General features: G+C 45.2%; 5 protein-coding genes across 11 annotated transcripts; 2 read left to right on the top strand and 3 right to left on the bottom strand.

The window, feature by feature from the left end:
- Window positions 1–541: 541 nt before the first annotated feature.
- UBTD1 (ubiquitin domain containing 1) lies at window positions 542–54,367 on the bottom strand. Of its 2 annotated transcripts, none has more exons than XM_036735204.1 (3): window positions 53,297–54,367; window positions 1,874–2,101; window positions 542–1,679 (listed from the first exon to the last, which is right to left on the bottom strand). In XM_036735204.1, the coding sequence occupies exons 1-3, from the start codon at window positions 53,364–53,366 to the stop codon at window positions 1,294–1,296; spliced, it is 684 nt and encodes a 227-aa protein (XP_036591099.1). In that variant the 5' UTR covers window positions 53,367–54,367; the 3' UTR covers window positions 542–1,293. The 2 variants fall into 2 exon arrangements, with proteins under 2 accessions (XP_036591099.1, XP_036591100.1); XM_036735205.1 differs by lacking the exon at window positions 53,297–54,367 and adding an exon at window positions 43,062–43,186.
- MMS19 (MMS19 homolog, cytosolic iron-sulfur assembly component) lies at window positions 54,127–79,037 on the top strand. 3 transcript variants are annotated; one of them, XM_036735200.1, is made up of 31 exons: window positions 54,127–54,322; window positions 65,006–65,054; window positions 66,402–66,502; window positions 67,520–67,605; window positions 67,897–67,971; window positions 68,690–68,759; window positions 69,175–69,303; window positions 69,391–69,452; window positions 69,938–70,024; window positions 70,498–70,572; window positions 70,903–70,980; window positions 71,773–71,911; window positions 72,129–72,283; window positions 72,410–72,488; window positions 72,694–72,819; window positions 72,982–73,063; window positions 73,568–73,665; window positions 73,845–73,994; window positions 74,358–74,510; window positions 75,425–75,524; window positions 75,695–75,797; window positions 75,943–76,011; window positions 76,229–76,355; window positions 76,875–76,975; window positions 77,104–77,160; window positions 77,274–77,460; window positions 77,630–77,712; window positions 77,796–77,960; window positions 78,047–78,106; window positions 78,412–78,512; window positions 78,601–79,037. In XM_036735200.1, the coding sequence occupies exons 1-31, from the start codon at window positions 54,214–54,216 to the stop codon at window positions 78,626–78,628; spliced, it is 3,084 nt and encodes a 1,027-aa protein (XP_036591095.1). In that variant the 5' UTR covers window positions 54,127–54,213; the 3' UTR covers window positions 78,629–79,037. The 3 variants fall into 3 exon arrangements, with proteins under 3 accessions (XP_036591095.1, XP_036591097.1, XP_036591098.1); XM_036735202.1 differs by lacking the exon at window positions 54,127–54,322 and adding an exon at window positions 54,425–54,990; XM_036735203.1 differs by lacking the exons at window positions 54,127–54,322; window positions 65,006–65,054; window positions 66,402–66,502; window positions 67,520–67,605; window positions 68,690–68,759 and having other exon boundaries at window positions 67,910–67,971.
- A 279-nt stretch (window positions 79,038–79,316) lies between these two features.
- ZDHHC16 (zinc finger DHHC-type palmitoyltransferase 16) lies at window positions 79,317–89,118 on the bottom strand. Of its 3 annotated transcripts, XM_036734271.1 has the most exons (12): window positions 88,918–89,004; window positions 87,100–87,302; window positions 85,297–85,545; window positions 84,887–85,081; window positions 84,604–84,692; window positions 84,397–84,425; window positions 83,503–83,636; window positions 83,312–83,359; window positions 82,251–82,336; window positions 80,646–80,769; window positions 80,437–80,507; window positions 79,317–79,922 (listed from the first exon to the last, which is right to left on the bottom strand). In XM_036734271.1, exons 3-12 carry the CDS (start codon window positions 85,537–85,539, stop codon window positions 79,808–79,810), a joined length of 1,134 nt encoding a protein of 377 aa, XP_036590166.1. In that variant the 5' UTR covers window positions 85,540–85,545; window positions 87,100–87,302; window positions 88,918–89,004; the 3' UTR covers window positions 79,317–79,807. The 3 variants fall into 3 exon arrangements, with proteins under 3 accessions (XP_036590166.1, XP_036590165.1, XP_036590167.1); XM_036734270.1 differs by lacking the exon at window positions 87,100–87,302 and having other exon boundaries at window positions 88,918–89,080; XM_036734272.1 differs by lacking the exons at window positions 83,312–83,359; window positions 87,100–87,302 and having other exon boundaries at window positions 88,918–89,118.
- Window positions 88,857–96,587, top strand: EXOSC1 (exosome component 1). 2 transcript variants are annotated; one of them, XM_036734274.1, is made up of 9 exons: window positions 89,246–89,326; window positions 89,444–89,559; window positions 89,790–89,864; window positions 90,887–90,975; window positions 91,794–91,827; window positions 93,131–93,181; window positions 93,525–93,609; window positions 94,984–95,093; window positions 95,685–96,173. In XM_036734274.1, the coding sequence occupies exons 1-8, from the start codon at window positions 89,248–89,250 to the stop codon at window positions 95,091–95,093; spliced, it is 639 nt and encodes a 212-aa protein (XP_036590169.1). In that variant the 5' UTR covers window positions 89,246–89,247; the 3' UTR covers window positions 95,685–96,173. The 2 variants fall into 2 exon arrangements, with proteins under 2 accessions (XP_036590171.1, XP_036590169.1); XM_036734276.1 differs by having other exon boundaries at window positions 88,857–89,326; window positions 94,987–96,587.
- Window positions 96,588–97,267: 680 nt separating this feature from the next.
- On the bottom strand, window positions 97,268–105,550 carry PGAM1 (phosphoglycerate mutase 1). The gene is made up of 4 exons (XM_036734273.1): window positions 105,201–105,550; window positions 101,587–101,861; window positions 100,313–100,493; window positions 97,268–98,246 (listed from the first exon to the last, which is right to left on the bottom strand). Exons 1-4 carry the CDS (start codon window positions 105,337–105,339, stop codon window positions 98,077–98,079), a joined length of 765 nt encoding a protein of 254 aa, XP_036590168.1. The 5' UTR covers window positions 105,340–105,550; the 3' UTR covers window positions 97,268–98,076.
- Between the last annotated feature and the right edge of the window lie 35,508 nt (window positions 105,551–141,058).

A 141,058-nucleotide genomic window follows, 5' to 3' on the forward strand; every position in this document is an offset into this window, starting at 1 on the left:
TGGAGTCAGCCAGCAAGATCAAAGCTCAAGAACAGAACTCGGTCCCAGGGTCCCTGGCTTCTGAGGACCAGGTGTACAAGGCTAGGGGCTTGCTGTAGAGGCCATGTTAGCTGTGCCCGTGCCCCACCACCCTACAAGTGGGCATGCCATGACCCCAGAGTCAAATTCAGGCAACCCCGGCCCAGGAAAACTCTCATGCAGTGACGTTCCTCAGAGGGCAGGCTCCTGGCAGAGGGGCTTCCAGGATTCAATGACGTTCTGGCCCCAGGTCCAGGGAGAGCTAGGCACAGAACTCTGCTGAACCTGCCCTCTAGCAGGTAAGCCGTGGTGGGATCCCAGGGCCCGGGTCAAGTTCTGGCTCAGTCATTTACCATGTGTGACCCTGGATTAGTCACTTTATATTTCTGAACCAGGCCACAGCTTCTTGGGGTGTTGAAAACTTTTGTCTAACTCTAACGTTCAGTACTGGAGGATTCCAGGGAATCCTTGAGTCAGCATTCTAAGAGACCTAGGAGAAGGAGACATCAAGCAACAGAAGAGACAGAAGGAGCAAAAGGCTTTATTGATAAATATGCAAATATTTCTGTACACAAGGACCCACCATGGGAAAGACAACCAGCCTGGAGACAGCCATGCCAGGGTTCCATCTGGGAAGATGATTTTGTCCAGAAATATTCTGGAAAGGCTCAGGCTACATCTCTGCCATACACCCTCATCCTTGCCAATTGTGCTGGGGCAGGGAAAGAGGTGATGGCCCCCACCAGCTCTCACCGCTCCCTGGGACTCACTGTTGGTCCCCTTCACTACTGGGGAACTGGCACCACGCCCACAACAGAGCCGGGGGTAGAGGGGAGGCAGAAGCTGCTTCCAACCCTGAGGAAAAAGCTGGTAGTAAGCACAGCCTACAGCACCAGACTAGATAGATCTGGGCCCAATGGGCCAGGGATTGCTGGCCCGTTAGCCAGAAGTGATTTACCCTACCCTGCCATGGGAGAGGTGTAGCTAGAAGGCCACCTTGTTAACCCAGGAGAAGTGAGCAATCCTCTGTATTTCTTGCACCGGGGTCAGCAAAAAACCCTGTTCTGGGGGCTTGTATGTAGCAGCACTGCTTCTCAGAGCCTTTGTCAAGTAACCCCAGATGCAGCTGGCAGTGTTCCTTCACTGCCCACAAAGCAGCAACCAAGGAAGGTATCACCTGAAGAGGGTGAGAGTACTCAAGGGCAGCAGGAGGGCAAGCCTGGTGTTCCTGGTGGAAGGAGTCCCTTTACTCACCCCACCCTCCCTCTGGGAGTGTCAGTCCTGGGGTGCCAGGGGCTGGTTGATGATAACTTGGATAACAAAATCCTTCTGGATCTTGGTCTCCTGGAGCCGCATGCGATCTGTGAGCAGCTTCCCGGAGAAGAACCAGCGCTGCCAGGAAGGCTCAATGCCCTCCTGGGCGTGCAGCTGCCTCTTGAGCTGCCCAATCGTGTCAGAGAGGCTGGCATTGAGCCTCACGTCCTTGCTGGTGGACAGGCGCACCTTAAGAGGGAACTCACGCCGGGTACTGGGGGCTGGTTCTGGAGGCTCCACCCCATCATCCTCACTGCGCTCTAGAAGCAAGTTGACTGGTGGAGCCAAGCAGTAGACAGGGAGCTGATAGCGATTGCCCAGCTCATCATAACACTCACTCAAAGAACCTGTGGGAAGAGCAAAACGTTAGGATGATGGGGAACTTTTCCCCTCTCCTTACCCCTAGGATACAGTCCAGATCTTCTTTCTACTACTGATGTCTGACCATTAGCTTACCTGCTACCTCCCTCCAGATGCCCCACTGCTCTGACATCCCCCTGGTCTGCCCTCAGGAAGTCACCCATTCCCCAACTCTGCTCACCATGGGGCAGGGTGATGCTAGCTCCATCTAAGATGGCCTGAGCTAGCTCATGGTCATTGGCCTCTACTGCAAAGGCGGCTGCCTTCAGCGCATCCCAGATCTCCTTCCGGCCTTCGAAGGCTGGTGCTGTGTCCCAGAACTCATCCCTCTTGCTCCGAAGCTGCCCATCTGTCATGGGGTAGTCACTCTTCCACTTGGGCCTCTCCTTCTTCAGGGGCTCATTACGTCCTATCAGAGGAAAGAGATGAGAGCGCTCATAACTACCCAGAGCTAGTCCATTCTGGTCCCCAGGGAAGTGCCAGTTTTACTCCATGCTTCAGCCTTAATGGAGTCCAGGCCCATCTGCTGCCTCCTACAGCAGTAGATTTAGTCATTTAGGGACCCTTTCACAGAATGAGAATCAACTCTGAAAATATCACCTCCCTAGATACTTAAAATGTATTTTCTAGACAATGCTATACATTTAAAAAGCACAGCCATTTTCCCCTCCAATTTTAAATGTTTTAAAAGGTAGTTTCCTTGAATCTTCACTCAAAATATGATATAAAAAGTTATATCCAAAGGAAAAAAACAAGGTATGGCTCATTTTTATTATTACACATCCCTCAACACTTTGAAATGGTGATTCTGTCTATAGACAGCTTCTTCAGAATACTGGCCAGCCTGGAAGATAAAGCTGACAGCACTTTCCCTATGTGAGGCACACCTCTAAACTACAGAGTGTTCTTTGCTGTCACCAGGACAGAAAATCAGAAGTTAAATGACCAGGAAAAGCAAACAGGGCTGCCCCCCCCCCCAATAAATCAATCCAGCCTGAAGTGCTTTCTGAGTTCTTGTGGTTGATTTTTATAGTCCCTCCCCCCCAAATTCCCTCTAAGTCTCATTCGCTGCTTGTTTCTAATCTGGTGAGGTTGGGAAATGAGATAAGGAGGCCTCCTCAGCAGTGTCTACTGCAGCAGGAACCATGGGTGAGGAGGCTCTCCTAGGAGTGGAGTTCATCAACATCTGGAGCTGTCACCCCTTGCTGCTGCCCCTACCCCTAATCACCACTTCTCTCTAGTTTCCCATTTCCTTCTAACCTACCGGCTTCTTCTCTGGTGCCTAAAACCTTTGCTTGACCTTACCCTTCCATCAGGCTATCTCCACTCCTTTCACAGTCAGACCCCTAGAAGGGCTGATTGGGCTTGCTGCCTCAATCTCCTCCCTCACTTTCCAGCCCTGGCAAGCTGGCCTCTCGCTTTCTCTTCTCTTCTTACTCCTCACACTTCTTGAGCCTTCTGTGGCACAGGACACTGCTTACTCCCTCCTCCTCCTTCTGTCTCTCTGCTACATCACCCAGGTCCCCCTCTTTATGTGTGGGTGGATTCTAAGACCCTGGCTTGGGCATTTCTTCTCTTCTGGGGAGATCTCAGCATTCTCTGATGTGGCTGCCCCCTCCCCCCACATCTACAGGTCAGCTCTACCTCTCCTAAGCTCCATCTTGCACGACCGCTTGCCAATCAGACATTCCCAGCGGATGTCCCACACAAGTCTGAAGCAGAGCTCCTGACCTTCCCCCCAAGCCTTCCCTTCTTCCTAGCTTCTCTATTTTTGTGGAGGGCACCACCACACTTCCTGTTAGCCAAGTGTGTAACCTTTGAGAACTCCTCAATTCTTCCTGCTTCCTCACCCCAATGTATCCAGTCAGTGGCCAAATTTTGTCCATTCTTCCTCTCCACTATCTCTTGCATCTGTCCCCTTCGCTGCACTCCCAGGACCACTGTGTTGGTTCAGGCCCCCTCTGCTGCCTCGCTCCCACACAGCCCCCACCAGCCTGACACCTGCCAAGCACAAGTCTGACTGGGTCACCTTCTCCTCAGCAGCTCCAGTGCCTTCAGAGTCTGCTCCAACCAAGCCTTCCAGGCTTAATGCACATCCTTCTTCTGCTGGCACTCTGTGATCCTAGCAGACTGGCCCTGCCCCACCATGATGGGAGAGTACACATTCACTTTTGCCCCAGCTTCAGCTCAAGGGCCACTGCCTACAAGAAACCTCCTACATCCCCCACCCCCAAAGGAAACCGCGTGGCACTTACTTTTCTGTCCTTACACTATCCCCTTCCCCAACAGAAGGTGACCGTGAAGGTATGTATTTGTATTCCAGTACCTAGCATGGTGTCAGGCACACAGTAGGCATTTTGCAAAAGCTTGTTGAATCAATAGCTAATGTGACCTTAAGCAAGTCTTTCTGAGCCAAAATTTTCTACCTACCTCACAGATTTGTTGTGAGGTTCAAATTAGATCAAGTAACTAAAAAGGCACCTTTTAACGGTGAGCTATCATTATTTCTTGTTTGCTTCCTCATTCCTGGCTACATGCTACAGAGAGCTGAGGTTGTGGGCATGTAACCCTGAGAAGTGAGCGCTCTCACATCCAAGAGTGAACGGCGGGGCACATGCACACACTCCCCCTCCCCTAGTGCCATGACTTCCCTAGTCACACTATTCTATGTGCATGGATTACACAGGACTGATTTTTAAACAAACAGATCACAACTTATACACACGCAAATGAGTGTTGTCACTTAAACAGCCACCTCTGGAGGCTATATACTCATTTCTAGGATCATAGGTTAGAGCTAAAAGGCCCCTTAGAGTACATCAAATCCAACCCCCTCACTTTACGGATGGGGAGACCGAGAAGAGGATAGGTTAAGTGACTTTCCCAGAGTTGATCTAAGTGTCTGAGGTGTGATTCAGACTCAGGTCTTCCCAACTCCAGGCCCAGTACTCTACCCCTATCATACTACCTCGGTGCCGCCTGTGAGACTGCCTGTAGGAAACTGCCTTCAGAGCCAGTTTATAGGGCACGACATTACTTTGTAGCTATATATTTCTCACTTACAATGTGAGTGAGAATAATAAATGCCCTATGGTGCTTTGCAGTTTATAAAGCCCTTTGTATAGAAATATATTATTTGAGCATTCCCAAAGGACGAAGGCTAAGATTGGCAGTGGACCAGGATGCTTCAAAATGTTTCGAATGTCTCCTTTCTTACCCTCTCCCACTTTTAGAATGAGCATATTAGTGGGAGAAACGGGGTCCAGAGTAATTACAGGAAACAGACCTATTTCCTTCTCAGCAAGAGCCAAGATTGGTACCAGCAGAGGGCGCCCCTTGCATCTCTGGGCGGTCATCTTTACGCATACCAGGGTATGAAGTATTCCCCCAACTATGCAAGACAAAAAGTTGGTTTTCACAAGAGCTTAGCCAAAATTTTAAAAGCTGCTTGTCTAGGTATTTAGAGATGCAAGTAAAAACCGCATTTTATCCAAACACAAATACCTAAAACAAAGCAAACCTTTTTACTTGGTTTACGTGCATGTAGTTTACAATTACTAATTTGAATTAAATGATTTGTGAGTAGAAAAAGAGTATATACATGAAAGGCATGGAGAGGCCAGAAAGTGGGAAGGGCCTATGAAGACTGTCTATTACGCATCTCAAACTGGATGGCCCACAGACAACTTCAATGTCCCAACCTGCTCATTATCTTTTTCCCAAACCCTCCCTTGACTTTCAAGGGTACCACCATTCTCCCAGTTACTCCAGCTTCCTCCTCCCCCCCCCCCCCGCCCCCCACCGCCTGTATCCATGCTTGTTTACCTTCCCAATATCTGTCCCATGAGTCCACTTCTCTCCTGACACTGCCACCACCATGGAGGAGGCCCTCATCACCTCATACCTGACCATCTGCAATAGTCTGCTGGTTGGTCTCCCTGCTACGGGCTCTATCCATCCTCCCCATCAGCTGTCAATGTGACTTTCCTAAAGTGTAGATCCGATCCTGTCACTCTGCCTTCTCCCTTGGCTCCCCATACTCCCTATCACTGCTAGAATCAAATGTCAAACATGAGATCCCTGGAATTCAAAGTCCTTCATAATCTGTTCTTCCCCCTCCCACGCACCCCAGTCTTCTCCCACCTTGTATCTCCTGACTCATCGGCTATCCCCCCCATCTCAAATACTCCCCGTCTTCCTTATCCCTACCTCCTGGCTTCCTTCAGACCCAACTAAAATCCCACCTTGATGTAATTAATTCTAGTGCTTGCCATCTTGATTATCTAATTTCTTCTGCACAGAACTTGTTTGTATAGAGTTGTTTGAATGTGAGCTCCTTGAGAGTAGGGATTGTCTTTTGCCTTTCTAGCACACAGTGCTGGCATACAGTAGGAGTTTAATAAATGTTTGCTGATTAAAGAGTCAGGGCAAATGAGGACATAAAGAGTGGCTGAGCAGACAGCTACATGCATGGGCTGGATGAGACAGCTTGCAGCTCCATTCTCCCCTCCCTCACCAGGGTTTCATGATCATGTAGACATATCAAACATAGGGTGCTGAATGGATGCTGCATAGACACACAAAGACATAGTCAATTCCTTTTTTAAGTATGCAATATGAAACCTCAGAAATTCAGACCAAACAATAAAAGGACAGGGCATGGTGAGAGGGAGACAGTCAAAACATACAATAAAAGACAGAAGAGAGGTACAAATAGTAGTGGCAAATGCTTTGTTTTTATGTGGTAGGGAGTGAAGAGCGATGCGTGTGAATTATAGAGCATGGGTGAGTAAAACTTAGGAATTACAGAGTAGCTATGTGTATATTGGGGGCCAGAAAACAAGCCTTAGAAAGCTGCCTACAGGCACAATTTAATGGGCATCCCAAGATTTCTCTTACTGGACTACTGCTGATACTTGGAATTCTTTCATTAGAGCACCTTCATTTCTCTTTATCCCCTAAATGAATAAGATTTAAAAAGAACTTTCAAGCCTTGATATGGTGTGATTCAACAGATTACATCCATTTCCATGCGATGGCTAGCTGAGGGCAGGTTTACACAGTGAGCCTGCCAAGTGTGGGTGGGCAATGGTGGAGCCTAGGAGGGCACTAGGAGCCTGTGGTTCAGGGAGATAATAATGATGGTAAGGGCAGTGGTGAGACATCACTAATGAATGGTGTCTGGTGGAGCTGCAGAAACTGGGGGAGGGCCTTGGAGTGACTTCCCAATTCTGCCTGGGGTTGGCCCCTGAGAGAATGATGACAAGGAGACAGCTGGATAAACTGGAACAGTAACCGAGCACCTGAGCACGTATATGGTGAGACCGAAGAGGGAGCTGGGAGCAACACACCAGCTTGCCTGCTGGAGTCTGAGGGCCAGATAGGCACCCAAAGAGAGGGGATGGGGTCAGGTGGAAAGGCTCTCATGCTTTCATCCTAATCCTAAAAATCCCAGTAGTCTTTGCAGGAAATAATGCAATCAACACACTTTGGGGGCTAGAGCCCGGCCTGGCTATGAAGGAAGGACAATGTCCAGAAAAGCGGAAACCCCACTCAACCAGCATTACCATTTACCAGGACAAAGTCACAGCTCAACCCATGCCAGGAGATCATCCCTATTTATATCTGTATTGCTCCCTTGGCCCCCAATCTACACTGTTACCAAGTACCATCCCCAGGATACTCCATGCTCCTGGGATATGGCTGTGACCAAAATACTTCCTCACCATAAAGGCAATGGAGATCAACTTTCCTCGGGGGCAGTCAGTGCATGGCAAACCCAAGCCTAATTCTAGCTGCGATATTTGTATGCCCCCTCGCTGTTCTGTATTCTTAAACCCCAAACCCAATGAAAAACCACTTATTCACTGAAACAGAGCCTCAACCCTGCCCGCTCCACCCCCTCCCCGGGCCCAGAGGCAGGCAGAGAGACACCTGAAAGAGGAGAATTCAACCGGAGCTGCAGGAGGCCATTTTAACACCACACATGCATTCCTTCCTGATGCCCCCAACTGCTAGTGCCCTTTCTCTCAAGCTTCCTTGTATTTACTCATGCCCTTTATACTTATACATGTACTTTCTGTCTTCCCCACTAAAATGTAAGCTCCTTCCCTGGGAGCAGGGATTTTTTGATTTGCTGCATTTGTATCTTCAGTGTCTGGCACATGATCCCTCCTCAAAAGGCCTGAAAGTGCTTAAGGTCCTCAAGGAAACAGTATTTATAGCTTAGAGAATTGGTCCTGGGTGATGTAATAAATACCAGCACGGAAAGCTGCTGTCCCAACCTTTCTCAGGCCGCTCTGCCTCTGGACAAATAGAAGGATTGATATGAGCAATCATAGGTCTGGGCAGAGAATGCCACCTGCACGTCCTTCCCCTCCTCCAATATTTCACACTCATAGAACTAAGAGGACAAGGGTCTGAAATTGCAAAGGGTGAGGGCACGCAAAAGGGAATTCTGGGCACTTGTTTGGGAGAGCTCTAGCGGGTTTCATCAGAACAATGAGCTTATGTCAGGTTAGGGGGAAGAGAAGGAAAGCTTAGGAAAAGTGGGGGGAACGGAAGGATAGACAGACAGATAGATAGATAGATAGATAGATAGATAGATAGATAGATAGATAGATAGATAGAAGAGACCCAGGGGTTACCCAATTCAACTAGTGCCTAACCAAGAATCTCATCTACCCCATCACCTGGTGAGGGGGAACCTCCAAGGCACCTCCTTCCATTAGGAGAGTGACTTCAGGAACAATGTCCATGCCCTGCCTACTCCTACTTCTGCCCTGGAGGGCCAAGCCGAAATAGCTTAATCCTTCTACATGACAGCCCTCAAATTACTTCACTGAAGACAGCTATCCTCCAAATTCTCTCTTCTCGAGGCTAAACATCCTCATTTCTGTCAACAGATCTTCACATGGAATAATGATGCCTTTGCATCATTCTGTCACCGAGCGTTAGATAATCTCCAGGTTCAGAAATGTCCTTCCTAAAATGCGATGCCTAGAACTGTACACAGCATTTCAGAGGTGGTCTTAACAGAAATCTCTGCTTTGGAAACTCTTCCTCTCTAGCTAGTCTTTGATTATATTAGTTTTTCTGCTATCCACACTGAACTGATTGGGCCTGCAATCTACCAAAAGCCAGAGGCCCTTTGCAAACAAACTTACACCACCATCTCCTTTAATGTATACCTCTGAAGCTAATTTTTAAAAATCCAAGGTGGAATAATTTCATTCATCTTAATCTTTTTTAGTCTGTCGAAATCTTTTGGGATCCTGACTCACCCAATGTGTTAGTTATATCCCTGAGCAGTGTCATCTGCAAATCTGATGTGCATACCATCTATGCATTTATCAAAGTCGCTGATAAAAACATTAATTAGCACCAAGGTAAGGAAAGATCCAGGGACACCGACATTGAGCCACTAAGGACTATTCTTTGGGTCCTACCATTTAACAAGTACTAAATCCATCTAACTATATGTTATTATCTAGCCTCCATCTCTCCATCATATCCGTAAGGACAGAATGATAACCTCTGTCCAACACTCTGCTGAAATTTACAATATTCTCATCCACCACTACGGCAAAGAAAGACTTTAATCTGCCTCAGTAGTGGGAGGACCACTGATCTAAGTATATGCATAAGTATATCCACAAAGATGTCTGCAGTAAAACATCTTTTCACTCATTTGCATGGACTTATTTCTTTTTCTTTCACTATCCAGAGTTTATCCAGGGTACCTAGTACATGCCATTTATGAGAGATGGTCATGAAATCCAGTGGCACTAACAGCATCTGACATTAACTAAGACTCCTCAAACAGCTCAAAGTACTCTGTAGGGGCTTCTAACTTCATCCTCATGTCTTTGCTTATAAGAAGGATGAGTCCCATTATTTTTGAAGAACTTGGGCAAAGAGTAAGTCACTGCCTTGGCTACTGAATTAGGATGATAACGTGACTAACATGGTAATTTAAAATTTGCAAAGCACCTTCCATAGTCTCTCATATAAACATCACAATAATCCTATGAAGCAGAGACTACTGTTATTATGATTACCCCCATTTTACAGATGAGGAAACAGGTCTAGAGAGTGACTTGCCTATGGTTACAGAGCTTAGTGTCAGAGGTGGCATATGAACCAAGTCTTCCTGGTTCCAAGTCTAATGCTGTATCCACACCATGCTGCTTCTCAGATTAAAAAGAAAACCATAATTGAGTAAAATATAAAATTCCAATTGGGGACTAGTAAAAATAAAGATGATAAAATTCTTAGTAGTTACAAGTATCATCTTTCCATATAGGAATGTAAACAATTTAATTTTATTGACTCCCTTATGATTTCTCCTTCATGATTACCTTTTTATGCTTCTCTTGAGTTTCATATCTGAAAGTCAGATTTTCTATCCAGCTCTCTGGTACAGGAGTACTTGAAAGTCCTCTATTTCATTAAATGACTATTTTTTTTCCCCTGAAGGGTTATACTCAGTGTCTTGGGTAGGTTATTCTTAGTTGTAATCCCAGATCTTTTGCCTTCCAGAGAATATCATAACCCAAGCCCTTTGGCTCCTTTAATATGGTAGCTGCTGTATCTTGTGTGATCTTGACTGTGGCCCCACAGTATCTGAATTGTTTCTTTCTGGCTGCTTGCACAATATTTTCTCCTTAACCCAGGAGCTCTGAAATTTGGCTATAATATTGTTGATTGTTTTCATTTTGGGATCTCTTTCAGGAGGTGATTTGTGGATTCTTTCAATTTCTCTTTTACCCTCTGACTGCAGGATATCGGGGAATTTTCCTTGATAATTTCTTGAAATAAGATATCTAGGTTCTTTTTTTTGATGATGGCTTTATCATTATTAGGGCAGTTAAAAGGAGTAACATGTGTGTGTACATATATTATATACACACACACACACAGAGGACACAGGTGTGAGCTGACTATGATGGGATGATATCAAAAAATAGGTGAGAAAGAGGAACGTATTGGGAGAAGAGGGAAGGGAGAGGAAGAATGGGTAAAATCATCTCACATAAAAGAGTTGTGAAAGAAAGAGCTTTTACAGCGGAGTGAAAATGAGATGTCAGGCAATGCTTGAACCTTACTCTCATCAGAATTGGCTCTAAGAAGGAATGACACACATACTCAGTTGAGTATAGAAATGTATATTAGCTTACAGTGAAGTAGGAGAGAAAGGGGATGATAAAAGGGGTGTGGGGGGTGAAGGAGGGAGGGACAGAAAGAGAGGAGGGAGGGAGGGAGGGAGAGAGAGAGAGAGAGAGAGAGAGAGAGAGAGAGAGAGAGAGAGAGAGAGGAAAAATAGGATGGAGGGAAATACAACTGTGAATGTGAATGGGATGAACTCACCCATAAAACAAAAGTAGATAGCAGAATGGATTAAATTGACCTAATTGAAAGATATAAGCAGGGAAACTACATTTTGCTAAAAGGGTACCATAGACAATCAAGTAATATCAATAATAAACACATACGCACCAAAAGGCATAGCATCTAAATTCTTAAAGAAAAAGTTCAATGAGTTACAGGAGGAAATAGACACTACAACTACACTAGAGGAGGACCTCAACTTTCCCCTCTCAGAACAACATAAATCTAACAATAAGAAGAACAAAGTTTAGAAAATGAATAAAATTTTAGAAAAGTTAGATATGACAGACCTCTGGAAAAAACTGAATGGCACAGAAAACTGTACATGGCACCTGCATAAAAAATGACCATATATTAGGGTATTAAAACCTCACAACCAAATGCAAAAAAGCAGATACTAAATGTATCTTTTTCAGACATTCAATAAAGGGCCATGGAAACATAGATTAAAAATTAACTGGAAACTAAATAATCTAATCCCAAAGAATGAGTGGGAACACATCAGAGAAACAATAATTTCATTAAAGAGAATAAAAACAATGGGACAAAATTGCCAAATTTATGAGATGAGGCCAAAGCAGTATTTAGGGGAAAATTTATATCTCCAAAAGCTTACATCAATGAAACAGAGAAAGAGTAGATCAATGAAATTGTGCATACAAATAAAAAAAAAACTAGAAAAAGAACAAATTAAAAACCTCCAATCAAACACCGAACTGGAAATTCTGAAAATCAAAGGAAAGATTAATAAAAGTGGAAGAAAACCACTGAACTAATAAATCAAACTAGGTACTAGTTTTATGGGGGGAAAAACCCAATAAAATAAACAACTGGTTAATTTTATTTAAAAAAAGAAAAAAACAAATTACTAGTATCAAAAATAAAAAGAGTGAATTCACCACTAATGAGGATGAAATTGAAGCAATTATTAGAAGCTATTTTGCCCAATTATATGCCAATAAGTCTAACAATCAAAGCGTAATGGATAAATATTTGCGAAAATATAAACTGCCCCAGGTTAAAAGAAATAAAATACTTAAATAACCCTATCTAAGAAAAAGAAATTGAATAAGCCTACCAATGTGCTCCCTAAGAAAAAAATCACCAGGACCAGATGGAAAAACCAAGTGAAGTGAACAGAACCAGAAGACTGGACACACAGAAATACTGTACATGACCAACTGTGAACAATTTAGTGTGTGACTCAAGACAATTCTGGAGGACTTAGGATGAAAAATTGCTACCCACCTCTAACAAGAACTGATGGAGTCTGAATGCAGATAGAAGCATACTTTTTTATTTTATTTTTCTTGGGGGCTTTTTTGGTCTGCGTTTTCTTCTGTAACATGGCTAACATGGAAATATGTTTTGCATGACTTCACATGTATAATCTATATCAAACTGCTTACCATCTCTAGTAAGGGGAAAGAAAGGAGGGAGTGAAAGAATTTGGAACTCAAATTTTTTTTTTAAAAAGTTAAAAAAATTTTACATGCCACTGAGAAATATTTAATGAAATAAATAAAAATATGTTGGGGGGAAAAAGATGCAGGAGGAGATGTAGTTAAGTGAACATAAGTCTCACACTGAGGCATGGAGGGAGACAGAGATGCCTTAACAGATCTAAAACAGTAAGGTGTCAGCACTTTTCAGAAGCTGAAGTGGCTTTCTGAGGATGACAATCCCTATCTACTGCTAATCTGAATCTCAGAATCAGGGGAAGTTGGCTTTGTAGGCAAAAGAACACATTTCCTTTTATTCTAAAGATCTAGGATTTGGACAAGATCAGATCCAACAGTTGGCAGTGCCAGGTTCAACATGCCAAGGTCAAAGGAACTGCAGATAGGCTGGCACAGCTTCAAACACCTGAGGCTCCTGACCTACATGGTGACAAAGGGCCACAAGTGCTTTGTCCCAGACAGATAACTTTCCAACAGGCTACCTTCATTTAGTTCACAGAGCGAACAGGAGAAAAAGGAGATTGAATATTTTAACCTATCATGAGTTGGAAAAGACAAATGATAAGTGCCATATAGCATAGTTAGGGATGCAGCATGAGCAGAAAAATTTTCTGTACTGTTATGGGGAGCTAATTCCTGGAGTTCCAGTTCAGGGCACAAGCACAGTCTTGGCTTGTACAAACATGGGCATTCATAGGCTTGCTGATTTACAGTTTGGAGGGACTTTGGAGGACACCTAGTCCAACTCCCTGGTTTTAATATCAGGGAGACTGTCAAAAGAGCTTAAGCAAATTTTTCAAGGTCACAGAGAAGAATCAGGATGACAAACTCAGGATCCAAAAAAGACCTTAACAGCCTAGAACAATGGGCCATGTCTAATAAGAAAAAAAATGTTAGAAAGATGGATACAAAACTCTATACTTAGATTTCCAAGACTCAGCTTCACAAATACGACTTGGAAGGAGGGTGACTAGACAGAATGCTTGTGGAAGGGGACTGGGGATTTTAGTGGGCTGAAAGCTCTGAGTCAATAGAGCAGCAACATGGCACCCAAAAAGCTAATACAATCCTAACCTGCCTTACGAAAGGGAAGAACCTAAAACACAGGAAATGATATTCTCAAATTTTTCTTCCCCAGTCAGATCACAACTACAATAGCATTCAGCTCTGGGCACCACGATTTAGGAAGAGCACTGGTACACCCAAGGGTACCCAGAAGAGGGTGACTGGAATAGTGAACCTGAGGCCTCCAGGCCACATGTGGCCCCCTAGGTCCTCGAGTGCCACCCTTTGGCTGAATCCAAACTTCACAAAACAAATCTCCTTAATGAAAGGATTTGTTCTGTAAAACTTGGACCCAGTCAAAAGGCCACACCCAAGGACCTAGAAGGCTACACGTAGTCTGGAGATCACAGGTTCCCTACCCTACTCTAGACCAAGACAGATAAGGGTCTACCAAATGAACTGAGGATATCAGGGAGAAGACAAGGGGAAAAGGGCAGAATCAGGAGCAATGCACAGATCTCACAGAGAGGCACACTTCAGCTTGAGAAAAGGAAAGCATTTCTACCACTTCCTGTTGTTCAGCTGTTCAGCTGTGTCCGACTCTTCATGATCCTGTGGACTACAGCAGGCTAACACTGCCCACCAGGAGGGTTTTCTTGACAAAGATACTGCAGTGGTTGACCATTTCCTTCTCCAATGGATTAAGGCAAACAGAGGTTAAGTGATTTGCCCAAGGTCACATAGCTAGTAAGTGTCCGAGGCTGAACTTGGGTCTTCCTCACTCCAGGCCCAGTGCCCCGTGCACTTAGCTGCATAGCTGCTTCCTAACTGCTGCTCTAGCATTTAGAGCTATCTAAAAGCAGAATAAGCTACCTCATAAAAGGCAACTCATTACTTTCTCAAGTGGGTGGGTCACCATTTGTTAGAAATGTTGAAGAGAATTCATTAGGTATGGATTGCAGATGATCTGGAAGGTCTAGTCCAACACTGCCATTTTGCAGATAAGAAATTGAGGCCAGAGAGATTTAAGTAACTTGTCCACTAAGGCCATGGGATTTGAACCCAGGTCTTGTGACCCCAAATCTAGCATTCTTTCCATACATATTTCTTGTCCAATCTGGGTTGGTGAGCACCTCATGGCTCTGTTTACAAGTATTTGTGCCATTCATTAGTAATGTGGAGCCACGGCTTTCACCATTGTTATCCAAGAAGGAAGTGAGAAACCAGAGTGAGAACAGTTTACATGTATACTGCTTTTCAGTGTAACCAAGCACTTTCTTCACACCAATCCAGCAATGGAGGGTGTGTGAGGAACAGCATTCCCATTTTAGAGATGAAGAGCAAATGAAACTCTGAACAGTGCAGGGGCTGTGGCTGTGGGACTAATACCCAGGTCTCTGGCTTCGATCTAGGGGGTTCTTTCTGCTGGGGCCACAAAAAGCTATTTTGGTTGTCACTCCAGCCGAGCAAAGATGTGCAGGCAGGTGGGGTCAGGCATGGGGCGTGGCAGGAATTTGGATATTTTGCAGAAGTGTTCATAAGGGTGAAGCTGCCCCCATAATCAGTCACACCCCCTGGCGGGAACCTTTTTATTTTTTCTAAGTGAGTGATAGAAGGGGTCTTATCTTTGGAAACTCTTAAAGAACTTTTTCCACCTTATCTGGACAACTCCCCCTCAGGTCCTAGGCAGGTCCAGGGTCTGAGACCTTTGGCTCCCAGGAGCAATTCAAGAGGACAGAAGAGCTGTTTCTTCAAAGAGGTACTTACTTGGAATTGATAACCTGGCTAGCAGCACATATGCCAGGCCCCACCCTGCCCAAGCATACTCAGGTCACCCTGGATTCTTATCTCTACAGTTATTCCTTTATTATAGCTCTTTCTAGGTGGAGAAGAGAAAGCCTAGATGAAAGAAAGTGAGTGCAACTGTATCTAGGCTGAGGGGTCCAGTTTTTCTTGAATGGCACTGAGAACTTCTACAACTAAGAAGGTTTCAAGATGAGGCCTCCATCGACACCTACCCACTGCCACTTTCAATCTCTGCCACCTGTCTCAGGCCATTTGATGCTGCCAAAACAAATAATCCTCAGCTTCTCAAGTCGAGGTGTCCTCTGGGGTTTTTTGTTCTGTAGGGCTCAAGTCTTTCCACATTTCCTCTCTCTCCTATAACTTGCTCACCTCCTGGGGACAGCCATCTCCTCTCCCCTGGGATGAGTGCCAGAGTCACTGCCTTAGCTTGTAAACAGCTTCAGGCCACCTGGAGTGGTAAGAAGTATCTGTTCCTGCACGGGGCAGAGCCTGCTGGGACCTCCTATTCAAGCAGCATGCCAGGGTAAGAGCCCTGTGAGAGGTATGGTTATGGAAAGGACTGTGCTTTTCCCGGGAGTATTTTTTCCCTCACTCCCTAGCAAACTGGCCAAAGCTAGTATCCTTTGACAGTGGAGTTGGAGGTATTTCATGGGCACATCCCACTAGGCTCTTACTTCCACCTCCTCAGAGTCACTCGCCTAGGCACCCAAATACTATAGAATTTAACTGAAAACAGCCAAAGTGCTCAGTATCTGTTGAGTGAATTTCAATGGGTTTCAGGTGTATAGAAGGTAGTGAAGAGGCAGGCAACAGTGCCTTAGGGCCTGCAGTAATGGTCAACATCATCACCTGGTAAGACCTGCCTTACCTGGCCAGAAGCCCATCAGATTCTCTACTGGCTCAGCTTGGTAGGTAGTCTGGCTTCCTAACAACTCCCAGCCCTTTTAGGACAGCCCTTTTGAGGATCAGAGCTGAGATGGACATGGTGCTTTCCACATTACAAGACTGAGAGATCATATGCCTAGGTACTGCTGACAATTCTTCACTGACAATGTTTAATCTCAGGGAAATCATTCCACTTCTATGGCCTCAGTTTCCTCATCTGTAAGACGGGGGAGGGGCACATGGGAAGATGAAAAAATTATATGGAGAGAGAGAAAGAGACAGAGTGCCAGGTGTTTTTTCTAAACTCCCTTTTAGCTGGAAGGTGGTTTCTAAGCTGAAGCAATGGGGTTCATGATGATTTCATCTTTCAAAGGTGAAGGTCAAAAAGGAGGAAAGGAGCCAGATTGCTGCCTGGGGCCAGGGCACAAGGAGTAGCCATTAGTGACTCAAGAGAGAGTGGAGCTGTTGGATTCTGCTTCAGCCTCTGAGGCTCTGGAGAGGGAGGGCTGTTAGGTGGGGAGTGAAGGGCTACATCATACACAATATAAGGAACTTGGAGGAATGAAAGAAGTAATGGATGTCATCAGGGAAAACAGGAAAACACTAGGAGCCCTTCTTAAGGCAGCATGGTGGGATCCCAGGGAGTCAGCCCCCAAACCAGACTAAAATGTCACTGGGAAATGTTTAACAAAATATATAAAAATACAATGTAGATAATGTTCATTTGTAATTTTCTACGTCAATATGTGGCCTGCAGGGACCCATTTCTACTTGAGTTTGGCACCACTGATACAAAGGATAGAGGGCTGGACAGGAGAGTCCAGAAGACCAGGATTCAAGTCCTGCCTCCGACATACCTGTTATGTTTCCCCAGGCAAATGACCCTCTCTGTGCATCCATTTCCTCACCTGTAAAAGTGGGGGCTGGATTCAATGACGTCTAAGGTCCCTTCCAGCTCTAAATCTAGGACCCTATGATCCTCTTTATATCAAGAGAACATAAAGTCAGACTTCAGCACACTGGACGGCCCCACGGGGTAGACGAAAGTTGAACAAAACAAGCAGGCATGGAGAGTTTTCAATCTGGATCACTGGAGCAAAATCCCAAGATGATGAGCTCACAGAGCTATGAGTATTTGAGAATATTTCTCTGCCAAGAATAATTTCCTTTGTACTTACTGGAGAGGGGAGAACCAAAATGATCAGCAGAACGCTGACCCAAGATAAGGAAGGAGATAGTAAGAGAGTACCTAGCTGCCCTTGAGGAATTCCAGGAAACAAGCACATCCTTGAGTACTGAAAGAACTGGCAGATGAGACAAAGTCAGCGATGCTGCTGCATAGGCCTGGAAAGGGGCACGCATTAATTAGCTTTAGGTTCAAGAAATGGAAAAGGACAGTTTCCGAACGCCAGCCCAGTGAGTCTGACTCCAGGTCCTGGGAAAGTTACAGAACAGCTCATGAAAGAGAGGGCTACTAAGTATCTAGACACCCTGACTTCACCGGGTTCTTGTTTTGACAATGTTACTAAACTAGTAGATCAGGAGACCACTGTAGAAAAGAATATTTCATAAAATACTTCATACACACTATTTCCAGGAAAAAGATGGCAACATAATATAATCATAAGGATTCTGAACTAACTGAATGACTGGATCAGGTAACAGACCAATGTCAGCTAAGTCTCCAGAGTAAAGCAGAAGGATTTGTGTTTGGCTTTGTGCTGGTTAATATTTTTATCAATGACTTGGACAAAGGCACAGAGAACATGGCTCATCAAATCTGCTGATGGTGCAAAGCTGGGCGAGGTATTTAACACAAGGAATAACAGACCAGGATCCAAGAAGACCCAGATGGCTGGAGAAGCAGACTAAATAAAACAAAGGAGATGAAATACAATTAAAATGAATGAAAGATATGACTGGTGAGTTAACAAAATTTAAGTAATGGATGAGGAAAGTGTGGTTATGAGCAGCTTGTCTGAAAAAGATCTAGGGGTTTTAATGTACTGCAAACTCTGTGATGTCCATGTGATGTAGCAGGCAGAAAAGCAAAGCTATCTTCTGTATAACTTCCACGGAAAAGGAAATAACAGTCCTACTGTACTCAACCTTGCTATGCTGCGGTGCTCTGTTCTAGGCACCACAGTTAAAGGACCCTGGGGCACCACAATGAAGACTCTCCATTAAGCTGGACAGTGTCCAGGAGGGCCACCAGGATGGTGGAGTACAGGAAGGCCCGTTGAAGGAAGTGGGGAGACTCAGGGGGAACACGAGTTATCTTCAAGTATCTGAATGGCTATCAAACGCAAGAGGGATTTGCTCTATTCAGCTCCAAAATAGAAGGTGCCGAAAGGCAAACTTAGGCTTGAAAGAAAAACTTCACAGAATCACCAAATTTGAGAGTTGGAAGGGACCTCAATAGCCATCTAGTCCAGCTTCTTCACAAAGGAATCCCTGCTCCAACCTACCTGAGAATGGGTTGTCCAGCCTTAAAGGCTCCAAGGAGGAGAACCGAACCTCTTTTAAGGCAGCAACTCTACCTCCTGAAAATCAGGGCTACATTTGTCTTAAAGATTTCCAGTTCTCCAAGATCTTCCTTAGATCCTAAACAGCCATTCAATGTAACATCCATTCATGCTCTTATGTCTTTGGGGCTTTCTGAGCCTAGTGACCTTAACTGATCAAAGGGAACTAACAAGGTTTCTTCTAGGCATCACTCTTTCCTTATTTACTAGGATTTCTACTCCTTATCAAACATTTTCGTTCCATCCGAAGCAGCCCAGAGATCACTGTCCCTGGCAGATCAAATAACAGATGACAAGAATAGTAAAAGTAGTTCTGTTTCTCTTCACTACCAATCAGAACTGTCTCATCCACCTCATCAATCAATAAATCGGCAAGCGTTTAGTTAGTACTTATTATATATGTGCCAGGCAATGTGCTAGATAGAAGAGAGACCTCCCTGCTCTCAAGGAGCTGACATTCTCTACAGGAATACAACAAGGTAACAGATAGGAGGTGGCCCTTAAGGTGAGCCCTGAAAGGAAGTGGGGGTTCTGAGAGGCAAAGGTGGAAAGGAACAACTCGGGCCCAGAGGAAGAAGATGGAATGCTGGGTACAAGGAAAAGAAAATGTACCCAGGGCTGGCTGGAATGCAAACTACGGGAAGGCAATGATGCTCCACAGGCTGGAAGGGATAGTGAAACACTTTATCTTAAAGGAAATAGGAGCCACTGAAGCTTCGAGTCAACTGAGAGATCTGCGCTTTAGGAAATCAATTTGGCACCCGTGTGGAGGATGAAACATGGAGACCATTACAGCTACCCAAGTGAGAGGGGAATAAGAGGGGCCTGGACTAGGGTGGTTGTACTAGGAATAGCAAAGGAAGGACTGGACATGAGAGAGAGAAGCAGAATCAAATGAACTTTGCAAATGACTGGACGCAAAGGGTGAGTTAAATGAAAGTCAAACATGACTCCGAGGTTGCAAATCTAGGTGGACTGGAACAATATGTCCTTACAGAAACAGGAGTCAAGATGAAAAGTGGATTTAGGAGAAAAGAATGAATCTTGTTTTGACATGTTGAGTTACCTATGGGCTATTCAAATAGAGATGTCTAATAGGCATTTGGAGATGTGGGACTAATGCTCGGGAGAGACACTAGGCAGATCTGAGAGTCATGTGCACAGAAGAAGTTGAATACATAGGAACTGTAGCACTCACTAAGAGAGTGACTATAGAGAGAAGCAAGGGCCCAGAACAGGCCCTGGGAGTCCACTCACACAGAGCAGACAAGATGGATGATAAACGGGCCAAGGGGCCAGAGAAGAATCAGCCTGACAAGGAGGAAGAGGAAACAGTTCAAAGAGTACCGAAAACCCAGAGAGGAGAGAGTATCTATTCAGAAGGAGGGGGCCAGCAATGACTCGGAGAGTTCAAGAAAGATGAGGACAGAGAAAAGGCCATTGGATTTAGCAATAAAGAGATCAGTGGTGACCTTAAAGAGAGATGTTGCAGTCAAGTGGTGGAGACTGAAGCCAGAGTGCAACAGCGTGTGGAATAAAAAATTAAAAGAAATACAGTCAGAAAGGGACACAGAAATTTGGCTACCACCTTGTTAAATTAAATATACCCTTTTAAAAACAGACTATATAATCAACAAAAGTTTAGGATTTCATATAATCTTCTTTGTTGTTTGCATATTGAAATGTTCTGAGTTTGTTGCTGACTATTCAGTTCACAATAGAAAAAGAAATCCTGCACCCAGCAGGGCCAGTCCTTCTTTGAGTCTCTTTTACCCAACACATCTAAGGTCCCTTTTGTGTTTCTTTCCCATCTGATGCCAGCGCAGCTCATTCTGAGCTTTAATGAGCCAAATGCTTATGCTCCCCATCATTGAGTACCACGTGGAGAGAGTCCTAGACTTTGGAGTCAGATGACCCAGCTATTTTACCACTTGTGTGACCTTACTGAAAGTCATTTAATTTCTCTGGGCCTCAGTGATCTCATCTGTAAAACAGAGAAGACGAGGACTGAACTAGACCCCAAGGTTCCATGACTTGGCATTTATCCAAGCTGCACTTACTTCCATTTCTACAGGGCCTTTACAAAATCCAAGTTGGTGGCTAAGTTGCTGTGTATGCATTATCTGTCTTCTTTTTCCTCATTAGAATGGTTTCTCTTTGCTTTCAGAATTTCACTCTTGGGGGACAGTGTCCCTTTCCTGTTGGGCTGACTTCTTCCCCAGCAGGATTTTAGGCCATGGAACCCTAAAAAAACCTACTCCCTCAGTACATCTGGCTTTTCTCTCTATCCAGACTCAAAGATGGGACTGCCACTTCTCCCCAAGGCTGCCATCACCTCTATGTCCCCCACCAGTTCCTTTTAGTTGGTCAGCATCAGGTCCAAATCAGCCTTAATTTTCCTTCTGATGAAATGATCATTAAGGAAAGCACCAAGACTTGATTAACTGTTCTGCTTCTGGTCTCAGGTCTCAGGTCTCTGGTCTCATAACATTTTGTAACACCACACGATGAAAGGGCAACCCAAATCTGGTAGGTTCAGATAACAATGAGGGGTGGAGCTTTGAGAGTCTTTATTAAGTGCTTACTAGGTCCCAGGAACTATGCAAAGTGCTGGGGATGCAAGGAAAAAGCAAAAACACTGCCTGGCCTTAGGAGCTTCCTTTCTAATGGAGAAGACAAAACACATAAAAATTGGAACATCCAAGATAAAAATCAAGTAGAAAGAAGGCAGTCTTAAAGGGGATAGTACTAATAGCTGGAGGGATTGAGAAGGACCTCCTGGAAAAGGTGGCACTTCAGCTGAGTCTCAAAAGGAAATCATTTTCATGAGTTCAAATCTGGCCTCAGACACTTATAGTTGTGTGGCCCTGAGCAAGTCACTTAACCCTGCTTGCCTCAGTTTCTCACCTGTAAAATGGAGAAGGAAATAGCATACCACTCCAGTATCTTTGCCAAGAAAACCCCAAATGAGGTCATGAAGAGTCAGACACAACTGAAACAAATGAACAACAATAATAAATACAAATAAAGAAGATTATTTACACAAAGAAAGGCTTAAATATGCAGACAGATATTCACTTAAAAAAAGAGAGAGAGGTTAGGAGTTGAAAAAAAAAAGAGTTAGGTTAGGAAGAGAGCATTCCAGGCAGGCCTAGCTTATTGTCAGTGAAAAGGCAGGGAGACAAGAGATGAGCATTCTGTGCAAGGGTCAGCATGTAGAGAGAATGTACAAAGACAGGGCAAAGAAAGAAAAGCAAATGTAGGAAAAGCCAAGCTGGGAAGAACTGTAAAGGACAAAGGACTTTATATGTCATTCTGGAGGTGACAGGGAGCCACCAGAGGTTTACTGTTTTTGTTTGGGGGAGTGGGGAGAAGCATGGTCAGACCTGCACTTTAGAAAAAAGCACTTGACAGATAAGTGAAATATGGATTGGAATGGGGAGAGACAAGGGAGGGAAACCAGTAAGAAGGCTGCCAAAATGGTCCACAAGGAGTGGAAACAAAGAGATGTTCTAGGCAAGGAAATGACAAGATGTGGCAAATGATCAGACATGTGGGATGAGCAAGAGAGGTGCCAAGGATGTGACCAAGATCGTGAGGCTGAGTGACTCTCAGGTGCTCCCAGCATTAGCTGGGAAATTCTGAGAGGGCTGTAAGGGAGTGGGGGGGGGGGGGTGGGATGGAGAAGATGATGAGTTATGTTTAGACTGCGTATTATAAGAAGAGCTGAGGACAGAGCTCTGGCTGACTCCAGAGTCACTGGGCATAACATGGATGAAGATCAAGGAAAAGCCAGAGAAGTCAGATAGGAGAACCAAGACAGTGGGATGAAAACAATGAGAAGAGAGATCATCCAGGAGTAGGGGTGGTTAATGCTGTCAAATGCTACAGAGAGGCCAAGAACGATGATGTTTGAGAAGGGCAGGATGACCCCTCTTTACTGAGGCTAAGCGAAGAGGATCTTGTCCAAAAACTCACAATGAATAAGTGGCCAATCAGTCTTGACTCCCTGTTCTGTGACCTATTCCTGATCCAGGTTGCCTCACGAGTCCTACCTACTCTGTAGTCGCATTCTCATGATTACTGCTATTTGCTAATAAAATATCCCTCAGTTGGAAAACGACAGTAGACTTTGACAGAACTTTAAAAGCCATTTCTCAGATGTGGATAGTTTTATCTTTCTGAATATTTGCACATGCCTCTGCCCAAGTTCATAGGGTAAGCATACAACATTTTAAAGTTAAACTTTAAAATGAGGATAATAACGAGGATAAAATGAAGATAAGGGCCTACACGCTAGGGTGTTGTGAGAATCAAATGAGATATCTGTAAAATATTTAACACAGTGCCTGGAACTCAATAGGTGCCATATAAATGCTTACGGCCCTTTCCCATTCCTTCCTTTATTTTCCTTGTTCCCAAAGATGTAATCATGAAGCTTTAAAACTGAAAGGGCCCAATTGTTAAAGTGTCTCATCTAACCAGGAAATGGGCACAAAGGTAAAGGTCACCCAGTGCTCAGTGGCAAAGTTAAGTCTAGAATTCAAGGCTCCTGATTCCTACCTAGCCCAGTGTTCTCCTATTTAGCAGTCAGCCTCCCTATCCCATTTTTTTCCTATGCTGCTTCTTCCCTTTTCCTAAGATGATAATGGTAGAGCAAACAAGCAGTCAGAGGAAGGATCCAGTGGGGGAGGAGGATACAGAGGCATATATATCTGAGCATGCCCACAACAGATGCTGACTCTTCTGGTACCATACTCTGGGTTTCAGAAGGATCAAGAAGGCCACCAAAAACCTTCCCAGGCCAGGCAACAGGAAGATTATGCTTTGGAATAAATGCTTGTGAATCTGACTCAGTGGAGAAAGGTAGGGTTTGACACAACTTCCTTTATGGCCCAACATCCAGCATCCCAGGTGTCTGTCACATAAACTGGACTATCTTCAACAGTACAATAGGAATCCATGAATGGGGGGGGGGGGGGGGCGCGGGGCCCTGAGACCTATAGGTTTATGTTGAAAAGGCATCCAAAACAACAGTCGCTACCTACTCTTCTGGCCAAAAGTCACCTCTAAGGCAGTTTGATTTCTGGCTGATTTGGGTCAAACAACAAGATTATGATTTAATCTACTTTATGTAAGCTAGTGGCCCAGTGGAAGGGTGGAATTCAATCAGATCCAGTTCTTGGGGTGAGAAAAACACTTGCCTTGTGAGACCAGGTTAGGGAATTGAGGCAGGGAAGGAGGCCTACAGATAATGAACTGCATGCCTCTGCCTCAGGATTAGCCAGACAGCTAGGAAGGCAGCAAAGGGATCTTGCCAGCTAAAGAGGGGGCTAGGTTGCAGCAGAAGGGTCCTAGAGGGGGCCAGAGCTTTACACAGCAGCCTATCCTGTGACAGAGATTCATCTGACTGAGGCAATGAATGAATGAGACGACCCACCTTTCCCAGGACCAGTATGACAAGGGTTTCAGATTTGTAGGGCAAAACTGTGAGTCAGGCAGCAGTTGTTACATACACTTGGTGGAGAGCAGGGTAACAGGTTGGTCCCCATTCTGCCAAGTGTGCTGTGGGCCCCCTCCTCATCCCCACCCTATACAGTGCTTAAGATAAGGACAGGATTACAGAGAGAAATACAAGTAAATGTCCCTGGATGGGGTTGCTGAAGGCAGGTCCCAGCTGGTATCTGCTTGGAGCAGCCACCTAGTCAGCCAGCATCCCTCTTTCCTTCTCCCTGTCACAGGGGTCCAGGAGGACAGTAACTGCCAGCTGACTGGGGAAAAGAGGTAGAAAGCTAGAATACAATAGGTATCTGCTTTCAGCATAACCCATCTCAGGAGAAAGGAAAAGAGGCAGAAAGGAGAGAAAGGGGGAGGGGTGGTAAGAGAAGGAAGAGGGAGAGGGAAAGCACAGGTGTACATGGCCTTGGTGGCTATGCTCAGCATAGACCATAAAAACAATTTCACCTTTCACTCTATAGGGATCAGAAACTGCCAAGCATATAGAAAGGGGATACTAATTCTAGGGCTATGCTGCTTGGTACTTCAACAGTCAAAGGAGGACCCTCAGAAAGTGACAGCACCCCACAACAACTTGTCAAACAGCTTGACTTAACTTAGACTAAAACTGACAGAAGGAAGGAAACAAGCAATTATTAAGTACCTACTGTGTGCCAGGCACTGCGCTGAGTTCTTAGTAACTCATTTGTTCCTCACAACAACACTGTAAGAAAGGTACTATTTCTTTTTTACAGTTGAGGAAACTGAGTCAGTTTAAATGACTGGCCCAGGGTCACGTAACTAGTAAGAAACTGATACAGGGATAAGAACTCAGTCTTTCTAACCCAAGATCCCTGGCTCTATCCACTGTACCACTTAGAGATCTCTGAGTGGGAACTTGGCTTTGGTAGGGCAACTGTTCACATGCAGTAGCTTTTCCACAATTACTGTTATTTGCTAAATGACTATCTATCCCCCACTCTGAAGTGACCTTTCCTTCGACTTACCGCTGTACTCTTAAGTGCTTTTTTCCATTTTATTAGAATCCGTCCACATCTCTTACTACCCCTACTTAATGACCATGCCCTCCGACCTCATCTGCTCAGCGCTGCTTAATTGTGACTTCTGGCTGATGGTCCCCAAATCCAGTCTCATTCTTATCATGCTTATTACTTTTGACTCTTCCTCATTCATTCCTCTAGATCCAATAAGTTACCAAATCTTGTCGATTCTACTTCTGAACTCTTTCTCAAATCTGTCTGTAAAGCAGAAGCTTCTTGAGATCTGAAGCTGTTTTTAGTTTTGTCTCTTCGTTCCTAGCTCCAAGCACAAGGCATGCCTGGCCCAGGGCAGGAGTTGAATCAGTGTTTGATGGATTGGGCTGCCCCTTCCTTTCCATGACTGGATCACCACTAGGCTCCTCCCCCCTCCCACCCAACCTTCACTCAGCTCTAAAAACAATCTAAGGCATAGGACTGCCCTGTTCTGTGGTTCCTGATGGTCTACGGGATAAAGTATAAGTGTCAGAGGAGGGCCTCTCCCTCCAACCCACCTTTCCAGTCTCATTTTACATCACTCCCTTTATATACGCCCCATTCCAGTTGAACTAGACTAGCTATTCACCAATCTCCGCCTGCCTTCTCCCACCTCCAGGCCTTGGTGTAGGCTGTACCTCCCCTCTGGAATGCCTTCTCCACAGCTCCACCTACTGAAAACCTCACTTCTTTCAAGGTCTAGGTCAGGGGCCAAAGTGATCTCTCCTCTGCCCTTAGGACATTCTACCTTTTATCATGCTTGTGGATAATGGCATACTCCATCAGCAGAGAATCTGCTCCTTGAAAAAAGGGCCTGCTCTTTATCCCAGCATTTCCAGAGTCACATTTAGTGTCTTGCACATAGTGTTTCTCTAGGTGAATTTGCATCTTTCCAGCCCCTAGAGCAGCACCCTGCTCAGAGCAGGCAATAAAAGTTTAATGAATGAGCCATCATTTCTCTAGCCTACCTATTGTAATGCTCACTGTCCCATCTTTCCCTAAGCAACAGATGCAACATCTTGGAGGTTCAGTAACTGTCTTTTAACTTCTCTCCTTTCTTGAGAACACATTCAGATCCAAGTTTCACACAGTCAATGATAGCCAATCCCTTCTCCTCCCTACAGCCAAACTTCTATTGTCTGATTTAGTCTGAGGATGCTTTATGGTAGAGACAGGACCAACTTCGTCACCCCACGTTAAGATTTATGCAGCTTTTGAGCTCCTAAAAATTAATGTGCCATGAATGAAATGTATCAGCCACCACTGAAAGGGAAAGGGAAGGATTAGATATGGGTACTACTGTGTGTGTATAGACACACTTGAGTTTAATGTATTCCCTAAACCAGGACTCATCCTTACCTCTCTCCCTCCTAGGAGCCTCACACCGAGGCCTGAGTGAAGGATATCTTTAGCAGTAAAGAAATAAATCTTTCCCTCTTAGAACTTTATTCTTTTTTTTTGGAGGGGGGAAGACAAGGCAATTGGGGTGAAGTGACTTGCCCAAGGTCACACAGCTAGTGTGTCAAGTGTCTGAGGCCAGATTTGAACTCAGGTCCTCCTGACTCCAAGGCCAGTGTTCTATTCACTATGCCACCTAGCTGCCCCTAGAACCTTATTCCTAATTTTAAAAAAGCTTTTGTTGAAAAAGCCATATCAATGCTTTTAACAATAAGCACTCACAATCATTATGGTGGCAGAAGTCGGGGAGGAGGGAAGAAGATAATATGGGAACTAGCTTTTGCAAGTCATTTGGTGCAATCTTATTTTAGAGATGAGAAAATTGAGGCTCAGAAAGGTTAAGTGATGTGCCCCTGTCACAGAGCTAGTTGTACAGTCAACTTGAACCCAATAATCCTGACTCTTCAATCCCACTCAGGTCAACTCAACAAATGTTTAAGTGCCTGTTACCTATTAGGAACTAGGAAGACAAAAGCTGGTTTCTACTGGGTCAGTATTGCTAGAATGCAATCAGTATGACTATTAATATGCAAAAACTGAATTACTAAAAGGTCCTTACTTTTTAAAACTTACAGACTTTAAAAGCCCACTCTTCTTTATCCCTACATTCTTTGAGGCCTTTTTGTTGGCCCTGCCAGTGATCACATAAGCTAGTAGTTGTTAGAAACAAGATTTGAATTGAAGTCTGATTTCTGACCCTTTCTACAACAAAAATGCTTCAATGTGGTTTGTCTCTGGAGGTACTGCTTCTCAATGGAGTCAAAAAGAATGTTTGAGAAAAAAAAGAATTGGAGAAAAAGGAACTCTTTGGAAAGTCATCATGTATGGGTTGTTCTGTTTGGATGGGAGACCCCCATCCAAATGCTTTAGAAAGTGTAGAATTTGAGCCCCCCCCCCAAAAAAAAGTGGGGACTGAAAAAATCCTAGCCATCACGGAGCTGAGCAGGAACTAGAATATAGCCAAGAAAGGGTTTCTGAACCAGACAATCTAATTCAATTCGTTACCTAAACTTTTATTAAGTACCTCTGACAATGAAAAACACTATGCTGGAGCCCCAGGGTGGGGGTAGGGGTAGATTTAGATAACAGAAATCAGTCCTGAAGTCTAGTAGGCTGGGTATGAATTCTGACTCTGACCTAGGGCACATTCTTCCAATGATGAGTTGTGTGACTTGGGGAAGTCACTTAACCTATCTAAGCCAAGTTTTCCTCATATAAAAAATAAAGATATGGCCTACGTGATTCCTAAGATCTCTTCCACACTGTTTTAGATGATCTTCCTATAATAAGCATCACTTTATTTGTATAGCATTAAATTCCACAAAAATTAACTTTTCATATATGAAAAGTTATCCTACCACATACACAGAGTTATAATACAAAACAATATCCAAGCACTTTTAAGAGGTTGAAAAACAGAAGAAAAGGGGTTCTTATCATTTTTGTACTATGGACACTGCTAGTTTGGTGATGGCTACCTTTTCTCAAAATAAATGTTTTAAATGCAAAAAAGAAAAAAAAGACACTACAGGATTGTGAAAGAAACAAATTACACTGAAACACAGTTACCAAATATCAAAAAGTTCACGGATGTTAGGTTTAGAAGGCCCAAGAGGGAACCAGAAGACTGAGGAAGGCAGAGGGTATAAATCTGAGAAGACTTCATAGAAACTGGAACATGTGAGTTGGTTCTTAGAAGAGGGGTAGAAAGTAAAAAGCCAAAGAAGGGGAAGGACATCATAGTAGGCACAGACAACAGGAGGTGAGACAGCACATGGATGTTCAGGGGTGGTGGGGCTGCAGGATGGACAGTTCAGTTTGGCTGGAGAGTGCACAAGAAGGAGTAACTTGAGATTAAGGTTTAAAAGTCCCCACAGTGCCAGGGTGCTGGATGCCAGACAAAGAAATTTGACCTTTACACTATAGGAAATAGGAAACCTCTTATAGGGTTTTGAGCAGAGGACTGACATAAAGGTCAGAATGAATATGAAAAGACCAATAAGGAGGCCTTGGAATCAGCTGGGTAGTAATGAGGCACATACTGCAGCACCTCTTCTCCGCAGCAAGGTGAGCCTTTCATTCCTCTCTGATTCTCCATCCCACTGTCCACGGAGGCTGTTTCCACACAAACCACTCCCCCCACCCTCTCAGCCTCATACTTCATTAAGACAATAAAGAGCATTTCCAAGTGAGTTCCCTTTTTCCCTTCTCTATATCCTAAAAGCCTCTAATAATCCAAGAGTTAACCATTTCAACTCTGCCCTATCCCGTGCTCTCAAATCCCTTGTCCTATTACTGCTCTTTCCTTGCCAAACCTTAGCCCACTGAATGCAGCTGGAGGAAATCTCACATGTTACATTACAAATTCATTTTATCAAACCTCAGCTGGGCACTCCCCACAGCAAGAAAGTCCTTTTCTTCCTCTGCACTCGGTTCCCTGTTGCACTCCCCTCAGAAGTTTCTGAACCTTTTCTTCCCCTCCTCCCAGGTGAAGACCTTGTCTCTCTCACTAAACTACCATGCTCCTCAAAGTATCTTCCTTCTCTCCTCCCTTTCTTTGGCAAACTCACTTTCTGATCCAGTCAACCAGGACTTCTCTCTGTTCCTCACACACAATACTCCATCTCTGTCATTCTATTGATTTTTGACTACCTGTAAATGAACTTCCTCCTTACCTAAACCTGGGAGTCCTCTATGCTGAGAATGAACTCAAGAACCATCTTCTGTGGCATAGCAGTTCCAGATTTCAAACAGTATTACAAAGCACTAATCATCAAAACAATCTGGTACTGGCTAAGAAACGGAGTGGTGGATCAATGGAATGGACTGGCTACACAATACACAGCAGTAGATTAAAACAAAGTAATCTAGTGTTTGATAAACCCAAAGATCCAAGCTTTGGGGGCAAGAACTCACCATTTGAAGAAAAATTGCTGGGAGAACTGGAAAGCAGTATTGAAGAAACTAGACATAGCTTAACATCTCATACTGTATACCAAAATAAGGTCAAAATGAGTAAATGATTTAGACATAAAGAGTGATATAAGTAAGATTCTCAATCAAGTCCTAGTGCTATCAAGTGGTTTGACATAAAAAATGCATCGTTTTATCCATGGAAATTAAATGAAAGAAGCAGCACAGCCATCTCCTTTCCTGCTGCACTCAAGGAATGGACCATGAAGCCTTTCCACACAATTTGTGGTTGAAGTCTCCTTGGAGCGTTGTCTCCCTGGTTAGAAGAGGAGCTCAAGAGCAGGAACTGGCTTGGATTTCTAGGTGTATCTCTATCCCTTCGCACAATGCTTTGCTCTTTGTAAGTACTTACCAATTGCTTTTTTCATCCAGTTAAAAAAATAGAAATGAAGGGCATCTAGCACGACCAGATCTCAAATTACATTTTAAAACAATAATCATAGAAACTACTTAATACTGGCTAAAAAAAGAAAAGAAAAAAGGTCAACGGAATGACCAGATCAGTAAAATCTGAAAGCCCAAAATGAACGCAATAACCTGGTGGTCAATAAGCTCTAGGCTGGCATTTTCCATTATACACCAAAACAAGTTCCCAAGGCATAAGCAATCTAATGTAAAATGTCACACCACACAAAAATAAAAACAGAAGGAGGCATCTTTGGATCTATGGCTAGCTTGGAGAATTCTTAACCAAACATGTCACAGAGGTAATTATAAAAGACAAAACTGACCAGTTTTTATTATATAAAAATTTGAAATTTTTGTACAAAATTAATGCAATTAGAACAAGAAACTGTCAAGTGGGGAAAACATCTTTGTATCAAATACCTCAGATAAAAATCTGACATCTAAGATCTATAGGAATGACAAATATATTAAGGGTAATTTATTCTCTGATAGTTAAATGGTCATAGGATATGAACAGTTTGAAAAGGAAAGGCAAACTCAGTTTCCCATCTATAAAATGGGGGGGAAGGGATGGTTTAGATGGTTTCTGAAGTCCTTTCAAAGCTCTAAAGTTATGAGATTAGCTACTATATGAAAGGATGCTCCAAACAAACCCCTACTGAAAAAAAGGCAAATTTAAACAAGTTTCACCTTACACCCATAAAAAGAGCAGTGAAAGAAAATGGAAACAATCAATATTGTGTGAGCTATCGGAAGAGTCACACTATGCTTATGCTGTTGGTGGAGTTGTTAACTGGTCCATCCATGCTGGGGGAAAAAAACAACTTTCAATTATATCAGAAAAGCCATTCAATTTTTCACAGCCTTGGACTCAGCTATTATTACTTTTAAAAAGGACCAGAAAGGCAGTGAGCCAAAGTGGACTGAGGGTGCCAGGAAGACCTGGGTGCAAATCTTTCCTATTATACGAATTAACTGTCTGAGCAAGTCACTTAAATTCTCCATTTCCCAAGGAGCTCTCTGAGACGCTATGGTGCATTAGCAGAGGGGGTGGGCCTAGTGCAAATTCATTGGTGTAACCAATGAAAGTACAGGCCTGGATCCTCCACCCTCATCCCAAATGAAGAATACGAAGGGTCCAAAGAACTACAAAAGCCTTGTATGCACTGACACAAATGCAAGATGGAGAACCCAAGGAACCATATACATAATGGCTACAATCATGGAATCAAAACCAACACAAAAACATGGCTGAACTCAGGGTTTGATGAAATGGATAATATTATTCCTGGAGAGCAGAGGATGAAATATCCCTCTGCTCTTCTCCACAGAGCAGCTCTGGTAGACTACAGGTGGGTGACATGCTCTTACATTTGCTTACTGTGTAGGTCAGAGTTCCTTAACACATTTTCTTTGTTAAAAGGTGGGGTTCTTTAAAAGGGAGATTTCTATTGGGAAATGACTATAAGAATCTAAAAGATCAATTAAAATTTTTTAAAGTGTAATAAGAGCATATGGGACTTGTTTTGAAAATATGGGTTATATTGTGCAACCCCGAAGGAAATGATGTAATAAACACTCTGAATAAACTGAGGATGCTTCAATCCAGTGACACCAGCCTCCTGGACATTCCAGGCACAAGATACTCCATCCACCTCTTGGCTCCGGGCATTTTCTCTGGCTTTCCTCCATGCCTGGAAAGCTCTCCCTCTCCAACTGCTACTACTAATTTCCATAGCTTCAAGTTCCAATGAAAATCTCATCTTTTACAGGAAGATTTCCCCCAACCCCTCTTAATTCTAGTGCCTTTTCTTTGTTAGTTATTTCCTATTTATTCTGTATAAAGCTTGTCTGTATATATTTGTTTGCACATCGTCTCCCTTATTAGAATGTTAGTCTCTTGAGGGGAGGGAGTCTTTTGCTTTTTTGTGTCCCTGGCACCTGCCACTGTGCCTAGCACAGAGTAGGCGCTTCAATACATTTGGATATTGATTTCTGGAGTAATTCAGAGGCACCTCAAGAAGAATAGCAACAACAACCAAAGAATATGAAAGGAAATGTGGAGGGATAGTGAAAGGTCAGAAAAAGGAGAAATGGAAGGAAGAGAACAGCATAAAGCATGCAGGAGTGGGTGCAGACACCTCTAGGTGAGCAGAAGACAAGCCAGAGACAAAGACTTCACCCTGGTGAATCTCCGCCTCCACAATCGCCCTGCCATTCAGAACCCTCACTGAGCACATCTTCTCACCCAGATTATTACAATAACCTCAACGGGCTTTCCTGCTTCCACTCTTTCCCTGGTAGCTTTTCATCCATGTTAGGAATGCCCAATGAAAAGCCCCTCTACTCCAATATAGATCAGCAGCTGCTCTGCAAACTGATCTTGGAGAGTTGCTGGGGCACTGAGAGATTCCAGAGGCCTTGCCCAGGATCATAGAGCCAGTTCCTATCAAACGCAGTGGGAGTACTTCAATCCAGGTCTTCCTGACTGAGGCAGCTCTCCAATTCATTCTTCATCTCCTCCTATCACGGCTCCCCATTCCTCATGGCATTAACTTTGGATGCTGGTGGTCCTATACAATCTCCTTTCCGTATTTCCAGCCTTATTTAACCTACCCCACCATTCCAAGCACATCACCCTATTCTAGCACCCACTTTTGGCCCATTTTCTTGTTTCTCAGCCTTTGAACATACCACTCCTCCTCCTACCTTCCAATGGATACTTCTTTGCTGTCTTTTGAAAGCCCAATTGGAAAAGGAGACACTTCTTCTACAAAGCCTGCCTCCCAGTCCACTTCCAAAGGAATCTTTACCATTCCCACTTTCTCAGAGTACTTTATCTGAACCTCTCCACTGCACTGACCAGGCTCTCCTTATCGACAGGCTACATGGAAACACGTCTTTTAGTCCTTATTAGACTATTAAGTTGCTTAAGAACAGAGTCTGTCTCTGTATCCCCTAGTCCCTAACAGGTGCTTGGGCAGTGTTCAACAAACTGGTGAGCACATATGGTAGGTGCTCAAAAGATCAGGACATGAGAAGAAGTCAAAGATTGCCCAAATCAATCAACAAGTCTGATGACCACACTGGTCGAACACACAGAGTATTTCTGCCTGAGCTCTTTCTAGTCTGGGTCCTCCTTCTGGTCCTCCCCAACCTTCTGTGGACTTCAGCATCAGTACCTTTAAGGCAAGAGACACTCTCCTACAGCCCAGGCCTGTGTGCACACCAGTTAGAGAGTAACGGAAGGCAAGGGCTGGTAAGGGAGAACGGCAGAGACCATGAGCAGCCTCCAGGGGAGGGCAGCTCCAGAAACAGAGTGGAGATATAGGACAGATTATCTGGGCAGCATGGCACATGAATAAATCCATGACCTCCAAAGATAGCTTACCCACATTGACCATGGACAATCCCCTTAACCTCAATCTCCTTCTCTGTAAAATGGGGATAATGATACTTGTATCTCACAGATTTACTACGAGGAAAGGTATTTACAAACCTTACAACCTACAGAATTATGAGCAGTTAGCACTTCCTACCTTGCAGCATTTTCTAAGTCAAATTAGAAAAGATCTTCCTGGGTAGGACCAATCTGAGTCACAGGTCTAGCCACATCCAGCCAAAAGTCTTGTGCTCCTTCCCCCTTAAGTCTTTTTCCCCAAAGCTAAGCAGTTTCACTAACCTGCTAACAGCACCGTCCAACGGACAACCAGGAGAGCTCATCTAGTTCAACATCTATTTTGCAGATGAGGAAACAAGAGGCCTGAACAAGTGATGAGCCCAGGGCAATAACGAGCCCAGTAGAGAAGCAGCAGAGCTTGGATTTTGACCAGGTCCTGATGCTTAATCTAGGACTGATCCCACTACACCATGATGCTTGCCACATCACAACCTTCAATGGACTAATTATTTGCCTTCAGCTTATTGCTAAGAGATGCTGTGTCACGCTAGGAGCATGATATGGGTCCTATGTCATTCTCCCGAAGCAAACCAAGGGTACATTTTGAGGAGGAAGAAAGTAAAAGAACTGATCATGCCATCTGGAAAGTACTCTCAGAACCTTCCTCATAAACCACTTAGAAAACCAGAAGGAAGAGTATGTTCCAGTAACTACTGCACTAAGTCAGAATCCTGGAGTCCCACAGTTAATTCTGGCTCTATCTCTAACTGATGACACAAGGTAAGCCTCCTCCTCTTTGGTATATTTCACTATCTTCATTTACAAAATGGGGGACCAACCTCTTCCCTCAAGTACAACAAAAGCAGCAGTATATGCTTTCAGAGGGGGTCTTACCACCACAGGATAATAAACCTAAATCCAGTATTTATGGTACCTGTGAGTTCAGGACACAGAAATGCTAACTATAATTGCAGTTTATTTCTACTTATACCACAAAGACTGGAACTGACACTGATTTCTACAGCCTAATCAAAAAAGCTCATGCTAAACTGCTATGCCACAGAGCCCAGGGGCATTCTGACTTTAAAAGTGCTTGTCTGATATACTACATATTCCCAAAAAGAAGGTGGCTCACATCTTTGTCAAATTAACTTTCAGAGGCATACTAAAGAAAGATGCCAGGTTACCATACGCCACACAGTTGGGTCTTAAAGAGAACAGAGGGGTCAAAACAAAAAAACAAAAAAGGTGCTCAAGCTGGGACAAAAAGAAGGCAAGCTTTGGCCACAGGCTGTGCCTACTGATTCAGAAAGGCACCTCCTAGGCTAGGCTGGAACACCCTTATCTTGATGGAGAATCCTGCCCTGCCATAAAAGCAGAATTCCAGACAAAACTAGGGAGGGATCTCCTCCCCTGCCCCCCCCCCCCCAAACTCTTACAGGAAACGGCCTTTCCCATCTCCTCAGTGCTACATGCTGTCTGTTCCTTGTATCTCTACCTAGGGGAGATGTGTAGCAAGCGCTCCCCATGTTTTGTTTATACAAAGCGGCCGGATGAATGAAGCTGCTCAATATTCTAGGAACAGCTCTTGCCAATGGCAGTAGGGCAGAGACACCATGTTCCCTGTGTGGAGGAAAGCCAAGGCTGCAGGTTGCTTCATAAACTGTGTAGCTCTACACCTAGAGCTGGCTAAATCTCTTCCAGAGCTAGCTTCTGGGTAAATGAGCTACGTTTGCAGATGGTTTTGCAAATCTTTAAGTATTCTATAAATGTTGGCTATTATCATAAAGTATATTCAGAAATATAACAGAGAAGAAGTGATTAGGACAGTAAGGTGTAATAAAGCAGAGGAGCCGATATTAGGTTCTGACCATGAAAGAAGAGTACAGGCTATGCGTTAAACTCAGGGTGGTTGTGTCCCAATCATTGTTTGCAAACTAGTATTTATTGGGACTGTGCTAAAAACCCAGAAATCTCAGTTTCTTCTCTACCAAAGTAATGATCATCATAAAAATCTTTATTAAATAGCCATTCTACTTTACTTAATGCAATATAAATTATTAGAGATGAGCAGAAAACAATGATTGAAATCAATGTGTGAGGGATAACCCAAATGATAATGTTATGGATCAACAATAAAAATGTAGATTCTACAAGGAGAAAATAGCACTTTATAGATGCTATGTAAACACAAAGGCATTGAGATCTACACATGGGATGATTAATATTGCCTAGAAAATCATATTTTTTGAAGCAAATTTCTCTGATAAAGGTCTTTCCAAGATGAAGAAGAAACTCATTCAAATTTATAAAAATAGGAGCCATTTCCCAAATGCTAAACAGTCAAAGGATGTGACCCTATTCTTTCCCTCCCATCTTCCCAGTTGGAAAAACAAAATAAAAAACAAAGCCATTGTAACGAACACGCAGAGCTGAGGGAAACAAATTCCTGCATTGGCTAAGTCCCCAAAATGTCTCACTCTGCATCCTGAGTCTTGAGTCTATCACCTCTTGGTCAAGAGGTCTATGTTTTGTCACCATAGGTCCTCCGGAATCCTGCTTGGCAATGCATCGATCATAGTTCTATAAACTATAATTTGTTCAGCTATTCCCCTCCTAATGGGTACCCCTAGTTTTCAAATCTTTGCCATCATCAAAAGTGCTGCTGTAAACACTTTCATACATATAGGTCTATTTAAAAACACCAAAAAGCTCCACAAACCACCACAATACAATCAATGTATGCTGGGGAATATAAAAAAAAGTTCCTGCTCTTGGAGCTCATATTCTCATGGTCATATCAAAAAATCAGGATTTGAACTCCAAGTTGTGTACTTTCCGCCTTCCCTCTGGGATTCCCTCCAACTTATCCTGTAAATCTAACTATCCTGGAATTTCCAATTCAGTATCAGTAAATATAGGAAATACCTGCAAGAGAAGGTGAACAGGACAAACCAAGGGAATACTAGAAACAAAGTTCAACGTGGGGTGAGGGAGAAAGTACAGCATAAACAGAGAGGCTCTGGAACAGAGAAACTCAAATGGAGGGAGACGCTGGTTAAGAAGAAGTGAAAAAATAGATGAATGTGCCCCAGGAGACAGTGATGGGCAGAGGAAGCTGGGAGCATGCTCTGGGCTAAGGCTGGGCTGGGATTTCAGAGGCCTGACCAAGCCCAAGCCCTCACTCATAGGAAGATTCAAATAAACCACATGGTTCTAGGAAAATAGCAGCTTGAGGGGACAGAAGTAGCAGAACTGTTTGGAATAAAAGTGTCAAGAGCAAGCGGGAAACGCTATTCCTTAAAGCTACCAGATGAGAAAGCAGACACCACTGATGATTGGAAAAGGAAGGAAGACTGAACTGTGCAGAGCCTGGCTAAGCCTCCTGTGGGAGAGCTGGAGAGAGAAGTGTGTGCTTCCATGCTGGACAATGAGAGAATGTCAGGAAAGGAATCAGATTCCTGTTTGCAGAGGACAGGAAACAAAATCATTCCCAGAAAAGACTTCAAACCAGGGACGACTATGCACATATATCTACTTCAGGGTATTTGAGGTGGTCACTGCACCTCAGGCTCCAAGGAAGGGTCTGAATCAGGAGAGGAAACAAAGCTTTAAGTTCCAATACATAAAACACCTTTTCCTTTCAAAGGCCAAGGATAACCCAAGGCTCTAGGTCATCCCGAGCCTTAATAATAATAATTATTAATAATGATGATGATAGCTCGCATTTATAGAGTGCTTATTATGTGTCAGGCACCATGTTGAGCATTTTGAAAATCCCATTAGACAATCAGGGAAGGTTTCTTATGTGAGAATATACTCTGACTACACTTGCTATTCCTCTAACCCTTCTTTCCGGTCTTTGAGAAATAAATTATTTTCTCCTTCTTTCAAAAGCTAAATCTTTTGCTTGTACTCTAGATTCCAATGGAAAGGGCCTAGCTTTCAAACCAACCTTCCCCTCTCTAACCTGCAGGCACTCTGCTCAAAGGGAATGTAAATTTTAATCTCTGAAACTTTTTTTTCCCTTTTTTCTCTTAATGACCAGCCTTAACCCTAAATCACTCAGGCTCTCAAAGACTGGCTAAATTATTAGCCTAGGTCCTAACCCAAGACCTACTTGGTCACTGTTTGGGCCCTGATTGGGTCAAAAGGAATGTCAATAGCAATTGTTTCCATTCCAGCTAGAAACCTTGAGCGTCTTCTCCTCCCAGATTGATTTTTTTTTTAGAGGTCATTCTGTACCTCATTTATAATTAAGCCTTAACCATTAAATGGACGTTGAGACCTATGAAAGACCTTAGCTTGAAAAGGCCAAGGTCCCCCACTGCATCCCAGGCCATCTCCAGTCATCCTGATCTGTATCTGGCCCCTGGATCCAGATGGCTCCAGAATAGAGAGTGAGGATGGTGACTTTGCACAGCCCTCCCTCACTGTAACCCAACTCACTTGCACATCCTGGCATCACCTCCCTGATGTCCTGGTCCTCTTTGAGAATGAAGGACAAACACCAACAGCAAGCCTTCTCTATCATCTACAGTCTTCCTCCCTACCCATCCTTTCACCAGGTGCTTTTAACTATGCACAGGTTTTTCCAAACCCTAAAAACAAACAAACAACCCAGTATTTGCTCTTGACTGTTCCTTCTGCTACCTTCCCATCTCCCCTAAACCAATTCCCCTTTAAAAATTTCTTATTTCTCGAAAAGTTGTACCACTATTCTTCCACCCACAAAGCCTGTCCTCATCATCAGGTACAACAGATCTGTCACACAGTCCTTTGAATTCTTCCTTTAAAATGTCTTTTGGATTAATTTCTTTCTGCACAATCCTAAACTGAGGTCCTTACATTCCTATGCAAGAACTGATCTATTTACTCCTTCTCATCTCTCCCTCCTTTAATCTGTCCTGAATGAGCACCAGGTTAATCTTAAAATAAATATTTTCCATCACATCATTCTCTCAGCCAAGAACCTTCCAAAATGGCTCCCCACTGAATAAAGCACCAATCTAAACTGTCTGGCTTAGTACCCCAGGCTCCCTTCGTTAGAGCCCATCTTTCTGGTTTAGTTTGATCTCCACTACTCTATCTTGCTCATTGAACTGTAGTTAAATCAGTCTCAGTTTCCCACAACCACACTTCTATCCTTGCACATTAAAGGACCACATTGCCAATACTTGGTATATAGGGTCCTGATGTATAGCAGCCAGTTTATTTTATTTCTGGGTGTGTACTGGGAAAGGGCACAATAAATAATAAGCAGAGAGAGACATTTAGCTCATTTAATAGCAAAAAGAGAATGAGTGGCTGAAAAGGAGTGGTCAATCTCCCAAAATGTCAACCTGGGAGGAATGTGTAGGTTACTTCTGGGATAAAGACACCAGAAAGTTGGGTACTAGAGAATGGCTAATGTATCTAAACTCAATATCTCACTCTGCTGTATTCATTCTGTTTGTTTTGTGGGACATGCAGGAACTTGGACTAGTCAAAAGTTCTTTTGACCCTCTTCTGTTTCAAAGGATTGATGAGAGGTGAGTAGAGACTGAAGGGCTTCTTCTCCCCCGCCCAAAGGGTCAGGTAGGAAGAAGTGGGTGACACCTTTCTGTTTAGAGAACCCTTGTATCTGACAGTGGAGTACTGTTAACTCCCATAAAAGATTAAGACAGTGAATGGACAGACCAAGACACTGGAGCTTCCTAAAGGGTTCCTGGCCACAGTCTAAGGTACTATCTTTTACAAGTGCCCACACACATCTTAAGGGCAAGGTGAGGTGATAGAGTGGACAGAGTAGAGTGCTAACAAGGTGAGGAAGACCTACCTCAGACACTTCAAATTGTTTTTATTCTACACTTAATTAAATACCAAATAAAACAGGCATTTCCAAAAACATGGTAAAAACAGAAAAAAAGGTTGTCCATGACATGGCAGATCTCCGGTATGTGCAGTGTGCTTTTCTTTTTGAGTATATAGTAAACTCAACCTGTGGCACTCAGAGCTGTGCAGCCTTGCCTGTGCTATGTGTGACCCTGGGCAAGTCACTTAGACTGTCAGCTTCAGTTTCCTCATCTATAAGTTTGGGATAATAACAGCACATGTATCTCACAGGGCTTTTGTGAGGAGGATCAAATGAGATAACTCATGTAAAGGAGCTATATATTTTGTCCCCAGCACAGTGCTTTGCACATAATAGGCACAAAATGAATGAAACTGAATTTAACTGCCTTTGTGTGCCTTTCCCTGCCCCCTCCCTTTTTGACATCCAGGGCAAGCGTTTACATGGTGGTCAGAAGAAGTGATACAAGAACACTCTCAAGATCTCTCTTAAGAACTACGGAATTGAGTGACATGCAAGACACTGGCACAGGACTGCTCAGCATGGCGTGCCCACATTAGAGAAGGTGCTGTGCTCTATTAGCAAAGCAGAATTGAGACAGCTCAAAGAAAACGCAGCATGCGCTTGGAGCATCCACCCCATGTTCACACTGACTATTTGTGCCTGACCTGTGGTAGAGCATTCCGAGCTCATATGGGTCTCATCAGCCACAGTCAGACACAGTGAAACTTGACTCTAGCATAGTGATGTCATTTTCTCTTTGAGACTGAAGGACAACAACCAACCAACTATCCTTCTATCTGTCCAGATTAAAAAAAAAAAGGTTTCAAACCCACCCCCACCCCCCAGTCACTGCCACAGCTTTCCTTCCTATGCTGCTCCCTTTACTATCTCTTGGCAAAAATAAAACTAAACCTCCCTCCCCTCCATACCCCTAAACACCCAACACAGTTCACCAAGACCAATTCCTCTACATGTAACCTTCTTACCATCCCCAGACCACCTTCTTGAGCAGACTACCCTGACTACCATTTCCCCAACTCTAATCTTCAGTACTCTCTTCTAGTATTGGTACTTTCCCTGTTGCTTCCAAATATACCCAAATGTAACTCCGTTCTTAAAAAATCTTAGCATCCTTCTAGCGATTCTTATTTTTCTCCTCCTCTTCTCAGCTCAACTCTGAAAAATATACCACAGACTCTCAGCCAAGTTAGCGGCCTGGGCAAGTGGCCCAAATCTCCTACATCTACTTCGGCAAAACACTGAAGTTCCCACTAGACTGAATAATGCTCAAGAAATGCAATCAGAAACTACGTTAAATAACATCTTATACCCTAGAATTACACAAAGAGGTTCCCCTTTGATCCCTCAGAAGACTCAGGGCCAGTACTGGGTAGCCTTCCAGTAGGACCAAAGATGTCTCAATCATTCTGTGTTGTATGTGGTTGCAACTTCCGTAAGAAAGCCCCAGGGTGGGGAACCAGGAAGCCCCGAGGACCACTGAAGTGACAAAACACTTAGACTAGGATGGGCCACAGCCTAGGGGCTCTGAGGTCCCTAATTCCTGGGGGTGGAAATCAGAACAAGATCCCAGGTGACCCAGGGCAATACCTAGTAGGGCGGACTAACTCACACACAGAAGTGTGAAGAGGATTGGGAGTAGATCTGGTCCCTGGCACAATGCCCCAGCTCAGTAACTAAAGCTGGAGAGATGAGCAAAACACTAACCAGTACTAAAAATTGTTGTAGTTGTAGAGATCCCCCACAAAAGGAAGGAATAACTGCAAGCAGATAATTAAAGAAAACAAATTTCCACAGACTACATAAATACCTAGAAGAAACAAAACTGAAGGGAAGGGGCAGGGATGGGGTGGGGTGGGGGGAACCTCTGGAGTAAAAAATTAGAAGAAAAAATAACTTAGAAAACGGAGTAAAGTTACCCCAAGAAATGGATTCCCTGAAAATCATTACCGACCCAACAGAAATCAAATGAGACCAAAAAAAAAAATCAAGACTAAAAAAGAAAAAAAAAGTAAGATATCTGATCTAGAGAACAGATTAAGGAGAGAGATGATGTAAAAATCACTTGACTCCTTGAAAACCATGCTTTTTACCAAAACAATTTTTTAAAGCCTAGACCCTGTATTCCAAGAAATCATAAATGAAACCTGCCCAGATCATCAGAGCCAGAAGGAAAAGAGAAGATAGAATCCTGAAGAGAAGCCCCAAAGCCCGTTATGTCATAGACAAAATCCAAAGCTTCCATGTCAAAGAAAAAATTCTGCGAGCATCCAGGAGATATTGGAATGTAATATGCCAAAAGGGGCACAAGTGATAGATTCACAACCAAGTAATTGTCCTTGCAAAGCTGAAAATAATCCTAATGGGGAAAAAAATGGATCTTTAGTGGAACAGAGGAGTTCCAATTATTTCTGAGAAGATCAGAGCTAAGTAGGAACTCTGAAACAGAAAACACAAGAGTCCAGAGAAACCTAAAGGCAAGTTTACTTGAGCAACTGGAAGGAGTTCTGTGCTGATTTCGTACTAAAATATCAATAGAGAGAGGAAACAAGGGTCCCTGCAGACTTAATGTCTATTGAGAGACTCTGAAGGGAGTATAAAAGGAGGGACACACGTGTAAAAGGAAGAATAGGGTGGGACGTGGGAAGTTATCATAAATGGGTTTCATGAATGATAAAATGTAAACATGGAAGAAGGGGCTGGGACAATGGGCATCATATGAACATCATTCTTATCTGCAATGGACAAAAGGAGGGCTTCTACACATACATCCAGACACACAAGCATACACAGAGATGGGGGTGGGGGGTGGAGGGAATTAAGAGGAGGACAGTACTGGAGTCAAAAAGCAAAACTTCCTGAAGAGGTGATTGGAAGGGGAGTGGGGGAGAAGAATGATGGAGACAGAATCTAAAGGGGTGCATAAGATTGCCTCTTACACAACTGAAGAATGTATAGGAATGTCATGGAATGATATTATGCTGTAAGAAATTACAAGTTTCAGAGAATCCTTCATAGTGTGAACTGAGAAAGACTGAAGTGAGCAGAAATTTATACAACAACATTGTAAAGAAAACAACTCTGAAAAACTTAAGAACTCTGATCAAAGCACTGACCAATCATCTCTCCAGAGGACCTATAACGAAGCATGTTACTCGCCTCCTCCTGACAACTGCTGGACACAAGGTGCAGAAGCACAAAGTTTTGGACATGGCCACCGTATGGATGGGTTTTGACTATGTTTATTACGTGTTTTTTTTTCTTCTCCCTCATTTAATGGGGTGGAGGAAGGGAAGGGTCCAGGATTGAAGGGAGAGCTAGCAATAATGATTGCCTCCCCCCCCCCCAAAAAAAGGCCATTGTAACTTTTTTTTAACTACACATAGGAGAACAAAAGGTTAGAAGAAAGCACCAACAGGTAAGACAGTTTTGAAAGCATCAAATGTATTCTATAGATAAAAGCAAGTGGTATGAAACGTAAATTCACAATTTCTAGATGAAAATCTAGAATTTTCTCTTGGGGTTCTGCTGTTGTGTACAGAAATGCTCTTTTCTGATGTGTAAGTTTAGAACAAAAAAATTTTTTTTTAAATCTAAATTTGGTTCTTCTACCTTCTCTTCTTTTACTCACTTCTCACCCCTCTGCAATTTCTTCTGTGTTCTTGGTTCTCTCACCTGTCCAACAACCACTCCTCTTCTCGGGCATCAGGTTCTGCTGCCAGAACCAGGCAGATCCATCCTTGTACTCACTATACTCTTCTCAAGAAAGGAGGCCATGTGGTACATGGAAGAAAACTGGCCTTGGGTTATATCCTGGTTCTGCAACCTATGAAAAAATGAGTGATCCTGGGCTAGTCATCTAATCTCTCAAAGCCTATTTCCCCAAGAGTTAACTCCCAGGTTCACAGGGTTAAGGCAATCGACTAATACATAAAAAAAGTGCTTGGTAACCAAAATGCACCCAGAAATTCAAGCTATCATCAGATGGTCAGTCCCGGGCTCTGCTCTGCTTCAAATGGAAGGTGCTGACTACAGAAGAAAGGGTCAGCATACCCTGTCTTCTTAAGCCTGACTCCCACAGCTCCCTACTTAGGCACTTGTTAGGGTCTACAGTAATCAGGAGCAACGTTTTTGAACAGCAGAGCCTTAACTGGGCAGATTAAACAAAAAACCCTTTGGAGTCTTCAAATGAAAGAGAGAGAAGGAGATGGGGGTGGGGTGCAAAGGGAGATCTGCAAAAATAAACTTCAATCATCATAGAAGAAAAGCACCTTGGCCACAAATGACCTTGTATCTCCTTCCTCAGCACCAGAAAGTGACACCAAACAGGTACAAAAGTGAACCTGACAGGGTGAAAGAAGAGAGAGAATAGAATCAATAGAGGTATGGGGAATAGGTTTTCACAACATGACTATTATGGATATGTTTTGCCTAACTACACATATATAACCTATATGGAATTGCTTGCCTTCTCAATGGGGGGGGGGGGGCAGGGAGGGAGGAAGGGAGAGAATTTGGAATTCAGTTTTAAAAACAAATGTTAAAAATTGTTGTTTATGTCACTAAGGAAAAATTAAATACTAAATAAATACAAAAAAATGAAATAAAAAAAAAGTGAACCTGATAGCAGGGCTCTAATGGGAAAAGGGCACAAAGTAAACAGAGAGGAGACCCACTGAGCCATAAACAGTCCTGCAGAGAGAACAGATTCTGGGTTACCTTAGGTTTGGAACCTCGCCAGTATCAGGTACTATACCACTGCCTGTCTGGTACGCCCCAAAGTAGAAATGCATTTTGAGGGAAAATGTGGGCTACCCTACTGTGCAACCCAAACTTCCCCTTGCTCACTTCTCTGCCATGCATCTGGACAGCAATAGCCACCCTGCCTGGAGGATCTAACTGGCACAACAGAGCAGCCTATGCTCCCTGAGCAAGCACATGGCCAAGTACAGACCATTCCTGCCAAAGGACCAAGTGTAATGAACTATCTCCTCCACATTTTGTTCAGGTCTGGGTGGGGTGACAAAATAAGAGAAGATAGTAAGACACTAGGAAGTTGTGCCCAAAGTAATGCTCATTCTCCAAGGCCCTTAAGGAACAGTCTGCTTCTTTTTTGTATGGTGTCCCTGCAAGGAGCACAATCGCTGGCAAACAGTAAGGGAGCAGCGTTAATCATGATGCATTAGTTTATCAGTTGAAAACTATTTATTAATGATTGAATACACTGCTAACGTCTGGGAGACAAAAAAATCTTGACGGTCTCTATTCTCAAGGCTCTCACAGTCTGAAAGAGAAAATTTATCTAAGAAATGTCAACTTCAGTGCAAATGGGCAGGCTTCTGAAGTCACAAGGGTGCAATGGAAGGGCACGGGAAGGGCCAAGCACCGGGTAGACAAAAACAAGAACTGGAAGCAGTCCTTGCCCTCAAGGAGCTTAAATTCTAACAAAGAAACCCACCTGTATTTTTTTTGGACAGGGGAAGACAGGGCAATTGAGGTTAAGTGACTTGCCCAAGGTCACACAGCTAGTAAGTATGTCAAGTGTCTGCGGCTGGATTTGAACTCAAGTCCTCCTAAATCCAGGGTGGGTACTCTACTCACTGCACCACCTAGCTGCCCTGATCCACCTGTATTTTTAGGAGTGTGGCTGGGGCAATATTTTGGGTAGGAAAAGTTGCCAGGGGACTTAGGAAAACAGACCGGCAAACTCCTTTATAGGAGTAATGCAGCACGAATCTGATGATGGTTCCAGATTTAGAAAACACATTTGGGTGTGCAAAGGTACTGGAAGGAGGCAAGCTAGCTGGTGAGAAGATGGTGGGGAATAAAGCATGGCTGAAAGAGTAGGTCCTGTGAGGTTCTCATTCATGAAGCACCATGGAGGGGGAAAGGGTTTTTAGACACTCCAGCAAGGCGCCCTGCAAAAAGAATGGCAATGGAATAAAGTAGATCTGATGTAAATGTCTGACTTGGTGTCTCCTTGGTAAAGAATGGCTCCTCTCTAGTCATTTTTACGAACGTATTTGCAAAAAAACAGACGCAAAGTAAACATACAACAACGGTTAAATTGCGATATGTTATGTGTGATAAAGGAATGTTGTGATCCAATTAAAGTCAAGCAACACAAATCAGGAAAAGCTTTTATGAAAATGCAAAGTAGGAAAAAAAAGTAAAAGCAGGGAATACACAAAAAATACATACATTGACAGAAAAGGGAAAGTGAACAAGAATGAATGGACAAATAATCCTGGTGAGGACATGGGGAAACGGCTGAAAAACGGCTATGACCCCTTTACTTTTTGATCTAGACATCTGTATAGGAAACTTTCAAGGTAGAAACTACACCTCCGACACAGCAGAGCTGCAATTAACATGGAGAGCCTGGGGCCCAGGCAGGTTAAGCAACTTGTCCATGGCCCAAAGCTCCTGCGGTATGAAGGAGACAAAACGCCAGCCTGAAAGACTTCCCAGGCCTGTCCTCACCACTAAACCACGTGGACACTCTCGGCTCTCTCGGGCATGGAAATGAACTTAAGTGTAAAAGTTAATAAGCAAGTTTAGAACACCCACACCAGGTTAAGTTTTTAATAAGTTTAAAACGGTTACTCTTCTAGATAGACAGATGGCTCTCAGACAAAAATGTACAGAAATCCAGTTTTTAAACATGAAATATGTTTCTGGTTGCAGAAATTCACAGGCACCAAACCTTGAAGCTTCAGAAAATGTTTTCAGGAAACAAAACCTATAAAAAGTGGTGAGCAAAGTACCCAGAAGACCAGGCACTGGTGACAGACACTGTAAATACTGTGTATTGGCAGTATAGAGACAAACTAGAACAGGAGTGGGGAACCTTCAGCCTCAGGGCTATATGTGGCCCTCTAGTTCCTCAAGTGCGGCCCTCTGACTAAATCCAAACTTCACAGAACAAATCCCCAAGGATTCAGTCAGAGGGCAGCACTTGAGGACCTAGAGGGCCACATGTGGCCTAGAGGCCCCAGGCTCCCCACCCCTGAACTAGAAAATAGGCACTTCAATCAGAATCCCAGAAACACAGAACTGGAAAGGATCACCCTAAAGCAAAGACTGGAATCTGTCAGGAGAGTCTGCAGCAAGGAGGTACTTACAGGCTTTTGACATGAGGCCTCCTAAAATTAGTCCCTTATAAACAGGGAGAGAGGGGGAGAAGAGAGGGCTTTGTCTACCTGTCCCCCTACACCCAGCTGTTCTCCAAACAACCCTAAAGAATTGTTATTTGCCATGCAAAGACAACTACTTGTCCTCTGAGACAAGAGGGTAATAGAGGGCATAGAAGCAACACTGGAGGGGATTATAGAGCAGGAGGCACAGGAGACTGTGTGTGTGTGTGTGTGTGTGTGTGTGTGAGAGAGAGAGAGAGAGAGAGAGAGTGCGTGTGAGAGAGAGAGAGAGAGAGAGAGAGAGAGAGCGAGAGAGAGATCAACTAGGTCCATCCTTACCATAGGCAGGTACACTACCCTGTATTGGCTGTGTCAAAACACATACAGAAAGAACTGGGGCAATAACCTAGCTATGGAAGGGGTGGAGCCCTGAACAGAGATTTTCATTTTAATCACCTGGGTATTTGGGGTTAAAAAAAAGGACCTTAATTATGTACATAATTGTCCCCCCATTCTCCATTTATACTGTGGCTACTTCCACATAAGTAATTACAAAAAGAAAAAAAATGATCCAGCACAAGTACTTTCCTAACACAAATCTGTATTTATTTCATCAATTCCCTTGAGAAATCAGGAGCAAATCCAGAGTCCCTCAAGTGGCCACTGACAAGTCCCTGAGTTTCTGGAGTTCCGAAGCTTCCAGCCTGGCCCATTAACTTGAGGAGATGGAGGTGTTTGTTTACCTTCTATTTATGTTGCTCCTAGGAACCCAAACCAGGGCCAGATCTACAACACGGTAGAGCCCCTAATGGACCCACAGAGCACCTCCCTGGGAGGGAGATGAGAGCTTCAGGTTCCCTCCCTGGCTGCATTTGTTTTGTTCTGGTGTTAGTTTTTTGTGGGGGAGGGAGTAGTGGTGATGGTGGTAAAGGCCCTGGGTGAGGCTGGCAAGTGAGGAGGAGGCATGAGGACAGCTATGAACCAGGGCTCCAGAATCTCCTGCATTCATTAGATCTCTATTGGTCAATCACCTACTTACCTGTGGAAGCCTTAGCCCGGCCTATAATCCTAAAGGGCAGCTCAGCAGCACAGTGAACAGAATACTGGAGTTCACCTCTTCCTTCTGATACTTAGTTCTGTGCCTTTGGGCAAGTCACTTAACTCTTCTTTGCCCCAGTTTCTTCAACTGTGAAATGGGGGTAATAACAGCACTTACAGACCTCACCCGGTGGTAGAGAGGACCAAAGCACTTTGTTGACTTGCTGCTGCTGCTGTTTGCTCTTCATTCTCGAAGAGGACCAAGACCTCAGGGGCATGATGCCATGACTCGTATCACAGTGACGGAGGGCTGTGCAAAGTCACCAGCCTCATTTTCTCCTCCAGAGCCATCTGGGTCCAGTGGCCGGATATGGATCAGGACAACTGAAGATGGCCCTGGATGCAATGAGAGACCTTGGCCTTTTCAAGCTAAGGTCTTTAACAGGTCTCAGTTTGACTGAGGCAGCGCCTATGCATGATTAAGGCTAAATAAAAGAATGGCCCCTTAAAAATAAAAAGATCTGGGAGGGGAAGACCCTCAGGGTTTTCAGCCAAAACAGAAACAACTGTTATTTACATTCATTCTGAGCTAATCAATTAGGGCCCAAAGAGGGACCAAGCAGGGCCTGGTCTGGGACCAGAGTGATTTGGGGTTAAGGTTGCTCTTTTAAGAGAAAAAAAACAAAAACAAAGAAAAGTTCCAGTGATTAAAATTTACATTCATTTTGAGCAGAGCACTGGCAGGTAACCTATGTGGAGACAAAAGAAAGGAAGAGAGGGGGAGGGGAGAGGAAGAAAGCAAGCAAGCCGAGTTGCCCACTAGTGAGGTAAATGATAGTATTCTTATCAAAAAGCATCAGTGATAACTGTGCCAAAATTGATAAGCCCCTCTATTGTCCTATCCTTACCACACCTAAGTTAAAGGCCTCAAAATATTTTCTAAAAACTACTGCAGTGTTTTTTTAAAAAAAGGAAATAGAAATTTTATTCTGGGGATACTCTCCCTTACCCCAAATCCTGCACCTGTGCCTCCTTCAGTTACTAAGCCAGGAAATCTGGACTGATGCTTCCATCAGAAAAGTATTTCCCTAAATAAAAAAAGGAAAGATGTTCTCTTTAATATGAAGTGTAAGGAGGTGGTGCCTTGGCTCAAAGCAGAGATCTGCACCCGGATTTCAGTGTCTGTGTATTAGCCAAGTTTCCTCTGCCTAGGTTTTAGTTACTGCCAGAGAATACTGCTTAGCCTTTCCTCTGGAGATCACTTTATAAGGTTGGCATCAGACCTAAAGTAAAAGTGGTACACCTGTGTCTTAGCTCTGGACGAGGGCTGGAGAATGCCATGGTGGCCAGCACACAGCAGGCAAATGGTATTTTCCTTAAATGGTACATCGTTCCTAAGATGCCCAATATAAGGGAATTCAAATGGGGTCAGGATTATCAGCACAAAGGTAGATTCCCCTGAAATGTGCACAGACTCCATTCCAGGCACTGCTTAACTCCAGATGAAGGGGAAGCACTTTGCCACACATGGCCCCAGGATATGTGCATACCCAACCAGGGCCAGAGAAGAGTCACTGTCAACGGTAGATCATACACTCCATTTGTTGGTTTTTTTCTCATTCCTGTTCTCTATGTTTACCCTATATCTGTGCCAGGTCATATTATTCCTACATCTCTCAGAGGGAAAATAAGATTAAAAAAAAAAATCAACTTTATGAAATAAAATAAGTGGTAGGAATTACCCCAGTTCACTGCACACCAAACTGGGGATACAAAAACAACTCTGACTTTCCAAAATGTGAGCAAGAACCCAGAAGTTAAAAAAAAAAAAAAAGCCTGTCTGACCCACCCAAGTCCTGACACTTGAGCTCATGAACTTGACTTCTGTGCAGACTCTCTGGACCCCTTCTTTCAGACACAATTCTAACAGGCTTGCTGTTAGCCCAAAGAATGCAAAACGTAGCCAGCAATCTGGGGGATTTGATATAAGGGCAAATATAGTCAAGATTATTACATAACCATGGCCCTGTTTCAGTGAGAAAAGATTAAGCGACACTTAATATGGGGGAGGGGCCTAAAGAGAGGGAAAGAATTCATTTTAGTAAGATTTTCATTAAAAATTATTTTTAAAAAGGGTTTAGGTACTTCCAGAGCTAAATATCTATTCCTTCCTTCCCCCCAAATGCCAAATAAATGAGACACTACTCTTCCACCTCACAACTGTACAGGGCTTATAATTTTTCCAAAAGCATTTACATCACAAGATTAGCTTAAGTTTTTAACCCCACATCTTTTCAAAGTCTGAAGGTCATATACTTTATGAATGTCTAAAGGCTTAGGGGAGGTTAAGGGTTAAGTGTCTTTTCTAAGGCATATCTGGAACTAGAATCAAGGTCTGAATTCTTGAACCCATGTGTCTTTTTATCATTCCATGAACATATTTTGCATATAAGGTGTTCCCAGTTCCTATCCCATTTCTGGCAACTAGACAGGGTGCAAGTACAATTTTATTCTCATATTAAAGTTTTGCGAAAGGAAAATCTGAAGTCCCAGGATTTAGGAGTGTAAAGGCCTCAGTGGCTCCATTATACAAAAACAAGGTCCAAAGAGGGAAATGACTTGCCCAGATCTCAGCTAGTCAGTGGAAGAGCTGGAATCTGAACTCAGGCCCTCACTGTAAAAACAGCCCTTTTAAAAATGGGATTCTAAACCCTGCATGACAAGTGAAGGGAAAGACAGGCCAGAGTCTAGACTTGCATCCCCCTCGCCCAAACCCCAGCCCCTTTTGCCCCATTATCTGTGCTCCTGGATTCTACCCCCCCCCCCCCCCACACACACACACAAGTCACAGCTGGCAGTTTAGCAGAGATAAGGGCTAAGCAATCACTATTCTGAATAGGGGGAAATGTGAGATACTGACAAGAGGCCTCCCAGCCCCCGCATTCTAACCAGGATTTCCTATTTTAAGAACTCCCCAAAGCAAAGGATCACCAGGCCTCCTCATTGCACCAAGTACAAACCTTAAGTTACTGCTTTCCTTCTGAGCTGCTGAATGGCATAGTCCCATAAATAAAAGTACCACAGGAGGGTTAACAGGAGGACAGAGGAGATCACATCCCACTACTCATCAACAGCCACAGCGATGTGTGTAGAATTATTTTCTTTTAAACAAACATGCTGGGTGAGACCTATTGATCCTCACGTAAAAGTCTGGAGTAGAATTATAGGGGAATCTCCAAAGCAAATACCTATCTCCAACTCCTTCAGTCTCAGGTGTTTAAGGTTCAGCTCTGCTACATACAGGATGGAATCAGGCAAATTAATTACCTTCCCATTCAGTCACCTAAGTTTCTAACAAGTGGAGGCATACCATTTAACTATCTCATTGACACAGACATAAATTTGTCTGAGGGCAGTAAGGACAGAACTCTAGGGTTTAGTTAAAAGTAATTTTTGTTGCATGAAGGGACATCATACAGTGGAATGAAAAGGAGGGAGGTTATAGAATTGTTCTCATGAAGAATTCAACCATTTCAAGGATAAGTGGGGTAAAGAAGAGTCATAGGGAAGGGAGGGACCAGGGGAGCTCCTTTGAATGTGGGGGAACAGGCCACAATTTAAACTGTGTAGCAGGGTGAGGATTCAGATATATTACTGGAATGTCAAGTATTTACCATGATTTCAGACCTCTGCCTGAGGGGGAAGAAAAGGATCTCCTCCACACATATCACTTTTACCATGTTGCAAAAATTATCCCCTTTGTGACCTTCCCACTAAGAAGTCACTGTACCAGCTCTGGCCAGCTAGATAAATTACATTACACTTGGGTATACCCTGAGTCTCCCTCTCAATACCCGCCCCCTCCCCCAGAAAAGGAAGCTTCCTGATGGCAGGAACCACTGCATTGTTGTCTGTCTTCCAGCATCTAGGAAGCAAACAGTACATGCTTAATAAATATTTGCTGAAGTAAAACTAGTACAGAGAAGCCCTCTGGATGGGAAAACGATTTAAATGAACAACTCTTTGAGTGCCTGTTACATCCTAAGCCTCAGATTTTCCTCTTCCACAAAATAAAGGAGTCAGACTAGGTGGCCTCCAAGATCCCTTTAAGCTTGAATATAAGCTCTCCTAAAGCCAAGGCCTGCCCTCAAATAGGCTGTCAATTGGCCGGTTTCACACGCTCAAGATATTAATACAAAAAAAACCAGATAAATAGTACAGAGAATAACTATATACAAGGTTCAGAGAAGGAAGGGGAAGATCACTTCTAACTTAGAGAGGTAGAAAATCCGGGAAGGCTTCAACAAGGAGGGTGGATGGGCAGAATGTGAATGAGTAGGAAAGCAAGCAGGTGGAGGTGGGCTAAAGGTACAGGATTGGGAGAGGGGAGGAAGGGCTACAGAGCAGATCACTGTGGGCCAGTAGGGGAGACAGGCAAAGCTGGCCAGTTACAGCCTGGGTACCACATTAAGGAATGTGGACTTGATCCTGCCGGCAACAATCAGCTGCTAAAGGGCTGTGAGCAGAGCTGGGACAAGATCCAGTTGTACCAGAGAATGTGCAGGACGGCTTGGGAAATCCAAGGTTTAAGGAGCTGAATCCCTAAAATAGGAGGCTATTTTGGTAGTTAAGGTAATATGGTCTGCACGACTTTGGTGACCGTCGGTTTGCCCCCATTTAGGGGGTAAAGCCGGGCCAGGAGCAGGAAGAAAGGCCAGACAGAATGAACAGAACTCGGTTGGAGGAATGAGTTTTCCAAGAAAGGTTGGTCAACATCAAATGCTGCCGAGATGGAGGGGCTGAAGACAGAAAATACCGACTGTGGTGTTCAGACCTCTGGAGACCCACAAGTGTGTGCCTTCAATGCGGTGGAGAGGAAAAACTACTCTTTTAGTTTTAAAACTGAAGTCTTTCTCAAACCTTGCCATAAAAGCACTTTTCTGGAAGGAAGGTCTACCCCCCTGGCACCTTCGTTCACCCTAAAAGCAGATCCGGTGACCCACCTTTAGTATCAGGAAACTCCCTTAATAAACCCGGCTGCATAGCACCCCCCCACACACACACACACCTTTTACATAGAGAAAAACTGGCACTTGGTGAGACTCGCTTTCTAGACGCAGCTCTAGGATGAACTTGAACAGGCCCCTAATCCTCTTGGGCCTCAGTTTCCTCGTCAGGAAAATGGGCAAGAGGATCTCACGTTATTGGATTCGTGATTTCTGGGAGGTCCCCGAGACACTCGCAGTGAATGAGGCGCCCAAGACCCGATCTCTTCCCGGCGCAGACGCTCAATCGGGGGAGTTTGGTCGAAACGAGCTCACGACTCCCTCGGTTGGGGACGGACAGCTTCCGAGTCCGCTCCAGCCCGCGCCCTCCGGCCGGGCCCCCAGCAGCCCTCTGCGGCCCCTGCGCCGCAGCTCTCGGGTCCGCGCCCAGAAGCCGAGCCGTCCGAGCCGCCGCCCTCCGCTCCGGCCCCGCAGCGCTGGCGAACGTTTCCTGGCCCGGCCCTCGGCGGCCTCGGCCACTTCCCGGCGGGACGGAACAGGGCTCGGCGCTCGCTCGAGGCTGCCCGGACCGGCCGCCGCCTCCTCCCTCCTCCCTCCTCCCCCCGGCTCCCCGTCCCGCAGGGCGGCTCAGCTCTTCCTCCTCCCAACGGCCCCCGAGCCCTGCAGGCAGGGTCGGGAGCCGGGGACGGGGGGAGGCAGAGCCAGGTGAGCCGGCGCCCGCGGTCCTCACCTGCTCGCTTGCGGGGGTGTCCCGGCGCAGCCGGCCTCTCTCGGCGCTGTCTCCCCACGCAGTTGCCCATGGCCGCGGCTCAGCCCGGCCCCATGCACCGGCAGCGGGCGGGCTGCTCCTCCGATGCCCCGAGCGGGTCCCGGGCCACTCCGGACTCAACTGCTCCGGCCGTTCGGCATCGGTTGTTGCCCCCCTCGCTCCCCGGGGCGCGCTCAGCCCCAGCCGCCGGCTCCGCCACAAACTTTGCAGGAGAGCGGGCGGGAGGGCGTCTCCCCCGGCGCTCAAGAGCCCGCCCCAGGTGGTCGGGCCAGGGGGGCTGCGGCCGGGAGCGTCCGGTAGAAGAGACCAGGGAGAGAGAAGAGGGGCGGGTACCGCGGCTAAGGCGACTCCGACCTAGCTCCTGGCTCCCATCTGAGTCCGGCCCCGGACACTGTCACTCACCTGCTAAGCCCCGCCCCAGCCTGGCCCGGCCCGGCCCTGCCTCCGCCCCCGACCCAGGTGAGCATGTGACCGTTGGCACCGCCTCCCGGCCCGGTCCCGGCTCACTCATTGGGCTCCCCCGAGGGGGCGTCCCATCCGGGCCCCACCCAGCCAGGTACCCGCTCCACCGCCCGGTCTCCACGAAAGTCTGCTTAGCTAATGGTCTAGAGCGGTGTGCCGGCCTGCCCGCCTTTCGAACCAGCTGAAATCTCCGGGCTCTTGACCGTTCCCCTCCGACACCCGGCCTTTCTCTCTCTCTCTCTTTCTCTGGGACTGTCCGGCCGAGAAGGGGGCAAGCACGTGACCTGAGCAACCCGCCCTCTCCTGGTTCCTCGCCACGTGATTGTTCGGAGTGCGCATGCGCGAGGCTGCCCCGGCGTTGCTGTGGGGCTGCCTCCTCTGTCTCTTACCCTTCCTCCCCCTCCCAATTTCCGATCATGGCGGCGGCCGCTGAGGATGCACTGGCCCAGGCTGGCGCCCTGGGTGGCCTCGTCCAGGACTTTGTGGTCGGGCAGCAGGATGGCCCGGCAGCCGAGGTGGCGGCAGGTACATCCGCGCTGCAAGCTGCGGGGAGGGAGCGGAAGCCGCCTCAGGCGCCAGCGGGGACGGAAGCAGGCGACGGTTGGGGTGGGCCTGGGGACGGAAGCCGACGAGGGCCGAGCCGTCCGGAGAGGAAAAGGGGCTGCGACAGAGCAGGGCCGGGGAAGAGAAGGAGGAGGTGTGGGCCGGGAGACCCGGCGCGTGGCGTGGGCGAGCTGGAGCAGGGAGCCACGTGGGCTCCGGGAGCACGCTCTGGCCTTGGGCGGGATGGAGACGGGGAGGGGTCCTGGGAGGCGACGCTAGGTCTGGGGGTCCCCGACGGCCTCCCGGGCCCAGGGCGCTGGCCATGGTCCGGCCTGGGCGCTTTCCGTGGGCCAGCCCATTGTGTTGGCCTCTTTCCTGGGGCTGGCCCTAATGGAGCTTTCAGACCTCCCTAAACTTTGTCTTGCCTCATCCACGCACGTTTTCGTCCGGATACTAGGATAGGAAGCTAGGACATGGCTCCTTTAGATAGAAGTCTTCCTGGAGAGTTAGGTTATAAGGCCCTCTGATCCCGTGTTAAGTAACATAATAACCGAGCTGGAGTGGAGGAGTTTGAACATTTCACCAGTGCGACCAGACACCAAATGTCTAAAAAATTAAACAGCCCAACTTTCCGAATATTCCAGGAAAAGGTAGGCTCCTTGGTTGAAGGGACTGTCATTTTGGGGTTTAAAAAAATACCCAGCACACTGATTTCGAAAGCTGTGATCCAGAGCTTAACCTTTACTCTGCGCAGGGGGAGGCCTTAAAAGGGAGGATGTGCTATTTGCTTATTTCTGACCCTTCAAATTTGTGAATGCTGAAAACTAGGTGTTTGAATATTTCAGAGACAGAGGAGGAGTTTATATAGGGACCAGATCATGAAATGAAGTTGATAAAGGTAAATCTGTGTATTAAAAATATCGATTGAATAATAGTGCCCAGCTTTCACATTTTAGTAAACCCTTCAAATTACCAAACCCCTAAAAGTTAGCCTATCTAGCTAAAGCCTGTCACACTAGCCCCATTATAATTAATTGTCAATGGCCCTAGGTCGGACCACATTTAACACTGTTTTCTTTGTTCTAAACAAAGTTCCCTTCATTAAATTAATCCTGGGTGGCCCTTGTCTTTGGTGCCTTTGTAACCATCTCATAGGCAGGCTGGGTTTGTAGAAAGTGCTCTGCATTTATTATCTCCTTCTGGGCTTTAGTATCCAACTCTGTCGTTTATCTCTGACCTTGTACTACTCATTTAACCCCTCTGAGTTTCAGTTCCCGTATATATAAAATGAGGATGATACCTCACAATGTTCTAGTGAGCAACCTGCTTTGAAAACTTGAGAGTGCTATATAAATGTAAGCTTTTATTATAATTTGTAGGTGTCTGCTGTTCTTTCCTCCAAATTCCTTGCATGAGTTATGAGATGGGGTTGCTGTTCATGAGCTTAATCTTTTGGGGGACATTATAAATAAACCAATTAGAGAATAATACAAGAGTATAATAATTATCAGGGCTGCTTGGTGGCACAGTGGATATACTCCTGGGCCTGAAGTCAGGAAGACTCATCTCCCTGAGTTCATATCTGACCTTAGACACTAACTGTGTGACCCTGGGTAAGTTACTTAACTCTGTTTGCCTCAGTTACATCATCTGTAAAATGAGCTGGAAAAGTAAATGGCAAACCACTCTAGTATCTTTGCCAAGAAAACCCAAAATGGTGTCATGAAGAGTCAGACGCAGACACCACAGAAACGACTGGCCTTAATAGTTACATTAAATTGTGAGGTTGTAAAAATAAGGTACTCCAAAACTAGAAAAGGGGAAAAATCAGTTTGGGCTTAAAGGCTTTTCTAGTTTAGCATCTGCACAGTGATTGTGTCAATCTGACTTGAGCCCATACTTGTAAGGTGAATGGGATTTGAGTAGAATGAGATGAATGAATGAAAAAGCTTTGGGTAAGTGCTTACCAGCGCTCTGCTAAATGTTGGGTTGTATAAATACGAAAGTTATGACTGCCCCTACCCTCTGTGGGCTTACCTCCTTGTTTGGGAGACTATATCCTGAGGATATTTTCAAGTTAGGTGAATGAACAAAGGTTAGAGGGGGATAGAGTGAGGACATTAGCCTGACCCAAACCTAGAGTTGGTTTTGGGGGGAGTGAGTAGTTTAAGATAAAATTCTGTTCAAATGGGACTAGCTTGTGAGGGGGAGGCCTTAAATGTGTTTAGATTTCAGAAATCTATATGAAAAGCTACCAATAAGCACATCCGCTGACTTATTCTGCTTCTAGTCAGGGTACCTGCATTGTACTAAACTGGGGATCCAAAAGGCAAATACCTAGGAGTTCACAGTCTAGTAGGGGATGCAACATGTGAATAACTGAATATAAGCAAAATGTGCACAGGGTAAATTAGAGAAAATCCCAGAGGGAGGGAGGAAGGAAAGAACCCAACTTGGAATTTAAATCCTGATTTTTTGATAGGACTGTGAGAATGTAAGCTCCTTGAGGGCTGGATATTTTCTTTGTATCTTTTATATTGCCAGTACACTGATTGTATCATGGTTGTTTGTGGGGCTTTTTGGTGTTTTTTAATAATCCACAGCCTTTTCATTATCTTTTTATTCTCATAGAAATAAATCTTCACTAGAGTCTGAGTGAAAAAAGGTTGAGAGCGAGCCATCCTACACACCACCTCCAAATTAATCTTTTTAAAAATCTTGCTTTCATAACCTTTTGCTTGAGTCTTCAGTGGTTCCCCATTCCATATAGAATAAATTTCATACAGCAAATATTTAGGTGCTTATTGTGCTAGATGCTGGTGATTGAGAAACAAAAACAATAGTTACTGCTTTCAAGCAGTTTACATTCTTCTTAGGGGAAAGGAATATAACACAGATAAGTACATGCAAAAATATTTCAAGAAAGAGCATCACAGCACTAACTGAAGGGGAGGGGTCAGCCGAGGCTTCCTATGGGCTATGGGAAATGAGCTGTGCTTTGTAGAAAGGTAGGGATTTTTGAAAAGCTGGGGTGAGAAAGGAGGATCTTTCTGACTTGGGGGACCACGTTGCAAAGGCACACAGGCAAGAGATGAAATGTAAGGTATGGGTAACAGTCCACTCATTTGGGATAGCATGACATTCAAGGGCTCTCCATAGTCTGGTCCCATGTTCTCTTCATACTCCTTCCCTGAATGAACTCTTTATTCCATCCAAACTTGTCTACTAACCATTCCCCCCACATTTGTGGGGCTTTCTGGCTTCCTTGGCTCGTGTTATTTCTTCCATCATCTCTGCTTTAGAATATCTTACCCCATTCTTGGAGAGCCAAGCCATAGAAGTATTTGCTCTCCCCCAGTTATCTTAGTCATAATGATTTTCTCCTTTCTCTGATGCCTAAAAAACTTTTGTGTTCTGGGCCACTCATATGGTAATTTATTCATTACCTCGTTTTCAGTTTAGTAGTGTGCCTTATCTCTTCACATCCAGTCTGAAGCTCCTGGAAGGCAGGCATCAGTCAGGTTTTTAAAATCTTTGTATCCACATTGAGGGTAGCAGAAAATTTCGCCACATGAGTATTAAAAGAGAGGAAGGATTTTTCCAAGGAAGAATGAACAAGCCTCCAAGACTACTCAGTCACCCAGATTCACAACCTTCACATCATCCTCAGCTCCTCACTCTCGCCCCACGTATCCTTCCAGCTGCCAAACACTTATCATTTAAATCCCCGTCTTTCCACTCACAGGGCCCTACTTCATTCAGGCTCTCATCACCGCATACCTGGACCATTGCAATAGCCCTTCCTTCCTTCCTCCCTCCCTCCTTCCTTTCTTTCTTCCATTAGTCAGTTCCTGTTCCATTTTGTTTGTTTGTTTGTTTTGGAGGGGGGGAAGGCAGGGCAATTGGGGTTAAGTGACTTGCCCAAGGTCACACAGCTAGTAAGTGTGTCAAGTGTCTGAGGCTGGATTTGAACTCAGGTCCTCCTGACTCCAGGGCCAGTGCTGTACTCACTGCACCACCTAGCTGCCCCCACCTGTTCCATTTCTGATGTGGATCGGTTTGCCTAGTTGATCATCATCTGTCTTTCCCTTCTTTCCCTTCCCCTTTCCTTTTCCTCTTCCCTTCCCCTCCCCCTCACTGTATTGGTGCAGGCACTCAACCACTGCAGCTCAGAACACCTGAGCTCAAGCCATCCACCTGCCTCAGCCTTTCCACAGCAGGGAGATTATAGGTGGGAACCAGCGTTCTCTCCACGTCCAGTCCACGCCCCTCAGATCCCTCAGTGATCTTCCTGAAGCCTCACCATGTCATGCCCTGACTCCCTTCACACCAAGATCGAGTATCAGCTCCTCCGTTTAGTGTTCAGTGCTCTCCACAGCCTTTCCCCATCTTGTGCTTGACTCCCTTGCACGCCCTGCACAGTCCAGTCCAGCTGGCTCTTGCTGACACGCTATCTCCATCTTGTATTGGCACTAGCCATGTTCAGGTGTGAAATGCTCTCCTCCAACACCTCCATCTCTGGCTTCCTTCAGTGGCTCAGGCTCCATTCCCACCTTCTGTAGATCTTTCCTGTTTCCTCAGCTGCTAGAGCCTTCCTCACTGAGATAACCTTCCATCTACTTGGAAAATGTCTTCTAAGTACCTAAGTTATTTACATGTTGTCTCTCTCCCTCCCCCATTAGAAAGGGGGAGGGGGGATTCCTAGCACAAAGAAAGATTTTAACAAAATGCTTATTTACTGGCTGACCAAAGGAGAGGCAGGAATCACGTGACTGGAAGGCAAAAAGAATTATAAGAAGTAAGGAAGTTGGAAAATGGAACTGGTTTGGAGGTTGGGAATAAAGAGCCTGATTCGGGGCATGTTCAGTTTAATAATGCCCTTTTTTTGATTTGCTACCATTTTAGTCTTCAATAAGAAAACTATTATCACTGTATTCACCCCCTTCTCGAGATTTCTCTGAGGGGACATACTATTCCTGAAACAGAAAAAAAAAAAGATTGAATTAGACAATAATGAAACAACTAGTTTTGCCCTAAGTCTCAGAGATGCTTGTAGCATCCTAAGCAGGAAAGGCAGTCCGAGATGGTGGGCGAGACCAAGCCAGAGTTGCCTGCTATTTGGTGAATTCTAGAGAGGTTGCAGCTCAGTTCAGACAGAAGTCTGATTGTGTATTCTATGTCTGTGCTCACATAAACAGTCCTTTGACCCACTTCGCATCTCCGCGCCCTGCTACAGAGTAGTGGGGTTAATTTAGGAGATGCTAGTAGGCAGGAATGGCCTATATTTAAAGGGACAATTATGCGGCAGTGCTGAGTCCAGCCACAAGTTCGGATTCTTGACTTTCTTGACTCCCAGACTGTATTTACCTGTTTCTTTGTGAATCTGTGGAATTGGAAAAAGTTGTTGGAATGTCAGGATTTTAAAATAGTGTATTTTGAAATATTTTCTAACTTTACTCATGTGCTGCTTCTCCTGAATTTTCGCAACTTTTTTTTTTCATTTGTTTGTAGTACTGCTTTAATTCTATTTGGGACAATCATGGCTGATCAACTAATGAGAAGCACTTATTGTATATCTGGCACTATGCTGAGGCCTTGGACATAGAAATACAAAAAATGAATAAGGCCTGCTCTCATCAAGTTTACATTCTTTTAGGGGTGTGGGCATGAATCAGGCAGGCCTTAATCATATTTCTGAATACAAATAGGGCACATTTCAATGGTGATGGCATGTTGAAAGTTGGAAAAACATTTTTTATTCACAAAATTGTAGAGGCACCTGCATCCCATTAAGCAGTCTCTTCCCCTTTGGTTTTTGGAATTGCATGAGGTTTTTCTAAAAGATAACAAAAATGATAACTGACATTTATGTAGCACTTTAAGGTTTACAAAGCACTTTACATCCATTATCTCATTTGCTCTTCATAGTAACCCTTTGAGGCAAGTGCTGTCGGTATTATTTGCTCTTTTTAAAAATATTTTTCCCAATTACATGAAAAAAAAATTTTTTAACGTTCTATTTTGAAATTTTGAATTCCAAGTTCTCTCCCTCCTTCCCCTCCCCCTACCTTGAGACAGTAAGCAATCTCATATAGGTTAACCATGTGCAATCATGCAAAACGTTTCCATATTAGTCATAACAGACCAAAAAAAACACCCTACAAAAAATGAAGTTAAAAATAATAAGCTTTGATCTGCATTCAGACTTGTCTCATCCAGACTCTGGATGTGGATAGCATTTTTTATCATGAGCCCTTTGGAATTGTCTTGGATCATCGTTATGCTGAGAAGAGCGACGTCATTCACAGTTGATCATTGTACACGATACTGCTATTCTCCTGGTTCTGCTTATATCACTTTATGTCAGTTCATGTAAGTCTTTCTAGGTTTTTCTGAAATTATCCTGCTCATTATTTCTTATAGCACAATAGAATTTCATCAAAAACATGTGCCACAGCTTGTTCAGCCATTCCCCCATTGATGGGCTTCTCCTCAATTTCAAATTCTTTGCCATCATAAAAAGAGCTGCTATGAATACTTTTGTACAAGTAGGGCCTTTTTCTCTTATTTTTTTTTAATCTCTTTGGGATACAGACCTAGTAGTGGTATTCCTGGATCAAAGGGTTTTACATTCATTCATTTAGCAGGAAACTGAAGCAAAGAGATTTTCGGTGACTCTAGTAGTCACCGAGATGCCTTGTCAGAGGCAGTAAGTGAAGCCACACCTTCCATGACTGCAGGTCCAGGATTCTCAGCACTGTACCGCTAAGTTTCTCTCAGGATGAATCTTAGTCCTGTGTCCACAGGAGGATAGCAGGGCTTTGGATGAATCAGATCAGTGATGCCTATCTCTACCAATAGGTATTGGTCCCCAAGCTTTCATGTGAATGGCTGTTAATAGGAAGTGCTTCTCTGGCAGTTGTTAGAATCAAATCTTGGATGTGTGCCTTAGTGGTTTGCTGGGCTCTTCTATTGGACAAGGTTTGGAGCAACACTAGCTCCAATTCACTTCCAAATCCCATTTCCTTTATGATGTAAAATGCAGAAACAAACATTTCTCCTCACTTGTAGCTGAGGAGATAAAGGTAAGCTTTGCTTCTGACTTCATTAGTTTGTCGATACTGTTAGCTATGCTAATGCTTCTGTCAGCTTACCCCTTCTCTCACTTTGCATCCTGCTCATTTTTTCCCTTTGGTTAGCAGGGGTAGCAGCTGGCTCATCCACATCCTGGCATAAGAAGGAGTGTGAGTGCCTGATGGCTGAATTGGTGCCAGTCACGAGCTGTGAATCCCAACTAAGGAATCTCTTTCTCCTCTGCCTCATTGAACTTTACCCCATTCTTCAACCAGAGCCAGTCATATCTTAGCTCAGAAACTGAATTCTGATGCTCTGAGTCCTGAGGCCAGACAGAGATTCCTGTTTACAAGGCTCTACCCAAGAGAAACTGCTCCTTATTCTTTGAGACTTTCTGTCCACTCTCTCCAAACTTTTCTATCACTTTACCTAGTTTAACTGTGCTGCTCAAAAATTGACCTGACTGCCTATAGGAACAGATGAATTTAGACTCCAAAAAGGTCCCTGGAACTAGGATGTATTCAGTGTTGTTCCTTTTCTTGGTCCCTCCTCACTTAATGAGGGTTAGAACAAATCCTTTTATTAAGGGGTTTTGTTCTGTGAAGTTTGAATTCAGTCAATGGGCCACAGGTTCCCCACCCCTGCTAGGTACATACACATACCCTTGTGGAAATGATCTTATTTATTACCCTCTCGCTCTGTTTTCCCCTTACAATGTGAGCTCTTTAGATCACTACTGAAGTAATGAAGTTGCCTTCTTAGTTTATCTTAGAAGAAGAATGGCTTGTGGTCTATCTTGTAAATGGATTAAAGAGAGAACCACTTTTGTTAGGAGTTATCATTTGAATATGGCTAGAAGCTGAAAATGTTTTTATTATAAATAACTTATTGATATGCACTGTTTTAAAATTGATTACTCAGTGTATTCATGTATCTCATCCCCAGAACCTTTTGTTACAATTGAAGTTAATCTGGCAACTTGTAAGTGAATTCATTTTTGTATTAGAGTCCCATCTTCTTATAAAAAGTTTTGTTATTAATTCCTTAGTGGAATCTCATCCTCCTAATGGGAGAATGAATAATGCCAAGTATAAAAAATGGATTCTGATTTTCTGTTTGTACCTGAGTTTTGTGTATATTTCAACATGACAATTGCCCAACTTAAAATTTAAATTCCCTGGTCTGAAAGGTTCCAAATTTTATTTCCCAGTAATAAACTTTCTAACTTTCACTGTCTGACCTGCTTATTGGCAAAGTAAATTTAAAATTGTGTTAAGATTGATTTTATAGGAACTTTTTAGCAGAGAATTTCTACTAGTGACCCGAGTGGAGAAGAGCTATTCTGAGACCACAGGACTGCATCTGGTGTTTCCAGAGGAGACACATCTATGAATTTTATTTTGCTACTTATTTTTCCCTATGCGCCTTTTATCTGTGAGGTCTACTTATCAAAGAGATTGCCCCCTTTGATTTTGTCAAAATGTTACCAAAGGGATTGCCTCCTTTGATTTTGTCATTCTTTTTCCTCTCCCATAGTTAGAAACCCTTGATGAAGTGTTTCTCTTATCCGTTAGTGATTCATTGAGGAGGCCAAGCCTTTCAAGAATCAAATTGGGGAATGTAAGAAATGATTATTAATAACCAGTATCTGGGGGAGATTCAGAGGCTCTTCCCTTTTTCTAAATTCCTAATTTTAAAAAGTTCACTTTCCTAGAAGAGAAATCTAATGATTTCTTTTTTTATCGGTCACTACCGATAATGAGATTGTATGCACTCTGCTCCACCTTTGTCAGACCTCACCCAAACTTGTGAGGAATTTAATCTAGGGTGGGGAAGCCCACTGCGTTCTATTCAAGACTGTGTGGAAACTGAGCCTTTTGTCTAGATAGCCCAAGGCTGGGGGTAGTCTGAATGGAGATAGTTTCTCTGTGCCAGGCTCACTCAGCCCCACTGACCACCTGCTGTGTCAAAGGGTATATAAACACTGAGCCCCTCTGCCGTGATTATCTTTGCCCTGAGAGAGGTAGTCAGCTGAACTTTTATTAATAATCTTCTGGCCTTATTAATAAAATGATTAAATTACCCAGGGAAAAAATGTCTTTTGGGGAGAAGAGATTCCAGGCAATCAGAGAACCCACTTTATACCAATTTAGGTGTCAGGAAATGGTGGGCATATTTTGAAGGCAGAGTTGTGTCTGTTTTATATGTAATGGTCAAAAGGTCAGGGTAGCCCAGTATACTTCTTCCTAATTGCCTTTGTAGTCTTTAGCACTGAGCATGATCCTCCATCTCAGTCTCTTTTTCTGACTCATCACCCCCTCCCCCCACCCCAAGTATAGGTGGGCCCTCTTCTCTTTGCACTTACTTGGTAACCTCAGTGGCTCCCATTGACTTAATTATCATCATCTCTATGCAGATGACTCCCAGATCTATATATCTAGTCCCAGTCTCTCTCCTGAGCTCCAGTCCTGTATCACTGACTGCTTATTAGACATTTCAAACTGGACATCCCATAGACATCTCAAATTCAACTTGTCCCAAACAAAACTCATCCTATTTTCTCCAAAATCCGCCCCTCTTTGGAACTTCCTCCAAGTCTTTTGAGAGCACCACCATTCTTCCAGTCTCCTAGCGTCAGCACCATGCTCATCTCCTCATTCTTGCTGACTCCATATATCTAGTAGAATGCTACATCTTTCCATTTCTTCCTCTGCAGCATCTTTCAAATATGTCCCTTTCTCATGATTCACTTAGCTAGCTCCTCCCTTTGTTTGTGGCCTCCTTCCTGTCTCCCTACCTGGAGATTCTTCCCCTCCTAGTCTGTCCTTCACACATCTGCCTCTAGAATAAAAGAAAAGCTTTGGCACTCAGAGCTCTAAGCATACTATTGTCACCCCCCAGGCTTTGTTACTTTTCCTCATACTGTACTCCAGCTCCAATTTTGTGGCCAGGACTCATGCTTAGAAGGGACTCCTTCCCCCCCACCCCCCCTTCTCCCTTCACATCCTCTCTGTAATAAAGGAAAAAAAGCATCAACCAAAGAGAACAGAAAGTTCACTCAGTCATCTGTTATGAAGGCAATGTTCAGTTTCTTCATCAAAAGACAAAAGCTGCAGATTTTCAAGTACTCCTTAATGTACATAATGGAGAGCGGATGTACTATTTCATATGCCATCCTCTTTTTCTGTTCTTTGTGTATAGAAATGTTCGTATTTGCTGGTCTCTGATTAAGAACTGAATAACAAAAATTAAAAGTTTATGCTACAAAAAAGTCAACTCAAATACCACCTTCTACATGAAACCTTCCAGGCACCTCTAGCTCCTAATGCCTTCCCTCCATAAACTATTTTCTGTTTATTTTTGTATTGATTCTCTTAATACCAAGATACATCCATACTATCTCCCATAAGCTCCTGGAGTTGGAGTTATTTCAATTTTTTGTACTTGTATCCACAGTGCTTAGCACATTACCTGGCACACAGTAGATACTTAAAAAATGCTTATTGATTGATTGGTGTACTTTTAAGTAGAACCATTGAGCCCAGTGGCAGATATTTTTTTGTTCACATTTCTTTTTTTTTCCCCCTCTAGATGTGAAATCTGGTCGCTGTACTGTGTTACAAGTGGTGGAAGCCCTTGGGTAAGAGACCTTGTTCGGGGGTGCTCATGTCTTTACCAAGCTATTTTCCTACATTTCTTGATGTAAAGCTGATCTTTCTTGTTTTGGAAATGGAGAGTTTTTTCCTATCCTGGAATATAGTAGTCCCCTACTCACTCTCATTCAGTCCCTTCTGCTGCCTTGCCTTCAGACCAACCCACTGTGTAGTGTATATAGACTCTTAAGTAGGCTTTATGTCAAGGAGAAAATACCGACTGTTCTGTCAGCCTAGGAATGTGAGCTCCAGGATCCAGTCCACGCCCTTCGAGAAGGTGCAGCGAGCGGGAATGCTTTGGGGCACATTGGTGGCCTCACCCCATAGGTACTGGAGGTGCCAGTCAGCCTGGAGCTGGTTTACAGAGCAGAGGTGTAGGGCTCCTGTGCTGAGGCCTCAATGGCCTTAGCCAATGATAGATAAAGTTTGAGGAAGTAACCAGAGCAAAAGGACAAGTCTATGCGTACAGCCTTTTGCTGGGGAAACAGCCTCCAAGTAATATTGAGTAAGCCTTCTGTGCCTCAGACTTCATGGACCATATTTACTGATGATTCTGTTCAGATGCTTATTATTAAAACTAGTGTGTCCTTCAAAGTGGATGCATTACAAGGGCAGAGGGAAAACCCACTGAGTAACTCTTACACCCCCGTAAGCTGGTCACTTTTTTCTTCCGGGCGAGTTTCCCATGGAATTAATTGTCAGGGGATCATTTTATTATCCTCTAGTCCTAATGATAACGTAAATCTTTATTCTGACCACGTCATCATTCAGCCAAGCCCGGAGGATCATTATTCTTCACTGAGACCTTGATGATTATTGGTCTTGCTTTTACTACCTTTCTCACATGACTCAGTTTCTGCTCTGTAAGTCAGTGTTTCTGTGCCTGGGCAGAAGCTGCTAGAGAAAGGGGAATTGGGCACCTGATCATTCCCCAGAATGGAAGTCCAGCACTGTTGCACATCTCAGGTAACCCATGAGAAAGGCCAAGTTGGTGAATAATAATAAAAATTATTCTCATTCTTATTATAGCATCTTAATATTTCTATAGAGATGAGATTTGCAAAATGCTTCTAGGCACATTAGGTGCCAAACCAAGTATGTCTAGAAAAATACGTTGTACTCAGCATCCCATTTGTTCTTAACAAGGTACCCGATATCTGTTTTGTCTTGGTGCCTGGAGCACCTCGGCTCCATGGAAATGTATCCTCTATACCAAGTTCCCTCATATGTGGCTAGGTTCTGTTCTCATGCCAAAGAATAAACGTATACTACAGCAAGATGCCATTTATCCATGGGCTTGAGCAGAGCCCTTCCTACCCCCTTCTTCCTTCCAGGTCCTGCCTGGAGAATCCAGAGCCCCGGACTCGTGGTCGAGGGATCCAGCTTCTGTCCCAGGTGCTACTTCAGTGTCATCCCTTGCTCCTAGAAAAGGAAGGTATTGCTCTCATGAACATGGGCTTCTTCCTGGATTGTTCAGTCAGGGCTCTCCAGCTCTACTTCAGCTGTCCTCATAGGAGCTGGGGGAACCAAATTATCACAGAAGGGTATGACTGGCAGCTCTTAGTCTCCACTCCTCACTACATGGTACACTTGGCAGAGTATCTGAATTGAGAATCTGAACATACGGAATCCAATCATAGCTGTTCTTTTGAATCCCTGTGTGGCCTCAGTGGAGGCAGGCACCCTGGTGAATTGGAAAGGGTCACAGGACTCCAGATCCCAGTTTTGCCACTTTTACTACCTGGATGACCTTGGGCAAATCATCCAGCCCCTCTGAGCTACAGTTCTTTTTTTGTTGTTGTTGTTTTTTTTTGGGGGGGGGGGCAGGGCAATTGGAGTTAGGTGACTTGCCCAAGGTCACACAGCTAGTAATTGTGTCAAGTGTCTGAGGCAGGATTTGAACTCAGGTCCTCCTGACTCCAGGGCTGGTGCTCTGCTCACTGCACCACCTAGCTACCCCTTACAGTTTCTTCATCTGTAGAATGAGGGGTTTGGAAAATGATCTCTAAGTCTCTTTCCAGGTATTACCATTTTCCCCAGTCACTTCCCATGCTTCAAGTCCTTTCTCTGCGGTGCAGGAAGACTAGCAGTTTCCCATTATTATCTCTGTGGGGTAGAAAGGTGGATTAATGAAGTGTCTGAGTGCTTTGAGATCCTTAGAAAGAAAACAGTCTCCACAGTTTTGCTCGCCAGGAAAGAACCCTTTGAGTTATATCTCCAAATGGGAGACAGCTCTTGGAGAAATGAGTCAAGGGGAATTGGCTCTGGCCTTTCACCTGATGAAGTCACGATAGTGGGGCAGAAGGAGGACTTCGTGGGGGGAAACATTTCTTGGTGCAGAGTAAAAGAGCAACGATACCTTAGTGACTCCTACCGATGGGGATGGGGGAGCTGGCTGTGTTTTGTTTTTTTTTGAGCGGGTGCCCACTCATGCTGGCTCTGCCTTTTGTAGTGGTACACCTGACCCTGTTCTATGAGAATCAGCTCAAGGACCATCACCTGGTGATTCCATCTGTCTTGCAGGGTCTGCGAGCACTGGTAAGTGCCCCCCAGAAGAGCAGTACCCCTTATGCCTCTCAAAACACAACCGTAGAGCCAGAGAGATATGGAAGTTAGAGCTAGGCTGAAAGCAGTTGGGTCTGTTCTGAAGATCCTGACCAAGGTCAGGGCTGATGGTGGAGCTGATTTTCTCTCCTTTCTTTGCATCTTAGATCAGTACAGGGTGCTATGCCACTCTCTTGCTAATGGAGCCTTGTCCAGGGTTCTCAGCCTGGAGACAAGGCCTGAGGAGTATATGAGGTGGAAATATGTGTCCTCTTTTGCCTATAGAGTATGTGTGACGTGCTCCCTCCAGGCCTGGCTGTCTCTGTGCTCAAGGCCATCTTCCAGGAAGTGCACGTACAGGTGAGTGCCGCACGCTGTCTTGTCTGCCTCTTTCCTTTCTCCCTGTCACCCCAAGGACCTCTAAGGAGCTAAGACTAAGCCAAGAGATCAGATGGCCAAAAAATCCTAGTTGTGGCCTAAACCATTCCAGAACTCCCTAGACTGGGAGGGCAGCCCAGTGGCACAGGGGGAGAGAGCACTCTGCCTGATGTGAGGATGACCCTGAGTTCAGTTTGGGCCTCTGGGGCAAGTCATTGAACCTTTTCAGTCTCAGTTTCTTCATCTGTAAAATGGGGGGGGGGGGGTATAATCATAGCGCCTACTTCACAGGGTCATTGTGAAGATCAGATTAGATAAAATATAAAATGCTTTGCAAACCTTCAAATGCTAGGTAAATGCGAGCTATTTTTTTTTTTTATTAAATTTTTAGTTCTAGAATGAATGTACATGGGCATTCTATGCTTACGTGCAAGCATGTGTGTGCCCAGATGTTTCTATCTAGTGGCCTGTGCTTTTGCCTGTGTGTGCCTAAAAATCGGGTTGGGGCAGAGTGAAGGGAAGTACAACTGCTCTGTTGCTCGACCTAATAGCTAGATCCTCTCACTGAAACTACTAAGGGATTGGCCTGGCCACTGGAATAAGGTCTGTTTGGAAGCCCTGGGGTTGGAAGAGGGCTGTGCTGACTTATCACTAATTCACTTTCCTATTCACCATCCACTTGCCCACCTCCCCACCCCAGTCTCTGACACAGATGGATCGACACACAGTCTACAGCATCATTACCAATTTCATGCGTACCCGAGAAGAAGGTGAGAGGCAGCACTGCCTGGGAAGGCAGGGAGGCAGCCGTCACATCTCACTTTCTCCTTTGCTCACTGCCACGTCTTCCCTAATCTTACCCACTCTCATGAGACTAAGCAAGAGGATGAAATATGCACAAATAGGCAATATGAAAATCAGTCAAGACAGGAAAGATTGGGCTCTCTTGGGGGACTTTGCATCGAGTAAAAAGGAGGGTATATTTGTGTTTACGTCTTCAAAACTCCCACACAGACCTGTGTTGGACTCCTACTTCTTTAGCAGTGGGTATTTTACTTTGAGATAGAAAAGTAAAAGACAAACTCTGGGAGGTAAAGATAACCAAAAATGAATATACAACAGGAGAAAGCCTACAGTCCTGTGTTTCATAGGAAACAATGTTGGTTTTGTTCATTCCCTCCCCAGAGCTGAAGGGCCTGGGAGCCGATTTTACTTTTGGCTTCATCCAGGTAATGGATGGGGAGAAAGATCCTCGAAATCTTCTGGTAGCCTTCCGAATTGTCTATGACCTCATCTCAAAGGACTACAGCTTGGGTAAGGTCTAAAATTGTTAAGTCAGGTTAAGGCCAAAGGATGAAGAAGATTGTAAACCAGCCTAATCTTCTGTTTTTTTCCTCTTAGGGCCCTTTGTAGAGGAACTCTTTGAGGTGACTTCCTGTTACTTTCCTGTTGATTTTACTCCAGTGAGTATCTTCTTAGAGGGAATTGTGGAAACACTTGAGAATGGAGGAAATTTTGACTAAATAAGTGTTTATTAAAAATTTTCTGTGTGTTTCAACATTGTGCTTAGTGCTGTGGGAGTGGGACATGGGAGGTGGTGTGAAGTGAGTCTGGAATGGTTGGGATGTAGGTAGGGGCTTTGGTTTCCCCCAGAGACCCTACATACTGGAGAGAAGTGTTTATGCTACCAACAACAGAGCCCTTGGATTTCTTATTTTAAAAACTTATTTTTAAAAAAAAAGCCCCAGTGGGTCTGGATGTGGTGGGAGCTAATAGTCTTGAAGATCCTTAAGGGATCAGGAAAAGAAAACCATCTTCTGCATGCTGGTATCAGATACTGAGGTAAGTCCTGGGTTTCACCAAAGCAGGCTGGAGAGTTTGAGGCTCAGGATTGGGTTTGACTGAGAGGAGGAGCTGTACAGACTCATCACCTTTCTATCTCCTGTAGCCACCTAATGACCCCCATGGTATCCAGAGAGAAGATCTCATCTTGAGCCTTCGGGCTGTTCTGGCTTCCACACCACGATTTGCTGAGGTGAGTTGAGCCCAAGGAAGGGCCTCATGGGAGCTGGCTAAGGAGCCCTCATGCTTGGCTCTGGTTGGCTCATTTTTTTAAGCTGTAGAATTATTTCTCATACGGAACAATAAGACCTGAGGTATAGAACATGGGAGAGAGGAAGGTCCTTGTATATTCTAAGGAAGTTACTAACATTTCACAAGTGCCCTCAAGACCTCTCACAGTGACATTTCTTCTGTGATTTTCAAAATACTAACCATGGGAGTTTTTCTGGGGGTCCTGTAACCCAGTGCTGTCCTGGGCGATGAAGATCAGAGTATTCCAATTACCTGGCAACGATGCCATGATGTGGTAGGATGATAACTTAGGACCATAACCCTGTGGTTTGAATGGAGCCCTTGGGCAAAGTAGGATGTGTGTCTGTAGTGCTGTGGTTCACCCAGGAGCACTGGAAGCCCTAGGGCACTCAAGTCTTTAGTCTTCTCCCATAGTTCCTGCTGCCGCTGCTGATAGAAAAAGTGGACTCTGAGATGCTCAGTGCCAAGCTGGACTCCTTGCAGACACTGGTGAGAGAACACTTCTGCTGCTGGCATCTTCCTGCCCTTTGGAGGTCAGGAGTAAGAGTATAAAAGGGTGGAGATAGTGCTCAGTCTTCAGATGAGGACCTAAGAAGGTAGGGGAATATTTCATTGGGCTTTCGGAGGGATCACCCTTTTTGTGCAGGCAGGCACAGATCTGAGCTTATCAGGGCATGATAAGGGATGAAAGGGAAGGTGAAGGTGACGGCCCCCCCAGCAGGTGAGCTCTTAATTTATAGGTGAGGAAGCTCTAGATTTTCTTGTTAAGGGCTCAGGACAGTGATACACCTGACTCACCTCTTGTGCCATTGCCCACAGAATGCCTGCTGTTCCGTGTATGGGCAGAAGGAGCTGAAGGACTTCCTGCCTAGCCTGTGGGCTTCCATCCGTAGAGAGGTAACTATTTCCCAGGGAAGGGTAGGGGGAGAGCTCTGCTAAATAAGCAGAATCATAAGAATTAATGATGGGTCTCAAGTGTGAGGGCTAGGACTAGGCCGGTCGGAAGAAAACCCATACTGTGTCTTTCCCTTCTGCTGCTTTGGGTCAAGGCAACACACCAGCTGCAGGCAGCAAGTGGAAGGGCATCCAGTAAGCCACTGGAGAGGGAACCTGCTCTGATGTGAGCTGCTGCCTCCTGACTAAGGCTCCCCAAAAGCTCTTGCTCCCCATCTCTGCTCAGAAGGTCACAAGACCGGTTTGAGCAAGCAGAACCAGGGAGAGAAAAGTGTTGGTGTAGGGGTTCCCAGACAGCTGTAGTTCCAGATATTTTCAATCAGACTTTTGTACCCATTGGGCCTTTCGATGGGATAGTGAAAATGTTGCTGAATTTGGAGTCAGGTGACCTGAACTCAAATCCTGGCTCTTGTACCTATTGTGTGACCATGGTGAAGTCACTTCATCCTAGGCCTCATCTGTAAGATGTTGGATTAGCTGCTCTTTTTCAGTCCCAGGATCAGTGGAGCATTTGTACTTACTAAAATAGCAGGGCATTTGTGCTGAATTGACTTGAAAGGGTTGCATACCAACCACTGGTGGATGTAAGATGGTGAAGATAGCACAGTGGAATTCTTTTGGAGTCAATTTCAATTTGTGTTCCTCCAGGGTTCCCAGATCTTTCAAGAAGGGAATATGTTGGGTGGGGTGTTGCTGGTTCAGGGTTTAGCAGCTGTGGTACCCCTTCCTTTACAGGTATTTCAGACATCCAGTGAGCGGGTCGAGGCTGAAGGACTGGCAGCCCTGCAGTCCCTGTCTGCGTGTTTGTCTAGATCTGTGTTGGAGGCTGACTCAGAGGATCATCTTGACTCCTTCCTTGGCAGTATCCTAGAAGGTAACTGGACCTGGGGTCAGAAGGGCAGCCAGGGTGATAGGACTGAAGTTCCCTGAGGTGGGGCAATGGGCCCAGTGGCCTTCCTGTACTTATGGCTGGAAACTGCCTTGGGAAAAACTAGCAGCTCATATCCACTGAGCCGCTTGTCACCATCCAGTATTACAAACTAGGGGAGCCCATAGCCTGCTGGTCCCCTTATGATGTGCTGCCTCTGCAGACTGCAGGCACCACCTGTGTGAACCTGACATGAAGCTGGTGTGGCCTAGTGCCAAGCTGTTGCAGGCAGCTGCGGGTGCATCCCCTCGGGCCTGTGACCGCATCACCAGCACCGTGATACCCTTGCTTCTGGAACAGTTCAGTCGGCATGGCCAGGTAAGGGAATGGAATGGGAAACCTAGTGAGGGGAAGGCAAACCGGCTTTGCATGGCAGCTAGTTTAAAAGACCTTTTGGGTCCTAATAAATAACCTTTGACTTCAGTTTCCTTTATTACTGTGTAGAGCAGTCAGAGGCGGACAATTCTAGAGATGCTTCTGGGTTTCTTAAAGCTACAGCAAAAGTGGGGAAATGAGGACAAAGGTGAGATCACTTGTTACTCCAAAGTACTGCCCTGGGGGCTGGCTGTGGGGGGAGAGGGGGGGAGAATTTGCCCCCACACCCATAGTAATGATGTGCTGTAATTAAAATTGTGCTCTCCAACACCAGCAGATTGGGAAGTCAAAGGCCTTTGCCTCACTTGTTGGTTTTTTCTGCCACTAGAATGTCTTCGGTTCCCTCTCCACAGATGAAATACCTCTCAGTGGCTTCAAGACTCCCTTGTGCTCATTGGTGTCCTTGGCCCTGGCAGACCCCAGTACACAACTCCAGCTTGTTGGCATCCGTGCTCTCACAGTCTTGGGTGCCCAGCCAGGTACATCTCGAGGGAATGGGGGTGGGTACATTCTTCCCTCAGAGGCTTCTGCAAAGAGCACTTCCATCAGTGCTGACCATAGCTCCAGTTACTCCAGATATTTGTTCATTTCCTTTGACGGACTACAAGGAGTAAAAGGTGAGGGTCCCCTTCTGATTGCAGGGCTGCTGTCTACTGAGGACCTGGAATTGGCGGCTGATCATCTCTACAGGCTGAGCTTCCTGAAGGAGGATTCGCAGAGTTGGTAAGACACTAGAGATAGGGCCAGGCTTCGTTGGAAGTTCTCTCACTTGCCCTCAGTTGGCAGCCTTGGTTTTTCTCCCTGGCTCTTCTCCATTATCCTTGAAGTCAAGGCCTAACTTTGGCCCTGACTACAGAAATCTTTCCCAACTTTTAGGAACAGAATATCTGATCTCAAGTCAGAGGTGGAATAGTCCAATCCCAGCAGACAGCTTAATACTGTCCCCATGCGCATTACTTCCTCTGGACTTGGCAGCCACCCTGGGAGAGAGGCAGAGCAGAGAAGATCCTAGTTTGGAGGTTGTGACTTGTGCCAGGAAGGGACTGAGCCAGCATGTCATAGGTCTTCTAGCCCCCTAGGTCATCACCCAGCTTCTAGAGCTTAGCCAGGGAAGCCCCACGTTGAAGATTCTGCCAAATGATCATCCTCAGTGCTGGCCCAACAGCAGATGGGTTGCTGCTTATTGCCAAGCCTAAGCTGATGTTGTTCCTTCTGTGCCCCTGGCAGTTTGGCAGCAATGGAAGCATCAGGGACGCTGGCTACCCTCTACCCCACAGTCTTCATTAGCCATCTGGTGCCCCGGCTTGCAGAGGAGCTTCATACAGGTGCGTGGTCCATAGGCCCCTGTGCCAGGAAGGGGGAAGGAAAATGGAAGGAGAGGGGGGAGTCTTGGGGGCCATCAGGCTTATAACAGTAGAGTCCTATCTTTCTGCTTCCTGTCTCCAAGCCCTGAAGGATGTCCATTGAGGCAATGAAACCTTGTCCCATGTGTTGCTGTTTCCAGGGGACATAGAGTTGGCCAGTGGGGAAGGACCTTCACATCAAGCCAGACGCTTGCGCTGTCTACAGGCCCTGTCAGCTGTCTCTACACATCCCAGTATTGTGAGGGAGACCCTTCCCGTGCTGCTGCAGCACTTCCGTCGTGTGCACCGAGGTAACTGACAGGAGCAGTGGAGGCAGGTGGGACTCTGAAGTGACGGGTGCAGAAATTGTCCTCAAATGTGAGCTGGTGGGTGGGGGGAGGGGAGGAGGTGTGTGCCATAGGGGCCTCACCATCTCTGTGAGCACTCAGTTTCTGTCTGCTGTATACTTTCTCTATAGGAATATCCATGTCAGTAATGATGGCTGGATGAGAAAGAATAGGAAAGAAACCTTTTAAATTATTCTTAGAGGAGCGAAAACATTTTACTCTTCATAAACACTGATAAATTGAAAATGTTCGTAGTCTTCCCTACAGGAGGTGACTTTCAAAAAAATCTCAGCAAAAAATGAACCCTGACTTTTTCCTTGTTCACAGGGAATAATGCGGTCTCTAGCGAGGTTATTGCTGTCTGCCGGAGTCTCCACCTGGTGGCTGGGCAGTGCCAGCAGGAGCCTGAGAGTTGCTGGTACTTCCACCAAACAGCTGTACCTTGCCTGCTTGCCCTGGCTGTTCAGGCTTCCATGCCAGGTAACCTGACTTTCCTCTTCCCTTCTCTCTGTGGGACTTTAGTGTGACCTAGCACTGCCCCCCTCAGGGAAGAGCCGGTAATGCAAAACAAGGCGGGATCCCAGACCTGGAGCCAGAAGGGCCCTTCAGGGTAATCTGGTCCAACCTCCTCACCACCCAAAGGGCTCAAGTCAGTTGCCCGATCACCCAGAGAGTAAAGGATAGAGCTGAACTGAGGCAGCCAGCTCCCTGGGAGCAGACTCCAGGTGTGATGAATGCCATCAGTGTGCACTGATTTTTCTTTTCAGGCTTACCAGGTAGTGTTTTTCTTTCTATCTTTCTGCTTATTTAGAGGAATGGTATCACACATACTGCTGGCAGGGAGGGCCCAAGTCAAATGAAAACATAATTGGGAAGTATTAAACAAAATGAACACATATACAATAGACCATAGAGATGCTGCTGCTCTGTGGTTTGCTGAGGTAGTGGCCCCATTTCTGCTGAAATTTGCCCCAGTGAGTTCAAGAACCTGGAGCTTGTGCTCATTAACAACGTTACTTCCCTTTAGTAGGCTTCATTTGCCGATCTACAAAATGAAGAGGTGAGACCAGATCATCTCAGAGGCTCATTCTAGGCCTAGTGACCTAGTCTTAGTTGTGACATTAGTACAATTGATGGCAGTTTTTTCCTTCATCTTTACTGGAGAGGCTGCATGTGAAACTGGAGGCCGCTTATGGATCTATTAAGTCTGATAACCTGGCTTAATTTAGTCTTTTCCCTCTGGCTTCCAGGATTATAGTACTTGGGAGCGTAGAAGGGAGAAAATTGACAAGTGTAGCTGGAGTCTTAGCCTAAAGTTACCACTCCAGATGTTACATATGTCATCTGCATCCTTCAGTCTTGTGGTGATTTCTAACACAGTGCTGCTGTTGCAGAAAAAGGCCTCCCCAACCTTGGGAAGCTGCTGTTGGACGAGGAGGTCTTAGCTGCCATGGTCTCTGTCATCAGCACAGCCAGCACCCACCTAAGTCCTGAGTGAGTTTGATCAGGGAATGTCACATCTGGGAGAAAACTTGGCCTTTTAGCCTGGCCTTTTGTCCAGACTTGAATCTATGTAGGCCAGTCATCTTGGGGAGGCATTTTAGAGGAGAAGATCTGCAGGATTTCCTGGCTCAGTTAAACTAGGCACTGCCTTCTGTTCCCAGGCTAGCTGCTCAAAGCGTCGCCCTTATCGTGCCCCTTTTCCTGGATGGTGATGTGTCCTTTCTCTCTGAAAACAGCTTCCCCAGCAAGTTCCTCCCATTCCAGGTAAGGGAGTAACAGGACATAGAATAGGATTCCGCGCTGTGGTGTGTGCTTTCTGAGCTAATCTAGGGTGAGGGAAGGAAATTCAGCCCTGGGAACGCATGGTGCTTTGCAGTGTGGGGGCAATGAGTTTCTCCTTCCTTTATAGAATAGCTCCTCAGAACAGAAGCGGCTGGTTGCACTTCTCATGGCCTTTGTTTGCTCTCTGCCCAGAAATGTAAGTGAACGGGATCTTGGGGGCACAGGATTTAGCCTTGACCCAGGGAAGTGGAACCCAGAGTGACCTTGGGGTTGAGATGTTACTCTGGTTGAAACTGGTCCAGACACTTTCTATTCCCTAATCTTCATCCTGGCTCCTGTAGCCGTGCCTTGCTAAGTGTTTCTTGGAATTCAAGTGCTTCCTGGGCCTGTCCCATGACCTGGACTCTCTGCAGGTGGAGATCCCTCAGCTGGACAGGCTAATGCAGGAGCTGCTGACTCTGAGCTGCCACCACGATGGGCTTTTCTCCTGCACTGCTGCTGCCAAGTGCTTCGCAGGGCTACTCAACAAACACCCAGCAGGTACTGGGGGCCTGGCAAGGCTTGTGGGGGCAGCAAGATGCAGATGCAGTCACTGGTTAGAAGTCTCTTCCAGTTGTTACTGTAATGGAGGGCTCTTGGTGCTTTTTTGGTCATGGACCACTTTGGCAGGGTATTAGAGCCTTTGGACCCCCACCTCAGAAGAATGTTTTTAAATGCCAAAAATAAAAGTACCTGAGATTACAAAAGAAGCCAAGTGTATTGAAATAGAAGTGTAATTTTTACACATCCCATGTGCCACCCCTACTTTTAAAAAGTGACTATTCATGGACTGTTTGGACTCCAGGTTAAGAACTAGTCCAGTTTGGAGCTACCCTGGGCCACGCAGGAGCCTCAGCAGTCTGGCCTTTAGCAGCAGTGCTATGGGCTGACAACTTGGGCTGGGGTGGGGGGGCGGGGCGGGGCTGGATTTGTATAAAAGAATCCATATCCCCACCTCTGTTGGGTCGGGGGTAAGAAACTAGATGGCCACACACTTCAGCGTTCCCCCCTCCTTTCTAGGGCAGCAGCTAGATGAATTCCTACAGAAGGCTATGGAAAAAGTGGAGGCTGGCCTGAGCCCAGGGCCTTATCGTACTCAGGCCTTCACACTGCTCCTTTGGGTAAGGGAAGAGAATGGCCTGGCCTGGGGTGGAGAGCCAGGTTGTCTACTATGGTCTGAAATGTACTCTGAAGCTGTGCAGATAGGTTTTTATTTGGGGAATCACTCTTGAGTTTCTCTAATTCACAGGTGACAAAGGCTCTAGTGCTCAGATACCACCCTCTCAGCTCCTGCCTCACAGAGCGGGTAAGAAGTTTCAAGGGGATGAAGCCCTGAGTCTGCTTGGACAGTCACATTCACCAACACCCAGATTTACAACGTTCCTTCATGACTCCACTCAAATGCTTTGGTTTCTCTAGCTAATGGGCCTTTTGAGTGATGCAGAATTGGGCCCTGCAGCGGCTGATGGCTTCTCCCTGCTGATGGCCGATTGCCCGGATGTGCTGCATCGAGCTGGCCACGCTGAAATACGCATCATGTTCCGCCAGCGCTTCTTCACGGATAGCGTGCCTGCCCTCGTCCAGGGTTTCCATGCTGCTCACCAGAGTGAGTCCTTTTTTCCTCTTGCTGGCCAGGTTCTGTTGCATCTGGACTCTTGCCCTGCCTTGCTTTTTTAATCTTGATGAGTTTTGTGCCTGTTGGAATGCCTTACGCGTTAGGGCCGGGTCTAACCGTATGTCCCAAGAATTCCCAAGTAATCTTACCTTTCTTATAGATGTGAAGCCACACTACCTGAAGGGTTTGTCTCACGTACTCAACAGCCTGCCGAAATCCGTGCTTCTGCCAGAGTTACCAACAGTGAGTCCCTGGCCTTAATAAAATGGAGGGCAGAAAAGGGGTGCTGGGATGGGTCCCCTCTGACTGTTCCTGTTGTCCTTTAGTTACTCTCCCTGTTGCTCGAGGCTTTATCCTGCACAGATTGCGTAGTACAGCTCTCCACCCTCAGCTGCCTTCAGCCTCTTCTGCTAGATGCCCCACAAGTCATGAGCCTTCACATTGACACCCTCGTCACCAAATTCCTAAACCTCAGTTGTAGCCCTTCCATGGTGAGTATATTCCCAATGGTTTTTGTAGCTGAGAGCCCTCTTCTTCCTGCTTTATCATTCCCCATATCTCCTTGTGTTTGTTCCAGGCCGTTCGGATTGCTGCATTACAGTGCATACATGCACTCACCAGGCTGCCAACTCCCGTGGTAAGGGCCAATAATTCCCATTTCAAAGGGAATGATTGGACATGGGTCACTGATGATTTGGGAAAATGGAACCCACCCAGGTATCCTGAGTCCTGTGCTTGGAAATACTGAGTACCTATCAGCAGGGTTCCCACTACCTCTCTGGGTAGTCAGGAACCTTATAAAAGCAATAGGATTTACCTTCACCTTCCTAGTAAACCAGTTCTGCAGCCCCAACAGGTGAAAAAAATAGAGAATTCCTTCTTTATCAAAATCTGCTCCTCAGAGAGCTACACCCTGGGTGACAGGCACCTGTCCTTCCACAGCTGCTGCCCTACAAAATGCAAGTGATCCGGGCCTTGGCTAAGCCACTGGATGACAAGAAGAGGCTGGTGCGCAGAGAAGCAGTGACTGCCAGGGGGGCATGGTGAGCATCTGGGGAATGGGAGACTTTGGGCATAAGTATGGTTGCACACTAATGCGTCAATGTCATCCCCTGTTCTCACACCCCACAGGTTCCTCCTGGGGAGCCCAGGCAGCTGAGACTTGTCAGGCCTTGTGCCCAACAACGCTGACAGACAACGTAATCCAGAGTCACTGACCTGTCAAGGCGTCTTCCTACTGAATGGGCCCTGGTCCAGGGAGGGGAAACCATTGGTCCCCTCTCCCAACATGGGTTCAGTCTATGCTGCATGGCTGTACAAGGAACGCAGTATTCCTCATTGCTAATGGATATCATGAAGTGACTATGTGGGGCCATGGGAGTGTTTTGGCAAGAAGAGACCCTGCCTGGGTAGAAGCTACAGAGTGAAGAGGACAAAGTTGTATGAGGGTAAAGGAGACACCTGGGTACCCCTACTGAGGAACAAATGTGAGTGATTGGCCCTAAGGGCTACAGAGACTTTGTATGTTGTGTGTGCGCCTGCTAGAGAATAAAGACATCTTTTGGTTATGTGGCCACTACAGAAAACTCACTCACCCCCAGCCCAGGAGCTCCAAGCCCAGCAAGTTCTCACTTAGGAACTGTAACTCTGAGGCAAGGGGCAAATGAGGAATTTTCTAAAATAGAGTGCTAGGGACAGGTAATAAATGACACCTTAGGCATTTACTCCCTGATGGCCTGAACTATCACCACTGTCCAGATGCCATAGGCCAACTCTTCTCTTCCCAAGCACACTCAAGAAGCGTTAGAGCTACAATATGGTAAAAGGGGCTGAATAGGATCAAGTTCGGTCTTTACAAAAGGAAATACCTTTATTTCTGCAGTAAGCAGAGTGTGAAAAGTGGCAGTGACCTCAGTAAGAGCCCAGGGGTCTACTTGTACCTTTAAGCTCTTTTCCCATTTTTTTCTCACACAGAGAGGGAGGTGGTACACAATACCAATGCTATAACCCAGACTGGGTCTCTTAATAATTTTCATTTGGGGCACAGGCTCTACCCCCATCTAGAATCCTGGCAACATGGACACTGGAACTTCTGTTAGCCTGAGTGAAAGGGACTTTAGCCCTGGAGTCCTCCGTGTCACGCTGCTCCCCTGGCACCCAAAGGTTGACACCATAGCGTTCTGTGATTCAGGAAGCCAGTCCAAATGACTTCTTTTGCTTCGTGGTTCCAAAGATCTCCCTATCCAAACTTTGTTCTGGATTTAAAGAGATCTCCAGTCCCTTGAGACCATAGAGGAGGTAGGACCAGCCTTAGAGGCCATATGTACCCAAGCCCAGCTCACACAGCCAGCACAGAGTCTGGGGCTATTGTCACATAGGGAGGAGGGTCCCAGGTCATCCCATTGCCATAGGGCAGATGACTGGAAGGCAGCAGGACACGAGTGAGCCAGTGCCTGCAAGAGAAGAGAAAAATAGTTCTTGGGAAGGGCTCTAGGCCTCATCAATATCAATGCCGTTTCTAAGTCTCCTCAATCCCAAAACATGGATCAGTAACCTCTTAAATACTCCCAGAGGAGCTAGCTATCCTCATGTCACTAGAGGCATAGCCAAGGATTACTAGGGAGGGAAACCGTGGGAAAGGTGCAGAGAACTGATCCCTGTACTATTCTCAGTGAACAGGACAACTGTACAGAGAGCAATTGGGGAGGTGCTTTTGTTAGGAAACAGTGACTTTTTATTTGGCCCCACATGGGCTCTGAACCTAAAGGTCTAAAGCAGCAGCTGGCACATACTGTATCTGTGTAGTACAGACCTATCAATAAGCATTCTCAAGAGCTACTGCAGCCTGAAAAGAAGCCACATGTCCTTTAAGGCAAGAGAATTTTAACAGCTCTCATCAGCAGGGAACACTTCAGTGAATGGAGCGCCACCTCCCCCAATGTGGGTTTGTAGTATTTCACTCTTTACCTTCTTGTGTTCACACCCAGGAACACCTTCCAGTTGTTTAAGCAGCCGTAATTATAAGGATTCCTAAATACCTGTAACCAAAGAAGTGCACGTGTGCTCAGGAGGTCCCTTTACCAAACACCCCACTACCATCACCACCTTTCCTCAGCCAAGACTAGCCTCATAAAAATGGTCTCTCCTGCTGGATAACCTCCCACCCCTGTACTCACCTTGCCCTTTAGTGAGAGCCGATGCCTCTCCTTCCTGTTGATGTGCCTCTCAATACTGGTCTCACCACGGCTGATGAGGACAGCATGCCATGCTGTCAGAGCCCCTAAGGCCAGTGCCACAGAGCTAAGAGGAAAAGAGAAAGCACTGGCATGTGTTCCTTGCAATGTTTCACAAAGAACACTTAAAACAGTAACACCTAACCCCACTGTAGTACAAGAAACCCCTGTAAAATTCAGCCCACACCCAGTACTTCAATTCTTTATTAATTTAAAAAGAGATTTAAAAGAATTAACTACCTCCCACTCCAGAAGAAGAAAATGGCCAAGTTCATCGCTTTATTATCAAGCAAGAGCTATGAGGAGCCTTGATCTTGACAGATTCTATTAGGTCTGTCAGATTCTCAGGAATGTACAGACAAGGGTCTGCTGCTGGACCATCCAGACCCTATTGTGAGAATGGACTCAGGTCTGACTAAATGACTAGGGGGAGTGAGCAGGTGGAGCTAAACTCCATTTCAGACTCAAACTCCAGGGATTTATTACTCAAAGCACCAACAAGAACTTTCTGTCTTGAGTGTTTTGTTGGGTTTTTTTCTATATTCAACTCCCATACCTTAGTTCTAGAGAATTTACAGTGACATCAGTCTTCTGCCTTTATTTGTGCACATCGATACTGTTCCTGCACCATGTTTAGCCTGAACAAAAGAAGTCTTGGTGGACAGACATCTGCCCAAGTAAAGGGCTGTCACCGGAAGAGTCAGACATGGTCTTCGTGGCCTCAGGTATCAATGGAAGGAAGTGGAGGAAGGCAGGTTTAGCTTGATATAAATAAGGAAAAGCTCCCTACAGTAGGAGCAGCTGTTCACAAGTGGAGTGGGCTGGGCTCTGAAAAGAGCCAAGTTTCCTACTGCCAGAAATCTTCAAGCATGGGCAAATGTTAGAGAAGATACTTGTTCAGGGAAGGGTTGGGACCCTTCCAACTCTGAGACTGCCAGCTTCCAGACTGAATTCTGGCTGGCCAAGACTAGCTGTGCTGTGTCTGATCTTGCTTTTGTGGAACGAGGATGTTCTCTTTAGCATGGTTTCAGGAAACCAGGCAAGGACATAAGGTGAGAGTAGGCCCCTAGACCTTTTCTAACACAGGGCCTCAAAATGCACCTGTATGGGGGTGGGGGTGGAACTTGGCTTGCTTCTTGTTGTGAATGTCCACTAATTCCCTTTTCACCTGGCTCTGATAACTGCTTCTACTGTCAGCCTATTCCTGAGGATGGCATAACACAAATCCCTTCTTTTGCCCTGAGCAGTTTGCTTTTTTTTTTTCCTTTAAACAATCACATTATCTGGGCATGTCTTACCCATGCTTATTCACAGCAGTGAGTATGCCTTGCTAAGAGACATGGAAAGAGTTGGAGGGCATTAGCCATGTTTTTTCTCTTTACAAAATTAAGAGTCCAGGAGGTAAGAGAAGCAGGTCAACTTCTCCCAGGGTGTCTAGGAGAACCAAACAACCAAATAAACTAATGGGTTTATTCCTGTTTACTCTCTTCCCTAAGTAACAAGGCTCTTCATCAAGGCCTCCTCTCAGGGAACAGTGGAGTTAGTTACCTGCACAGGAACCATAGGTAAACCAGGCTTTTGTGAGTCATCCTTTCCCGGAAGGAGAAAGTGGGTGGTGGGGTCTGGTGATATGTCTGAAACAAACAGCAACAGAACCTGAGTGTTTCTTGTCCCTTAGCCCAATGCTGTTGCCAGTAGAGGCCCCAGCACCCACAGGCATGGCACTGGTCCAGGTTTTTGGCCACAAAGACAGAAATAAAGCTAGAGATGAGTCAAGAAAGCAGCCGGATGGGTGGACAGAGCCCAGCAACATCATCACAAGGACAAAACACTGGCCAGGGCAGGTCTGAACAAGACGGCAAAGCGCAGGGGGAAGAGTTGGGCTCAGCCAATAAGGTTTAGACAACACAGATGAGGCTCCAGGGGAAGCTATTTCACCACCCCCTTCCCCTTTTCTCCCCAGTGTGATTCCTGCACTACAGAACTACATTCCCCAAGAGGTGATAAAGCCCACACCCTACCCGGCTGATAAGGATGGGGAAGAAACAGTGGAGATGAAAGTACTTCATAAAGTGTAAAAGACAAGGATTTTTACTGTGATTAAGGTATGATGATTAGGGAGGTTTGGTCACCAAGGAGTTTAAGATCTGCCCAGGTTAAAGATTCCTAAGGGGCTGGTTCAGGGGAGCAGAAGAATGAAAGGAGCTTTCCTGATGAGGGTACAGACTAACAGATCTAAAAGACCAGATTAACCCAGTCTGTTTTCTGGCTTTGGACCCTGGAACCCCATTACACAGACCAACAAAGACTCCGTGCTGCTCAGGCCAGCATCAAAGCAGAGCCTTTTCAGTTTGAGGAAGAAGTAATAGGACCAGATAGTTAGGAAACTGATTTGAAGACAGTAAAGAATATTATACCAATCTAAGTTACTTGTCCAGGACCGGCACTGCTCCCAGGGACTACAGCCCCAATGCCCTGTGCAGATAGCCACCCACAGCATACCCCTCTACAGCCTCCAGAGGCCCTAGAGCTAGCGAGGCCAGGGCCACCTCTTCCAGACCTATAACCCCAGGCCTGAGCAGCAGGAGGCAGTGAGTGGGACGGCCCACCTGATTGGCAGCCACCTGGAGTTTGTTCCTGTCGAGCTGTTTCATTTTCTATGGGGATGGAAAATAGTACCGTTATATTCTCTGGCCTTGGGACAGGAGCTTTGCCAGCTCCACTCCAAAGGGATAGAATTCTCCTGTATCATTGTTGCCCTAAGGTGGGTCCTCCACTCCCCTCAGTCCCCACTGCTCACCTCGAGGGCAGCATAAGCTTCCCGGAACATATCCCAGCTACCAAAGCTGCAGTAGACACAGCCTAGAGTCATAAAGAAGCAGAAGGAGAAGAAGTACCGGTGGTTGTAGTGGCCCACACAGTTGTTCAACCAAGCTGGAAGTGAGGACTTAAGGATCAGCCTGACCAGCAGCCTCCAGAGGATACCCAGGGTACAGGGAGCCAGTTGGCTGGGCAGAGCTGAGGATGCTGCTCCCTAGGCCTGCATGTGCCACACTCACAGAACAAACAGCTGAATTCTGAAGGCCAATCCCTCAATGCAGCTGAAGCCAAATGCTAAGTGGGGAGACAACCCAACCAGGTTTCCCAGAACTCACATAACTCCATTCTGGCATGGTGGGAATTAAGATCCCTCGGAAAGGCAAGCTGTGCTACTGGCTCCTCCCTAGATCTATCTATGATGGGGAGCATTACTGAGCACCTGTGGGAAGAAGGGAAGGAACCTGGAGCAAGAGCACAACATCCTTACCTCAATCCTTTCACTAACTACATCCCTGTTTCTATAGCTGAACTTTCTATAGGGCCTGTCTAGTTCTGTACTCATTTCTGTTCTCAAGGAAATAATTGGCTTCCAAGCCTTTTTTCCTCCTGTAAGATCAAATTTTGCAAAGATAACAGTTGAGGCTACATTTCCCCAAAGGCTCCAGGCCTGTTTTTTGTCCTAGTAAAAAGCCAGGTTCTCCAGAAAGTATCATTTAGTCTTCCCTGCGTTTTTTTCCTAAGTGTTTTAAAATATATTGGTAGTAGGTGGGGAGGGGGTTTTGGGAAAGCTGCTTAAGAGGCAGAATTGAGAAGATATGGGAGGGAACAGGCTGGCTGGCCATGGCTGGATTCAGGGAGTCTCGTAAAAGGATACGGCAGTGGTGATCCATTTTCAGCACACACCTGGAAGGGGGGAAAAGGGCTTGGTATTACTACGAAGCAAAATACTGGGAGGCTACTTGTACCCAACAAGAGTTGATTTTTTTTAGGTGTTACATTAGTTTGCCCCTAACTTGCCTGACTCTTGGGAAAGGGCAAGTAAGGTGAGAAGAAAGCCAAGGAAATAGGAGAGAAAACCAACCTGTTACAGATGCTGCAGTGGTGTGTCCGTGCTGGTTTGGGATAAATGCACTTCTTGCAGATAGATACAGTAGCAAGGTCAGTCTTAGCCTGTATTGGAAGAGAATTGGTCAAGGCCTCAGAAACATTTTAGTTACTGAAAGGGACCTTTTTTGAAACCACTATCAACAGAGAATTCTTGAAGACTTCTGCTCCCAAACCTTGTTGCCCCTTTGCTAGGATTCTAGGTTCCCTGTCCTATTAGTTTTATCCTGGTATCCAGCCATGCCTTCCCTGAGCCCTACCTGGGGTGGGTATCCAGGAGGTGTGGTGATGGCCTGGTAGTAGTGGAAGACGATGAGGATGAGGTTCCAGTGACTGTAGACGAAGTGCCAGCAGATTCGGGGCACTGAATATGTATGGAGGATCAGAGGCAAGACACACAGGTAGGCAATAGCCACAATGGAGCTCGTCAGCACAATCACCAGGGCCACAAAGACCTGCCAATGGTAGGAAGTCAACACTCAGCTGTGACTGGAGTATGGAAAGATGGCACCCCACAACTAAGGTACAAGAGGAGGAAAGAAAACAGAACCTGGTTTTGTATAAGTCTTTTGTGGAGTCTTCAATGGATAGCCATCCATCCCCATCCTTCCACCCAAAAGGTCACAATATCTGTCATAACCCCAAGCCATAGAATCCTGGCAACACTTACCACCCCAAACCAGCGGATCACATTGTCAACAAGCCAATACACAGGCTCAAAAGCAGAGTCAATGGCAGTGTCACTGCCCCCAAAGGAGTTGTAGAGTAGAGAACGAAGACAGACTTTTCCATAGCGCCAACGAAGTACAAGGTTCCGAAGTAATGGTGGGCATCGGCGTCTGTAGCCCAGGAGGAGAAGCAAACGCAAGCACAGGCGTGCTGGCCCCAGCAATAAGGACCGGCGGCTTCTCATGGCCTCCTACAGCAAGATAAATAGTCAGCGAACACCCAAATTCCTGGGTCCCACCAGACAAGGTGACAATTAAGGACCCTCTTAGGTCATACTCAGCCTGCCTAATGACTCCTATCCCAACCACCACAGGATAGAGGTCCTAGGCTTAGTTAGGTTTGAAGAATCAAACTTAATTGAATATACAAACAATAGTAGCTCACATTTTTAACACACAGTGAAATCGTACACTTCACAAATGTGAGGTAAGTAACAAAGGTATTATTATGCCGACTTTCCACAGGCTCAAAGGTGAAATACCTTGACTAGAATCACATCTAAATTAGGATTTGAATCCAGATCTAAGTCCAGCAATGCTTACTCTTAACACAAGAAGGATAAAGTCTGGCCATTAAATGACATCTCTTTTGCATCAAGAGGGACAAAGGAAATGACCAGCACCAAGCAAAATCTTACTCTGGATTTTTCTGTAGAGTAGGAACCAAGAACATAAAGGGAACCTTAAACAGAAGCAACAACAAAAAACCACTCAAGTGCATTACCACTGCAGGGAGAGAATATGACAAAGCCTGTTGGTTTCAGCAATGGCAGAACTGTTGAGGTAGCTGGCTATGATCAAGATCTCCCTCCTGCCCACCTTCTCCCACTCACCTCACACTTCTAGTGCTTTCCACTGCTGGGCAACCAACTCTTTTAGCTAAAACTAGCCACATGAGGATATGAAACCATTCTGGAGTGAGTCCTGTTCCTGGTGGGTCCTGATGCCATCTATATCCCTGGAGAGAGCTATCGGTTCTCATCATCAGGACTGCTATTACAGGCTCAGAGACCTCAGCCTGGCAGCATGAAATTCCCAAGCCTCGCACCTTCCAGTCTCCTCAGTCAATCCCAACTATCATATGATGTTATGACAGTGCATACGGCACTTTGTGGTTACAAAGATACATCTTTGATCCTCAAAACATCCCTATGAGGTAGGTAGAATAAATATGATTGTCCCCATTTTACAGATGAGGAAACAAGACTCAGAGATAAACAGGACTTCCCCAAGATCACCCAGCCAGGAAGTAGTGGGTCTTATGATTCCAAGTCCTGTGTTCTTTCTTCTGCCTCTTCTATGACACAAACCTTGGTACCTTTTCTAATCTCCCTTTTCAGAGGGTAAGGGACCACCAAGATATGGGTAATAAGATGATCCCATTTCCAACCCAATAGTGACATAGTGCGGATGTCACATATTTAAAAGTTTTCCTGTGTCCCATTTCTCAGGTTCAGATCCTTCTTGAGAACATAATCTGGCCTGTGAAGTTTAGTCCTTTCCTGCACTAGTTTGAAGTTAACCTAATGATCCTCTTAACCACCTCCTCCCCTGCCCCCCACTTTGTCCCAAGCAGAAATGCCTTCTCTACAGTGATGGCTCCTCACAGGCTTATCTCCCTAGCACTCCAAATTCTTTTAATATCTTCAAATGTCTGCCTTCTCTCTGGCTGCGGAGTGACATAGCAAAAGAAGGAGGAAGGATGCCTAACCAATATTTTCAACATGAGACCTCTGAATACCTACACTTTTTGTGAATAAGGTTGTCTATTATCAAAGAGCAGATGATCTTGATTTGTCATGTGGGAGGCAGGATGGTGCTGCTTTACTCTCAACTCTTGTTAACTTATTTATTTAGAATGAAGTCCGAAACCCAGAAGAAACTGGAGGAGGTCAGTGCACATCTAGGCACGGTTTCAGTTCAGTAATTGGATCAGCATCCCTTCCTCCTACACAAGAAAAGCCTTTAAACACAAATATCCCATCTTCTATTCCTGTACCTGCCCAAGGAAAAGTCTGACAGATAATGGAGAGAGGGATTGAGGGAGGGAGAGAAAGAGAAATAGAAAGAAAGAGACAGAGAGAGAGTAGTATTGCTCTGGCCAGAACCCTGAAGCATTCAGAAGTGATGTTTGTCCATCATCAGCATGGAGCAGGAAGCTCTCCAACTCCCTGACAACAGGGCAATCCAGAATAAAATACTGTAGGATAGAAAATGTAGGAACTTTGAAGCTCCTTCAAGACTCAGCTCAAATCCCATCTTCTCCTGGAAGCCTTTCTTGGTCCCCCTATTGCTATTACTGCCTTCCCTCTGATTTTTTTCTATCTACTCTGTTTAAATCTTATAAGTATCTTATTATTTACATGGATCCTACATTAGAATGGAAGATCCCTGAGGGCAAGAACGGTGTTTTTGCCCTGTATCCCCATCACAGCACAGTACCCAACACAGAATAAGTGCTTAAAAATTACTGACTAGCTGACTCTACTGTCATTTGGTTTAAAGTATGGATTTCCAAAACAACAGGTAGGCATATTCAAATGCAAAACAACAAAAAATCCTCTGCATTTTGAAACTAAGCAAAAAATTTAAATCCCATTTTGGATTATATACACTACTACTCCTTTTAATTGGTACAGATAATAACAAATGGTCTATACTGTTTAAAATATTTTTTAAAAACACTGATGACTTTCCTAAGGGGAATAAATTTAAATCAAATAGCACTAAAACTCACCATTCCTCTAATACCAAGGTGACCAGAAGTCCTCCTCCACTTAGTGAAAACTCAAGGGAGTCATCTCTTTAATCCGTTTCTGATCTCTACCCACAGAACAATCCTATCTCAGACCTTAAACTTGTTATCCTCCATCTAATTTCCCCACACTCTACATCTGCTGGATAGGTTTCCATGTGGGGAAGGGCAGCGAGGAGGGAAGTATTGCCCACCCATCTGTTCCTTCTAGGGTCACCACCCTAGAGAGACAAACTGAAAATGCCACGTTACTTCCATGCAGGTTCACAGATAACTCATTGGCTAAAGAATGTCTCGGGATGCAGGGCTCTCCCTTCAAATAGTGGGGTGCTGGAGGTGACAGCACAACAGAAAGGACAGTCCCCGACCAAAGGCAAAACTTTCTTGGGGGCCCGCGGGTAGGCAGGGCTGTCCGAGAGCAAATAGGGAGGCAGCGACGTAAGAGATAACCAAGCTCGGTGGCGGAGGGCGCCCGTCCCAGGGCAGGTAGAGCCAACACCGTCTGCCAGGTAGGGAAGCAGGTGCAATTCAGACGGTCTCCATCAGAGCCACGAAGGAGGGGGGAGGGGAATGAGAATAAAGAAGCCACTCCACCTCACTGCACACATTCCCCCTCCCCAGGGACTTAGGTATCCCGGAGAGGACGTAGCCCCGGCTCCAGGAACGCTCTCGAGCCAGAGGCGCCCCCACTGACCCCTCTCGCGCCCCGTATTTCCACCCCCCCCCCCCCCCCCGCGCCTGGGGGCCAGAGTCCCGAGGGAAAGGAAAGAGGTGGGAGGGGAGATTGAGACCTCGGAGGCCCCCTTACCTCCGGCCTCCCGGGCCACGACCTAGTCGAGCCCCGAAGCCTTCACGGCTCACAGCAGCCTCTGCCGAAGCCGACCCCGGCCCCAATCAGCCAGAGGCACCATCCCCAGCCCCCACCGGCAGCGGCGCCAGGACCGCTACCACCCCGGCCTCCCCTAGGGCGCAAGCGTGGGAAGCCGGTGGCCCGCCCCCCTTTCCTTTTCCCGAGGTGCTCTGGGAGCTGAAGTTTTAGGAGGAGACGGAAGTCACTGAGGAGTCCCCGGAGAGGGCACGTGGTACGCCAGCCAATTGGCAGTTCTGTTACTCAGGCCCTTGGCCCTCGTTTCGGCCTATGGATTCACAATTGGCCTCCCGCAATGGCTGTTGGGAAGCCATGGCTATGGCGCCGCCGATGAGGTACTGCGTCCCAGGTGAGTGAGGCGCCGGGGAAGGGAGGCCGGAGTGGAGAGCTGCCGCGGAGGGCCCGGCTGTCCGGGGCGTCTCGGGGCCCTGAGGGGAGGGATGGACACCGCGTTTGCCTTCCGCAGGCGAACGATTGTGTAATGTGGAGGAGGCCAGCCCCGGCAGCGGCACTTACACCCGACACGGCTACATCTTCTCCTCGCTTTCCGGCTGCCTGGTGAAGACGAGCGACAACGGCGAGGTGAGGCCAGCCGCGCCCCGGCCTCTGCGCTGGCCCCGGCGCCGGCTTCTCGGGGCCTCGCGATGGGCGCCGCGAACCTGCCCACGCCGTAGGCCTTTGCATGCCCAAAGCTTGCCCAATGGTCGGTCACCGGACGGAGCCAGGGGCCTTTGGCCCCCTGAATCCACCTTGTGGCCCGCGAGCCTAGTGCTGAGCAGAGCTCAGGAACCTGTTCTTCGTCCCCTCTGCAGCTCCCGGTGGTGTCAGTGACGAGAGAGACCGAGTCCCAGCTGCTGCCAGATGTGGGAACGATCGTAACCTGCAAGGTGCGGTGATGGCCGCCGAGCTCCTAGCTCCCAGGGTCCAGGGCTTTCCATACATTCCCCGACTGGTAGTAGTGGTCGGGGCAGTGATCAGCGGGCAGGCCGGCGGTCCTGGCGTTTGTTTCATCGTTCGGCCTTTTTAAGTATAAAAACCCTCTTCCTACTTTACGGAGAATTTGTCATTCCTACTCAGTGGGTATCCCGTTCTGAAAGCCAAAACTAGAGGTTTATCTTAAGGAGACAAAAAACGAAAGCAAAAACTCTTACCATTCAGAGGTTCTGGCGAATTTCTGATCTCATTCAGTACTTTTAAGGAAAGGAGGTAGGAATTAATCTTAAGCTTCTCTAGGTTAAAGGCTAGAATAATGTTAGTATCTTCATAAATAGCCGCAGCAGAAGAGCGTATATATCGTGATATTGAGCTAGACTGAAGAGCAGTGGTAGTAATTCACGTTTCTACAGCATGTTCCAAAAGGCTTAGTGCAGTTTTAAGCTTTAATAGGTTCCCATGTTTAAGCTTTAATAACTTAAGACTTTCAGAACACCCTGTATAACATTTTGCAGTTTATAAAACGTTTTCTATACGTTCTTATTCTAATCTTCACAAGAACTGAGTTAGTACAAATATCAACAGTCTTAATTTTACAGATGAAAAGACAGCATTCAGCATTTCAAGGTCATTAAGTGTCCCAAAAGGTCCATGGATCAATTGTCCAAGGATTCAAGCCTTCTGGAATGCCTTACACTTGTATGATGCCATTATGCTTCTCAACATGCTCTCATATTATTTCATTTGATATTCTGAAATAGGACAGATATTACTTTCCCCAAATTATTAATGAGAAAATTGAAACGGAGATTAAGTGACTTGCCAAAGTAACCCACCTAGTCAATAGGATAACAAAGAGTAGAACCTATTTCTCTTAATTCCTTAATTTAAGACTCTCTGCCATATATCACCAGGATTTCTTTATCTGACAACTGCTAATATTTTTAATCCCTTCATTATCTTCTCTGTGGCACAGGTCTCCAGCATTAATTCTCGATTTGCCAAAGTACATATCTTGTATGTGGGATCCACACCACTCAAGAACTCTTTTAGAGGAACTATCAGGTAGGAAGCTTTTAAATTTCCTTTATTTTGCTTCAAAACAGACTGGGATTTTAAACAAAATATTACAGATCTACATCTACCATGTTTCATTTCTGTATCTCTGGCTTCCTTTCTTTGTGATCTCCATTTTGTTTCAGAGGAAAAGTTTGGACTAGGGTAGTAAATTTGACTGAAGTATGTGTTTGGCAAGCATCGGGATGATGAATATGTGCCCAACCAGAGGTGATTTTAAGTTTCTTAGGCACTATTTCCCTTAAAGATTACATGTAATTGCAGTTGTATAAGCCAACCCTGATGATTATTAGAAATGGAACAAGTTATTGGGTGGAGTTGTTTTTCCTGAGGTTTCCATTGAAAAGGGGACAGAAATCATTTTTTGTGGATGCAAGATCATTTATTCTTTGATCTCTGGAAGTCTCTTCCGTCCTAGGATTCTGAATAGCTCTGCAGTCATTCTCTCCCAGTTCTTTCCTGGTGGAGCTAAAACTTATTGGCTTATTATAAAACTTATTATAAACATTAGTTTTCTTATACCTTCCCATGTCTTATCTGTCCTGAAACTTCCTTCTCCCCAGATCCAGCCTTGGGAACAATTGCTGGCTATTCTATGTGGGCCTCTTGTAACAGGGTAGAGGTCTGCTATAGCCCAAGGTGTAATCTTGGGATGTGTTTCCATCTTGTGCCTCTGGGTGGAAGCTAATTAACAAATATGACTTGTCCCAACTCCTGCAGCTGCTCTGGCTCTTCCCTAGCCTTGGCCCTAGAAAGCAAGAAGTCACTTCTCTTAAAGAATTTTTTTTAAATTAATTTCCTTTCAGGAAGGAAGATGTTCGAGCTACTGAAAAAGACAAGGTAATGATTTACCAAAAAAACTTACAGCTAGGGAATCTCAAAGTTCCTATTGTCATAATTAAATTCAAATACCATATTTGAGGAGTCAGTCAGAGAAAGTGTCCCCCAGTGATATTAAAGTTGTCATCTTTCTACTAGTGTAATGATTTCCCCTATTCCCACACTGCCCCCCAAGTCCTTTTCTCTCTGTGGATTTTTTGTTTATCGACCAGAGGAGAACAATTTGCTCTGTCTTCTAGTTTGGTACATCTTTCTAGAATGCTTAATGACATTTCTACAAACTTAACTATGGGTTCTGACTCTAACTCAAATGTGGGAGATTTTAGCTAGGTCAAAATCCTAGGCCCTGGCACTGCAGATTTCTAAATAGATACTTTGTTCCTTTAAGAGTTAAAGGGATTAAGCTGAGCAAATGTGATTTCTACCCTCTGGGAGAGAATGAGCTGAATTCAAATGAAATGGGTAATTCCAAAGCAAAGCAAATAGATCCACTTCCTAGCTCCATATGGTACTCATGGTCACTTGGAACTAGGAAAATCTGTACAAAGATGGGATTCATTCATTTCAGCGAACTGAACATGGTTGATCTGTGCTGTGCTAGAACCTCCCGCTAACAAGTCAGCCAGCTTCGTAGCTTCTGCATGCTCCTGGACTCACCCCATATGGCCAGATTTTGCTTTTTATACCCCTACAGCATCTCTTACTTTGCCATTTCCTACTCATACAGCCCTTACTCCTTGCCTCAACACACACACACACACACACACACACCCATTCAAATCAGTTTCTTAAAGGCCAAGTGTGACCGTGTCACTCCGCTATTTAGTAAACTTCATTGGCTCCCTATTGCCCACAGCGTCTCTGTTTGGCTTGTAAAACCCTTCCCCAGCCTGGCCCCTGTCTCTTTCCATGTTCTACATTTCTGCCTTTCCCACACACTGCAGTCCAGGAAAACTGGCCTTGCTGTTCATCACAGTACTCCTTCCTGCTCTTTGTACCTTTGTACTGGCTAACCATAGTGCCCAGAATGCTCTCCCACCTTGTTCCCACCTCTTAGCATCCTTCACTACCTTCAGAACTTCTACTAAAATGCCATCTAGGTAAATCCTTTCCTCATATCCAGTTGCTAGTGCCTTCCTGCCAAAAATTATGTTGTATTTATTTTGTATATACATGTGTCCCCACCCCAGAATCTAAGCTCTTCCAAGGGCAAGAGCAGTGTCATTTTATCTTTGTAGCCCTAGAATCATGTCCAACATATAATAGGCACTTAAGAAGTTGTTAATTATTTCTCTTCTTGCAGGTTGAAATATATAAGAGTTTCCGCCCAGGTGACATCGTGCTTGCTAAAGTGGTATCCTTTATCCCTATCCACATATTGATGGGTTGTGGGTTTTTTGTTTTGTTTTTGGAGGGGGAAGGCAGGGCAATTGGAGTTAAGTGACTTACCCAAGATCATACAGCTAGTAAGTGTGTCAGGTGTCTGAGGTTGGATTTGAACTCAGGTCCTATTGACTCCAGGGCTGGTGCTCTACTCACTGCACCACCTAGCTGCCCCCATATTGATGTTTTATAAAGGGAAGAGTAGAGTTGGAGTCAGGAGAGCCCAAGTGGCAAGAAAGGGAAGCCTTTTTTCCCACTGAGTGGAAAAGGCTTTTGGCTTGATATATTTTCCTTAACCAAACACATATGACTAGATTTCCCTAGGTGATGCACAGTCCAACTACCTGTTGACAACTGCAGAAAATGAGCTGGGAGTGGTGGTGGCCCACAGTGAATCAGGTGAATCAGCACTGCTTCATCCCACAAAAAGCCGTGTCTCTTTTTCCCTCTTGGAGCAGAGGTTTGGGACAAAAATGTACCCCTTTTCTCATCACCTTCCTTCTGAATTATCTATCATATGGCATTGGGGGAGCTGCTTTTGAAGTTGTGGTAAATCTTGCTATTAATGTAGAGTTACCAGTGTCTCTGATAAAAGCCTCATACCTAAAATATACAGGGAACTGAGCCAAACTTACAGGGATACAAGTCATTCCCCAGTTTGATAAATGGTCAAAGGATATGAACAGGCAGTTTTCAGAGGAAGAATTTAAAGCTATAGTCATATGAAAAAATGCTCTAAATCACTATTAATTGGAAAGATGCAAATCAAAACAACTCTGAGGTACTGCATCACACCTACCAGATTGGCTCACATGACAAGACAGGAAAATGATAAATGTTGGAAAAGATGTGGGGAAATTGGAACACTAATGCATTGTTGGTGGAGTTGTAAACTGATCCAGCCATTCTGGACAGCAATTTGGAACCATGCCCAAAGGGCTATAAGAATATGCATACCCTTTGACCCAGCAATACCACTTCTAGGGCTCTGTCCCAAAGAGATCACACAAGTGGGAAATGGACCAGTATGTACAGAAATATTTATAGCAGCTCTTTTTGTGGTGGCAAAGAATTGGGAATCAAAGGGATGCCCATCAATTGGGGAATGGCTAAACAAATTGTGGCATGTGAATGTAATGGAATACTATTGTGCTATAAGAATTAAGGAGCAGATGGATTTCATTACAACCTGGAAAGACTTATATGAACTGATGCTGAGTGAGGGGAGCAGAACCAGGAGATCATTATACACGATTACAGACACATGGTATCTGCGATGACTAACTTTGATAGACCTGACTTCTCTCATCAATGCAAGGTTCAAAGACAGCTCTCAAAGATTCATGATGGAAAAAGCTATGCACATCCAGAGAAAGAATTATGGAGTCTGAATGCAGATTGAGGCAAACTATTTGCTCTTTTTTTTTTCCTTCTGTTTTGGTTTCATTTCTTCTTTCTCATGATTCATTTCGTTGGTTACAATTCTTCACAACTGGACTATTATGTAAATAAATTCAGTGTGAAGGTATATGTAGAACCTACATTGAATTACATGCCATCATGGTCGGGGTGGGAGGAGAGGAAGGGAGAGAAAATTTGGAACCCGAAAACTTGTGGAACTGAGTGTTGTAAACTAAAAATAAAAAATAAATTTATTTTTAAAAAATGTAGGGTTACAAGAGCCCTTCACTGGAATGGTGAGATACTGGAATAAGTAGTATAGAGATGCTTTTTGCAGTTTCGTGCCCTGGCTGACTCAGAACTTTTCTCTAGCAGGTGTCCAGATGGTACCCATCAGCTGGTGTGAAATGCAGTGCCCTAGGACACACACCAAAGAATTCCGCAAAGTAGCACGAGTACAGCCTGAGTTCCTGCAGACATAGGTAGCTATGTCCTTTCCCCATATTGGGGGTGTCTGTTTCCTATCTACATATGATCGAAACAAAAAGACCTTGGGCTTATCAGAAACCACATTTGGAAATAACTGTCTGAAGCTTCCACTGTATGTGGAGGATTATTCCTGAGCCTTTTACCACAAATCCCACGGATAAAATTTTCTCTCCCCTTTGAGATGCCAGCAAAAGAAAATTATCTGATGTAGGAAGAAGCCAACAAAGTGATTTCCCATTCCTTTTCTACTCCTCTGATAATGCTGTAAACGTGGCTCGTTTGTTTTCCTTTAGACAAATAAAGCATTTTTACGAAAAGACTTTTCTGATCTCCGGAGTCCTAGGAGGTTTTCAACCTCCAGTTGAGGAGTTTAGATTTATTTGGTAGAAAGTAGGGAATCATTTAATGTTTATGAGGCAGTGGGTAACAAATTAACCTAGCTAGGGATTCACTGGACAAGGTAGGAAGTCAAGAACCATTAGAAGGCTATTGGCAGTAGTGCTAGTAACTAGTGCTCTCCTCAATAAAGACTGTGACAGTGGAAATGGACAGTACTAAACAAACACAAGTTTCTTTTTTTCTAGATTCCATAAAATGACAGTTCCATTTGCATCCTCCTCGGGGTTTCATTGCATAATTCTCATGATTATTTCATCCATTACATCTTTGGTTGGCGACATTGGAATGTCCTATGGAGAGGCATCTTGACGTCATTGGTAAACTGGCTCCAGTCTATCCTTCACCTAGCCTTCAAAGCCATCTCCCTAAAGCATAGGTGTGATCATGTCATCCCCTGCAGATCAAATACAAAATTCTGTTGGGTGTTCAATGCCCATAACTTTTTCCTACCTCTCCTGCACCCCACCTCTAACACCCTTCTAGTCTTACAATTTACACCCCTCCAAATACTCTTCAATCCAGTGACATTTGCTGCTTTTCTATTCCTCCAGCAGTATACTTTTACCTACCAAACTCAATGCATTTTCACTGGTGGGACCCCGTGCTTAGAATCCTCTTCTCCATCTCCTCTTTACCTTGTGCGTGGTTGTGGTTTGTCCTTCATTCTCATGACATCAGGGAAATGATGACTTGAAGTTGACTTTGATTTGAGTGATGGAGGGCTGTGCAAGGTCACCAGCCTTAGTTTCTCCTCTGGAGCCATCTGGGTCCAGTGGCCAGATACTCATCAGGACAACTGAAGGTAGCCCAGTGTGCAGTGGGAGACCTTGGCCCTTTCAAGCTGGGGTCTTTTCAAGTTCTCACTTTGAGTGAGGCAATACCCAGCTAAAATCCCACCTCCTACTGGAAACCTTTCCAACTTTTTAATTCCAGTGTCCTACTTCTGTTGATTATTTCAACTTTATCCTTGACATTCCTTGTTTGTACAAGATACAGTTGTTTGCATGTTGGCTCCTCAAGAGCAGAGCTGTTTTCTACCTTTCTTTGTATCTCCAGTGCTTTTAGTGCCTGTAATAAATGTTGCTTGACTTTCTAGGGCCAGTGCTTTTCCACTGTGCGGTGTAGTCTGGGAGTGAAATAACTAGAAATAAAAAACTGCATGTATGTTAGGCCTTATCAAGTTGAACACTGACTAATCTCAGTCAGTTGCCTGCTTATATTCTAGAATGTATTTTAACTGCTACATTCTGGAAGGGTTACATTTTTTACTTGGTCCCAGAAGGCAAATGATGAACCAAAGGTGGAAGTCGACAAGGAACTATCAAAGCTGTGCCAAAATAGAATGGGCTGCCTCCCCATCACTGGGTTTTCCAGCAAGAGCTGGATAACTGTTCATCATCAAGATGATTTGAGAGAGATTTCTGTTCAGATGGAGAGCCTCTGAGATCCCAAGCCCGGAATTCACTTTGCTTTGAGAGAGGCTTATTAACATTTGGATGATTCCCCACCTGAGACAAGTTGGGGTGGGGATTACAGAGAAATGCAGAGATTTCCCCTTGAATCCCTTGTGCAGTAGCAGAAGAAACAACCTGGTATTTGAGGATACCTTGGGCAGTTTTATCTCTACCTGGTCAAAACTCTGCCAAGGGGAAGTTATGAAACTTCCAAAGCCATAATCTACTATAAAAGGAACTCGGGAATGCTGAAAAGGGTTAATTCGTGCTAAGGCTTTACTGGGAGACAAGGGACAACACATAGCACACAGAAGTATTGCACATCACTCCTTTATTATAGTGAACAACAAAAAAAGGGGGGGGGGGGGCAGAATTAGTACAGTTATGCTAAAAATGATGAGTACCCAGGTGGCTGCACATAAGGTGGAAGGCAATGGGACACTGAGACACATTTCAACATGATCTAGAAGCGGGGCCTATAAAACACAATGGCATGTACTCATCCACCCATTAGAAATCAAGGAACTCTCCCTTCTGACAGTTTGAGATCTCTGATAACTACCAAGTGGGACAGTTTAATTTCAAAAGCCACTAATAACCAGCCTAGACGGGTCTTTTGTGAAAGCGATTGCAACAAGTAAACATTAGGATATAATCTCAACCTCCCAGATCCATTGTTCTTGGATTAGGGAGGACACAAAGCCTTTCATGATTTATTAAATGACCACCTGGGTTATAGGCAGCTTCCTATAACAGCCCCTGAGAGGGCTGCCCTACTGGCAGAACTGACTCGTAGGAATAAATAGACCAGTTGCTTCTTTCAACTCCCCACATTGGTCACTTCTTACTATGTTCCCATCCCTAACCCCTAACCAGGTCCTTTCTGAGCCAAACCACCCAGGAGGCATTCTGACTAATGTGGTTGAGGGGAAGGGCAACGAGAGAAAAGAATTGGTCTGAAATAGGGAGGAAATGAGAAAAGGAACCATCAGTCCCCCACCTGCGGCTATGTTTTGTGATCCCTAAGGTGATGGTCAGTGTGGAGCAGGCAGGGGAGAGATGTGGTGGGGACAGTGAGAAGGGAAGGACCTGGCTACTGCTGGCACATGCTGGTAGCCTACTTTCACTTTTTGGCCTTCCCTTGGGCTGCCACGGCCTCCATGGCTTTGCGCACAGTCTCTTCATCCCCAAGGAACTGCATGGGCTTGATGGGTTTCAGATTCTTGTCCAACTCATACACGATGGGAATGCCAGTAGGCAAATTCAGCTCCATGATTGCTTCTTCAGACAGACCTAAAAATACCCCCGTACAGAATTAGAGGCTGAAAGGAACCTTAAAAGCCATCTAGTCTAACCTTTCTCATTTTGCAGAGGAAACAGGCCCTTTGTGATGGAGTGATTTCCTCAAAGGCCTAAGTGGCCTTCCATTAACAAGAGACTCCATCTCTTGGCTCTAGGCATTTCCTCTGGCTGACCCCCATCCCGGAATGCTCCTTTCACCTCTACCTAGTGACTCCCCCAGTCCCCTTCAAATCTTAACTAAAGTCTTATCTTCTACAGGAAACCTTTCCCAACCTTCTTAATCCTAGTGCCTTCCTTTTCTTAATTCTTTCCTATTTCTCCTGTATACAGCTCATTGGTATATTGTCCCCTCCTTAGATTGTGAGCTTCTTGGGGGCAGGGACTGTCTTTTGCCTCTTTCGTATCCCCAGCACTCAGAATCCTTGTTTTCATCCAAGGCTCAAATTAAGTGCCACCTCCTCAATGAAGGAATATAGTAATGATCCCCTCAGTTATTAGGCCTCCTCCCTCTTCAATATCCCTTGTAATATTTTTGTATACATTTTGCTGTCTGTCTCCCCATTCCACCACGTCCTTAGTAGAATTCTTGAGTTTTGAGAACAGGAGCAGTTTCTTTCTCTTTAGTCTCAGGACCTAGCACACCAGTTACCCTATCGACAAGCATTTATTTGGCATCTACTATGTACCACACTCTGTGCTAGGCCAGGGGAATATAAATACAAAAAAAAGATTCAAATCTTACTCTTGAAGAGCTTACATTCTATACAGAAGACACTGTGTGTGTGTGTGTGTGTGTGTGTGTGTGTGTGTGTGTCTGTCTGTCTGTCTGTCTGTCTGTCTGTCTGTCTGTTGCCACCACTGGAATGGCTATAGCCAAACACTAGTATGTATATACAAACTAATACAAAAATCAGTACAAGAGCAGGAAAGAGAGAGGGAGAGAACTAGCATTTGGGACAGGGATCAGGGGAGGCTTTGTGTAAAAGATGGTACTTGAAGTGAATCTTGAACAGAGATTCTGACAGAGATTCTATGAGGTTAAAGAGAGGGGGAAGTTGATCAGTCAGCAAGTATTTATTAAGTGTTGACTATGTCAGATACTGCAGTAAGCTGGGGATAAGAAAGGACAATAAACAGTCCCTACCCTCAGGGAGCTCCCATCATAATGAGCGCACCAACAAGCAAACAACTGTACATACAAGAAAGAGCCAAGGTAAAAGGAAAAACTCAGGAAAGGCCTCCAGAAGCCAGAGGTGGAGATGAGAAGGGAGAGCAGACTGAGTGCCAAGGATGAAGAAGAGGCTGTGGGAAGGGCTGGAATGTAAAATAAGGCTGGAGTCAGGCTGTTGGGATCTTTAAAAGGCAAAAGCTGAGGCACTGATATGTGATCCCAAAGGTAGCAGGAAGCCACTGGAGTTTGAAAAGAGTAACATGATCAGACCCGGGCTTAAGGAAAACCACCCTGGCAAGCGCATAAAGCATAGATTAAAGAGGGGGAGAGACATTATATGGGAAGATATATTAGTGCATTAGATTGCAACAGTCTAGATGAAAGGTGATGAGGGCCTGGACCAAGGTGGAGGCTGTAAGTGGGAATATAAAAACGGGGTCAGATGTGTGAGATGTTGCAGAAATATAAAGAGCAACATGTGGAAACTGGCTGTTTACGTGGGGTGAAGGAGAATGAGAAATTGGGATAACAGTTTTGTCACAGACACAGTGACTGAACAAAAACTTGTTGAACTGAACCCTCTCATTTTACAAATGAAGAACCTAAGACTCAGAGAACTGAAGTGACTTGGCCACAATCACAGTTGGAATTTAAATTCAGTCCTCCACAGCAGATGCAGTGCTTCCTTGTCCTGAAAGTTCTTTTGGCTTTTTTTTTAATTTTAAAACGAATAAAGACCAGGATGCATCTTTGAGGCTACTAACCTACATCACTCTTCACTTAACTTAGGTACTCATGTTTGCCAATTTCCTCCTTAACAAAGGTCTTTCTCACCCCCTCCACCCTGAACCCAGAGCTCTAGTCTCAATATAGCAAATCTACATACTCTCAAGATGTTTGACAATCCCTCGAAGACTATTGCCATGGGCTGCAATCAGAACACGTTTTCCTTCCTTGATCTGGGGGACGATTTCCTCATTCCAGAAGGGTAGAGCCCGGGCAATGGTGTCTTTCAGGCTCTCACAGGAAGGCAACTGATCTTCAGTCAGATCTGCATAGCGACGGTCCTGGAGATACACATTAATTTCTCACCAAAAAGGTCAAAGAATTCTTTGATTCCATATGAATTTGGTTGACTCCAAGACTACTCCTTAACCCAAAAAAGCTAACTGTCATTTGGTGACATTCTGATACCTGACTTCCAAATGTCAGTTAAGTATTTAAGAACAGCTCAGAAACTCATAGGAAGGACAGTGAAGTGAAGCCAAAAAAGAGTCAATTTTTGCACTTCTCTATACTTGTTGGCAGGCAAAGGAAGTCTTTGAAGTTCCTAAAAGGAACTCAATCAATCCATTCCTTCTAGGTTCTTAGCCTGGCCCACATGCATAACAGCATTTAGTTTTCGGTAGAATGTTTCTGAAAGTACTACGTTAAATTCCAGACTGTTAGGAGAGGTATAATTTCTTCTGAGATTTTATTACTAATATAAACTCAGCCTTTGAGAGCTAAAAGAATATCACTTAAAAATGCTGCTCGCAACCATTTCATCTGATATGATTAAGTACAATGAAAAGAAATATCCATATTATTTGCAAAGTGCATCCCTCTGATGGAGGAAATCCCCATAAAACACAGTAAACGAGAATATAACCCTCTCAATGAAGGCTGATGCCTGGTCCCAAAGTAACAGAAGATGTGTTTGAAGTTGGAGGAAATAACAGAATAGGAACCAGGAATTAACTGTCACTTCTCATAGTGCTAGGGATGTAAATAGTCACAGATGAGCAAAAAAAAAAAAAAAAAAAAAAGGCCAAGTCCAGTTAAAGAGTAATCCAAGCTGGCCAGAGCTTTGACTATTTTGGTCACTTCTAAGTGCAAGAAGTGGAGCATAAATGTTAACACGCCACTGCAATAGGAAATTTCCCAAAGAATCATTTTTTATTTGTCCAGACCAATGTGAAAAAGAATGTCTGGATTTTTCAAGTCATCTGTTCAGGTGAATGGCTCAGCTATATTGACAAATAGAAATCACCAAATCTAACAAACAAAATTATCTAAACTCCTGACACCACCTATTTTCTAAAAACAAAGTCCCAGGTTCTGGTCACCTGACCTGTAAAGAGCTAGTCTACAGTGAAGCAAACTGGAGTCAGTCCCTACCTTGCTGATGTTGCTGTAGAAGGGGTGGTCAGGCTCCATTGGAGGTGGTGGGATGTCGTAGGATCGTCGCCAGATCTTCACCTGGGCCTCACCATGCTTAGCAGCTGTCTCGGCTTTGTTGAGGCCGGTCAGACCTCCGTAGTGCCGCTCATTGAGGCGCCAAGTCCTCACTACAGGCAACCACATCTGGTCAATGGCATCTAGGACTGTCCAAAGGGTACGAATTGCTCTCTTCTGGACAGAGGTGAAGCAGATATCAAATTCATAGCCAGCATCTGGAAGAGTCCCAAGTGATAAGCTGATCAGAAAGAGTAGCCTTAAAGCCCACAAGCTTCTGTGTATTCCTGAACTACTCACAAATGTTAGAGCCTTCCTACTCACTGCAAAGGGTAGAGGGCTATGTACACAGTAAATATTTAATCAATCAATATCACACATGACAACTCTTCCCTCCCATCAATATCCCAATGATTGTCAGTTACATGGAAAGGGTAATGGGACTTGGGAGTCCCAGCTCTGACAATTACTAGCTATGTAACTACAGGCATGTCCCTTTATCTCTGTTCCCATCTCTAAAATAATGATATTGCCCTACCTACATAATGGGATTATTGTGAAGAAAGTGCTTTTTGAACTGCAAAGTGCCAAATAAGTGAGTTACTGTCAACCCTGTGAAGCCACTCTCCCTTACTCTCCCCAAGACAACTCATTTTTTACTAGCAAAAACATTCAAACTGTTCCTTCCTCCCCTTCCCAAATAAAACAAATGCCCTCACTGGGCAGCTGCTAACCAGTCTCGGAGTAGACAAAAGACAAAATAGAAACAATATATCCCTCTGCAAAGTTGCAAGAGACTTTAAGAATACAGAACTCTTCTGGATGTTGCTTCATTCTGAGGTTGGCAATAAATATGTATGAAATGTAATTTCCTGCCAGTAATTTAACTGAGGGTAGAACCAATGAAAACTAGAGATAAAGTAGAAAATAAGTCATCACTGAACCCCTTCCAGTGAAATGGTAACATTTGGGGCAAGTTCTTTTCCAATTCCACACCTTCAGCCTTCTCTCTACCACAAAAAGCTAGACAAGTCACTGGTTTGTAACTTATTTCAAATTTTACTACAATGACTCAGTATTTCATAATCAAAAGTTACTGGTTTGCTTTACCCAGTTATTTTCAGTAGGAACAGAAAACCTCAAGATGGAAGCTAGCGTAACTAATAGCCCCCAAGAAGCAAACAGATTATCCGAGAGTTACTCTTAGGTATTCTGAAAAGAATCTATACAAAGCCATTTTCCTTCCCCCAACAAATCCACCACTGTACAAAAATAGAGCCAAAGTGAGGTACTGGGGAGTAGCCTTAAAGAACAGAAAGTTAGACTTTCATTCATCCCATCCTCTACCTGCCTAGGGTAACTTGGCTGCTTGGCTGAAATAAGATTTTGCATTCTGGGTGGGACCTGCAGCTCTCACTGGCCTCACCCTCTGTATTAAAATGAGGGAAGCTGCAATCTGTTTCATTCTGTGTAAGACATGCAAGGCTAATGGTGAATCATAGCACTCCTGTTCTCTGTGCTAGAGCTAAAGAAAATGGTGCCAACCTCACCAGTACCTCGGATTTCTCACAGCCATAGCAAACTCTCGGGCCTCTCCCATTTACCGAATGATGGTACAGTCACATTAGACCCATCCTAATGCATGTGTACTCCCCACTTCAAAAACAGGATTATTTCCCAGATTTTCCAGAGCTCTAGTTCCTTTCAAAAGGGCCTGCTGTGAAGACAAGAACTAACAGAGAGAACAAGGAGCCAAAAGACTGCTCCAGATACATCTCCTCCTTCATGTGCCAATAACCCTTTTGAATGGTATTCTTCTTAGATGAAGAGAGAGAAGACACCATGATATGAAGACAAACTTCAATGGGTGCACATAGGCCCACACCAGCAGTCTTGCCCAGGAATCAAACCCATTAGCCTGTGAACTCTTTGAGAACAGGTGTTATTTTTCGCCTTTCTTTGTATCCTTAGCACAAGGCATGGCACATAGTAGCTACTTAATAATGCCTGTTAACTTAAAATTACTCTTTGGATTCCTGAGCTATGAGAATATGCTAGTATTCCAGAGTCACAAAGGGCAGAGTCTTTTGGAAAGAGAAAAACCCCATGTAAGCACGGAGAATCCCATCACATCCACCTTTGCCCACTGTCCTTGACAAAGGCTTCTTCCTAATACCCATGCCTTCCTCCCCCAGATAATGGAAGTCAGGCTGCAACCCATGGTGATGACAGCCTGGGTCACCTTTCCTGACCTAGTACTACTTTTCCACAAAGAGCCTGTACTGAGGAGTGGTGATTACACTAGACTGGACCTGGGTTCTAGTCCCACTTCTACCATAAAATGGCTGTATGACCTTGGGCACTTCTACCACCTTTCCCTGGGCCTGCTTTCTCACTAGTAAAATGGACTGGACTAAATCAGTCACCACATGGCCATATGACTAATACAACCTCCTTGGGTCAGAGATCTGGTACCTCTAACCTCTTTCCAAAGCCTCCAAGGCCCTCTCAAAGTTTGTCCATCACATGATGGTGATGGATCCCAGGATCTCGGCCTCTGGGGACCTGGAAGGCGCTCCTAAAACCAGACTCCAAAATGAAGGGCTCTGCTCTGGGGGTGAAAAACCAGCACCTCTTCTACCTCAGGGTCTCTCATCTGTAAAGATAACCTGGGGGAGCACCCAGGGATGGGGAAGAGAAATGTGGGCTTCAGTTTTCCTCATCCCCAGCTACAAAATAAAACAGCCCTTAACACATGGGAGAGGGGAGGAGCTATGGAGAGACAGAAATAGAGATGAAGGGGGAAGTTCAATTCCCTCAGTGTCTTCATCTGTAAAATGAAACACAAGGGAGGCCCTACGAAGGAAGATGAAATGAGAGTGGGATAGAGATGATTCCAGTTTCCTCCGTTTCCCCGTCTGAAAACGAAATATAGCCTTCTAATACCCCGGGGAGCCATGAGATGGAGGTGGGATGGGGGAGGAGCGGTCAATTTTCTCATCTATAAAATAAAGTAATACATAATAGAGGCCCCGGAATGAAAGTGGGATGGAGACGGGGGAGACATGGGGAATGGGGACAATGGGAAATAGAGGCCCTTCATTTCCCCATCTATAAAAAGAAACCCAGCGGTTATTAGTGGGGGAGGTAGGATAGGGATAGTGGGGGAGGGGCCCTTTGGTGTCCCCCGTTAAAATTAAAGAGCCACAAAGAGAGGCCCTGGAATGGGGCGGGGATGGGGTTAGTGGGAGAGGGGGAGAATGGGGGAATGATGGGGGGGTTCAGTTTCCTCCACTTCCCCATCTGTAAAACGAGCACCCCCTAGTAACTCAGTGGACGCCAGGGATGGAGGTGAGATGAGGATAATGGAGGAGGATCTAGGGGGCGGTGGGGGAGGGGTAGAGCAGGGGAGCGCAGCCCTTCGGTTTCCTCTGCTTCCCTGACGCCTGGGGAGGCCTGGATGGAGATGGAAGTGGGGGCTTGATATCCTCCGTGCCTCTCCTCCCCTCCTCTCCCCCCCGGTCGCCTCCCGGGCCCTCCCGCGGCTCTGCCGGTACCTCGCAACGCTTGGCCGCCGCGCTTGGCCTCCTCGTGCCCGGCGGGGCTCAGGTCCGCGTCGTACCAGCCGCTGAAGCGGTTCTCCAGGTTCCAGGCGCTCTCTCCATGCCGGATCAGCACCAACTTGTAGGCGGCCATGGCGGGGCAGAGGCTCGGGGCGGTGGGAGTCAGGGAAACCCGCACACAGGCGAGCACGCACTGAGATTGAGGAGGAGCTCGCGGCCAGCCGGCTCTTCAATCCGGGCTCCGCCCCGCCCTCGCCCCGCCTCCGCGCCTGCGCACTGAGGCTTTTTTCGCCCGGGGCCGGCCGGGACGTGCGCGCGCTCTTCCTAAATCTTTCCGCTCCCTCATCTCAAGCGCGTACCCCGGTCGATATGCGCATGCGCACCTCTCCCTAGCCGGCGGGTGCCAACCTCAGTGCCTACGGAAGAAACCTTCCGAAGGCGTCAGTGCGCATGTTCGAGGAGCTGGGTCACGGAGCGCACGTAAGCTCGGGAAGGACAAGGGGACCTTCAGTTCCCAGAATTCCGGGAAAGTCCAGCCTCTCGTGGACGACTCTTGTTTCTGACCCTCCTCCAGCCGCTTTCCCGCCACGCGCCTTGTGTCCGCTGAGGGGCCCTTTTTAAGTCCTTTTAACTTTTAAGCTGCTTTGTTCTTATGACCTTGAGCAGACCCCTTCCCTCCGGGCCTCAGTTTCCTCATTCTGTAAAATGAGAGTTGGACTAGGTGACCCCTGAGGCGGGGTTGGAGGAGGATCTAGGCTAGAATGGTACACACACACACACACACACACACACACACACTAGCTGTGTGACCTTGGGCCCTGGAGTCCAGGTGACCTGAGTTCAAATGCAACCTCAGACACTTGCTAGCTGTGTGATCCTGGGCAAGTCACTTAACCCTGATTGCCTCAGTTTCCTAGTCTCTCAAATGACCTGGAGAAGGAAATGGCAAAGCACTCTGATATCTTTGCCAAGAAAACGGCAACTCGGGGCATGAAGAGTCAAACAAGACTGAAACTACACATAAATGTCAGCTATTAGGCAAGGAATAGAATTTGTTTCTACGGTGAGGACCTTAGTCATCTAGGCCAGTGGCGGGGAACCTGAAGCCTCAAGGCCACATGTGGCCCTCTATGTCCTCAAGTGTGGCCCTTTACCTAAATCCAAATTTCACAGAACAAATCCCCTTAATAAAAGGATTTGTTCTATAAAATGTGGACTCAGTCAAAGGGCCTCACCCAAGGATCTAGGAGGCCACATGTGGCCTGGAGGCCGAAGGTTCCCCACCCCAATCAACCACGACTAACTACATTCCACATCCCTGCTGCTTTATTCTGGCACAGTAATTTGGAGCAAGTCTTTCTTCCTTGGCCTTATTCTTGGCAAGTAATAGAAATTTCCCAACCTGGCATTCCAAGATCTCCACCGTTTGACTCCAACTCATACTTCTGATGGGGTTTAGACTGTGGGAACCCCCTTGGACCCCAAAAGAATTTGGGTCCCATTTGTTTGAGGGGGGAATAATGGGGTTTAGACTGTGGGAGCCCCCTTGAACTCCCCTTGAATCTTCCCACTAGATCAAGCCTTGGCCTGAGGCTATAAACTTACATTATCTTTAGGCCCAAATCTCTACCTAGCCTTGCCACTTATTGTCCAGCTACTTCCCACACTTGATACTACCAACATCCATGCCTTCAGCTACTTCCCCCCCTTAATCCCATTCTCTTGGTTCCTGGAGTCTGACCTCATCCCGGTCTCATCAAGCTCCTCCTTAGACTCCTCCTCAAGACCCTCCCTAAACCCCTCCGCAGCATCACAAAGGGTGGGATTTCTTAAGACAACCCATTTCGGCAGGACCTGGTGTGTAGGTATTTTGGGGTCTCAAGCATCCCTAGAAACATATGGTTCCCTACCATCATCATTTTTTCTATAACCTCTTCACTTCCAAGCTGGTTTCAAGCTCTTCTATTTAAACGGTATAATTGTTCCCCAATTATACTGAAATAGAGTTATCAAAGTGCTTTTTAGAAGAGAGAGACTTAAGGGAATTTCTCCTGGGAGAGATTAGTGCTTCTTTCCGTAGATAGCTGAGATAAATTGCTCCCAGTAGGAGAACTCATTTACTCTATATTTTCTGATATATTCTAACCTGTATATCTTCTCTGATTTCTGCTTGGATAAATGAGTTTACTCCCCATCCACTATGTGTGATTGTCTTTTGTGTAATCCAAGCTGCAGATGTAAGCTTGGTGTATCCCTTCCCCCTTTTAAGAATAGCAACCAGGAAAGAGGTTTAAACTTACAAATATTGTCCTAGTACATTAATATATGGAAGAGAGGAGGGAAGTGGGGGTGGGGAGAAAGATATAATTCGAGTCTTGTAATTGCGTTTCTCAGAAAAGAACTCCATGACCAGCCTCAAGGCTCCTTCTGTCCCCCCTAGAGAGAATCAAAGTATCCCTTGAAGAGGAGGAGGCAAGATTCCAGAGATATCTATCCAGCCTCCCCATGTACCACATTTAGACTGTTCTCCCTCCTTATCTCCACCTCCTGACTACTCTGCTTCCTTCTGATCTCAGCTAAAGCCCCACCTTCTATAAGAAGCCTTGCCCAGGCCTCTTTAACCTTACTGCCTGAGACTACCCCCAATTTATCTTGTATTGTATATAGCTCATTCATACACAAATGTTGTCTCCCCCATTAGACTGTGAGGTCCTTGAAAGCAAGGATTGTTTTTTGACTTTCTTTGTATGCACCATGCTTAGGACAGTGCCTAGTACATAGTAGGCACTTAATAAATGCTTGTTGACTGACAACTAGGTTGTAGCGATTGTTTCTGCCCTATTATTTCATTCCTATGGAGAACCTAGGAGGCCTGAAAGTCTCTTCAGAAAAAAACAATGTGAGACAACACAAAGTAATGACGTCTGTGTATGGACAAATACAATTCAGCTCAACAACTCAGAAACATTTAAAAGAAAATTCCAGGGTGAGCAATTCCCCCTCAACTGCGACTGCTATGTGCATCAGTGAGACAAACCTATTCTCCCTCCCATAAATCCCCCTGCCGCTGAAAATAAAAATATCCTAGATGAACAATGCTGCCAGTAGTATTTTGTGTATAAGCAAAAGTGGCCCTTCTGTGTGAGCAGTCCAAAGGGCTTTTGGGCTGCCTTCCTTAGGCTTACTTACAAAGAGGCAATGTGCCATTATATAAAAATTTGAAGGTTCTCGAAGTGGGCAATCCAGCCCCCTGGAGGGGGCTGGAACAATTCAGGAGGGGGCAATAGTAGCCATAGGTGCAGTTGGGGGGTGTTGAATAAAAAATAAGGTAACAGTGGAAGCATAAGGATAGAAGAGAAGAGAAGAAAAATTTTTAAAGTCATTCATACATGTTTCATCTGTTGTAAACAGAGTTAAAATTGTAGCGATTACATTATTTTCCAAATAAACACACAAAATGCAAGTTATAACCCATAAGTGGTCAAGTCTGATGACAGGTCTTAACAAGCAAATGTTGACAGGGGAGTGTGTGGCCCATTGTTGAGTAGTCCAGCATGCACTGGCAAGAATATGTGGTATAATGACTTGTTGGCAATACAATACTATATGGTTATACAAAATAACATTGTGTCATCAAAATTTCAAGGGGGGGGCGGAGCCAAGATGGCAGCTGGAAAACAGGGACTTGCTTAAGCTCTCCCCCAAATCCATAAATATAAACCTATAAAAAATGGCTCTGAACAAATTCTAGAGCTACATAACCCATGAAATAACAGAGGGAAGCAGGTCTCCAGCCCAAGACGTCCTGGATGGTCGCTGGTAAGGGTCTATCACAACACACAGGGAGAGGAACGCAACCCGGTGTGGACCACGCCTGGCGCCAGGAACAACCAGGCCAGGAATAGATCGGGGCAAGTAGGCTATAGGGCCCTGAATCACTGAGCTGTGGCAGCTACCAGACTCTCAACTCACAAACACCAAAGACAGCTTAGCAGGTCAGTGGGAAAACGCTGGATCGGGGTGAGAGGAGTGCGTGGGTCGGTAGAAATGGGGAGAAAATTTTTAACTCAAAATCTTGTGGAAATCAATGTTGAAAACTCAAAAATATTAAATAAATAAAGACAAAAAAAGAAAAAAAATTCAATGTAAGAAAAAACCTACAAATTTACAATAAATTATGAAGTTTAAGATGCATCTTTCTTTTAAAAAATTATATTTTTTAAATGACACAAATTTCAAAAAAAAACTGTTAAGGGGTTAAAGTAGATTTCGGGGGGGGGGGAGCTAAGTAATTTTTTTTATAAAGGGGGTGGTAAACCAAATAAGTTTAGGAACCTCTGATATAAATGATTTAACAGCCCCTACCCAAGTACTCTGCAATCTGATGACACTGGCCTCCATTCGGTTGACTCATGAGACTCCATCTCCCAACTATGTGAGTTTTTACTGGCTGTCTTCTTTACCTAGAATACTTTCCCTCTGCCTCTTAGCTTCCCTGGCTTTCTTCAAGTCCCAACTAAAATCCCATCTTCTTCTTTTGAAGTCTCTCTGCATCTCCTTTAATTCTAGTGCCTTCCCTCTGTTGATCATTTCTAATTTATCTTGTCTGTATCTTGTTTGTACATAATTGTCTGCATGTTGTCACATTCATTAGATGTTCAAGGATTGTCTTTTACCTGTCATTGTATCCACAATCCTTAGTTCACCTTCTGGTGAATAAATGTTTATTGACTGACAGGGAATGCAATATAAATGAATTAATGAAAAAGCGTTAAGCACTTATTCTGTGCCAAATATCATGCTAAGTGTTGGGCTGCTAGCTTCCCGTAGTATCCCCTATGTTGACCAGAAGGTACTCTGCATGCAAATGCCTAATTGGCTCCCTCAGCCCAGGGTACTGAGCAGATTGATAATGCTGGCTAGATTCAGAATTTAGCTAGATGATCTAGAATAATGGGCCAAATTGTTGAAAATAAGAAATCCATAACTCTAGCCCTCGCTGTACATTTAGAACACACACACCCCAAAGTCCTCTAGGAGGGTGCCACTTCCTTTTGAAATCCCTACTCCCAAATTCAGTTTTACTTTCCTCACTCATGAGTAAGAAGCCTCACTCTAATTGCAACAGCTCTCTGGTCCCCACCTCCATTCCCAGCATGGTAACCAGAAAATCCCAAATCTTTACAACTCAACCCTATCACCACAGCTATTCACTGCCTGTGCCTCACCTGCCAAGTAGGACAGGAGGAAGTCTTTCGAGGGTAACACAAGAGAAAGGGAACCCTGGATCTGTATACCCATGCACAGATCTCATTCCTTCTCAGCATCTCAAAATTCTCTTTTCTACTATGGGAAATTCTGGCTCCTTGGTTCCCCACAGGGGAGCACCTGCTACTGTCACTAACCTGAATGGAAAGAGGGAAATTAGGGTGATGGCAAAAAATGTTTCATTTTTGTTATTGTATCCCCAGTTCCCTTCACAGTTACTTGAAGTTAGTAGTTACTTATATGTGGTTGGTCTGTGAAAAATAAAGATACGGCTGACCTGTATGTAGCATGGATAGATCTCTTATCTTGGACCTGGTCTTCATGGAGACTGTAAATTCCAACTTTGTGAAGAGTATATGAACGGCTGTGCCTTCACCAACAGCCTGATGAGGAAGTAGCAAGAAGATCCAGGATTGCCATGGCCGGGTGACCTCTCCTTCACTCTCTTATGTGCAAAAAGATGATTGGGCTAGAATTTTATCTCTCTCTGTGTATGATAGGTATAAGTATGATAGAAATTCAGAATGAAAGGCACTTTCACTGATCAAGAGGAGAATAACAATTACCTTACTTTGCCAGCCTGGCTCTTTCCCTCTAAATTCTGGTTATACAAACAATGGGCTCCAACACCTCTTTATCAGAGTAAGCAGAAAATAAATTTGAGCAGACCAAAGACCATACAAGAAGACATGAGCTCTTTGGGAAAGAGAACACTCTCCGAGTGAGTATGGGGGGAGGGGATGGGAATCCTCTCTTAGCAATCTCTATCATTAAGGGCACTAAAAGTCAAAGGACCTGTTGAGAAGCCAGCTTCCTCACATATCTGCCACTCTCTCTGGACCTCCTTCTCCACCTCTCCCAGCAGTCATTTTCCCAATCTCTGCCCAGCTACAAAGATGCCCAGAGTATCTTTCAGCCAATCAAGAATCGCAGGTAGGTAGCACACAGATCACAGAGCTGTCCATCAGAAAAACCAAGGGGGAGTGGGTCATAAGTGTTTATTGAATTGGGTTGAATTGAAATTCCTGCCCTAGTTCTTTGACTTAAGTTCACCCCAGTATTTTCCAGTCATTTAGTTTCTCCTTCTGTTTGATTCTTGTTTTCCTCAACATTCCCATTTCTCTCCCATCAGTAAAATCCCCTAAGTCACAATGAGCAGGTATGGCATGCTCACAAGCAGCTTAAGCAGGAGTGGCACATCCACAGGTAGGTAGAATGCGGGCAGCTAAAACTGGAATTCTCAGCTGAGAGAAAATAGAACTAACTCTCAGAATGTTAGAGTCTATATAAGCAATGGGGATCTAGATACAAAATCAAGACATTCCCTTCCCTCAAAAGAGATAACACATTGGGGGGAATGGTGGCCAGAGAATTATGGTCTGGGATGTCACAAAAATTGAACAATAAAGCAGCCAATTGACATGCCCTTTCCTGATACAATGATAGTGTTGATTTTATTATAGTTTCCAGAGCAAGAGGAGAAAAGGGGTGGGGTGGGGCGGGGGGGGGGGGGAGAACTGCAGAGATAGAAGGGACAGAAAATGGCCAGGCTGAAAATGAGGCTTCATGGTCCCAGGAGCACCCAGCAGAATGGCTTAACTTCTTCCAGCCATGGTCTCTTGAAGTCCAGGCTGGAGGGTGAAGTGGCAGCAGGGTAGAAAATAGCCAGAGTAAAGATGAGTTGCATCTCCTATCCATCCAATGACTTGAGCAACTATTCAATCTCCTCATTTTAAAGGCAAGGGAACTGAAGCTAGAGAAAGTAATTTGCCCAAAGTCACACAGCTGGGAGCAGAGCCAGGAGAAGCTCCCAGGTCTTCTTACTTCCTTCCCATTGGCTGGTACACTGAGCAAGGTCAAAGTGACCCAATCTTATTGGACCTTTGGCCAGAGGAGGAGACCCTCCAGTGGACTCTCATGGGTATGTTAGAAGTTCTGTTGAGAATGTAGATATGTAAATCATTTATTAAGCATTTACTATATTCCAGGCACTATGATGAGAGCACTGGGATATAAATACAAGGAAGACCATTCCTGTCCCCGATGTGCTTATATTCTAACGGAGTAAGATAACACATTGGTTGTTTGTTGTCCTTGTTCTCAAAGAGGACCAAAATGATATCACTATGTTAGAGTCAAGTTACAGTGTGTTGGACTATGGCTGATCAGACCAATACAAGCTCTAGCACAGGTCGGGCACAAGTAATCCATGTGAATATTTGGGGTGATTCTCTAAATTTGCACGTCTCGACTTTCTTTTATGCTACTTCAATTCCGCCTTGCCCCAAGATAACACATAAAAGAGGACCTGAGAAGTAGAGGGACTGGGCCCTAGAGCTGAGTTGTGAGCAAAGTGGAATGTGGTTAATTGCCCCCACTTTTAAACCCCAAACTGTAAATGCCATCCCTATAAAGAAGAGATGGGAGGCTGAAGCATTAAGTGTTTATGAAGGGCATATGGTCCAAATTTGTCATGAAAGGAGCTGAAGAGATCTATACTGTTTGCATGCCTGAAAGAGAGATCTAGCTGCCTCAAGGACTTTGGAGAAATACCAGGGATGGTACATCTACAAGTGGAACAGGACTTTCAGTTGAGGAGCCTGAATAACAAAACAAACAAACAAAAAAAGACATTGTAGCCACTCTATAGCAATTAGTAACAATTGGGAGTTAAAGAACCAGCAAGAGAATGGGAGAGAATAGATAGAAGATTGGTTCAGTGACTGTATCAAAATTAGACAAGGGGGAGCCTTTAAACAGTTACTAAACCGATAACTGCTCTCTCTGTCATAGGCCCTGCAAGTGGGCTGACAAGAGAAAATATCCTCCAGGTTCTAGAAATCTATAGGACTATGAAGCTAGCAGGAACCTGAAAGATGATTTACACATAGTCTGTCATAGGAAGAAGCTGGGGAAAGCAGAGATCAAACAAGCTGCATTTATGCAAGCAGGAAAAACAAACAAACAACAGAAAAAACCCTGAGAACATTAGATCTGCTCGTGAATGCACAGAAACTTGGGCTGATAGCTCAAGGCTTGGAGTACTGATTTGATGGTTTGCCCAAGTGCTGTTTCAGCTGCACATTCCTAGGAGGCACATCAAGGACTACCTCTCTGTTTGGGGGGCAGCTGCTTTACCCATGTAGGAATCTCAGCTCAAATTGTCTTAAATTTACTTATCCGTGCACATTATACCCCACCCCCACCCAGAATAAAAACTCTTAGAGGACGAGGACTCGTTTTCTTTTTCGTTGGCTTTGTACCTTGCACATGGTGAGTATTTAATAAATGCTTGTTAAATTGGATGAGAAAACTGAGACCCAGAGAGATAAAGTAACTTGCCCGAAGCCATACAGAGAATTAGTGGTAAAGCCAGGGTTAGAACCCAGGTCTCCCAAAGCTAAGTCTAGCACATTTTCCTCTGCCACTGAGCAAGATCTGGTGAGTTAGGGGGGTGTTAACCCCCAAACATGTGTTTCCCCCTAGTGAAATGGATGCATGAGTTTGTTCCTATGGCTATGAAGGTGGCTGATGCAGGTGCTGTGGAGCACTTAGATGTTGGCCAGACGTCGAAGAGGTCATCCTCTGAGTCCTGGGCCATTGCCAATGACCTTGACTTTTGTCTTGCCACTGGATTTCAATGACTCTGGAAGAAAGAGTTAGATTGACGACTTAGTGCAACTCTGTCTCACTTGTCACCCCATGATATCATTAGTCCTCTTTGGAAACAAAGGACAAACATTAACATTCATTTAATATTAAGCTTAGTGCTAAGCGAGGTACAAAGTTTAGTTATGATACAATCTCTGCCCCAAAGCAGCATTCTGTCTAGTATGGCGATAAAGACACCAATACAAACAGGTATGCCATATATACCATGAGTGTATTAGAAAGGTGCAAAGCAAAGTGGTATATGAGATTTAGAGTTAAAGGATGTTACTGATGAGGGGATTGAGGGAGACTTCCTATAGGAGGGGGCACTTAAGTTGATCTTTAAAGGATTGGCAGGAATTCAAAAGAAGAGAAGGGAGGAAGGGTATTCCAGGTCCTGGGAGCTATGTGGAGAAAGGCAGAAATGATGAGGGGCAGCAGAAAAGTGCAAGGCAAGTTCAGAGTACTCCCTTCACTACTTTTCCTGAAATACACTAGGGTCAATTTTGCAAAGGTTTCTCAGGAGAAATTCATTAAAATAAGCATCAGGGAGCAGAGTCCACATCTAGCCCTCACCGACATCCACTGCTAAACTTAGAGTCATTAAGCCAGAAAGACTCCCTGTAAGCCAACCGCAGCCTTACAGGCCTCTCACTTTTTTTCTTTACAGGAAGTTTTTGGGATTTCCTCAAAGACTTCTCAGAGCTGATAACCTTGAGCAACACCAAAGGTTTGCCCTAAATGGATCTGCAGAGTGAACTGTTACTAAAACAAACAAGAATATCTGCATGCAGCCTCTGTGCAAAGATAAAGTCTGCCCATTTCCCCTTTCCTCTCTTTTCTAGTATGTCATTCTCTTTTTCAGAGGTTTTCTTTGTTTCCTTCACAGCAGAATAACTCTTTGAGCAAGTATATGCAGTAAAGAACCTGATTAAAGAAACAGAAACAAGCAAGATATATTCTCTCCTGGGATGTGCACATCCTTATTTATTCAACTACCTTGTAAAATTTGTTTAAAAAAAAAAAGCAATGTCTGACATTAAGATGTCCTTGTTTTGAAGGGAAAAGGACCCACATGTACAAAAATATTTATAGCAGCTCATTTCTTGATGGCAAAGAATTGGAAATTGAGGGGATGCCCATCAATTGTGGAATGGCTAAACAAGTTGTGGTATATGAATGTAATGGAATACTACTGTTCCATAAGAAATGATGAGCAGGTAGGTTTCAGAAAAAGTTGGAAAGACTTACATAAACTGATGCTGAGTGAAGTGAATAGAACCAGGAAAACATTGTACACAGTAACCTCAACATCATTCGATGACCAACTTTGATAGACTTCACTCTTCTCAGCAATGCAATGATCTAAGACAATTCCAAAAAATTCACAATGGAAAATGCTATCCACATCCAGAGAAAGAACTATGGAGTCTGAATGCAGATCAAACCATACTATTTTCTCTTTTTTTTTCTTTCTCATGGTTTTTACTTTTTGTTTTGATTCTTCTTTCACAACATCACTAATGTGGAAATATGTTTAAAAAAAAAAAGATGTCCCCGTTTTGGCTGGCACCTACCCAGGAAGAAAAGCAACTGTTGTCAGAGAAATGAAACTCTCCCACCAGACCATTCACAGGAGCCATGTGAGGAGAGGTGGAGCAGCAGAAAAGAAAATCGAGTATTCCCAAGGTCATGGACCTTTAGCCCTGCAAGGAGTCTGTAGAGGAGCCTCTTGTCCTTACTTTAGAATCCTTCTTCTGACCTTTGAACCCAGCCTTCTTTCTGCACAAACTCTGTTCTTTGGACTGCTGGGGACTATTTTTTTTTAATCTCCTGTTTTGCACATGCTCAGTTCTTCAGTAGGACATGGGCATCAATGACACACATTGGTATTTAGTCCATGTGTGTGAAAGAGAACAATTTTCTTTCTGGCTGCCTGCAATATTTTCTCCTTGACCTGGGAGCTCTGGAATTTGGCTATAATATCCCTGGGAGTTTTCATTTTGGAATCTCTTTCAGTAAGTGATTGATGGATTCTTTCAATTACTATTGTACCTTCTGGTTCTAGGATATTGGAGCAGTTTTCCTTGATAATTTCTTGAAAGGTGATTTCTAGGCTCTTTTTTTTTTTTGATCATGGCTTTCAGTAGTCCAAATAATTCTTAAGATATCTCTCAATCTATTTTCCAGATCAGTTGTTTTTCCAGTGAGATATTTCACATTTTCTTCTATTTTTTTTCATTTTTTGACTTTGGTTGTTTCTTGATATTTCATGGAGTCATTAGCTTCAGCTTGCCCATTTCTAAATTTAAGGAATTCTTTTCTTCAGTTAACTTTTGTACCTCCCTTTCCATTTGGCCAATTCTACTTTTTAAGGAGTTCTTTCCATCAGTGAATTTGTGTGCATCTTCTTCCATTTGGCCTATTCTATTTTTTTATTTTCATACATAGTTTGTATTTATTTTATTTTATCCAGTATTTTTGTGTCTCTTTTTACCAAGTTGTTGACTCTTTTTTTTCATGATTTTCACGTATCAGTCTCATTTCTTTCCCCAATTTTTCTTCTACCTCTCTGATTTGATTTTTAAAATCCTTTTTGAGCTCTTCTACAAATTCTTTTTCTGAGTCTGAGACAAATTCACATTTTTCTTTGAGGCTTTACATGTAGCTTTTTGACTTTCTTGTCTCCTTCTGGCTTTATGTTTTGACCTTCCCTGTTACCATAGTAACGTTTTGTAATCACGTTCTTATTTTATTGCTTGTTCATTTTTTCCCTAACCTATTTCTTGGCTTTTAACTTTCTTTTCATTAAAGTTGGATTCTGCTGCTGCAGTGGAAGGGGGCTCTGCCCAATCCTCGGATTTTTTTGTACTGCTATTTTCAGAGCTAGTTTGGGAGATCTGTAAGTTTTCAGTGTTTCCAAGGTGGAGTGAACTAAGGAGAGGTGTGGTCCCTGCTCCCTGGCCTGTGCTCTGGTCTGTGAGTGACTACAAGCACTCTTTTCCACTCTGGAACTGTGACTCCCCTTTACCCTGCATTTCTATGTGCTAGTGTCCCTCCTCTTCCTGGGGCTGGGACTGCAAACAGCATATGGGTAGTGCAATAGACTTGCACCCAGTGCCAGCAAAGGGTTTCCTGTAATCTCTTTTTGAGAAGCTGTCCAGCACCCTTACCATCTGTGGGCTGAAAGCTCTGGATGCTACTGCCCCAATTCAGTTGCCCACCCCTCCCCATCCCTGCCCCAAGACCTGCTGCTAGCTTGTGTGAGCTAGGCCTGTGCTCCACTCTCACCCCATTGAGACAGATATTTTCTGCTGATCTAAGTAGTCTTGAGCTGGAAAATTATTTCACTCCATCCTTTTGTTGGTTCTGCTGCTCTAGAATTCATGTTGAGGTATTGATTTTAAGTTGTTTGGAGGGGAATTTGGGAGAGCTTAAGGAACGCCTGCCTCTATTCCACTGTCTTGGCTCCACTAATTTTATGAATTTTTAATAGCAAAATTTTCATTTTAATTTTAATAAGGGGCACCCTGTCATTACGTGTCTTTTGTGCTATAGCTTCTGGATGATACTTTCTCAGACCCGTTGATTAATAAAAGAAGTCCTGTTGCTTAGCCACCTCTGTCACCTAATCCATCAGACTTTTTCTTGTGGGGTTAAATCAAAACTGTCAGGTATGCCTCAAAACCTCATTCTTTGGATGATCTTAAGAGTAGGATTAAAAACACAATCCTTCCACTTACCAAGTAGCAACTAATGAAAGTTTTTACAAGGTTTGAAAATTGAGTAGAGTAGTATATAGCATAAGACAGTGGTGATGTAGAATTTTAATAATAAATTAGACTGATATTGTCCTTATAAGCTTTGAATCAGAAGCTCCCTCTTGACACAAATGGCCCAGGTCTCTTTGGGGACTTCCCTATTTCTTCTCTCTGGCTCCTTTGTTTCAGCCCAAGTGAAACCTGAGAACATTAGCATTTCTCTGGGGCCTCAGTCTCCTTCTGTTGGGATTTGGGTGGGGGTGGGACGCCGCTTAGGGCTGGGTGGAGGGTGGGGCAGGGACTACAGCTTTCCGGGTATAACGCTTTTCCGGGTATATCGCTGGGCGGTGCCGGCTTAGGATGAAGCCCGTCCATATAAGGCAATGTTATAGCTCTCGCCACTGGATTGGCTGCAATAGGTTATATAATGTACGGGGATAGGGGAAGTGAGTCGAGTCGAGCAGTCGCCGTGAAAGATGTACCAATAAAGACCGTGAGCGAGATCCTCTGGCGTTCTGTCTGGTGAATTCCGGTCTGGGTGGAGGCCAGGCCGGCCGGTGACGACCGAAGGCTCGGTGTAGGAGCAGAAGAGGTCCCCCGGGGAGGACTGCCCGCGACCCCCGGCCCAGGAAGAGGCCTAGGGGGAACGCGGCAGGTTGGCGCCCGAACAGGGACCGGCCTAGGACGGCTGGACCGTTGCAGAGTTCCGGAAGAGCCCCGGTGATAGGGGGGACTAGCCCGACTAGGGCGGACCAGACAGCTTCTCCGTGCAGGTAACGGGGGAAAGGCCCGGAGATGGGGCAAGCGCGCAGCCTCCCTTTGCTGCGGCCAGAGGATCGGGACTTATTAACTTTACAGGTCAGAACTGCTTTGTCTAAACGGGGGTTGTCCGCCTCCACGGAGCAGCTAAAGCGGCTCGTGGAAAAGTTGCTGGTGGTGGCTCCGTGGCTCATACACTCGGGGTTTCAGCCGGACCGTTTTCCGGTCTTACAGCAGCAAATGCTGTCTTATCAAAAACAGTGCCCGGGTTTTCTTCTTCCGGAGGACTTTGGCTTGATGGCCGCCATTAAGGGGTTGCTCGACCCCAGGCCTCCTCCGGACACCAGCACGGCAGAGACTCAGACGGAGACCCGGCCGCTCGGTGGGGGCCCGGGAGGGGAGACTGATCTGACTGAGGTGGTGGTAACTGGGCCAAGGCCCGCGGCCTCTGCTCCCCCGTTGTACCCTTGGGAGGATATGCGGGAGGCGGGAAATGAGCGGCCTCAGGCGGAACATACAGGACAATGGCCCCTTTTAGAGACGAAAAGACTAGTCTCGGAGAACTGCTACCACGCTTCAGGCGCAGTTCGACTTTTTGGAGCGGTGGGCGCACCCAGCAAAGATGGCGCCGGTTTCCGGCCGAGGGAGGAGTCGCGGGCGATTCCCTCCTGCGGGGAAGGGGAGGCGCGAGGGAGGGGTGGTGTGCCAGAGGGCCGCCCACTGCCCCGCCCTCCAGAACAGGAACGCAGATCTACTTCCTCTTTTCCCCACTCTGACGGCGAAAGCGAAAGCCGCTATGAGCGGCTCAGCCCGGGGGATAGATCAGGCGGGTACCTTCCTCTGATACCTCGCGCGATCCGCGAAGCTATGCGGTCCGGAGAGGTGGTGGACTCAGAAATCTCTGAGGCATTTCCATTATTTCTGGATAATGGTACCCGAGTTTTTCAGCCCCTGCCGCTGAAGACCATTAGGGAATTTAAGCAGGCGGTGCAGGAGAATGGCCCCGCTTCCCCGTTGGCACAGCGCCTTCTTTCTAATATGACTGTCTCCACAGTCTGGACCCCGCGTGATTTCGATGACCTCGCGTTGGGGGTCCTGAGCCCTGTGGACTACACGGCGTTCCAGGCTATCAAAGAATCGGAGGCTAGAGCGCTCCAAGCGCGCACCGGGGGGCCCCCGGGGCGGGTAGACCTGTTGTTGGGCCGGGGACAATACAATGATCCCCGGGTACAGGCCACTTTTAGTAACCAGGAGCTGGAGGATGTGCGGGTAGTGCATCAACAGGCATGGCAAAGGCTGGGGCGTACCTCTGCAGGAACCCCAGCTGGCCTGGCCGATATGCGCCAGAAGCCAGGGGAGAGCGCACTTGAGTTTGCCACGCGAGTGCGGAGATACGTGGACAGCACGTTTGCAGGGCCGGGCCGGGAACTCATCATTAAGCAGATCCTCCGAGAGGGGTTCCGGGGGGAGGCGAAGACAGCTCTGGCGGCCTTGCCCCCCGACGCCACCCCGGACCAAATGATAGAAAAGGTGATGTCCCTCGCTCCTCCCTGTCCCATGGAAGTCTTGGCGACGGCCATAGAACGGGACCGGAGGGATCGCTTGAAAGAGGAGGCCGCGAGAAATGACGCCCTGGTAGAGGCTTTGAACCGCCTCGCGGTCTCCCGGGACTCCGGATCCGACCGTCGGTGCTTTAAATGTGGTCAGCTGGGTCACTTTCGGGCCCAGTGTCCACAAAGCTGCGGGTCGGGACGAGGCACCCCAAATTGCTTCCGCTGCGGAAAGCCTGGCCATATGGCGAAATTTTGCCGCTCCGACCAAAGGAACCCCACCCAGGAGTCGGGAAACGAGCACGGGGGGCCGAGAAAGCGGGCAACTCGCCCCCCCCGGGTCCAGTCCTTACGGCCCGAGACTCAACCACCCTTCCCTCGTGGGGGGCAATAGAAATCCCGGTCCAAGGGCCAGCAGGAGTGCTCCTGGCCACGGGGAACCCTTTTCAGTCCCGCTATACCGTTCCCACCCAGGTGCTGGCCCCCGGTGACCCGTTATTGGTAGTTAACCCACACCCTATTCTAGTTGATATTTTCCCAGGTGAGGTCCTCGCTCAGGCAGTGCCGTTCCAGGACACAGAGGCTGATTCTTGCCTTTGGATGGAGAAGATCACAATGGACCGCCCCATGATGATCCTCCTGGTGGAGGGACAGCCAGTGCGGGGTCTCGTAGACACGGGAGCCGATCGCTCCGCGCTGCCCCGCAACCAGTGGCCTCCTCAAATTCCACGCCGACGAGCTGGCAAGCCAGTAAAGGGAGTGGGAGGAGTAGTGGAGGCATGGGAGGCCGCCAGGCCTATGACTTGGAGACGGGACGCGCTTGAGGGCCAGTTTAGCCCTTTGTGCGTTCCCGGTCTCACCTATGCACTATGGGGTCGTGACATCCTTGCACAGCTCGAGGTTACCTTGTCCGGCCCGGATACTTTAAACTCTTGAGGGCCACTGATCGTGACACGGGCACCCCCACACCCCGAATCACTTGGACATCTACCACGCCAGTGTGGGTAGACCAGTGGCCCCTCCCGTTGCAAAAGCTCGTCGTAATGGAGGAGATTGTCCAGGGTCTGCTCCTTCAGGGCCAAATTAGGCCCTCCACTAGCCCTTACAATTCTCCTGCCTTTGTCATTAAAAAACGCGGTGGAAAAGGCCGCTGGAGACTCCTGGTGGACTTGCGGGCCATCAACCGTATTATGTTACCAATGGGGAAGCTCCAGCCCGGGCTTCCTTCTCCCACGGCCATTCCGGCTGGATGGCCTTTGGCCGTGGTGGACATAAAGGACTGCTTTTTCTCCATTCCCCTCCACCCGAAAGACACCCCCAAGTTTGCGTTCTCTCTGCCATCTACTAATGTTTCTCGTCCCCACAGGCGGTTCGAGTTCAAGGTTCTCCCGCAGGGAATGGCCAACAGCCCTACGCTGTGCCAGAGACATGTGGACGGGGTGCTGGAACCGGTCCGTCGGGACCACCCTTCAGCTCTCCTTCTTCATTATATGGATGATATCCTGGTGGCGGCGCCTACTCAGCAATTGTTGGACCCTTGCTTGAGAGATGTTCGGAGGACGCTACACCGTGCGGGCCTGTTCCTGGATCCTGAGAAGGTCCAACTTACGGTCCCGGCTAAGTATCTTGGCTCGGTGGTGGGGGAGACCTCCGTGCAGCGCCCCTTTCCTGTGCTACAGGAGGCGCGCTGCAAGACTCTTAATGATTTTCAAAAACTTGTGGGCTCGGTGCAGTGGGTCCGCTCTTATCTTCCTATTCCCCCCGGGGATATGCAACCCCTTTATGACCTTCTCAGAGGACCCACGGACCTTAAATCTCCTCGAGCTTGGACCCCTGCAGCCCGCGATGCACTGCATCGCATCATTGCTCGAGCCACGTCCGCGCTGACACGATATGAGCCAAATAAGACAGTTTATTTTAGGCCCCTGCAAGACGGCCTATTACCATGGGGTGCCTTGTATCAGGCCCATGGAGTAATTGAGTGGATCTATGTTTCAGGCGCGGCCTCCTCGCTGGAGGGGCGCTTGGACGCTTTGGCTCGCCTTGTAATAGCAGCCCGGCGTCGCTGCCTAGCGTTGCTAGGCTGTGTGCCCACCCTGGACGCACCGTACCTTGTTCCCGTCCTTCCTGAACTGATGCAGGCGTCCTGGGCGTGGGCGGTGACACTGCTTGACGTCCCGGTGGGCGGCGGCCCTTTGCCCAAACTCTTTGAGACCATCCCCCTTTTCCCCATCTCCCTCGCCCCGTCCCCGGTGAGCCCGCAACCGGTACAGGGGCCCCAGATTTTTACCGATGCTTCTAAGGACCACAGAGTGGCGCTGTATATCCCCCATTTGCAACAGTGCCTGCGACTGCTCTCTCCATATCCCTCGGTGCAGCCCAGTGAGTTGTGGGCGATCCTTCAGGCGCTCCAGTTGTTCCCTGATACGCCTATTAATGTGATTTCAGATAGCAAATATGCCGTGGAGCTTGTTTCTGGCCTCCCAGACTCCTTTATTTCTCCCGGTGTACCGCTCCACCCACTCTTTTCACAGGTCCAACAGGCTCTGCAGACTCGTTCGGCCCGCGTTTACCTCCTCCATGTCCACTCTCACCGGACGACCGCGGGCCCCATCTATTCGGGGAATGCTGTTGTGGACGCCGCCCTCCGGTCGCCGCCTGAGACTTTCCTTGCTGTCGCGGATGAGGTTTCCGAAGATCCGGCCCAATTGGCCCATTCCCGTTGGCACCTCTCCGCCCGATCTCTCCGTCATCTGTACGGAATATCTCGACAGCAGGCCAGAGACATTGTCAAAGCTTGTGCCTCTTGCGCCCCCTTTCAGCCCCGCATCCCGGAAAGAGCTCGCAACCCCAGAGGGGACAGTTCTAACGCTCTCTGGCAGATGGACATGACGCACATTGGCTCCCGGGTTCTCCCAGCCATGTGCCCGACACCTGGACTTCGCCTGCTCTGGGGGTTCCTCATCGTTCACCGGGAGCGGCGGTTCTCTCTTGGGAGAAAGAGGGAGAAAATTGGACCTTGACTCCTCAGACTGTTCCCCCCCCAGGACGTTTGCGTCCAACCCCCTTTCTTCTGGCTGTGTGACGAATGCCCCTTATTCTAACTCCTCTATCGCGGCCGAGCTCAGCCGCAACCTTTCCCGGGCCCTGACCGGGACCTGGGATGAGGATTTTTGGGACACGCTGCACAACCTTCGGCGGGAGTACCAGGCCATCAATGGCACTAGGGTCTCCCCATGGGTCCCGCCCAACCTCTCCTCCTGGTGGCCTTCTTGGCTTTCAGGTCCGTGGTTCTCCTGGTGGCCCTACCTGGCTGCTGCGGCGGCCTTCCTCGCCCTGCTTATTGCGGTCCGCGTTCTTTGCGCCCGCATCTCCCTGCTTTCTCACCGCCAGCGGGTTGGTTACCGCGCCCTGCGGGCCGTAGGTGTGGGGGAGGACCCCTCAGGTTGGTTGGATCTTGATTCCGCTTTGTGAGCACTGCCCTATGTTTCCCCTTCTTCCTTTTAATTTTAGTTTAAGGGGTGAATTGTTGGGATTTGGGTGGGGGTGGGACGCCGCTTAGGGCTGGGTGGAGGGTGGGGCAGGGACTACAGCTTTCCGGGTATAACGCTTTTCCGGGTATATCGCTGGGCGGTGCCGGCTTAGGATGAAGCCCGTCCATATAAGGCAATGTTATAGCTCTCGCCACTGGATTGGCTGCAATAGGTTATATAATGTACGGGGATAGGGGAAGTGAGTCGAGTCGAGCAGTCGCCGTGAAAGATGTACCAATAAAGACCGTGAGCGAGATCCTCTGGTGTTCTGTCTGGTGAATTCCGGTCTGGGTGGAGGCCAGGCCGGCCGGTGACGACCGAAGGCTCGGTGTAGGAGCAGAAGAGGTCCCCCGGGGAGGACTGCCCGTGACCCCCGGCCCAGGAAGAGGCCTAGGGGGAACGCGGCATCCTTCTTTGGAAGAGTAGTAGGGTGTTGGATTAGCACTGTGTCCACCACATTGTAGGCACTTAATGTTTATTGACTGACTGACTGTTTGAAAAGAAAACTGGTGATCATTAGGAGACAGTGCTGGCTGACTAAGAATACAGTCATTCCAAACTAGCCTTGTGGGCCTGCTAGATCCAATCAGAAATGCCTATTATCACTTCCCTCTCTCCCTCCCAAATCTTCTCTTACTTAAGCTAAACATTCCCAGTTCCTTGAATTATTCTTCATTATTCATTGAGTTTTTCAGGTAAATGGCATTTTATTTTTTCCAATTACACATAAAGATAGTTTACAACATTCATTTTTTATAAGATTTTGAGTTGAAAATTTTCCTCCCTCTTTCCCCATCTCCAATTTCATATAGGTTATTTATACTTGTGCAATCATGTAAAACACATTTCCACATTAGTCATGTTGCAAAAGAAGAAACAGAAAAAAAGGGAAAAAACAGGAGGAAAAAAACCAAAGAAGTCAAAATAGTATGTTTTGATCTGCATTCAGACTCTATCAATTCTTTCTCTGGGTGTGGACAGCGTTTTTCATCACGAGTCTTTTGGAGTTGTCTTGGTGTATTATGAAGGCACAATTTATGATTTCGAAGAGAATCTCATATATGTCTGAAAGGTTCAGAACTGCAGGATATAAGGAATTCTCTAGGTAGAAGGCAGAAGAACTAAAGCATGTATTTAAACTCCACAGTAACAGACCCACCAACCAGCGTCCCCATTTTGATATTTTGATCAAAAGCTTCCAGGCCCAATAAGTCCGCCTCACAAGAGTAACCAGGAGGCCACAGAGAAGCATGATGGTATAAAGCAAAATTGTGTACATGCTTCCCCTCTATGGTAAGAAGATTACCCACTGGTCACAAGTCCTTGATCAGCACTCACTCCGCACGTGGGTCAGCTCTGCTATCCGCATGTGGGTCAGCTCTGCTACCGGCAGCTCCTGCGTCAGCTTCGGCTGTAGGTGTCTCTGGCTCCAACCAGAAAAGGAAAAGAATCTTCAAGTCATTTTCTCCCCTCTTATAGAGTTTTTGACATCACCAAGCGCCACCTGAATGACCAGGGCCGATTGGTTCTTGAGTTGGCCCCTTCCCCTAGGTTAACACCCAATAGGGCATGGCTCTGGAGTCAACACCTCCCCTCAGCCAGACGCATGACTCATCACACAGGAAGTTCTCTGCTCACAGGCATGGGTTTCTGGGCTTTCTGCCCCGGAAGAGGTCACACAGGAAATTCTCTGCTCCCAGGCATGGCCCAGCAATGCTCAATGAGATAAAGTGAGTCACTCAAAGAAAACAAAGGCCACTCTGGCCACACTTGGATCATTGTATTGCTGAGAAGAGCTAAGTCTAAAATAGCTGATCATCGCACAGTGTTGCTATTACTATGTACAATGTTCTCCTGGTTCAGATCCATGTAACATTGTTTCAAGTCCTCCTGCCATCCTAGTTGCCTTCCTCTGGAAGTATGCCAGTCTTTTAATATCCCTCTTAAAATACGGCACCCAGAGCTGAACAGAGAGATCAGGGAAATGCTATAGACACAAGGTATCTAATTTTAGCAAGGCATTTAACAAAGTCTCTCATGATATCCTTATAGACAAGAGGGAGAAATGTTGGCTGGATGCTAGTCTAATTAGATAGATTCATAACTGATTGAATCACCATAACCCAAATAATACTAATAAATGGATTCATGTAAAACCTGGAAGAATGAGAGCCCGTTCCTCATTGAAATTTTTACCAATGATTCTACTAAAGATAGAGTTACGGTTTGGTGTTGTTTTGTTTTTGTTTTTTTAATTTGCAGGTGACACAAAGACAATAGGAATAACTATTATGACAAAATCAAGCTCCAAAATCTTCTCAAGAGATTGGAAAAAATGATCCAAATCTAACAAACTACAATTTAACAAGGACAGATAGAAAATCTTATATTTGTTTTTAAAAAGTCAATTGCATAGGTACAGGATGAAGAAGACTTATCTTAACAGAAGATCATAGGGAAATGACTTAGGCACTTTAATTTTTACTGATTGCAAGCTCAGTATGGATTAACAGTAAGTTTTGCTTCCTCAAAAGTTAATATAATCCTGAGCTGAATTAATGGAAATAGTGTTCAGAAAAAAGGGACATAGTAGTCCTATTGTATAGTACCTTGGTCAAACCACATATACAGTAGTACTGCATTCAATTTGGGGTGTTATATTTTAAGAGGGATATTAACAAATTGGAGTTCTTCCAGAGAAAGACAACTAGGATGGCAGAAGGCCTTCACACAATGTCGCATGGAGAATAGTTGAATTGGAAGTATTTAAACTTATGGGAGGGAGAGGAAGAATAGTAAGTATATTTAAAGTGCTTGTATGGCTATGCTCTAGAGCTAGGACAAGATTTATGCTGTGTAGCTCCAAATGGCAGAACTGAAACCAGGGGGCAGAAGTTGTAAGGAGGCAGGTTTCAGCTCAATATAAGGAAATAATCTCCTTTCTTTTCTCTCTTTTTTTTTTTTCAAGTAACAAGCATGTATTTTCTTTTGCTCCCTCCTCTCACCCATTGGGGAACAAAAAGAATAACAAAACCCTTGTAACACATATGCATAGTAAAGCAAAACAAATTCCCACATGGGCTGTACCCCAAAATCTATGTCTTGTTTCATATCTTCAGTCCATTATCCCTCTGTCGGGAGGTAGGAAGCAATGTTTCCTCACTGGTCCCATGGAATTGTAGTTGGTCATTGAATTGACCAGAGTCCTTAATTTGTTCATTTATGATGTTGATGTCCTTATATAAATTGCTCTCCTGGTTTTGCTTACTTGACTCTGCATCAATTCACACAGGTTCAAATGGAAGGTATTTAGGAAAAACACGAAAAAGGGAAACAACGCATTTTCTTTTAAGTATTAACACTGGAAGTTGGGGTTGTCAGCAGGGGCTGCAATCTGTTGTGAAAAAAGGAGAGGAAATTGAGCCATAGCCTCTTCTCCCAAACAAAGAGGAAGTAGTATGTGTATTGAATAATAGTAACAATTTACATCTGTGTAGTGTTTTATGGTCACAAAATATTTTTGCATACATCTGCATGTTGTCTCCCTCATTAGACTGTTGAGGGCAGGGACTGTCTTTTGTCTCTTTTTGTATCCCCAGTGCTTATTATCAAAGTGCTTGGCACATAGAAGGTGTTTTAAAAGTGTTTATTGGTTTTGATCATTAATTAAGCAAATCGATCTTCTGAACCTCACAATAACCTATCAATTGGCATTGCAAATATCATGATTCTCCCTTTTAGAGATAAAACAAAACAAAACAAAACTGAGGCTTAGAGAGGTTCGGAAACCTGTCTGGGACCACACAGCTAGTAACTGGCAGATTCAAGACTTCAAGCTAGGCCTTCGGACAATAACTCATCCAGAAAGTTCCACTCTATCAAACAAGTAAGCTTTTGGGCACCAGAGGAGAATAGCTTCATTATCCCGAGCAGATCATTATGATGGAGAAAATGGAGTCAGAGCAACACCAGTGTCCTCCTCAGATATTGGAGTTAGAAAAACTTGTTGAAATGAGAAACACTATAGCAGATTTGGGGCATCTAGATGACTCCATAGTGCACAGAGAGCCAGGCTTGGAGTCAGGAAGACTCATCTTCTTGAGTTCAAATTTGACCTCAGACATTTACTAGCTCTGTGACCCTCAGCAAGTCACTTAACCCTATTTTCCTCAATTTCCTCAACTGTAAAATGAGCTGAAGAAGGAAATGGTAAACTACTACCAAGGAAACCCCCAATGGGGTCACAAAGAGTCATACACGACTGAACAACAACAGCAGGTCCCAGACCAATGTTTTCAACATAGCTCTGAATTCCTTGTGTACAGAGTAATAACTAGGCAGTTAGGACTCAGAACCAGGGTGACAAATTTATTGGACTTAGAGCACAGAAACTTCAGGCACACAGAAACAGGAGCTTCTAACACCTAGTTAGCAAGAATGATGGGAATGATAGGAAGCTACCAGATGGTGGGTTGGAGTGGACTCTTTCCTTTCCCCTACCTCCTGGTTCTCATTCCCCTTCTTTTCATCTGAGGCCATACTTCATGCAACTGGCCTTGGGTTCTGTGTGGGGTACTTGCCCTGGGTGCAAAAACTCCTGGTGATGGTTCTGCTTGTGCAGCAAGGCTTTATCAGCCCAGATAGGGGGTAGGAAGTTGGTGTCATATGGCTCCTTTGAAAACACAGGCTGCAATCATCAACCCCTTTACACTAGTTCTTCTGACAGTTCTTTGGAAATACAGAGCACCTCTCTCTTATGCCAAGTGAGATGTCCAGGACAAGAAAAGGAGAACCAGCTGCACCCTAAGAGAGAGGTGGAAGGAAGATTAGTGTTATTTTTTGGCCCCAGGTGGGCAGAAGGAGAAAGGAAGTTTACCTTGGGATTATCCACTGAAACAGAAAAGAAAAGCTTAAAGTCTTTTCTCATACCTCTCAGGCAGCGTTTGAGGCTTAGTCCCTGACCCAACTACTCTCTTACAGCACACGTTGTCATTTTTACCTCCCCATTTCTACCTTTAATCAACTCCTACCTTTCCGGTCCCTTCTCCCTCCCTAAAGATGTCAAGTGTCTTAACTTCTGTTCCTGAGCTTCTCAGGTCTCTCCCCTTTGGCATTATCCTTCAACAGAGCCCAATCTTGTGTCCTTTTTCTATCACCAATGTTATAAATTCCCTGCTTTATGTCCCGTTTCTTTGGAACCCTGACACCTAACTAATCTGAACAAGTCAGTATTGCCACAGAATGTCAGAGTTCATAGAATCTTTTGGAGGTTGCCTAGTCAAACCCGTACTTGATCAGGAATTCCTTTTATACCATCTCTGAAAAGCAACCATTTAGTTTCTGCTCAAAGACTTCTAGTAATAGGGGATTGACTACCTTCCCATTCCCCTTTGGAGGTTTCATTGTTAGGAAGGTTTGCCTTATTTAGCCAAAATCTGTCTGTCTGAAACTTCTTCCCATTGTGATTTCTTTTCTTTATGATCAAGCAAAATAGTCACTTTTCTGCACTAAGGCCTTTTAAATACTTGAAATCAGCTATAATGTCCTGCCTAATTGTTCTCTTCTCCAAATTAAAATCCTCTTCACCTTAACTCCATAGGTCATGATTTACTTTTCCCTCATCATCCTGGTTGCCTTCTTCTGGAGTTATTTCAACTTGTCAATGTTGTCCCTAAAATGTACTTCAAGCTGGACATTCCAACAATACTTCAAGAGTGTTGTGACCAAGGCAGAATACAGCAGGACTGTTCCAAATACCATTCTTGTGGCCTAAGATAACATTAGCAAGATTAGTGTGTCATAGTGGAGAGAAGAGGGCTAACCATGGTGTCTGGAAAAATTCAGTTCAAATCTTATCTCTAACATACCAGCTGTGTGACCAGGAGCAAGTCACTGAAACTTTGAGTGCCCCAAGCAACTCTGGAAGATTACACATCTTCACTGATAGAGGAAGATTCCACACTTGGAGTTCTTTGTATTGATTTCATCAATAACACACTATTGACTTGTCCTGAGTTTACAAGAGCATCAGGTCTTTTTTATATGAACTATTGTCTAGACCTGTCTCCACATTCCTGAATTTGTACATTTGATTTTTTTTTTTTGATTCCTTGGTTTTTTGGGTTTTTTTTTGAAAGGGGGAGAGCCAGGCAATTGGGGTTAAGTGACTTGCCCAAGGTGACACAGCTAATACATGTCAAATGTCTGAGGCCGCATTTGAACTTAGGTCCGATTCCAGGGCCGGTGCTCTACTCACTGCACCACCTAGCTGCCCCCTGGATCCCTTGTTAAGTTTCATCACACTTAATAGGACCTCTTTCTAGTCTGTTGAGATATTTTTTGGATCCCGATTTTGTCATCTACTGTTTTAGCTTATCCCTAAGGCACAACTTCATGAAATCTGAAAATTTGATAGTCTCATTAAGTAGCAAATATGCATCTTCATGAGTTTTGGGGACACTATAACATAACCAACGAGAGTGATGTCAATAGTGGGAACTTTGCCACAATAGTAGGTTAGTGGAGAGAAATTTCTAGTCAGGCTAGCTGGGCATTCACTGGTGATGGCATTCACATCAGATTGTGTAGGTTGTTGCATACTATGTCTACAGAGAGCCAGTTTTGCAAGGAATCGCTGAGAGGACCCCGTTCCTCACAAAACGCAGTAATGCAAAGAGAGGCCTAATTGTGAGTGACTAACTGCAGTTGGTGAGGACAAATGAGTACTAGATGGTTGAGAAGGCTGCACACATGAGCCCTTCCTGCTGGGGCAGCACACACAGAACTTTTCTTTCATGTTCATCCAATTTAGGGGAAAATATTTCTCTTTCTCTCTTTCTTCCTTCCCTCCCTCCCTCCCTCTTTGTCTTGGTCTTGATCTCTGTCTCTCTCCCTCTGTCCTTCTCTCTTCTCCTTTTCTCTTTCCTGTCTTCTCTCTCTCTCTCTCTCTCTCTCTCACACACACACACACACACACCCACACACCCACACACACACACATACACGCACACGCACACGCGCGCGCCTTGGGCGCACGCATTCACGCACTCATGGCGTTCAGACACAGCACTTGCCCCCTGGGCATTTAGGTTTACCTAAGAGCATTGGAAGGTATGATTCCTTTCCCAACCCCATTCTGAGATAACCTTAGGCATATGTTGCCATAAGCTGGACGAACTGAGAAAGAGGAATATTTTCCCCTAAATTGAATGAACATGAAAGAAAAGTTCTGTGTGTGCTTCCCCAGCAGGAAGGGCTCATGTGTGCAGCTTTCCAACCATCTAGTACTCATCTTTCCTCCTTGTCTCATGCTTTGACTGTCATTCATTCACTCAGAGCTCTAAATAATTAATTTTTAAAAACCAAAAAAACTACATCATGGGGCAAATATCACTAACTACTTATCAGATATGTAGTAGAACTCCCTTTGTTGCCTATCACTGAGGACCCTCTGTTTCAACAATCCAGCTCGCGGGCTTCTGTGGGGGTGTAAGATCCACCGACAACCAGCACCCAGAAAGCTGCCAACACAGGTCCTTTTGATCTTCTTTACTTAAGGAAAGCAACATTAAGGGGTTAACAATCTTACTTTAATCCAGCATACAAATAATATCCACCTAGTTCAGGGGGAAAAGCCAGCACCCTGAATTACACACCAAATACAATTCGTAGTTATCAATATCGGAGTGTTCAGCCAGGGAGCTCACTACAATGGCTGGCCCAGAGTCAAGTGCCACTCTTGCTGTGGCTAAGAGCTCCCAGACAGAATGCTAACCTCTGCTTGTATATCCTGTTCAGCGCCCCCCCACCCCCACCCCAAGGGCCTCGACCTCACCCAGGCTGGGCGTGGAAAAGTTCCCCATCCCCAATATCACATCAGATACAAATCAATGACTTCCAATTGTCTCAGTACTGAGAAATACAAAAACATCCCACTTTATCTGCCCCATTCAAACAAAGGCCAGAATCATTAAAGGTCAACAGCAAAAAGTCCCACCTTAATTACTATTACACCCTCTCACAGATGCAATGTACCATTACAAATGAAGACAAATGAATGAAAAAGCACTTTTTAAGCGCTCATTACATAAGAGCACTGCCCTAAGTGCTTAGGATACTAATATAAATACAAGACAGTACCTTCTCTCACAGGAGAGACAACGCATCTAAGAGGATGTCAGCAAGTCAGATGGAAAGGCCCCATATTCTTGGGGTGCAGCAGCAAAGGAAATGGAATTTGCCTTCTTTTATGTCATTTGCATTGATAAAATAATATCTATTTCTGACACTGATCTGACACTAATATCTATTTCTGACACTAAACCATTTGAAAAGTCAAGGCCTTTGGTAATAAGAACTTTTTTTTTTCCTGGGTTTTTAGTAATTGTGGCTCTTCAGCACCTGCAGAGGCAGCTGACAGGCCCCACATCTCCCCAAGGGTTACTCCCCTAGCGGATAGTGGATGGTTAGAGGGCTGAGCTGACAGAAGAGTTTGTGGGAGGGAGGCCACTGCTACCCCTGAGGCTTTTGGGCTTACTCGATTGTCGGTGGCAGCTGGTTGGCAGACAATGTTGGGGGGCAAGGAAGCAGGGACCATTCTCCATTAGGGTTACTCCAGTCATTGATGATGGTCATGGGGGCCAGGCTAGAAGCAAGACTAATGGTTTGGAGATGATAAAGAACTAAAAAGGTGATTCTTAATTGAGTTGTAAGCCTTACCTGGAAGATAGCAAAGCAACTTTAGCAATTTGGAATGTTATTTTAAGCTTGGAATGTTCCTTTGTTTTAACTACAAAGGCAAAGTGTGGTTTCTCTGTAAGGCCTTAAATAATTCAGAGGAGTTAACTACAGATTTGCCTTCTCTGAATTATGTCCTGTCTGGTTGTTTTCTACAAGCTATTTCTAGTTTTAATTGATAGTCTTTGATCTCTTGGAATGTATAAAAATCTCTTTGGGGAAAGACTGTCCAGTTTAAAATCAGGTTTCAGCAATACTGATGGAAGTAAAAGTTTGTCCTTGAAAAATTCAAGAATTTATTTTCTTAACAGTTTTGAATTACTTTCAAAATGGAGAGATTTAATCAAAATGAATATGGTAGGGAACCATAGGTTTCCAGGGGTGCTCATGACCCCAAAATACCGACATGCCGGGTCCTGCTGAAAGAATTCGACTCAAGCCTTCTCAGCCAAGGGAAAAGACAAAGTTTATTAGGGATTCACCATAATGGGTTGTCTTAAGAAATCCCACCCTTTGTGATGCCTGTTTCCACAAGTGGGCCAGATTTAATCTACTGAGCTAGATTGAATCTGAGCGCCTTCATGGAGGCAAGATGGAGATTATATACACAAAGATTGTGGGAGGGATTAAGGGGCGGTCTGGGGTGCTAGAGGAGGGGTTTAGGGAGGGCCTTGAGGAGGAGTCTAAGGAGGAGCTTGATGGGACTGAGATGAGGTCAGACTCCAGGGTGGGAAATAGCTGAAGACTACAATAGACAGCTAGGGTAACAGAACTAGGGTATAGATAGTTTGATCAGGATTATGGGAAACAGCTTGACAATAGAGGGCTGGGCTAGGCAAAGACTCGGGCCCAATGATAATGCAAGGCCCATGGCCTTAGGGGAAGGCCAGATCCAGTTGGAAGATTCAAGGAGAGTTCAAGGGGGCTCCCAGAGACTGTACTCCAGGTTCAAGGGGGTTCCCAGAGATTGTGCCCTCATCATTAACAGTTTTGAATTACATCCTTAACAGAGGCCACTGTAATTCCTGAGGCTCTTGGGTTTGCATGCTGAACTCTTTCCCCCTGAGGCCAAGGAAAGGAGGTGGTTGAGGAGGTAGGTGTGGCTTGATGTGTCTGGCACATGTGGTCTGCCGTTGCCTCCCCCTTCAGAGTGCCAGCTGCTTTGGTCAGGCTAGCTTGCCTGTCCTGTTGTCAGCAGCTGATGGGCAGCTGGATTTGGTGGAAGTGAGGATAGCTGGCTGCTCTTCTCCAGTATTTGTTTCCCTGGATGATGGTAGGAGTGAGGGAGTTGGGAAGGGTACAGAGCAGGCTAGAAGCAGGGTTAGTGATTCAGAGTTAGTTGGTAGCAAGCAGGAGAATGCCAAGGAGCAAAAATGGGATAAGGATCCTGTTCATATTTCCAGGTCCAGCTTAAATGCCTCCTCCTCCATGAAGCATTCCTTGAGTCCAGCAGTTGAAAGTAATTCATTCCTCATTTGATCTAACAGCACTTTGTATCTTCCTAAGTAGCTTCCATATTCTAATTCATACATTTACATATAAATATTTTATAACACATCTTATCATCCTATGATTATAAGGTTTCTAAAGGTGGGAACCTTGTCCTATTCTTCCTAACATCTACCAATGGGAAGGACTTCCCTTAGAGAAATTCCCTCTAACAATGAAGATCAGCAATTCTTCTGTAATTTATAGTTTTATAGAGTTGTCTAGAGCACTGCGACATTAAGTGGCTTGCCCATGGTTACACAGCCTGTATAATGTTGGCTTTCTGTCCATGTTATCTCTACCTAGTATATAGCAGTTGCTTAGTAAATGTTGAATGGATGAGTGGATAAATAGATGGACAAATTAGTTCTTAATCTCTTGGCCTTCTTATCTTAATCTCTTTTTCTCACACATACTTCTGTCTCAGAGTTAATCCAAATCAAGAATTCTTACTTGGTCTGTGGATAAATTTTGGAAGCACATGTGTTGTACCAACAGCAAGCAAGACACATCACAAAGTATAAGTTTTAATTGGAGAATTTATTAGCTGGCGACCACCCAGGGCATAAGCAGCTCAAATCAGAATGGCCACGAATAGGGCTGAAGGCATCACATTTATACAAACCCGGCAAGCCTGTGTTACCTCACTTTTATGACCCCCATGTATGTTTAACCATGATACAAGAGGATTTTCCTTAATGGAATAGATTGTAAATACAACAAATCAGATAGTTGACAAAGTGTCAATTGAAATTACAACCCAGGATCTCTGTGTTTAATATTCCATAACATGGTATATGCCCATAAAATATTAAGATAAGGAAAAGCCACATAATTCAAGATAATGTCTGGGGTCAAGATTTTCACCCTTAATGGCCATGGATGGAGCAAGGAATGCTCCATCTGGGTTTGTTGACATAAGATAGAGACATCTCTGAGCTTCCTCAGAGAACAAAGCAACTGTTAGGGTCAGGCTTTTCTCAAGTATCACACATGTATTTGGATGGGGAAAAAATGCATCTTTATTTTTACTAACCTCTGACTAAAATTTGTCATTTCCTTCAATTATGAGTATAGGTAACATAGGTAATTCTTCTGAGAAGGGGGCCATAGGGGTCACCAGACTGCCAAAGGAGTCTGTCACACATAAAGATTAAGAACTCCCTGGTCTTAACCCAAGTCTTATCAGGAAGTGCCTGGGATGTGAGCAGGTAGGTATGGTTGGGATTCTTCTCATTTCATTTCAATTCCTCAGTAGTAGCAAGTTGACATTAAAACCAGTCGACTGTCAACCAAAGCTCTACCCTATAGCAGGCTTCTATTCGTCATCTACACCAGGAGTTTGTCACCTTCTTTTGTATCCTGTACTCCTTCAGCAGTCTGATGAAGCTTATGGATCCCTTTGGTGAAGAAAGTTTTTAAATGTATAAAATAAAATATAAGACTGCTAAATTTCCATGAGAGCTTAGTGAAAATAAAGATCTCTCTCTCTCTGTATATATATTTATATATACATATATATATGTATGTGTATATATGTATATATACATACACATATATAGACACACATATATACACATGTGTGTCTGTCTATTGTTATATGTACGTATACATATGTGTATATATGTGTGTATATATGTCTCTACGTGTATGTGTGTATTGTATATGTGTGAGAAAATTAATTTTCAATCCTGTATTTTATATTTGATTTTATACTGTAATGATTCTGTTCAATCTGAAGCCTCTTCTCTGAGGTTTGTGTCGAGGAGCTTAAGTATGCTAAAGTCCACACCTCCCCCTCTCTGATGTTAGATAACAAGGATACAATGCAGCTAGTTAAAGAAAATACTATTCTCAGTACTTCCATAAAATACTGTCTCAGCACTTCCTGCAAGGTTTGTGGGGTTGTTTTAACAATCCAGCTAGCAGCTCCTGTGGGGGCGTAAGATCCCCCCACAGCCAGCACCCAGGAGGCTGCTGGCACACCGGGAAAGCACAGGTTCTTTTTATCTGCTTAAACAAGGAAAGCACGGTGAAGGGGTTGACCAGCTTACTCTAATCCAGCATTCACTTAGCATACAGACAACATTCATTTAGTTCAGGGGAAAAACGCCAGCATTCAGTTAGCATTCAGTTAGTTCAGGGGAGCATACAGGCAAGCATCAAGAGACAGACCAAATACAGATTCATTCACTTACTTCAGGGGAAAAAGCCAGCACCCTGAGGTTCAGAACATTCATTTAGTTCGGGGGAAACAAACCAGCACCCTGAGCTTCAAAACAAAATACAAACAAATTACAAATATCAACAGAGAGACCCAATATAATTCATAGTTACCAACATCTGGGCCAAGCCCGAGAGCAAGGGCTGGCCCAGAGTCACGCTTGCCACTGCTCCCGCACCAACCGGAAAAGAAAAGAGAGCTCTTCAAGCTGTCTTCTCCCCTCTTATAGAGTTTTTGACATCATCAAGTGCCGCCTGAATGACCAGGGCCGATTGGTTCTTGAGCTGGCCCCTCTCCCTAGCATAGACTAGGTTAACACCCAATAGGGCATGGCTCTGGAGTTAACACCTCCCCTCAGCCAGCCCCATGACTCATCACACAGGAAGTTCTCTGCTTCCTGGCATGGTCTCTGGGCTTCCTGTCCTGGAAGAGAAGCAGCAGACCCAGCAAGGCCCAATGAGGTAAACTGAGCCACCCAAAGAAAACAAAGGCCATTCTGGCCACAGGGGTATTCCTGAGAAGCTAGGGCAACCAGGCTAGGACACCCTGACCTTGTCTCATCTTTAACAGTTAAGGTGATCTTATAGAATTCTCCAGTCATCAGTACAGCTATCCCTTCCACATTGTGACTTTTCCCATTGAGATTTTGATATATCATGTGTTGGCATTAGAAATTAAATGGAAATTTGGGGGGAGGGGTTGCAGAAGCTGTAGACAACACAAAGAAGGCCAGCAGATAACACAGAAAAGTTTTCAGAAATGCATAAAACGTATGTATAGTATTGTATAGCATCAATACATTTCATCTTTTAATATTGTAAACACCCCATAAAAGAAAAAAAAATCTACACTTCTTCTCTGGCATGAAGGGAGAGCCAAAAATTTTTACAAGGATTTTCTAGATCTTGGGAGCACCCCCTAGCCCTCTCAATGTGGAAGGGATAGCTAAATCTACCCTTATCAGGGACCTCAGGGAGTAGCTAGGACCTATAAATTTACAAAAGCATTTGGCATAGTAGATAGAGTGCCAGCCCAAGAGACAACAGAACCTGAGTTCAAACCCAGCCTCAGACACTTACTGGTTGTGTGACCCTGGGCAAGTCACTTAACCCTGTTTGCCTTAGCTCCTCATCTGTCAAAAGAGTTGGAAAAGGAAATGGCAAACCACTCGAGCTCTTTGCCAAGAAAAGCCCAACTGAGGTCATAAAGACACAGCTGACCCAACTGAACAACAATAATATTCCTTTAGAGATAGTGAGAGGTGATCCTTATGGCATGTGGGGACTAGGCCCACTTTCTTAGAGGCATCTAATAATGCTCTTTCACCTCCGTGATGCTGGCTAATTAGGTGATTTCTGTTCTGTTCTTTGTTCTATGTTTATAAAAATGTATCGCACTCTAAATTTGAGGTCTCTTGACCAGAGTCAGGGTCATTAGGCCTACCCTTTAGTATCATATACATAGTAAATGATGTCTGTAATAACAATAGATAATAGCTAGCTCAGAGATCTGCTCAGTTTACCTCTGTTAAATTTCAAATGAAACAATGTGTCTATATATGTACATATGCATGTATGTGTAAGTCTGTGCCTGTATATGTATGTATGTGTGACTATATGTTTGTATGTATACGCGTGTGTGTGTGTGTGTTTCCAGGAGTATAGCGTCAAGGCCACAGGTTCCCCACCCCTGGACTTTAAACCATTCAAGTTAATGGACCTTCCCGGTTGTGGACCCCAAGTTAAGAGCCCCTGATACAGACTTTATTTTGGGAGCAGCTGATTCCTGGGGCCAAGTAAAAGGACCAAGAGGTTGATACTGTTCTTGGGCCCACTTGATAACTTCTCAGGCTCCAAAAATTCACCATTCATAATTCCGACCTTTGTAAGTACTTGTAACCGCCTGAACTCTCATAATGCAGAAAGATTGCCCTCTGGTGGCCAGAAAGCACCATTGCAACTTTTTAGAATTGCCAAGGGAATTGTCCTGCCCTAATAGATAGGATCATGCAAGGACCTCAGAAGCCATCTAGTCCAACCATCCCATTTTACAGCTGAGGAAACTGAGGCCTAGAGAGGTTAAATGACTTGTCCAAGGTCAAACAGCTAATAAGTGTTGGGGGGTAGGATTTGAACCCTGGACTTCAAAACTAGTACTAGATTGCCCTAACAATGAAACAACTGATTTATAGGGGAACCTCCAGAAGTAGGAGGTTACAAGGGCACAGGAAGTCTGGTGATGGCTTTGTTTTTCCTTTATAATGATGCTATAGAAAACACCTATTTCAGCGGATTCATAATCACCTTTAGTACAGATTGCAACCGTTCCATACCACCTCATTCATTGATTATAAATGTCTTTCCATGAATGCTCCAAAGGAAAAGATCTATGGAGCATTGGTGCTACATTTGGCCTCTCTTTCCTCAGCGCCTCCAGTGTAGCAGACATGAAGGTGGCCAGACCTAGTCTCTCTCTCCTGTCAAGGAAGTTGTTTTCTACAAGCAGCATAACTTTGGTGGCATTGCACAGTCTCTTGTGATATACCTAGGTTTTCTATCTCATCTTCATCAGAATCTCCATGTTGAATCCTCTCCAAAAGTAGGTTTCTGCCTGTAATGGGATAATGAAACTTTTGCTGGGTCCAACTCCTTTGCTCTTCTGTATTTTTGTGAGCCTTTCTACTTAATGGTTCAACCTGTTCCCCAAGGGGTAGCCAGTGATGACAGTGCATTGTCTTTGTTGGGCCCCAGCCACTTTCTGGCCTTGCTTCTTAGACTAGGAGACTTTCTAGACTTTTAATTATCTGATGGCATCTGGTTTTCCATCAATCAGCTATCTGCTCTCTTTCAGGCATCTCAAGATTGTGTAGTAGATCTCACAGTTAGAGTTCAAGTCAACACTCAACATTTAGCGCCTACTATTAGATGCTAGGAGACTATTAGCCTTGGAGAAAACAGCTTCAGTAAAGTCACGAGATCAGAAGCCAAACTTCAAGGAGTTGAGAATTGAAGGAATGGAGCCAGTGAGTATGCATTTCACTTTAGAAGAATTGGGCTGTACCATTCAGAAGTGTTATAGGATGATAGCTTGAGAGACTCGTTGGGCCAAGTGAAAGATTCTTAAGGATGGGGGAGATCAGGTCCAGTTAGGAGCCAGGGATAAAAAGAAACAGAAAATTAGAAAGGGAGATAGAATGAGAAGGGATGAGCTTCTGGAGAAAAGAAGATGGAATAAGATCAAGGGTACAAGTAGAAGGTTTGACCCTGGCAAAGGGAAGGGCAAACTTTGTTTTGTTTGTTTTTGGCAGGGCAATTGAAGTTAAGTGACTTGTGCGAGGTCACACAGCTAGCATATGTGTCAAGTGTTGAACTCAGGTCTTCCTGACTTCAGGGCCGGCACTCTACTCGCTGTGCCACCTAGCTGCCCCCAGAGTAAACTCTTTATTAGAGACAGAAGGGAAGGAGGAAAGCATAGGAGATGTTAGAGAGGCATTTGAAGTGCAGAGAAAGGGGTAAGAGGAGGCTCCAGAATCAACACACTTTTCAATTCACCAGGCTTGCACAACATACAGCCTTTGAGCCACTTGTGGCCAACCCAAGGATTTGGAGCAGCCCTCGAAAAATGTAGAGGATGTAAAAGAAAGTAAAGATGTAACGAGTGCTTTGTCTAGGCCCGCTTAACCCGCCTTCCACCGGTCACTATTGTGCTTGTCATGTAACTTGCCTGGTGGGTTGCAACTTTGCACTCTCTTCTGTTTGTCACTCTACCCACAGCCACTAATCATGGGCAGTCTGTCTCTAGTCTGAGAGGAGGGAGAGTTCTATCTTTTCGTTGAACAGAAACAAAGTGAGTGCAGCCATGAGGCAATGCAGCTGACCCCACTGTGCAATGAGTGGCAACAACTAGAGGGCTTCTTCCCCTCTCTTGCTGCATGGCCACCCTCCAAGTTAATGAGTGTCTGGCACTCTCTCCAAGGTCAGACACTCAGTTCAGTATTTCTTTGAATGTGAGCAATTGTTGTGGAGATTTTTTGGTTCTAACATTAAAGCTTTGGGGGTGACTTTGTAAAATGGGTGATAAAAAGAAACCGAAGATAAAATCAGAACATAGAGTGTTTAATCTGGAGTGCACAATTAGATACTTGTTTACTTTCGTGACAGACAAAATATTGTGCCTTGCATGCCGAGAAGTGATAGCTGTTCCGAAGGAGTACAATCTTTGTTGCCATTTCAAATTAAAACATCCTGACTTAAGCAAATTGGACACCCACCAAACTGTTGAAAAATCTCAGTGGGGAACAACAGTTTTTCAAGAAAGTAAACTCAGAAAATGAGGCAGCTACTAGGGTTAGTTTTCATATTTCTAAAGAAATTGATTTCAAACATGATTCCAGAGTATTGATAAACTGCTGACAAGAAGAGAAATATGTCCCATCACCCAAATGATTGTAGGGTGATCTTTCTTCCCCATTCCCATCGGCCTGTGCAAACACTAGGCACAGAAAATTGTGGGGCAAAGAGAATTGAGATTTCAGACCTTAGTAGGAGTAGAAGAGTGTCTCTAGAGTCAAAGCTGGTGTTGTTAGCCTTGTTCACTGGTGTGTAGCAGAAAGTATGCTGGGTTTGGAGTCAGAGGATGTGAATTCAAATCTTGTTCCTTCTCTTTACTGGCTGAGACATTGGACAAGTTCTGGGACTGAATCTGCTTATGTGCAAAATGAGAGGATTGGACTGAATGATTTCAAAGGTATCTATTTATCTATGGTCCCAAGTGCTCAGAGAAATGATGAGCTGTTATTATAGGAACTAAAACTGTCTAAAAAGCAGAATAAGCCTCTTGATTATTTACAATTAATAAAGTTTTTCAGAGAAGAAAACTATAG

Source organism: Trichosurus vulpecula, chromosome 8 (genome assembly GCF_011100635.1).
Source record: "Trichosurus vulpecula isolate mTriVul1 chromosome 8, mTriVul1.pri, whole genome shotgun sequence".
NCBI lineage: Eukaryota > Metazoa > Chordata > Mammalia > Diprotodontia > Phalangeridae > Trichosurus > Trichosurus vulpecula.

Bases quoted from the DNA above. Each gene is read 5' to 3' on its own strand.
- UBTD1 (XM_036735204.1), bottom strand. From the start codon at position 53,366: ATGGGCAACTGCGTGGGGAGACAGCGCCGAGAGAGGCCGGCTGCGCCG. The intron at 2,102-53,296 runs GTGAGGACCGCG...TTCCTCTGATAG, and splicing joins ACACCCCCGCAAGCGAGCAG to GACGTAATGAGCCCCTGAAG. The intron at 1,680-1,873 runs GTGAGCAGAGTT...CTCTTCCCACAG, and splicing joins TAGCATCACCCTGCCCCATG to GTTCTTTGAGTGAGTGTTAT.
- MMS19 (XM_036735200.1), top strand. From the start codon at position 54,214: ATGGCGGCGGCCGCTGAGGATGCACTGGCCCAGGCTGGCGCCCTGGGT. The intron at 72,489-72,693 runs GTGAGATCACTT...CCCTCTCCACAG, and splicing joins GTGGGGAAATGAGGACAAAG to ATGAAATACCTCTCAGTGGC. The intron at 73,995-74,357 runs GTAACTGACAGG...CCTTGTTCACAG, and splicing joins CTTCCGTCGTGTGCACCGAG to GGAATAATGCGGTCTCTAGC.
- ZDHHC16 (XM_036734270.1), bottom strand. From the start codon at position 85,539: ATGAGAAGCCGCCGGTCCTTATTGCTGGGGCCAGCACGCCTGTGCTTG. The intron at 84,693-84,886 runs GTAGGGCTCAGG...CTTCCAATACAG, and splicing joins CTCCTGGATACCCACCCCAG to GCTAAGACTGACCTTGCTAC. The intron at 82,337-83,311 runs GTGGGCCGTCCC...TGTTTGTTTCAG, and splicing joins TCCAGGTGGCTGCCAATCAG to ACATATCACCAGACCCCACC.
- EXOSC1 (XM_036734274.1), top strand. From the start codon at position 89,248: ATGGATTCACAATTGGCCTCCCGCAATGGCTGTTGGGAAGCCATGGCT. The intron at 89,560-89,789 runs GTGAGGCCAGCC...TCCCCTCTGCAG, and splicing joins AGACGAGCGACAACGGCGAG to CTCCCGGTGGTGTCAGTGAC. The intron at 93,610-94,983 runs GTGAATCAGCAC...ACTTTTCTCTAG, and splicing joins GGTGGCCCACAGTGAATCAG to CAGGTGTCCAGATGGTACCC.
- PGAM1 (XM_036734273.1), bottom strand. From the start codon at position 105,339: ATGGCCGCCTACAAGTTGGTGCTGATCCGGCATGGAGAGAGCGCCTGG. The intron at 100,494-101,586 runs GTAGGGACTGAC...GTGTATCTCCAG, and splicing joins TCTACAGCAACATCAGCAAG to GACCGTCGCTATGCAGATCT. The intron at 98,247-100,312 runs GTATGTAGATTT...GGGTATTTTTAG, and splicing joins GATTGTCAAACATCTTGAGA to GTCTGTCTGAAGAAGCAATC.